Source organism: Ochotona princeps, chromosome 8, assembly GCF_030435755.1.
Source record: "Ochotona princeps isolate mOchPri1 chromosome 8, mOchPri1.hap1, whole genome shotgun sequence".
NCBI classification, from domain to species: domain Eukaryota; kingdom Metazoa; phylum Chordata; class Mammalia; order Lagomorpha; family Ochotonidae; genus Ochotona; species Ochotona princeps.
This window is the reverse complement of record NC_080839.1, coordinates 16,585,748-16,720,419: the sequence shown is the minus strand read 5'-3', so window position 1 is coordinate 16,720,419 and position 134,672 is coordinate 16,585,748. Positions and strand designations below refer to the sequence as shown.

At 50.3% G+C, this 134,672-nt stretch overlaps 9 protein-coding genes and 1 pseudogene across 14 annotated transcripts; 5 read left to right on the top strand and 5 right to left on the bottom strand.

Annotated features, from left to right (window-relative positions):
* The first annotated feature begins 13,943 nt into the window (after positions 1 to 13,943).
* MAT2A (methionine adenosyltransferase 2A) lies at positions 13,944 to 20,213 on the top strand. Of its 2 annotated transcripts, none has more exons than XM_004590721.3 (9): positions 13,944 to 14,117; positions 15,736 to 15,813; positions 15,897 to 16,019; positions 16,839 to 16,951; positions 17,033 to 17,176; positions 17,314 to 17,532; positions 17,701 to 17,883; positions 17,978 to 18,111; positions 18,618 to 20,213. In XM_004590721.3, the coding sequence occupies exons 1-9, from the start codon at positions 14,027 to 14,029 to the stop codon at positions 18,718 to 18,720; spliced, it is 1,188 nt and encodes a 395-aa protein (XP_004590778.1). In that variant the 5' UTR covers positions 13,944 to 14,026; the 3' UTR covers positions 18,721 to 20,213. The 2 variants fall into 2 exon arrangements, with proteins under 2 accessions (XP_004590778.1, XP_058523664.1); XM_058667681.1 differs by lacking the exon at positions 13,944 to 14,117 and adding an exon at positions 15,173 to 15,238.
* Positions 20,214 to 21,214: 1,001 nt separating this feature from the next.
* On the bottom strand, positions 21,215 to 38,427 carry GGCX (gamma-glutamyl carboxylase). Its single transcript, XM_004590722.4, has 15 exons — positions 38,281 to 38,427; positions 37,790 to 37,960; positions 36,244 to 36,402; positions 35,838 to 36,003; positions 32,253 to 32,331; positions 31,697 to 31,803; positions 28,875 to 29,038; positions 24,651 to 24,916; positions 24,355 to 24,486; positions 23,563 to 23,714; positions 22,973 to 23,142; positions 22,706 to 22,836; positions 22,037 to 22,184; positions 21,689 to 21,884; positions 21,215 to 21,437 (listed from the first exon to the last, which is right to left on the bottom strand). Exons 1-15 carry the CDS (start codon positions 38,321 to 38,323, stop codon positions 21,260 to 21,262), a joined length of 2,262 nt encoding a protein of 753 aa, XP_004590779.2. The 5' UTR covers positions 38,324 to 38,427; the 3' UTR covers positions 21,215 to 21,259.
* Positions 38,428 to 44,663: 6,236 nt separating this feature from the next.
* Positions 44,664 to 48,779, top strand: VAMP8 (vesicle associated membrane protein 8). The gene is made up of 3 exons (XM_012928591.2): positions 44,664 to 44,818; positions 46,176 to 46,334; positions 48,379 to 48,779. Exons 1-3 carry the CDS (start codon positions 44,816 to 44,818, stop codon positions 48,520 to 48,522), a joined length of 306 nt encoding a protein of 101 aa, XP_012784045.1. The 5' UTR covers positions 44,664 to 44,815; the 3' UTR covers positions 48,523 to 48,779.
* Positions 48,780 to 52,021: 3,242 nt separating this feature from the next.
* Positions 52,022 to 60,826, top strand: VAMP5 (vesicle associated membrane protein 5). The gene is made up of 3 exons (XM_012928592.2): positions 52,022 to 52,153; positions 59,822 to 59,959; positions 60,404 to 60,826. The coding sequence occupies exons 1-3, from the start codon at positions 52,151 to 52,153 to the stop codon at positions 60,602 to 60,604; spliced, it is 342 nt and encodes a 113-aa protein (XP_012784046.1). The 5' UTR covers positions 52,022 to 52,150; the 3' UTR covers positions 60,605 to 60,826.
* A 1,088-nt stretch (positions 60,827 to 61,914) lies between these two features.
* On the top strand, positions 61,915 to 64,121 carry RNF181 (ring finger protein 181). The gene is made up of 5 exons (XM_004590723.4): positions 61,915 to 62,630; positions 63,191 to 63,321; positions 63,476 to 63,585; positions 63,731 to 63,805; positions 63,974 to 64,121. Exons 1-5 carry the CDS (start codon positions 62,416 to 62,418, stop codon positions 64,031 to 64,033), a joined length of 591 nt encoding a protein of 196 aa, XP_004590780.2. The 5' UTR covers positions 61,915 to 62,415; the 3' UTR covers positions 64,034 to 64,121.
* A 630-nt stretch (positions 64,122 to 64,751) lies between these two features.
* TMEM150A (transmembrane protein 150A) lies at positions 64,752 to 69,249 on the bottom strand. Its single transcript, XM_004590724.2, has 8 exons — positions 68,730 to 69,249; positions 68,013 to 68,170; positions 67,594 to 67,641; positions 67,237 to 67,323; positions 66,680 to 66,747; positions 66,182 to 66,309; positions 65,803 to 65,980; positions 64,752 to 65,538 (listed from the first exon to the last, which is right to left on the bottom strand). Exons 2-8 carry the CDS (start codon positions 68,075 to 68,077, stop codon positions 65,297 to 65,299), a joined length of 816 nt encoding a protein of 271 aa, XP_004590781.1. The 5' UTR covers positions 68,078 to 68,170; positions 68,730 to 69,249; the 3' UTR covers positions 64,752 to 65,296.
* Positions 69,250 to 70,479: 1,230 nt separating this feature from the next.
* Positions 70,480 to 76,348, bottom strand: C8H2orf68 (chromosome 8 C2orf68 homolog). 4 transcript variants are annotated; one of them, XM_004590725.4, is made up of 4 exons: positions 76,100 to 76,348; positions 75,889 to 76,007; positions 74,387 to 74,538; positions 70,480 to 74,134 (listed from the first exon to the last, which is right to left on the bottom strand). In XM_004590725.4, exons 1-4 carry the CDS (start codon positions 76,204 to 76,206, stop codon positions 74,012 to 74,014), a joined length of 501 nt encoding a protein of 166 aa, XP_004590782.2. In that variant the 5' UTR covers positions 76,207 to 76,348; the 3' UTR covers positions 70,480 to 74,011. The 4 variants fall into 4 exon arrangements, with proteins under 4 accessions (XP_004590782.2, XP_058523661.1, XP_058523663.1 ...); XM_058667678.1 differs by having other exon boundaries at positions 70,480 to 72,241; XM_058667680.1 differs by having other exon boundaries at positions 70,480 to 72,224.
* On the top strand, positions 76,230 to 106,566 carry USP39 (ubiquitin specific peptidase 39). 2 transcript variants are annotated; one of them, XM_058667675.1, is made up of 13 exons: positions 76,230 to 76,906; positions 77,711 to 77,780; positions 79,290 to 79,384; positions 80,440 to 80,576; positions 83,105 to 83,257; positions 87,262 to 87,487; positions 90,142 to 90,219; positions 95,469 to 95,536; positions 96,383 to 96,571; positions 98,452 to 98,594; positions 103,672 to 103,807; positions 105,594 to 105,680; positions 106,410 to 106,566. In XM_058667675.1, exons 1-13 carry the CDS (start codon positions 76,642 to 76,644, stop codon positions 106,455 to 106,457), a joined length of 1,695 nt encoding a protein of 564 aa, XP_058523658.1. In that variant the 5' UTR covers positions 76,230 to 76,641; the 3' UTR covers positions 106,458 to 106,566. The 2 variants fall into 2 exon arrangements, with proteins under 2 accessions (XP_058523658.1, XP_058523659.1); XM_058667676.1 differs by lacking the exons at positions 105,594 to 105,680; positions 106,410 to 106,566 and adding an exon at positions 104,402 to 104,617.
* On the bottom strand, positions 82,264 to 82,895 carry LOC118760019 (60S ribosomal protein L7-like; annotated as a pseudogene).
* A 4,457-nt stretch (positions 106,567 to 111,023) lies between the features above and the next one.
* Positions 111,024 to 116,810, bottom strand: SFTPB (surfactant protein B). Its single transcript, XM_004590726.3, has 10 exons — positions 116,630 to 116,810; positions 116,174 to 116,301; positions 115,924 to 115,995; positions 115,579 to 115,704; positions 114,882 to 115,046; positions 114,582 to 114,671; positions 112,497 to 112,680; positions 112,193 to 112,353; positions 111,667 to 111,747; positions 111,024 to 111,407 (listed from the first exon to the last, which is right to left on the bottom strand). The coding sequence occupies exons 1-10, from the start codon at positions 116,697 to 116,699 to the stop codon at positions 111,345 to 111,347; spliced, it is 1,140 nt and encodes a 379-aa protein (XP_004590783.2). The 5' UTR covers positions 116,700 to 116,810; the 3' UTR covers positions 111,024 to 111,344.
* Positions 116,811 to 134,672: the final 17,862 nt, after the last annotated feature.

The window sequence follows — 134,672 nt, the reverse complement described above, 5'->3', positions numbered from 1 at the left end:
ACCCGGGGTTAGACAGGGAAGGTTGGAGATGCTGCTACAAAATCAATTGGTAATGTCACTGTGGGAGATGGAGCCAACAGAGACCTGCAGGAGGCCACTGGAGAGATTCCTGCCACTAGGACAGGAGCAGGCCTGGGAGGGCTTCTGTATCCAGGGACACAGTGATCACAGCCTCACCACAGAGCTCACGTTCAAGTCTCATCATTTGAAAATGTCATTCTTGGATTGAATTGATAGCTATGAGCCCTAAGCATATGCCAGGATCTGGTGTGTGGCAAACACTGTGTAAATAGCATCCAGTACCATTACTGAGCAGAGAGCTGCTTGCATGAAATTCTGAGCCATTGGCCAAGCTATCCACCAGAGCACCCTGGAGGGGCTGGCCTTATGGTGTTGTGGGTGAGGCTAGCACCTGCAATGCCAACATCTCATATGGGCACTGATGCGAGCCCTGGATGCTCCACTCCCAATCTAGCTGCCTGCTACGGCCTGGAAAAGGAGCAGAGGATGGCCCAAAGTCTTGGGACCTGCACTTACCTGGGAGACTTGAAAGAAGCTCCTGGATCCTGGCTTTGGATCAGCTCAGTTTCAGTTGTTGAAGCCATTTGGGGAGTTAACCAGTGGATGGAGGATCTTTCTCTCTTTTTCCTCTTTCTTAAACATTTTATTTTTTTTAAAGATTTATTCATTTTTTATTGCAAAGTCAGATATACAGAGAGGAGGAGAGACAGAGAGGAAGATCTTCCATCTGGTGATTCACTCCCCAAGTGACTGCAACGGCCAGAGTTGCACCAACCTGAAGTTAAGAGCCTGGAGCTTCTTCCAGGTCTCCCATTCAGGTACAGGATCCCAAGGCTTTGGGCCATCCTCGACTACTTTCCCAGGCCACAAGCAGGGAGCTGGATGGGAAGTGGAGCTGCCAGGATTAGAACAAGTGCCCATAGGGAATCCCAGTGCGTTCAAGGCAAGGACTTTGGCCGTTAGGCCACTGTGCCAGGTCCTAAACATTTTAAACATGGTATTCAGAAATGAATGCAATATTTTAGGTATTATATCACTGCTAAGGACACAATGGAAAAGAACCACTTAACCTCTCTCAGATTTTTTAAGATTTGTTTATTTATTAAAGATTTATTTATTTTATTGCAAAATCAGATATACAGAGAGGAAGAGAGACAGAGAGGAAGATCTTCCGTTCGATGGTTCACTCCCCAAGTGGCTGCAACAGCCAGAGCTGAGCTGATTCGAAGCCAGGAGCCAGGAGCTTCTTCCAGGTCTCCCACACAGGTGCAGTGTCCCAAGGCTTTGGGCCATCCTCGACTGCATTCCCAGGCCACAAGCAGGGAGCTTGATGGGAAGCACAGCCGCTGGGATTAGAACCAGTGTCCATATGGGATCCTGGTGCGTGCAAGGCTCAGACTTTAGTCATTAGGCTACCGAGCCAGGCCCCTCTCTCCAATTTGTATATAAAAACCCTTACACCAGACATGTGTCAAGCCTGGACAAGCCACAAAGATGAATGAAGCCTAAGGCCTTGAGGAGCAACCTGGCTTTTATCTGACCTTCTTTGTTCTGATCACCATGGTACCTTCCACTTTATCTGCACGTATGCATCACCTGCATACTGGAAACTCCCCATGTTGTCATGCCTGAATGGATATGTCAGTGACAGCCTTTTCACACAGTGGAATATTTGTGTGACAGTGCAAAGGACAGCATGCCACAATAGGGATGGAACAGGCAAACTTAATGATGATCAAAAAGCCAACTCCAAAAAAGGGTACACGCTGTTTTTGTTCTGTTTTTTAAATGTATCAAAGTAGCCGAAAGAAATCTCTGATGCTGAGGACCAGGTAGTGGTTGGCCTGTCGGGGGAGCTAGAGAATGTAGGAGAGGTGTGGGATGCTGCTGTGCTTGGCTTCTTCCTGTGGCCCTGGCTTATGGGGTATACTCCATTTGGGGCAATTCTGCTTTTTATATACTTTCACTATGTGCATTTTTCTGCATGCATGTCTCAGATATCAATAGGAAATTCAGTCTCGAGCTTCATGGTGAAGACAATTAGTTGAGTATGGTAAATACGATGATAAGGAGATGTGTCATAGTAGTATAGATAAAACAAAGAGTGAGTGTTCCAGGCTTGGTGACAGAGGGGGGTCAGGCAGGCCTCTTGGCAGGATGCCAGAGCTAACTGGAATTTATCCACACTGACAGGAGAGAGGGCTGAGCTGTTAAAGGCATTTACCCCTCAGGCCCGGCGCAATGGCCTAGAGACTAAGGTCCTCGCCTTGAACATGCCGGGATCCCGTATGGGTGCTGGTTCTAATCCCGGCAGCTCCACTTCCCATCCAGCTCCCTGCTTGTGGCCTGGGAAAGCAGACAAGGATCCTGCACCTGCGTGGGAAACCGGAAGAAGCTCCTGGCTCCTGGCTTCAAGTTGGTACAACTCTGGCCGTTGCAGTCATTTGGGGAGTTAATCATGAGACAGAGGGTCTTCCTCAATGTATATCTGACTTTCCAATAAAAATAAATAAACATTTTTTTAAAAAGGCCCTTAAGGGCCATCATGAGTCCCCAGAAAAGGAAAGGTGAGCTTGGCCACAAAGAGAAGTGAAACCAAGATGATCGTTTAACTAGGGAATAAGAACCAGAGATCATGAAGAAGTGGTAGTGTATCAGAAAAACTTGACAGTGCCGTAGAGGTATAAGCCATAAGTCGGAGTGGGGTCATGCTCACTGGCTGGGTGGCCTTTTAAGAAACATCAACAGAAAATCTAGAGTTGAGATTTGAGCACGTAGATGTGCGTAACACTGGCAGTGATGACGGAGTGCTAATTCAAAAGTCAGTCCTGGTGTCCAGCAGGTGTAGAGCAGTCCTGAGTCGCCCAGCTTGGATGGCTCCTTCTCAACCTCCCTCCCTCCAATGCCGAGGGTCTGTGAACCCTCAGAGAAAGGAGCCCTCCTCTGTCTCTGTCCTCATTATTTTTCCCCAAGTTTCTCTGATCTCTAACCCTCTCCCTCCTTCTGAATGTTTCCTTGGATGCTTGGATGCTTAGCTCAGCCTCTTTCTAATCTTCAACTGCTCAGGCCGTGTGCATAGCTCTCCTATTTGAAACCAGCTCTCTGCCTCACCATCACCTCCAACTCTGAGCCCTGCTCTGCTGCAGAAACTTTCCAAAGCCTCCCTGATTCTAGTCTCTCAACTCCCCTCCATCTCCAGGCTATTGGGGGTCTCCAGAAGACCCAAGTGACCTAATTCAATTGTTTTCCTTTTTTTTTTTTTTTTTTTTTTTTTTTTTAGATTTTGTTGCTGTTGTTGGACAGTCAGATATACAGAGAAGAGAAGAGACAGAGGAAGATCTTCTGTCCGATGATTCACTCCCCAAGAGGCCACAACGGTTGGAGCTGAGCCAATCTGAAACCAGGAGCCAGGAGCTTCTTCCAAGTCTCCCACACAGGTGCAGGGTCCCAAAGCTCTGGGCTGTCCTTGACTGCTTTCCCAGGCCACAAGCAGGGAGCTGAATGCGAAATGGGGTTGCTAGGATTAGAATCGGCACCCACATGGAATCCCAGTGTGTGCAAAGCTCAGACTTTAGCCACTAGGCTATTATACTGGGCCCCCAATTGCTTTCTTAAGTGCAGAGGACTACAGGTGGTCCCATCTAAGGGATCTTTTATCTTTATTGCCACACATCATTTGTTTATTTTCAGAATACATATTTATCTCTTTAAAACTGGTCTGACATTCTCCTGAGATAAGAATTCAAGTAGAAAATTCATTGTAGAAAAGCATCAGGGGCATGAATTAAGTCTCTGCCTGTGTCATCAGCATCCCATGTGGGTGCCGGCTCGAGTCCCAGCTGCTCCACTTCCTGTCCAGCAACAGTAGATGGTCCAAGTCCTTGGGCTTCCCTGCATTTGTGTGAAATAATTGGAAGAAGCCCTGGCTCCTGGATTTGGTCTGACCCAATCCCAGCCATTGAGGCCATTTGGGGAGTAGGAATCAATTAATGGAATATCATTCTGTTTCTCTCTGTGTGTGTTTATAACTCTGCATTTCAAATAAATATTAAGAAAAAATGCATCAAACAAAAGCAAAATTTATTTTCCTTCTGACCCCCAGTATCGCTCTACAAAAGTTATATTTGTTTTTCTTTCTGAAAACAGTCTATGTTTACCTGCATACCTATTTTGAAGTGTAACAAGTATAATCACATTGCAGTGTACATTGGGTTTTTTCCCAACATGATACACTTACAGTTCATTCCATAACTGCATAGAAGGCTCTACCTTGTGTTTTAGTGAGTGCATGCTTTTCCATGACATCAGTGTTTTTAATTGTTGATGGATGTCTAAGTGCTTTCCAGTGTTTTCTTTCTGTTATTAGAATGTTGCAGCGAACATCCCTGCACATGCTTTTGGCATAATCTTGTTAATATTTCCCTAGGGCAAATTCCTAGTGGCAGAATTGCTGAGTCAATGAGTTTTCCAATTGTTGACAGACATTGCTAAATTACCTTTCAGAAGAGCTCAATCTGTTTACACTCCCAGCAACCGTGTAGGAGAGTACCTATTTCTTCATAATCTTGTAAACACTAGGCATTACCAAACTTTTATTTGTTTTTCCAATCTGATAGATAAAAATAAAATGAATCTCATCTTACTTTGTGCTTCTTGGACTGTGAGTGAGGGTGAATATCTTTCCACATATTTATGAGCTGTTCTTATCTCCCCCAAATACCTCATATCCTCTGTGTGGTGGTGACTTGGTAAGTCTGACGGTTTGCATCTTCATTTTGTCTTTCAGGGAAGTTACCAGCGTGATAAAAATCCATGAGATACTCGTATGCCCAAGTAGGAGCCTAAGGGCAAGAACAGAGAACTTAAAGAGTCCCAGAAAGGTCAGAGAAGGGACCTCTCCCAGCAGCACTTTCTGCCCACTGGTACTCCACTGACCGGCTAGCTGACTGCTGCTCCCTGTTCCTGCTCCCTTCATGGTGAGGATTTCTCACCTCCTTCTGCCTTCTCATTTAACACTAAGAACAGGTGGTAAGAAAACTGGCCAAATCAAAGGTCATTAGACTTTGAGAAACACAGATCAATACACTTGTATCCTGTGCTTTTACTTTCTCCCGGTAGTTTACTTTGGAGATTCTCTCCCCAAGAATTTCAAGTGTTAAAAAAAAAAAAAAGACATATACACAGAAGTTCATTAACACTTAAATAATGGGGCCCAGCGGCATGGCCTAGTGGCTAAAGTCCTCACCTCGAACGCCCCGGGATCCCATATGGGCGCCGGTTCTAATCCCGGCTGCTCTACCTCCCATCCAGCTCCCTGCTTGTGGCCTGGGAAAGCAGTGGAGGATGGCCCAGTGCATTGGGACACTGCACCCGCGTGGGAGACCTGGAAGAGGTTCCTAGTTCCCAGCTTCGGATTGGCGCAGCACCAGCCGTTGCGGCTCACTTGGGGAGTGAATCATTGGACGGAAGTTCTTCCTCTCTGTCTCTCCTCCTCTCTGTATATCTGACTTTGTAATGAAATAAATAAATCTTTTTAAAAAAAATCTTAAAAAAAAATCTTAAAAAAAAACACTTAAATAATGAAAAACTGCGTTCTTTATGTCTAGCAAGTAAGAAATTAAGGCTGACGTGGTAATGTAGCAGGCTAATCCTTTGCCTACAGTGCTGGCATCCCATATGGGTGTTGATTGCTGTTCTGGCTGCTTTTTTTTTTTTAAAGATATTTACTAATTTTTATTGAAAAGGCAGATTTACAGAGAGAAGGACATATAGAAAGATCTTCCATTCTATGGTTCACTCCCCAAAAGGCCGCAATGGCCAAAGCTGAGCTAATCCAAAACCAGAAGCCAGGAATATCCTCTTAGTCTCCCATGTGGGTACAGAGTCCCAAGGTCTTGGGCCATCCTCTACTGCTTTCCCAGGCCACAGGCAGGGAGCTGGATGGGAAGTGGAGCAGCCAGGACATGAATCAGCGCCCACATGGGATCCCCGTGCTTGCAAGGTGAGGATTGAGCCATTGAGCATTGCACCAGGCCCTTGCCCATTTCTAAACAAATTTTTTTGTTTTTTATTAACTAATTTAGTTATTTTGTTATTGTTAAGTTTCTGAAGCTCTTTGGAGATCTTGGATAATACTTCTCTGTCTGTTGTGTAGTGTACAAAGATTCTTCTCCCATTAGTTGGTTGCCTCCTTGCTCTGCTGAAGAGAATAAAAACTGAAGCTGTACAGAAACTTCTTAGTTTGATGCAGTCCCATTGTTTGTTTTGGCTTTAACTGCCTGTGCTTTTAGCATCTTTCCTAAGAAGTCAGCTTTCTTTTTTTTTTTTTTTTTTTTAAGATTTATTTCTCAGGTCACTCCTCAAGTAGCCACAATGGCCAGAGCTCAACTGATCCAAAGCCAGGAGCCAGGAGTTTCTTCTGAGTCTCCCACATGGTTGCAGAGGTCCAAGCTTCTGGGTCATCCTCTGCTGCTTTCCCAGGCCTTAAGCATGGAGCAGGGAGCTCCAGGCCCAGTTGTTCCACTTGTGATCTAGCTCCTGGTTTATGACCTGCACTTCATATGGCTCAACTCCTTGGCCCATGCATGCATGTAGGAGACATAGTGCTATTCCTATGAAGTCTCTACTTAAGTTGTGCATAACTTGGAATCTTAGCTGCTATCATTCTTCAGGAACTCTAGAAAGATAATCAGCCCACTTTAATCTGTTGAAACCAAATCCCAGAGAATCAGGTTAAATCCAACCTGACGGGCAGCCTGGAAGGAGGGTGCCAACATCAGAGGCACGAGCCACACTGGGTGAATATTTTGTTGGTGCTACCTGCCTTGTGATGAGTGCCACAAGTCCCTCCAGGATTTCATACAAAGGGTAACATTACTCCAGGCTAAGTTTGGTGACAAAAACTACAATTCTGCTCCCCAGTGGTTGAGAAGATCCCAACCTCAGTGGATACTGACCGTGGGATAGTCTTCTTCACTCCCGTCCTCTGTCTGGCCTATAACAGCAAACACAGTTAAACCAAAGCTCTCTTTCTAAAAATATATTTTACAGGCCTGGCACAGTAGCCTAGTGGCTAAAGTCCTCGCCTTGTATGTGCCAGAATCCCATATGGCCGCTGGTTCATGTCCCAGTTGCTCCACTTCCCATCCAGCTCCCTGACTGTAGCCTGGAAAGCAATCAAGGATGGTCCAACAGGCCTTGGGAGCCCATATCATGTAGGAGACCTGAAGGAGGTTCCTGGCTTGTGGCTTTATATTAACTCAGCTTTGGCCATTGTAGCCATTTAGGGAGTTAACCAACAGATCCTTCTTACTCTCCTCTCTGTAAATCTGCCTTTCCAATGAAACTAAGCAAATCTTTTAAAAAATAACACATTTTTTAAGATTTATTGTGTTCATTTGAAAAATAATTACAGATGGGCCCAGCGCAGTGGCCTAGTGGCTAAATCTTCTCTTTGCACGCACCGGGATCCCACATGGGCACTGATTTGTGTCCCAGCTGCACCACTTCCCATTCAGCTTCCTGCTTGTGGCTTGGAAAAGTAGTAGAGGATGTCTCAAGGCCTTGGGACCCTGCACTCATGTGGGAGACCTAGAAGAAGCTCCTGACTCCTGGCTTTGGATCAGCTCAGCTCTGGCCATTGTGGTCACTCAAGGAATGAGTCAGTGGATGGAAGATATTTCTCTTTGTCTCTCCTTTTCTCTGTACATCTGTGTTCCAATAAAAAAAAAATCTTGTTTTTAGAAAGAGAAAAAATAGTTGCAGAACACATGAAAAACAGACAAAAAGGAGATCTTCCCTTTTTTGGCTCACTGCTCAAATGGCTACAATGATCAGGGCTGGAGTAAGTCAAAGTCAGGTGCCAGGAGCTTCATCCAGATCTCCCAAATGGATGGCAGAGGTCCAAACACTTGGTGCATTCTCCACTGCTTTTCCCAGACAATTAGCTGGGAATTGGATTGAAAATGAAGCAGTCAGAACTTGAACCAGGGTTTTTGTTGGTGGCTTAACCCATCATGCCACAACACTGGCATCCAGGTAAATAGGTTTAAAAGGATACAAATTATATTGAGGCTTCCTGGGGAATTGTGTAGCCTGAGAACTGAAAAGTTATCAAAGCCTAGCAAGGTTTCTCTTGAGTTGTGAGGGAAAGATTCTTGAGGGCTGGTCCACGAGCTCTCCACTGTTCCACCCCATAAATGAATAATCTCTCTCTGTGAGCATTTTTTTGTCCTGGGAACAGCTGAGATAGGCAAGACAGAAGATGCAGAATTCGTAACTGCTTCTCACCCTGACATCCTCACAGCTGCTCACGGCTGAAGTGGGATTGTCTTGGACGACTGTGAAGGTGGAAAGTGGAGGCATTTCACAATGTAAGGCTCCTGAGGCCAAATCAGATAATAGAAAGAGGTGGATCCAGATACACTAATCCAAGGTGAAGGAAAAAAGAGATGAAAAGATAGATTAAGGAAGCTTATTCCAGGTGTTCATGGTACCAACAAGCAAAGTTGAAGATGGAAATGAAAGCAAATACCTTAGTTACATTGGGAGGATAAAACTGACAGTCATCGAGGGCCATCCAAGTTTAGAGGAGGCAGAAACCAGCTCTAGGCCTGGGAGGCAGGTATGTGTTCTGGAAGTTTGCAGGAAAGTCTAAAGAAGTTGGTACCCAATGATTCCTAGACTGTTGGGAATGGCAGCCTTTAGATGAAAGCTTTGGAGGGCAGGTGGTAAGACAGCAAAAATGATCACTCTCTTTTCCAAACAATGGTACTGATGATTCAAATGGATTAGCCATGGTTCCAGATGATAGAAAAGTGGTGGGACTGGCACTATGCTGTTAACAGGTTAAGCCACTGCCTGCAATGCTGGCATCCCATACGGGAACCTATTCAGATTTTGACTGCTCCACTTGCAATCCAGCTCCCTGCTAACATGCCTGGGAAAGCAGCAATGGATAGCCACTGTACTCATGCTGAACGCCAGAAAAAGCTCCCGACTCCTGGTTTCTGCTTGGTCCAGCCTCAACCACTGTGGGGAGTGACAGATGGAAGATCTTTCTCTGTGTGTCCCTTCCTTTGTACCTCCCTGTCTATAACTCTTTCAAATAAATAAAATATGTATTAAAAAAATAGACAAGTGGCGAGAATAAACAGTAACAGAAACAGAGTAGATTATAAGAGGCATGGTTGGTGAGTTGTAGCCTTCAGTCACAGGCAGACTTTGCTGGATCCAGACAACTAGATCTATATTGGGTACCAGAGAAATGTGGTTAAAGTACACATATTTCTTTGAAAGGCAGAGTTACATAGAGAAAAGTTGAGAAAGAATCCTCTACCTACTGGCTTGCTTTTCAAATGGCCACAATGCCAGGGATATGCCAAACTAGGCCAGGCCAGGCTAAAGCCATGAGCCAGGAACTTCATCTGGGTCTCCCCCATGGGTGGAAGGGGCCCAACCACTTGAACCATCTTCTGCTGCTTTCCCAGGAGCACTGAATTGGAAACAGAGCAGTTGGGACATGAACCAGCATCCACATGGGATGCGGGGGTGACAGGAAGTGGCTTAACTCATAACACCAAACCTCCAGGAGGAAGGTTTGAATGTTACTACTTGAACCTTGTACACCCCCAAGAATGGCACCGTAAGAAACTTTACAGAGGGTCTGGCACTGTGGGTAAAGCTGCTGCCTGTGACTCTGGCATTCCACATAGGCTCCAGTTTCTATCCTGGCTGCCTCACTTCCAATCTTGCTAATTGACTCCCTGCTAAATCACCTGGGAGGGCAAGAGTAAACAGCCCAAGTGTGCCATTCACGTGGGAAAGCCAGAAGCAGCTCTTAGCTCCTGCTGCTGCCTGGGCCAATCCACCCTGCTTCTTGTGACCATTTGCAGAGTACGCCAGTGATGGAAAGAGCTCTGTCTCTCCTTCTCTCTCTCTGTAACTCTGCTTTTAAATAAATAACATCTTTTTTTAAAAAAAAAGAGCTAAGCATGTATTTATATGCACAAGCATGTGTATATGTGTTCATGTGTGTGTTCATCAAAAACAAGATGGAAAAGTTCAAATCAAAGTGTTGCTATTAATTTACCTCCAGGGGGTATGAATTATTTACCTATGAAAAAAGAAATGAAGTTACAGGGCAGACCCAGGCTCAGGTCCCAGTTCCACTACCGATTTGAGAAATGACATGCTAGTCTCTTTTTACCTATTAAGAAAGGAGGAAAACAGTGACTGCCTCACTGAGTTGTGAGGAGACCCATGACACTGCCTATCACCATGACAGCTAATGTTATATTAGTACCTTCTTCAGCGTCTTCTCCATCCTACCTGTGCATTCTTTCAGCCCTTACTTTTCTGCATTTTTAAAAAATATTTATTTATTTTTATTACAAAGTCAGATATACAGAGAGGAGGAGAGACAGAGAGGAAGGTCTTCCGTCTGATGCAAGTGAATGCAACGGCCAGTGCTATGCCGATCTGAAGCCGGGAACCAGGAACCTCTTCCAGGTCTCCCACATGGGTGCAGAGTCCCAATGCTCTGGGCCAACCTCTATTGCTTTCCCAGGCCACAAGCAGGGAGCTAGCTGGATGGGAAGTGGAGCTGCCGGGATTAGAACCGGTGCCCATATGGGATCCTGGGGCGTGCTCAAGGCGAGGACTTTAGCCACTAGGCCACGCCGCCAGGCCCAGCCGTTACTTTTTCATAAAGGCTATGACAAGATTTAAGTATCAAGAGGAAAAAACAGAAATCTAAGCAAAAGACAAAGTCTAAAAATGAGGACACTGGTGCAGGGCTTGTTTCAGAGTATTTACTGTCTAACACACGCTGGTTTATCGCGTCCCCATTTTGCCCCTTTCACAGGACTAACGTCAAATCAATGTTTCTTGGTTGAAAAGTCCGGAGCTTGTAAGCAGTGATTAGATATTTCCTATGTGCTTTATAGCCTTTCACATTCAATAAATGTCATTAATGCTCAATAGGAAATAAACTGAGAGCTTCTCCTGGCTTATTTTACCCTTAGGGTACCAGTCAATGAAATAAAAAAAATCTCATTCTTCTCAGAACAGGATGGCCATGTGTTTTCCTCTTTGTAGAAAGCTTTCAATGTTATTAGTTTCAGCGCTCACTCAAAGCAGGCCCTTCTCCTCCAATGTCACGTGCTCACCAGAGTCCCGTATCCCCCAGCTTTCCTCTGCTAGCCATGAGCTACATTCATCTTTCCTTTTGCTCTTCCCTTTCCTCTCGAACGCATACTCTTATGTGTGCCAGGCAGGCAGTCGGGAACAAAGCCAGAGGAAAACAGAGCACCTTCCCATCACAGAGTTTACAGTCCTAACTGAGTTGGAGACAATCACCAGGCAATCAGCAAGTCTGCCATTTCAGACTGTGCATGGCAACAGGAAGGTAAACAGAATGGTGTAAGAAACATGTGAGGGTGAAGGCTTTATCCAGGAAGTGGTAGTGGCACTGGGATGGGAAGCATTGAGAAATTTGTGCTAGTCTGTCTTCAATGTTTGCTACACTATGCTAGAAGTTACTTGCCCATTTAAAAAAAAAAAAAAAGATTTTTATTTGAAAAGCAGAGTTCCAGAGAAGAGACACAGAAAGATCCTCCAGCCGCTGGTTCACCCACTGCCACCACCAAATGGCTGCAACAGCTGAAGCTGAGCCAATCTGAAGTCAGGAGCCAGGAGCTTCTTTAGTGTCTCCCACACAGGTGCAGGGTCCCAAGGTTTTGCGCTTTCCCAGGCCACAAGCAGGGAGCTGGATGGGAAGTGGAGCAGTTGGGACTTGAATGGGTGCTCATGTGAGATACTGGCACTTGCAGGTAAAGAGGATCAGCCTGCTGAGGCACAGTGCTATCACCCCTTCCCATCTTTATCCCTTCATGCAGGTCTATGATGGTGCTCTTGCTATTCCAACATTACGTACTGAAGATACTTAGTTACACAGGTATAGTCTGCTCGGCATTGTAAATAAGCGGCAGAAGCATGACTCTCAGATCCTTGCTCAACCGCTTTATTGCCTGTGTGAAAACAAGAACAGTAGGCACGCAAGTATATACAGCTGATTCTAATCTCCCTGGCAGGAACCAGTTGGTAGCACAGGGGTATCAGGGTTTAATGAGCTAGTCATTCAGTTTTACTAATCCCCTTGTTCTCCCTATTAATAAAAACCTTTTTAATTATATTCTGGCTCCCCATATAGATTTTTCTGCTGGGAGATAATGCACTGACCAGCCTACACATGCATTTTGTTGCAACTGACAATTTTATTACATTGTCATTACGCATTGTGAGTTAATACATTGGCATCCTTTTTTAAAAAAAAAAAAAAAGATGAAATAACATTAAAACCCCAAATTATGAAGCTCTTAAACAGTCATTTCTCCACAATTAACTTGAAAAGTAAAAGCCAACAAATACAGCCAGGCATGCTTATTATTGTCTCTTCTGTAATTTAACCTTTTCTTGCCGTCTGCTGTGAGCGACCTGGAGGTAGTCTGGAAGTATGGGATGAGCCCTCTATCTCCTTTGTCTCAGCCCAAGAGCTTCCTTTGTTTCCCAGCGAGCTGATGGCAAATCCCACCTTTCCTCTTGCACACTCTGTCATTACGGAAAAGACGGAGCTGCAGTCACCCCTCCCTGGGCACCAGGCAGTTGTGCGCTGGCACAGCGCTATCCTACATCTGTGCTTGGAGAAGACCGTGCCCGGATGGCACACCCAGCCCGCCATGCTGGGCACGCGCAGCCCCTGGCCGGCCCTCACCCGGTCCCCAAGCCCCTAGGACACCGTCTCCGCTGAGATGACCACAGAACAGCTCCGACTCTGTAACTCCTTGTCAGCTTCAATTTTGTTCAGCTCTTTTTTTTTTTTTTTTTCCTTCTCTAGGATTCTTTTCATGGGCAAAACCAGGGCACCCGCAGGTGGCCATTTTAAAGTGAAAGCTTCGCGAAGCAGCCCTTGTAAAGGAGCTCTGCTGAAGCTCGGCTAAGACCCTGCCCCCACGAAAAATAAATATTCACTTAACACTCCTTCTCGACAGGAGTCCATCACGACGCTGCCAACAGCCGTTCTTTTTCTCTCAGACACCTGGGAAGCCAGTCGGGGCAAGGTTAGCCTCTCCGACGAGGAGGCCAGAACGTGGCCTCCGCCGTGGCGTTCAACTAAGGCCAAGGATGCCTCTTACAAACTTGAGCGGGGGGGTTGGGGTAGGACGGCAACTGTTTAAATCGGTAACGGCGCTGGTACTAATCAGCTTCCAGCCATTTTCGTTACCCCCATTAACCAAGACATTACTGACTGGGCCAGCGTCCTTCAGATTTCTAGTTGTCCGCAGCTGGCAGAGCGGGGTGGATAAGAAGTGTACGATAGCCAGTCAGAATGGCCACTTGCACAAGGCTGAGCGTCACGGGCTGTGGGGGTCACCGGGCACCGAAAAGCCGGCTGGCCAGGAGGACCCCCGGGGCCAGAGCGGGAGCACAAAACCTCGGCGATTGCCGCCGCCGCCGCCAGGCGGCGCGACCTCGCGGAGAAACGTAGCAGCCAACGGTCGGGTGGGCGGTGCCATTTCACAGCATAGGGGGAGGCATTCCGTAAAGCCCCGGTCGTTCTGTCGCCCACCACGATTCAGAAGGGTGTAACGACTCGAGCGACTCATGCTTCCACATGCTTTATGATCTAACCGCTTCCGGGGCTAGCTAGGCAGACGGGGGCGGCTTCCGTGGCCTGGTCTCCCCCCGTCTGGCGGAGTGGAGCAGCCCCGGCTCGGCCGGGCCCGCGCCGCCTTCCCCGCCCGACCTCCGCGCTGGGCGCTCATTGGCGCGCGGCGCCGGGGGGCGGGGCTCGAGGCGGGCGCGCGCGGGCGCCGCTCTATAAATACTGGGCCGCGCTGCCCGGCCTCTCGTTCGCTCCGCGCCGGCCGGCCGTCCTCCGTGGAACGCAGTCGCCGCTGCTCGCTCGCTGTCCTCGGCTTCCCCTCTGACCACTACCCGCGTCAACATGAACGGGCAGCTCAACGGCTTCCACGAGGCCTTCATCGAGGAGGGCACGTTCCTCTTCACCTCCGAGTCTGTCGGGGAAGGCCACCCAGGTGAAGGAGGACGGGGGCCCGCGGCGGGCGGAGGGACGCGATGAGGGGCGCGGCTGAGGCCGGCCGGCGCCGCGGGGCAGCGGGGTCAGCGCGCGCGTCGCCCCGGGTCGGCCGGGGAGGTGGACGGAGCGGCGCGGCCGTCCCCTTCTTCTCCCCTCGTGGCGCCGCCGGTGCCGAGCGCGTGGCCGCCCCTCCCCCGCCCATCCGGCACGCGGAAGATTCCAGAAGACGAGCGGGGCGGCGGGGGTTGAGGGGGAGGCCGGGGCTGCGGCCGCTCGTGCCTGCTCCCCACGCGCCGGGGTGCTCGCGAGTGGGCGAGCCGGCCTGCGCAGGACCGCGGCGGGAGCGCGCCCCGCATTGCAGCGGCCAGCACGTGTGGAGCGGCCCCGAGGACGCCGGCCGTGCCCTTCGGCGTCAAGGTGACAGCCTCCCGGCTAAATATAGCGCGCGGTGGAGGCGGCGGCCCTTATTTGGGCTCGGCGGAAAGGAAAAAAAAAATATAAGGCTGGGAAGCGTGGAGGAAGCGGGCGCGGCCGTGGCGTGGGCTTTCCTTTTAAAGGCGGCGGTGGCAGCCGCTAGGCGAGGTCCTGCCTCACGTGTCTGCCCGCTGGGCTTTGTCCACTGCGCCGCCGCCATGATGGGCCCGGCTCCACGTGAACGGGTGAAGGCGGTTTCCAGGAATTTCCGAGGGCAGCTCGGTCCCCGCGGCGAGCGTGCGGGCAGCCTGGGGCGGCAGTGGACGCCCGAGCGCTGCCCGCAGGTGCCCGAGGCCGGGGGGTCGGCTGCCTGGCCTGCTGCTTCGCCCTCCCTGACCCGGGTGTGGAACCCACGGCTTGTGACCCGGCGTCTACGTCACAGGCTTTTTCTTTCCTTTTTTTTCTAACACGGCTTGTACATTGTCTTGGTTTTGCTCGCCTTCCCACCAATCAAGACGAGGATTAAGCATATTTGGGCTTTTTCCAGGCTTGAGTTCTTGCCCTTGCACAACTGTAACAGCACCAAATAATTCCTTCCTGCTTAAATTAAGGAAGGTTGTGTTTCCTGTCAGTTGTTGAATTCTGTTGCCCAGGTTGTCTTTACGGAGCAGCTGTACAGGTGGTCGTAGTTGTCCCACACTCCAGGTGTGCTGGGGATTTTGATATTCCTGTGGTTCTCTAGTGTTCTTTAACAAATCAGATAATTCACTTAAGTGCTTGGTTGTATAATGCATAGATGTTAGAACTGTGAGCTTTGAGTACCCTAAGGGTTAATGTTCTCCTGGCTTCTGCATTTGGATTTAAAAGTGCCTTGAGTTTCTGCTGTAATCTGTTAACAGTCGCTCTGGTTAATGAGGAGAATTGTTTGGTGTATGAAATCAAGTACCTGAAGTTTTCAGATGGGACTGGAATGCTCGTTGAAAGTAAATCATAGTGAAGTAAGATATTAAGTAAGGAAAGTTTTGCTGGCTGGTATGAATTGGTGAACTTAGGCAACTATTAAGACCATGGTGTCAAGTTTTGAAATAACTTGTAGTTTACCTCAGGCAAGTGGATTGTGCTGAAACAGTGCTTATGTCTGTAGAAAAGAGGCATGACTTTCAAGAATACCTTAGAATGAGCCAGAAATTTCTTTTTTCCAGATAAAATTTGTGACCAGATCAGTGATGCTGTCCTTGATGCCCACCTTCAGCAAGACCCTGATGCCAAGGTGGCCTGCGGTAGGTGTGGATTGTGTGCTTGTGTGCGTGTCTGCTGAAGGACCTCAGGAAAAGAGGTTTGAGTATGAGCTTTTCTCTTCTAGAAACTGTTGCTAAAACTGGCATGATCCTTCTTGCTGGAGAGATTACATCCAGAGCTGCTGTTGACTACCAGAAAGTGGTTCGGGAAGCCATTAAACACATTGGCTATGATGATTCTTCCAAAGGTACATTAATGATTATTCTTGGGTGCTTCCCCTCACCCCATACTACATGGAGAAGTTGGAGCAACTGTGTAGTCGGAATTTTCCAGTAACACAAGTTTGATTCTTTAGTACCAACCCTATTCTGTTCTCCAAAGTATGGTGGTCTGCTTATACGCTGAGGGTCCCCTCTTCCCCTGAGTAGATAGATCCCAAGTGCCCACCTGCCACCCCATGGCTGCCTGACATCTCAGTATAGGGCTATATACAGTACTATGTGTTACTATGCATACGTATCTAATAGAACTTTTATGGTATGAGCATAGTGCCTCATGTTAATGTGGATTTTAGCTGCTGTGGGTGTCTTTTTGTTTTTTGTTTTTGTTTTTTTTAAGATTTATTTTTAATTGGAAAGTCAGATATACAGAGGGGAAGATCTTCCATCTGCTGGTTTACTCCCCAAGTAGCTGCAACAGCCAGAGCTGAACCTATCCGAAGCCAGGAGCCGAGATTAGAACCAGCACCCATATAGGATCCCCTTGCATACAAGGCAAGGACTTTAGCCACTAGGCTACCACCCAGGCCCACTGCTGCTGTTTTTTAAGAGTTTATTTGGAAGAGAAGGTAACAGAACAGTGTTTCACTTCCCAAATGGCCACAGTGGCCAGGGGAAGCCAGGGATTTTCATCCAGGGCTCCCACCTGGTTGGCAGAGAGAGGGGAGCTGTGTAGGTAGATAAGGAGCTCCTGCATCTGTGTGTGTTCATGTTTGTCAGTACTAAAAACTCCAAGCAATGCTCTGTGGTTCCCCCTCCCTGCTGAACAGTGTGTTCTTTGCTTATAGGATTTGACTATAAGACTTGTAATGTGCTGGTGGCGCTGGAACAACAGTCACCAGATATTGCTCAAGGTGTTCATCTTGACCGGAATGAGGAAGACATTGGTGCAGGAGATCAGGTACTTGGTACAGGCTCTTTGCATCTCTTCCGATGTTCAATTCCGAAGCTTTCATCACATTAGGGACTTTTTCTTTTTCAGGGTTTAATGTTTGGTTATGCCACTGATGAAACGGAGGAGTGTATGCCTTTAACAATTGTGTTAGCACATAAGCTCAATGCCAAACTGGCTGAACTCCGCCGCAATGGCACTTTGCCTTGGTTACGCCCAGATTCTAAGACTCAAGTAAGTGATAAAACTAAATTGTTTGACTACAGCAAGTTGGGAAACAGCATTTGTCTTGGTTCATTCTAACTTCACTAGAGAACCAAGAGCAAAGCCCTTAGTACACTGGAATTCTGATGACCTGTGTTGCCTTTAAGGTGACGGTGCAGTATATGCAGGACCGAGGTGCCGTGCTTCCCATCAGAGTCCACACAATTGTTATCTCTGTTCAGCATGATGAGGAAGTTTGTCTTGATGAGATGAGGGATGCCTTAAAGGAGAAGGTCATCAAAGCTGTTGTACCTGCAAAATACCTTGATGAGGATACAATCTACCACCTACAGCCAAGTGGCAGATTTGTTATTGGTGGGCCTCAGGTAATGCAATTTATTGTTTGGGATCTTGCGTTACTTAAAAAATTCTTGCCACTTTAACCTTCTTTCCAGGTTTTCTGAGGCCTGCCTGTGAACCTTCTGAGAATACTGACTGGATCTAGAACCACCTGCTGGGACAACATGAAAGTGACTTTAAATCCTGTATTTCAGGGTGATGCGGGATTGACTGGCCGAAAAATCATTGTGGACACTTATGGTGGTTGGGGAGCTCACGGAGGAGGTGCCTTTTCAGGAAAAGATTATACCAAGGTGGACCGCTCAGCTGCTTATGCTGCTCGTTGGGTGGCAAAGTCCCTTGTTAAAGGAGGTCTGTGCAGGAGGGTGCTTGTTCAGGTGTGTATCTTAATCACCCGTGAGAGGGGTGATTACATCAGTGTTATCAGATGCGGCTTTCAGTCACTGATTTATAAAATTTGAATTCTTTTAGGTCTCTTACGCTATTGGAGTATCTCATCCATTGTCTATCTCCATTTTCCATTATGGTACCTCTCAGAAGAGTGAGAGAGAGCTGTTAGAGATTGTGAAGAAGAATTTTGATCTGCGCCCTGGGGTCATTGTCAGGTAAAGATGGTAAAGCCTATTGCTAGTGAAACAGTAAGGGTGTGTGGCTGTGTGTGCACACACACATGTGCACGCTACGTAAATCTGAGGCTGTGAAAGAAGATTTCAAGTGGGGACGCATTCCTAGAACATGTTGATGCTTAGTAAGTTGTCTTCAGGAGATGGCTTAGTTACTTGAATCTAAAGTTGTACTTATCCTAAGGGTGTTACCGATTTCTTAAAAGTGGGATTTTAAGGCTTGGTAAGTATTTCGTGATCACAGATAAGCTTCTGAGTTTTCTGACAAAGCCAGGGGTGGAAAAACAAGCGCTATATTTACTAATAAGGACTATGCAAGGAGTTTGGACACCAGGGAAGTAACAAACACTTTTGCCATAAACTTTTTTCCTAGCATACCCCAGAGAACTGAACTCTATGCCAGAGCTCTTGAAAATGAGTCTTGCTGATTGTTTTTGCTTTATTTTAATTCAGTGATACATATTAAGTTATGGACTTGTATATTCCAGGGATCTGGATCTGAAGAAGCCAATTTATCAGAGGACTGCAGCCTATGGCCACTTTGGTAGGGACAGCTTCCCATGGGAAGTGCCCAAAAAGCTTAAATATTGAAAGTGTTAGCCTTTTTTCCCCAGACTTGTTGGCGTAGGCTACAGAGAAGCCTTCAAGCTCTGAGGGAAAGGGCCCTTCTGACTAAATTCTCCTGTCCTCTTCCAGCTCCTGCTAAGTTGCAGTCACTCTAGTCAATGACATGAATTTTAGCCTTTGTTGGGGGACTGTAAGTTGGGCTTGCTATTCTATCCCTAGGTGTTTTGTCCACCATTATAATGAATTTAGTGAGCATAGGTGATCCATGTAACTGCCTAGAAACAACACTGTAGTAATAATGCTTTGAAATTGAACCTGTGTGCCCTGTTGCCCAACCCTCCAAAGTCCTAATTGCCTTGAGTTACCCACCAGATGCTGAAAATGTCCTTGTAATGTGCACGTAAAGTATTTGTAGTCCACTATAGCTTCTGTCTGGCATTGCCACAACCCTGTCAGCATGAATTTGTAATGTCTTGAGCTCTATTATGAATGTGAAGCCCCTCTTTATCCTCCCTGTAACTCAGCCCATTTCTAATTATGTAGCTCTTTGTCAGGGAGTGTCCCTATCCAATCAGTCTTGCATGTAACGCAAGTTCCAGTTGGAGCTCTAGCCTGACATAAAAAGGCAGTTACTATTAAACCATCTCCCTGGTGCTTATGCTCTAATGGCCACCTCTAACAGCACCAAATTAAATCTCTCCACTTTCAGCTGTCTTTTGGAGGACGTACGTAATAAGGTTTTTACTTAGCAAACCAATCCTATGCATGGTTTCAGCACTAGCCAAACCTCACCAACTCCTAGCTCTAGAAAAACGGGCACTTGGCACCCTTGTGATGTCATACAGAGAAGTCACAGGGCAGTACCTGAGGGTCTGTAGGTTGCACACTTTGGTACCAGATAACTTTTTTTTTTTCTTTATAAGAAAGACTGAGTACTCCACACTGCACAATAACTCCTCCCAGGGTTTTAACTTTGTTTTATTTTCAAAACCAGGTCCAATGAGCTTTCTGAACGGCTGGTGTAGCTACAGAGAAACCAGCTTTCTTCAGAGAGCAGTGCTTTTGGCGGGGAGGAGGAAATCCCTTCATACTTGAACATTTTCTAATTGCTTATTTATTGTATTCTGGGGTATGGCGTAAGTACAGAGAAGCCATCACCTCAGATGGCAGCTTTTAAATTTTTTTTTTTCTCTCAACACCATGATTCCTTTAACATGTTTCCAGCATTCCCAGGTAGGCCAAGGTGTCCTACAGAAAAACCTTGGGTTGGACCTACAGGGGGTCTGGCTGGTGTCAACAGAAGGGAGGGCAGAGCTGGTGCAGCTGGCCATGGAGGAAGCGGACTTGGCTGGTGTGGTACAGAGAAGCCAGCTTGTTTACATGCTTATTCCATGACTGCTTGCCCTAAGCAGAAAGTGCCTTTCAGGATCTATTTTTGGAGGTTTATTACGTATGTCTGGTTCTCAATTCCAACAGTTTAATGAAGATCTAAATAAAATGCTAGGTTCTACCTTAAACTCTGTGTGCATTATTTCTTTAAAGGTATGGATGTGATCTAAGCATTGTATAAGCTGACCTCATTCCTCAGATCTGATTGTGCAGGCATTTACAGGTTTTATAGTGCCAGCCCTTTAGTCCCTTTTTATCTGTTTCACTGGGAAATTTTAATGCTTAGTCTTGGCAATTAAACCAACCCATTGTGACTTAAAAACACAAGGCAGTACAATTGCCTGGAATGGGTCTAGGGTAAAGTGGTATTGCAGTACATCAGTGTAGAGGTGTCTGAGCTCTCCAGGTCCAGGACACAGGGCATGGAGGAGAGCTGAGAAACGCAAGCCAGTTTTTGTCTCCCTTGCACATAGCACCTACTGAAAGTTCTTTCCAATTCCTTATTTAATCACCCGTTCACTAAAAGCTGATAACCAAATGGTAAGCTTGTTTTGGGGGGGGGAAATATAATGAACCACTGAAGTTATAAGTTAATGCTAATGAAGCTTACTGACATAACAAAGGGATCAGAACTGTAGTGAAGATTGTATTAAAGTTGAGTTTCCATGATCCTGAAAACATGGACTCTTTGGCAAGTTCAAAGCCATCTGTTATCTTTGAATAAAATTACATGGGGCTAGTTATTAATAGCTTGAAAGGTGATAGTGCCCAGCATGTAGCAAGACATTTGTAAAGTTGGCTATTTTCGTAAATGTCTTCAAAGAGCAAGTCATTTTAAACTTTGCCACTTTAAGTAGGGTGGGCTTAGTCCCTCCGTTTTTAATACCTGAAAAGCAGAGTGACGCATCTATCTGCTGCTTTGCTCCAGTTATAGCAAAAGCTGGGGCCTTAGGAACCTGTTTGGGCCATCTTCCTTTGCCTTCCCAGAGCTCCAAATCTTAGTGTGTTGCTGTTGCAAGCGGCAGTACCACCTTCTCCATTTTCACTGGGAAAATCCATTTATTTCCTTGGCTCCTGTAAGGCTCACTCAAAAGGAGCTTTGGACAAGGGCAAAAGATTGTAAGAAGTTTTCTGGACTGCACTGCATAGGTAATGGGCCCAGCACCTTGCTCCCCTAGAACTCTGAGTGCACAGGATCAGCAAGTGGCTCAGGCTGATGAGAATTTGAAGAGTCTCTGGTTGCAGCTGGCTCAAAGGGTCGCAGGTTTGCATAAGTCACCTCTTGGGCGAGTTGTTCCAGTGAAGGGCGACCCAAGGCCAGATTTCGAAGTGAAATACAAGTCATTAGGAAGCTGAAAAACAGGAAAAAGGTCATGTGGCTTACAGTTCAACAGGCACATAGGAACCCTCTGCCAAACAGCTGGAAAGGTACCCCTGACACGTTGGTTGAGATGCCATGGAAGGGATATCGGGGAGGTGAAAAATGGGCTGAGGCACATCCTTCTGCAAATGATTCATGGGAGAGTAGAGAATCTCCAGAGCCCCAGTGTTTGGGGAAACTTTCTACTGCCTACAGACTGGGACAAGTACTGAGCAGAAGTACCTGCGGCGAAAGATGTAGAGTTTGCGCAGCAAGAAGCGGAGCAGTCGCTCGTGGAAAGGGCTGTTGCGCCGGCGTTCAATCTCTTGAAGCCTTTGCTGGCGTCTAAGAAAGGTCTGAACCAGAGGCGTGGGCTCTGGGCCCCCTTTGACCTCCCCTTCCAACAGAGGCTGCAGCTCGGGAGGCAGAGGCCCTGTCTCTGTCCAGAAGATAGTGAAGAGAGCAATCACCAAGGCAGCTCTTTCTGTCCCTTGGACTCCCCTTCCGAGATGGCCTCGAGTTCAGTCTATCTAGATACTCACTCAACCCGTTTCTTGAAACCAAAGGCTGCTTTAACCCATTCACACTCACCAGTTCCATTCTCAACCTTTTCCTTTAATTCCTGCAGATGGGCCAGGTCTTGCTCCAGTGCGACCTCTGTGGTGTTGACATAGATGTACATGTAGCAGGAAGGACTAGATGACACCGTGTACACCTTATGGTACTCACCAGCAGGCAGCTGATCAAGCGGATTGGGGGAGAAAGAAGCATTTCACTCCAAGTCTCCTGCCAGCCTGTGAGCTCCCTATTTGGCTCTGCCTGGCATGTTTCACCTTCAGGATGCCGAATGAGGAGCAGGCATTTGGCAGGGGCCAAGACACCGTTTGCAACACCTACAATCTCATTGGAGTGCCTGGGTTTGAGTCCCAGCTTTGCTCCAGATTTCAGCTTCCTGCCAGTGCACATCCTGGGAGGCAACTGGGAATGGCTCAGGTAGCTGGGTCCCTGCCACCTGCGTGGGAGGCCCAGATCGAGACGGGCCAGTCCTCGCTGTTGTGGACATCTGGGGCACTAGATGGGAGTTCCCCGATTCTCTGCCTTGCAAACAAGTTGTGTAATGGATCCTGGTTGTCCTCACTGCTCCAGAGGCCCTTGAATTTTGCAGTCCCACTACATTACTGCTCTGGGGAAGCAGCTGCTCTTTGTCTAAACGACCGCTTTCATCTCAACTTTCTGCCCTTGCTATTCCCAAGCAAATACCTGCATTTTTTCTCCCTCCTGAAGAGTCTGATTCTTGTGCTCAGCCACCAGCTCCACAGTCACCTCCCCCTGCAGCAGCTGGATGCTCGTGTTGCCCAGGTCTTCACTCACAAAGTTCTCCAGGTGCAGTCCTGCCAGGGCAGCAGGGTTTACCAGGTCAGAACAGAGAGCTCGCCCCTTCACCATCCACGCCCCTCAGACTTCACAACCATTCTTCCCACCAGGAGTGCACTGCCTGTGGCCAAGGGAGCCCATTTTGCTGCATACCAGGGAAATCGGCGATGAAGACCACCTCGGTGTGGTTGTCCAGGCTGCTCCTGATTTCCTGTAACTTGGTCCTCCAGGGGGATAGGTCCATCAGGAGTGGCTGCAGCCATGGTGTGCGCTGGAAGGGGGACCAGACAGCCTGAACAATGTCCACACGAGGGTCAAACAGCCTTAGGAAAAAAAGCAAAGTTGTAAGGAGGCCACAGCTGCCCGTCCAGCAGAACTTCTGTGCCTTTTACCACTGCTCCCAGGGAGAGGAATAGAATTTCCAGATGCAAGAAGCAGCTTTATGTCAGCATGTCATGGCCAGTCCACGGCAGAGATGGGGAAGAGATGCTGGAGCACTGGGAAAAATCATGGTTAGTGACTTCTAGAGAAGGCCCTGTGTTAATGATGTCTGAAAGCTCTTTTTTCTCCTGGATGATGGTGCCCCCTGCTGGAAGCAACTAGCAATACCCACAACTAGATGAACCAGAACATGCACTAAAGAGACAACCATTTAAGCCAAACACACAGGCAGCACAAGGCTGTAGACCTTGGCAAGAGAGCAGCACTTCCTTGTTCTCCCACTCTCTGCTCCCATGGCCCACCTCTGCTGGAAGCGGTCATTGATGGAGACCCAAATATCAAAGTAGATCTGGGGCTCAGTGACATTGTACTTGGGAAGCAGGCGACTCAGGCAAGTGGCATACTGCTTCAGCATGTCGGCATGATCCTTCCATCGCCGGCTCTGTGTGAACACCTGCCCCAAACCCCCATGTTAGTCTCACCTCATTGTTTCCAATCTCTCACACAGGTCACAGGCTGCCAACAGGACAGAATAGCCTAATGCAAAAACAAACGCTCGACTTCGGGGGTGAATTTTCCATTGCTGAAATGGTGGGACTTGTATTTCTTTAATCTCAATTCAAGCAAGTGAAAATCACTACCCTACAAGATCAGGGGGCAGTACTATGGCGTAGTGGGTTAAGTCACCACCTGTGATGTTGGCACCCCATATGTGTGCCTGTTCAAGTCCCAGCTGCTCCACGTCTAATCCAGCTCCCTGCTAATGTGTCTGGCAACATAGCAGAGGATGGCCCAAGTATATGGGCTCCTGTACCAAATGGAAGGCCTGGAAGGAACTCCTGGCTTCAGCCCAGCCCAGCCCTGGCTGTTGCGCTCATTTGGGAAATGAACCGACACAGGAGATTTCTCTCTCTCTCTCTAGCTCTTCAAGTAAATAAATCTTAAAGGCAAAAACAGCAGCTAATCTAGCGCTTGAGAAAAGGGCCGAGCAGGCTCAAATTTGTTTCACTTCCTGATGTGTGTGTAGGATCAAACCAGGTCCCAAAGTTGAAGGGGTCTTTCACACAATCAACTGTCGGCAACAGATGCCTCACCCCGGGGTTCAGGTAGCCCAGCTCGCCCGTGCGGCCATCACGGTAGGTGATCTTCACGTGTTGGTGGGAGCGGGAGTGCACCATCATGTCCCAGGAGTAGCCGTACAGCCCATTCGTCCAGTTGTTGTAGCCCTAGAAAGTGGGGCCGAGGGGAAGAGGGAGGGGTTCAATGCTTCTCGCACTGGTCCCGTCCCCCCTGACGACAGGGTGTGAAACTGGCCCAGCGCTTTCCCTACTGTTGGCTGCCCTGCAGCTTTCCAAGCCCAGGCTCTGCTGCCCTCCCTGCCCTCACAAACCTGGGTGAGGAAGTGGGAGTAAGGCAGGAAGAGCTGTTCCAGGAGGTAGAGCAGGGTGAAGAGTGTCCCCAGCTGATGGCGTAGTCCCGGCTTCTGGCCTCCTTTGGCCCGACTCCTTTTATACACACAAGAAGTGCTGGGCTGCGGGGCGGTCTTGAGGGGCAAAAAATCTTGCAGCCTTTTGGGGCAGTGAGAAACCAGCCTCCTAGGCCACTCAGGGGAGCAAAAGAGAGGACTGCTGGCCAGCATGACATAGGGAAACATACCTAGGAAAGTAAGGAAAAACAAACACCTCGGCATTAGGAAGATTTACACCGAGGAGATACAGAAAAAAAAAAAAAAAGATCTTCCATCTACTGGTTCACTCCCCGAGTGGCTGCAATGGCTGCAGCTGAACTGATAGGAAGCCAGGAGCTTCCGGGTCTCCCACACGGATGCAGGGCCCCAAGGCTTTGGGCTGTCCTTGACTGCTCTCCGAGGCCACAAGCAGGGAGCTGGATGGGAAGTGGGGCTGCCAGGATACAAACTGGTGCCCATATGGGATCCTGGCACACTGCAAGGTGAGGACTTCAGCCACTAGGCTATCACGCCAGGCCCTCGTATGCTCTACTTAAAATGAAGTATGTTCTGAACCTCAGGATACAGAGTATTCCTCACCTAAAATTCCTGGAAGCACAAGTGGTTCAGATTGTGGAGATTTCCAGGTTGTAGAATACTTGCATGGAAGCACTGGTATTGTGGTGTTGTGGGTTAAGCCTCTGCCTAAGGCACCAGCATCCAAATCAGGTGCCAGTTCAAGTCCCAGCTGTTCTACCTCCCATCCAGCTGCCTGCTGGCAGCCTGGGAGAACAGTGGAGGATGGCTTGGGGCCTTGGGCTCCTACTCCCATATAGGAGATTTAGAGGACCCCACCCTGGCCTTTCTGGCCATCTGAGTAGTAAAAAAAAAAAAAAAAAACAGTTGTAAGATCTGTCTCTCCCTCTTGTCTCTCTCTGAAACTCTAGCTTTCAAATAAATGAATAAATATGGGAGAAAAAAAAGAGAAGAAAAACAAATTTATAGATTTCATTGGTTAGGATCCTTAACTCGAAAAATCCAAAATCTAGGGCCAGTGGTATGGCTGTGGCACAGCAAGTTAAACTGTTCCTTGCAATGCCAGCATTCCACATTACAGAGTGCCAGTCCATATCCCCACTGCTTTTTTTTTTTAAGACTTATTTTATTTTTATTGCAAAGTCAGATATACAAAGAGAGACAGAGAGGAAGTTCTTCCGTCTGATGATTCACTCCCCAAGTGACCACAACAGCTGCTGCTGTGCCAATCCAAAGCCAGGAGCCAAGAGCTCTTCTGGGTCTCCCATGCAGGTGCAGGGTCCAAAGGCTTTGGGCATCCTCGACTGCTTTCCCAGGCCACAAGCAGGGAGTTGGATGGGAAGTGGAACTGCTGGGATTAGAACAAGTGCCCATATAGGATCCTGGCATGCTCAAGGCGAGGACTTTAGCAGCTAGGCCACCGTGCCAGGCCTGAAGTGTTTTATTTTTATTTGAAAACCAGGACTGGAACAGGGGTGGCTAGACAGAATGGCACCAACCAGCATGTGTGTGGGCTGGATAGTGGAGCTGGTTGGGTTGAACTACGCTTCAATGCCCATTGCCATGTATGAGAGCTGAACGGGATGTGGGACAGACTGGACTAGTCTGCTACACGTACTGGCAAACCAGGGTAGGGGGTGGGCCTGGTGGGGGTTAATGTGGGTCACTCCGACTAGGCTGCAGCTCCCACTGGTTTATCTGAGGGCCAAGTGTGTGCTGGGCAGAATCAAGATGGACTGCAACACCCACTGGTTCCAGTGGAAGACAGGGCTGGAGACAAAACCAACCCAGCAATTGCAACCACAAGCTGATTGGGGCGATGGACTGTGCCAGGCTCTGTACTTGCAAGTACACACAAGAATCTGGGCCCGGCGGCGTGGCCTAGGGGCTAAAGTCCTCGCCTTGAACGCCCCGGGATCCCATATGAGCGCCGGTTCTAATCCCGGCAGCTCCACTTCCCATCCAGCTCCCTGCTTGTGGCCTGGGAAAGCAGTCGAGGATGGCCCAATGCTTTGGGACCCTGCACCTGTGTGGGAGACCCAGAAGAGGTTCCTGGTTCCTGGCTTTGGATCGGCACAGCACTGGCATCTGCGCTCACTTGAGGAGGGAATCAGCAGATGGAGGATCTTCCTCTCTGTCTCTCCTCCTCTCTGTGTATCTGACTTTCCAATAAAAATAAATAAATCTTAAAAAAAAAAAAAAAAGAATCTGGTCTGGGATCACCTCAGACTAAGTTTCTTTGGGAATGTCCCCAATCGAACTGCCAGACTCAGAACCCCAACCATGAAGAGAAGTGCAGGTTCCATGGTCTGCCATGGAGTACAAGGGTCAGAACTGAGCCTCCTCAGGGGCTCAGACGGAGCAGTGGAGAGCATAACCAGCTGCACATGGAGGATATGGCAGTCTATTGGAACCTGCAGAGGACACTTGGCACCACAACAGAGGACAGAACAAACCAATCAACTACCTCAGCTAGATGTTGGCAGTGAAAAACTGGGCAAACAGAAACTCTAAGATGGACTATGTCAATCAGTGGATTCTGCAGCGACTTCACCGTGCTGGGAATAGTCAGCGTGGCAGCAATTCATAACTGTTGAACTATCAAAACCACTTGAGCAAGCCCCTTGGAGCATGCCCCACACTGCGGACCTGGGATGGGTGGGAGGCTGGGAGGGGCTTCTCCCTTTATCTCCCCATTTACCCCAGATACAGAAAAAAAAAAGAGAGAGAGAATGTGGAAATAATAGTCTTAAACAAAAAAGAAAAGCAGAGTTAGAGAAGAAGAGACAGACATCTTCCACCTGCAGGTTCACTCCCCAAATGGCTACAATGGCCAGAGCTAAGCCGATCCTGAGCTGGGAGCTAGGAGCTTTTTTCAGGTCTCCCATGTGGGTGAAGGGTGACAAAGACTTGGGTCATCTTCTGCTTTCCCAGACCATAGCAGAAAGCTGGATTAGAAGTGGAACAGGCCCTGGCACGTTAGCTCAACTGGCTAATTCTCCACCTCCAAGTGTGATCATGTCATACGTGCACCAGTTTGTGTCCTGGCAGCCCCACTTCCCATCCAGCTCCCTGCTTATGGCCTGGGAAGGCAGTCAAGGACATCCCAAAGCCTTAGGACCCTGTACCTGCATGGAAGACCTGGAACAAGTTCCTAGCTACTGACTTCAGATCAGCTCAGCTCTGTCCTTTGTGGCCATTTGGGGAGTGAATCAATGGATGGAAGATCTTTCCCTTTGTGTCTCCTCTGTATAAATTTGCCTTTCCAATGAAAATTAAATCCAAAGAAAAAAAAAGTAGTAGTAGAGTAGCCAGGATATGACCAAGCACCCAGATGGGATGCTGGCATCACAGGGCAGAGGATTAGTATGCTGTACCACCACACTGGCCCACCCCTTCCCCCAGCTCCCTTTAATGCACCGAAGAAAGTAGAGGAGGATGGCCCAGGTACTTGGGTCCTTGCAACCCATGTGGGATACCCAGATGGAATTTCAGGCTCCTGGCTTCTGGCTGGATCAGCCCCAACTATGGTGACCATTTGGGAAGTCAACCAGTGGACAGAAGATCTTTTTCTCTTTCAAATAAATAAGAGTATAGTAGATTAAGCTGCCACCTGAAGGGCATCCAATATAGACACCAGTTTGAGTCCCAGCTGATCCGTTTGGGATCCAGCTCCCTGCTAATGCACCTGGGAAAGTAGTGGAAGATGGCCTGAGTGCTGAAGCCCCTGCCACCCATGTGAGAGACCTGGAAGGAGTTACATGATCCTAACTTTGCCTGACCCAATCTGGACTATGTGGTCATTTGGGGAATGAACCTACGCACGAAGATCTCTCTGTTCTTCTAAATCTGCCTTTCCAAAAAGGCACTTAACAATTCTTGTAACTCAATCTTCGAAAAATTCAAAATTTGAAATGTTCAACATTTCAGAAAGATTCAGATTTTCATTTTAGGGTTACTCAACCTGTACTTGCTTCTCTTGGAGACCCCTTACTATACAATACACTGAGCCCATCCGCACCTCCAGGTATTCCTGCCTCGGGGACTGCACTGGGCTCAGCCTAGCTCCCACTCCCAACACCACCTCCCCGCTCTCACACACACACTCTGGCTAGTCCCACAGACACTGACCAATGCTGAAAAGCTGGGAATTCATGCAATGGAAGTAGGACACAAAGACGAGGCCAGTGGATCGTGAGGCATCGAAGAACAGCAGGAAGCCAGCCAGGAGGTCAAGTAGCAGTCCACCCCAGTGCACCACGAGCAGGCTGGTCAGCTCCTCAGACAGCACCAATCTGCAGACACGAGGACTAGGGTCAAGTGCAGGCCACTGGGGAATGCAGCAATCACAGCACATGGGTGGCACAATGTGCCTGCTACCCCTCCAGTAGGGAACTGAACTGAGTTGCCTAAACCACCCACAAAGGCAGACCACAGTAGCTTTCCACCCCGTTTACACCTTCACACTTCAGGCATCCAGTTTCCAATATACCCTATGGACTGAGCAAGGTTAGATCTCCCAGAACAAAATTTGAGAAGGGGTAGGGTGGGGACAGACCCCTCATAGAAGTCTGTAGGAGGAAGAAACGTTCAGGATGGAAGGTTGGAGCAGGTGTTTGGCATAGCAGCTAAGGTGCCACTTGGGACACCTATGGCCCAGGTCAGAATGCCTGGGGTCAAATCCCAGCTCTGCCCTCAGTTGCAGGCTCCTGTTGATGCGCACCAGGGAAGGCAGCAGATGATGACGGCTTCATTAGTCGGTTCCTTTCTACCCACATGAAAGACCAGGATTTCAGTTCCTAACCCCTGACTCAGGGTTGGCTCAGCCCTGGCTGTTACAGATCTGGGGGGTGATCCATAGGATGGACCCTCTCATTTTGTCTCTGCTTTTTGAATTAAAACTAATAATAATACATTTGTTTTAAAAGTGAATTTTTTAAAATTTTATTTATTTTTATTACAAAGTCAGATATACAGAGAGGAGGAGAGACAGAGAAGAAAATCTTCCATCCGATGATTCACTCCCCAAGTGAATGCAACGGCCGGTGCTGTGCCAATCCGAAGCCAGGAGCCAGAAGCTTCCTCCAAGTCTCCCACACGGGTGCAGGGTCCCAAGGCTTTGGGCCATCCTCAATTGCTTTCCCAGGCCATAAGCAGGGAGCTGGATGGGAAGTGGAACTGCCAGGATTAGAACCGGTGCCCATCTGGGATCCCGGCGCGTTCAAGGCAAGGACTTTAGCCGCTAGGCCACGCCGCCGGGCCAAAAAAAAGTGAATTCTTGGAGCCAGCGTTGTGGTATATAACAGATTAAGTTATTGCGTGTGGGACCAGAGTCGTAGCCTAGCGGTTAAAGTCCTCACCTTGCACACACCAGGATCCCCTGTGGGTGCTGGTTCTAATCCCAGTGGCTTCACTTCCCATCCAGCCTCCTGCTTGTGGCCTGGGAAGGCAGTCAAGGATGGCCCAAAGCCTCAGGACTCTGCACCTGTGTGGCAGATCTGAAAGCGGCTCTGGGCTCCTGGCTTCAGACCAACTTAGCTCAGCTCTGGCCGTTGTGGTCACTTGAGAAGTGAATCAACATACAGAAGATCTTCTCTCTATCTCTCCTCTTCTCTGTATATCTGACTTTCCAACTAAAACAATTTTAAAAATTAAAAAAAAATCACTGCATGCAATGTCAACACTTCATATGGGTGCCAGTTCAAGTTCAGCTGCTTCACTTCCGATCCAGCTCCCTGCCAATGTGCCTTGGAAAGTAGCAGAGGATGGCCCAAGTCCTTGGGCCCCTATTCCTACACAGTATATATGCAAGAAACTCTGGGTTCCTGGCTTCACCCCAGCCCAGCCCCCATGCCAGCTGTTGGGAGGGAACCAGAGGATGAAAGATCTCTTTCAGCCTCTCTTTCTTGACTCCTTCAAATAAGTAAATGTTAAATAATAGTAATAATAATAATAATTGAAGGTGATGTTTTGTCTAGTACAATATGTCAAACTTGGGCAAGTGGGAAATAACAGGGAAGAAGAAAGAAAACAAAGTAAAAGAGGAGCTGGGAGGAGGCATGCAGAGAGGCAAGGCTCCAGTGTGCAGGCGGTAACGGTTTTGTCAGAGCAGAAACAGTGGCTGCCCAGCTCCGTGCCTTGGCTGAGCAGCCCTGACCAGAGGCCAGGATGGCAGGACGGAGACCCAGACATCAGCCAGGGCAACTGCCAGCGGTGCTGCCTGTTCCCCAGGCCACGTAGCTCTGCTCTTCCCCTTCCCACAGAATTTTTCCTCCCTCTTGTCCACCTGACCTGACCAGCAAGCTCTCGGGAGCAGGTAAGCCTCAGTTCTCTGATGTTCTGCCTCTGCTGAAAAGGCAGATTGGTGAACAGAGCACTGCAGGTGGCACATGTGGACAAAGCAGAAAGCAGGCATCACTGCAGATGTAAGGGTTAACTGTAAAGGTGACTGTATTCCTAGAAGTCTGGAATCTCCAAAGAGACACCTCCATCCTGTTACGAGCAAAGCTCCTGTTTCCTGAAAGACCAGGAGGCAGGCAGGAGATAGGGATAATCTTGGAGTTTTGGATTTGCAGGAAAGACAGCTACCTTCAAGGCACGCTATGTTATTACTGTCTGCGTTGAAATTATATGATTAGGACCCCCAAGCCTATACGTTGTAAATTCCTATCGCATACTTTCTGTTTTGTGTCACTGTTAGCCTCTAATCATGTACTTGTTTACCGTCACATAGCTTTTGATTCTTTTACTATAAAAACCCCATGATTATTTCATTCAGGGCACTTCTTGCTTATGGCAAGAGGTTGCCCCTTGGACTAGACAATAAAATTATCTCACTCGCCTTGGAGTCTCGCTCAGATTCAATGAACCCCAACAGCAGATCCCAGGGAGACGGGTCACCTGCTCCGGACCCAGGCCTCAAAGCCAAGGCCCTGGTCCTGACTGCCACTCACTTAAAGGGACTGAACAGCCAGTGCCGGGACAGGTGTTCCATGGAATAGCCTTCGACCCAGTCTGCATCCAACTTCTTCACACCCGCAATGAAGTACACAATGAAGATCTGAGAACACAACACACAACAGCCAAGTTCAGACAAACAGCACCTTGTTATCCACAAAGATTAAGTAAATTCTCATCTCAGTCCAGTGCTCGAGAAAGAATAGATCCATTCATCTCAAAGAGCTACTTCTCCAACACGCATCCCCAATGCTCTGGACAGCAGACCCAGGACAAGGCCCCCTGGAAGGAAGCAGGAAACCTAGAGGCACTCCCTTCCCTTGCGAGGATTCTCTTCTAGCAAGCAGCAAGCTCTGACTCTTTCTATGGCAAGGTGACAGAACTCAGAGATTAGGGTGATTGGAAAAAAATGAAAAAGCCAGGCGAGTTTTATAGCAAAGCAGTGGGGTAAGGAGAAGCTGCAGAGAGGCAGAAGGAAAATGCAGGCAGGAGATGACCACACTGACCACAGGCTGCTCCAGTGCCTCCTCCCTCTGCCCTCGCTGCCCTTACCTGGCCTCGCAGCATGGCATAGTTCCAGAGGGGCACATGGGCATTCCTCTTACGGGCATTCAGCAGGCCATCCACAGACCTATATATACCAAGGAAGACAAGTGTGCAGGACGCTTTTTTTTTTTTTTTAAGATTTATTTTATTTTTATTACAAAGTCAGATATACTGAGAGGAGGAGAGACAGAGAGGAAGTGGAGCTGCCGGGATTAGAACCAGCGGTCATATGGGATCAAGGCGAGGACCTTAGCCACTAGGCCACGCTGCCAAGCCCGTGCAGGACGCTTTTTTAGTCCACTTTACTCTTAACAGTGAGAATCCCTCTATCCTAGGAACATCTCCTATGGCCTCCCCTATTCTATGGGTGCTGGGAGGCACTTAGAATTAACATGAGCAAATATAACTATCATGAAATCATACAAGAAGTATTATTTTAGATGCTTGACTTCCAAGGAAGTTATGCCCTGACAGCCCACTACAAGTCCAAAATATCAGTTAAAAATGCACTCCATGCACCTGGGAAGGTAGGTTAGTGAGATGCCTGGAGCAGCACACCCATAGGGGAGGCCCAGAAGTAGCTCCTGGCTCCTAAATTGGGCCCAGCTGGGGCCAGCCTTTGCGGTCATTTGGGGAATGAACCAGCGGATGGAAGATCTGTCTCTCCTTCTCCCTCTTTTAAATAAATTTTTAAAAAAAGAATTTAATACGTTTAATACATACAAACACAGCAAGTGTTTGGCACAGTGGTCAAGAACTCACTTGGGATAAATGTCCACAACCTATGTTAGAGTCACTGCATTTAAAGATTTATTTTTTGGGCCCGGCGGTGTGGCCTAGCGGCTAAAGTCCTCGCCTTGAACGCGCCGGGATCCCATATGGGCGCTGGTTCTAATCCCGACAGCTCCACTTCCCATCCAGCTCCCTGCTTATGGCCTGGGAAAACAGTTAAGGACGGCCCAAAGCTTTGGGACCCTGCACCCGTGTGGGAGGCCTGGAAGAGGTTCCTGGTTCCCAGCTTCAGATCAGCGCAGCACCGGCCGTTGCGGTCGCTTGGGGAGTGAATCATCAGATGGAAGGTCTTCCTCTCTGTCTCCTCCTCTCTGTATATCTGACTTTGTAATAAAAAATAAAATAAATCTTTAAAAAAAAAAGGAAGAGAGGCAGAGGGAAAGATCTTCTGTATGCTGATTCACTCTCCAAATGGCCACAACAGCCAGAGCTGAGCTGATCCGAAGCCAGGAGCTTCTTCTGGGTCTCCCACATGGGTGCAGGGTGCCAAGGCTTTGGACACTAATCAGCGTCTACATGGGATGCTGATGCTTTCAAGGTGAGGACTTAGCCATTGAGCCGTCACACAGGTCCAACACAGGGTTTTGAATAGGAAAATATTATTCATGTTTAACATAGAGGAAATCCCTCATTAAATAGTCTTTTCTTTTTCTTTTAAGATTTTTTTTTAAATTCGAAAGTCAGCTATACGGAGAGGAGGAGAGACAGAGAGGAAGATCCTCCATCTGCTGATTCACTCCCCAAGTGGCTGCAATAGCTGGAGCTGCGCTAATCTGAAGCCAGGAGCATGGAGTCTCTTCCAGGTCTCCTACGCGGGTGCAGAGTCCCAAGGCTTTGGGCTGTCCTTGACTGCTTTCCCAGGCCACAAGCAGGGAGCTAGATGGGAAGTGGGGCTGCCAAGATCAGAACTGGTGTCCATATGGGATCCTGGTGCATGCAAGGTAAGGACTTTAGCCACTAGGCTACCACACTGGGCCCCTTTTCTTTCTTTTTCTCTTTCTTTGTCTCTTTCTTAGATATAAAAGGCAGAGTGACAGAGTGATCTTCTATCCCTGATTCACTCCCCAAATGGCTGCAACAGCCAGGGCTGGGACAGACAATAGCCCGGAACTCCATTCCATTTTCCCACATGAGTGACAGGGGTCCAAGTGCTGGGTTAGCATCTGCTGCCTGCTCAGGTGCAATTAGCAGTAAGCTGAATTAGAAGCAGAAAAGCTGAAACATAAACCTGCACTCCAACAGGGAATGCTTAGTATTACCAGTGGAGGCTTAACCTGCGGTACCACAACACCAGCCCTTTTCTCTCTCTTTCTCTAAGATGTATTTATTTGAAAGGCAGAGTTACAGAGAGAAGGAGAGGCTGAAAGAGATCTTCCACACACTGGTTCATGCCTCAAAGGCCACAATGGCTGGGGATAGGCCACCAAAGTCAAGAGCTTCTTCCAGGTCTCCCATGTAGGTGCAGCGGCCCAAGCACGTAGGCCATTCTCTATACCTTCCCCAGGTGCATTTAGCAAGAAGCTAGATCAGAAGTGGAGCAGGCCAGGTCTTGAACTGGCACCCATGAGTGGTTCAATCCACTACAATACAGTGCCAGCCCCAATACCAGTCTCTTAATGACAAGTAATTAAGTGGGGAAAAGTTCACAAAAAGCTGCCGGCCTGTGGCATAGCAAGTAAAGCCACCATCTACAGCACAGCATTCCTGAGTCCTGGCTGCTGCACTTCCAACCAGCTCCATGCCAATACATCTGGGAAGCAGCGGAGGATGGTCCAAGTTCTTAGGCTGCTGCACCTGCCTGAGAGACCTGAAAGAAGCTCCTGGTTTTGGCCTGGCCCAGCCCTGGCCACTGTAGCCATTTGAGGAATTAATCAGTGGATGAAAGATGAACCTCTCTCTGTGTGCTTCTTCCTCTCTGTAACTCTCTCAAATAAACAAACCTTAAAAAAATAAAAAATGCACAGGGCCTGGCGCGGTAACCTAGCAGCTAAAGTTCTCACCTTGAATGCGCCAGGATTCCATATTTGTACCAGTTCTAATCCTAGCAGCCCCGCTTCCCATCCAGCTCCCTGCTTGTGGCCTGGGAAAGCAGTAGAGGACGGTCCAAAGCCTTGGGACCCTGCACCTGCGTGGGAGGCCTGGAAGAGGCTCCTATCTCCTGGCTTCAGATTGGCTCAGCTCCAGCCACTGTGGCCATGTGGGGAGCAAACCAGAAGACGGGTGATCTATGTCTTTGGCTCTGCCTTTCAAATGAATATTTTTAAAAACAGTGGTGGGGAAGGGAATCTAACACAAAGAGTGAGACATTGCGTTCCACTTAACAATAGAATGCCTGCCACCTTGTCTCCAATCCCTCCTCCACGTCCCTGCAGAGGGCCACCTAAGCCACACTGGAGACAGGGTCACCTCCTCCCAGGACAGCCCAGATGGGTCCTGTGCCTCGTAGTGTTACTGCTGGCTCTAACTCTGGGCTCACACACAGTCTGCTCCCGTCACCACGTGACTACCCTTGACAATGTGAAATCAGCTTTGTCTAGCTGTGTGCTTCTCTAAGAAGCTCAGAGGACGTGGATGGGCCCTGGCAGGACGGGATGGAGCCATTTTGCTTTTCATCATTGCAAGGAGCAGGCCTCTCCTCCTCCCAGCTCCATCCAAACCATAGGTTCACCATATAACTCAGCAAAGCATGGGGTGAAAGTACACTTCCTGGGGCAATTTCCAGGACTTCACCATCTCCCACCATGTCTGGGAAGCACCCTGCCCGGCCAGCCCCTTCCCTATGTCCCTGTAGCTTCGTACCAGTAGTGGTTCGCATCCATGAATGTCAGCTGGAAGGCCAACAAGCCATACAGATAGGAATGGTTGTTCCATGACGTCTTGTCCAGGAGGAACACGTACCAGTATGGCAGCAGGAACAACACACAGCTCAGCCGGTAACACAGGCCCAGCATCATGCCCAGTGCCCCTGGGATTTGGATGATCAACAGGTCAATGGGGTGCCCACAGGCCCAACTTCCCTGGCCTGGGCTGTGGCTGGGATTAAGGCATTTTATCACATTATGAGTAACAACTAAAGGTTATTTTAAAACGTTGCAAACATGAAAGTCAAAGCACCATAGACCTTGGTCATTCAGCAGCATACTGCTGATGTCCATGTTTGGACCAGGCCAGCCAATACTCCCATCGTTTCTACAGTTCCCCTCACCCAGAAACATGACGGTATAGACCAGATACATCCAGTCCAATGGCAGTGGGCGCAGGGCATCCAGCAAGGGAAAGCGGCACACGTCCAGCCCGTCCAGATAGCGTCGGTCCAGGGAACTGAGGCCCCGCTCCTGGGGAATGTCCAGCACCATCAGGAGCCCTGAGCAGGCAAGAGGAGAGGGGCCCCGTGTACCTCAGGGAAGGCACACACTACCATGTACTACATGTACTCCATGCTACACACACTACCCTGTCTGGCTCCAGGCTCACACTGTATTCCTGATCCTGGCCCTGCTGTCGATTCAACAGTGACTGAAGCAGAGGAAGTACAAAACAAATTGGACAACCACTCCACACAGCCAAACAATGACAGCAAAAACCTGGGCAAATCGAGACTCTAAGGTTGACTATGTCAGCCAATGGACATTGGCAGGATTTCCTCATCCTTGGATCAGCAAGATTGACAGTATATCAGAATCGTTGAAACCAGGTGGACAGAATGCTCAGAGCATACACCACATCAGGGACTCTGGGCTGATATTGAGTGGTCATTCCCCATCCCTGGGTACTGGGACAGTTGGGAGGCTGGGTACAGCTTCTCTCTTTATCTCCCCTTTTCCCCCAAAAGAGGAAGAAACAGAAAATTTGGAAACAATAATCACACTCACTTTTCCCTAACCCTAGATCCTTTCTACCCTGATCAACTATGTAAACATCATCTAAACTTTAAAAATTTACAAAAGTGACCGAGTGCCTACTGGAGGCTTCGCACTGACAGCTGTGTGATCTAATGGTCCCTGGACCTCATGGAGCCAACTCCCTGTTTGGGAACAGGAAGGTCAGTAAACTTAGCAAGGCGGCAGGAAGGAGTCGGTGGGGAAAGCATGCATTTTGTGTCATATTTTGTAGAGATGCACCCTTACTCCGCAAAGGTACTCTGGGAGTGCTTCAAAACCATGACACATGGGGGCTACACTTCAAGGGCTGCACACACAGGCAGCCAGCTCTGGATAAGGCAGGGTATCTCAAACTCACCGGTTAGTCACTTTGGGGACTAGTTAATTATTTGCCAGGAGGCCTATCTACTGCATAACAGGACTTCTAGAGGCAGTCCCAGGATTCCACAGATGACAGCAAGCAGCTGCTCCTCCTCCCTCCACCAGAGGGAGGACTGCCCGCAGCTGAGGACCATGTTTGGGCCAAGCGACTATCTCAGTACACCTGTAACCCATCCCATCGATGGGTGTGGTCTAGCCCACAAGTTAGGAAGCTCCAGACCACGAGGTCCCCATGAAATTGACCCATTACCCTTGCTCCATTTTTTTTCTGAAGCCTTGGCCCAAGTTCCTAGGCGATTTCAGACCAGCGGCAAACAGGTCCCTGTTCCTCCACAACTGTGTCTGATAAAGGCATCAGATCAAAGCATTTCTGGCTTGATGCTAAACTTGATCATGCCCCCTTCCACTAAGCAACCACGCAGTGGACAGCCCACATCTTCCCACCCTCAACTACCTAAATAGCCTCTACCACCCAGAAAATAGACTCACCAAAGAGAAAACGAAAAACGGCCAGGCTGGCGGGGTCTGTAGGTCGGTTTAGCAGGGTAACCAGCTTCTGCCAGCTAGATACATCTGCCCCCTCAAAACCCAAGAGTTTCTTCATTCGGCTCTCCTGCCTGGACCGCGGGCTCTCCTCAGCTTTGTCTTTCTGTACTTTATCTGCAACAAGTGGAGATAATGTGGGGGTGGAGGCGGTCTCCTTTCCAATCACAGACATCACAGCCTCAAACACAGCCCACCTGGGTTGTTCTCCCCAGTGATCTCCGCAAAGCCTAAGTGCAGAGCACCCCTTCAGACCACTCCACGTCCCAGGCCCCCCGACAGGACAGACTTCCCAGGGCAACGCCCCCCAGCCCCTACCCCGCCAAGTCGACAACCTCCTGAAGCTGCACCTTGCTGTCTCCCTCAACACGCCCCTTCCCCCCGCGAAAGCCCCTCGTCACCAGGTCCCACCAGACGTCCTCCCGACCCTGGCCGACCTGAGCCCGGCGGGGGCTGCGCAAACCGGGCACGCAGGGCCATGGCTGCACCCAGGCAGGACCACGGCAGCCGGCCGCGAGCAGGAGGTGCCGCGGACGCGCGCTCTCATAGGCTCTACCTCCCCGACACGTCTACACCCGCGTGGCCGGCCGGAAAGCGCCGTCACTGTCGCGAAAGGCCCTGAGCGGGGCGTCAGGAGGCGGAGTAAGGAGCCCTGGGGCGGGGCCTGAGATGGTGCAGACTGCGCGTTCTGGGGTCCACTCACAGCCCAGGTCACTGTCTTAACGCCTGCCGAGCCCTTGCTGGTCTTTCAACGCTAAGGGCTTGCTGGTTTTTCAATGCTAAGATTTTGGGCCCAGTAGCTCGGGTTCTTGCCTGACCCATTTAGGCCTCGCAGTGCTCTCCGGTCAGGTGAGCAGACAGATCAGGTATAGACAGTTCAGGGCTCAGGAGGAAGGACTGTCCCTGCTCAGGATGAATGCTTAGTGTGAGTCCTTAGTTCGATGGCATAGTAGGTCAAGCCTCCACCTATGGTGCCGCTGGTTTGTGCCCTGGCTGCTCACCGTTATCCAGCTTCCTGCTAATGTGCTTGGGAAAGCAGAGGAGGATGGCACAGGTCCTTGGGTTCCTGTACTCATGTGGGAGGTCCATAGGAAACTCCTCATTCCTGGCTTGGGACCAGCCCAGCTGCAGCCATCTCAGCTATTTGGGTCTCCTCTCTGTAAAATCTGACTTTCCAATCATAAATAAATAAATATTAAAAAAAAAAAAAAGATTTCCAGCTTTTAAAAAAAAAAAACAAAAAACCTGGAAGGGAAGTAGAGCAGCCGGGATTAGAACCGGCATCCATATGGGATCCCGACACGTGCAAGGTGAGAACTTTAGTCGCTAGGCTACCTACCATACTGGGCCGCCGAATGGGTTGTAACTTTTTTTTTTTTAAGATTTATGTTTATGTTTATTGGAAAGTTGGATTTACAGAGAGGAGATAACAGACAGAAAGATTTTCTGTCTGCTGGTTCACTCCCCAAGTGGCCACAATGACCAGAGTTTCCCTTCCAGCTCCCTGCTGGCAAGGAGTCGGTGGGCCAGTATTTCCCGTCACCTGCCTGGAAAAGCAGGACGGCCCAAAGCCTTGGGACCCTGCACCCACGTGGGAGACCCAGAAGAGGCTCTGGGCTCCTGACTTTGAATTGGCTCAGCACCAGACTGTTGGGGCCACTTGGGAAGTGAATCAGCAAATGGAAGAGCTTCCTCTTTCTCTGTATATCTGATTTTCCAATAAAAATAAATAAATCATTAAAGAAAAAAAGAATTCATTTAATGTATAGTAAATCTGTTACTTGTTTAGATAATAGCATTTTATGAGGTATATTTTTCACACACAAAAAGACTTGCTTTTACACGCACCTGGGTCCTCATGTCTGCTTCAAGCAGTCCTTCTCCACAGAGAAAAGGGGAGACAGAAAGATCCTTCATCTACTGGTTCATTCCCCAAATAGCCACAAAAGTCGAAGTTGAGCAGATACAAAGCCAGGAGCCAGGAGTTTCTTCTGGGTATCCCATGTGATGTAGGGACCCAAGCACTTTATTCATTTTTCAGGCCATTAGCAGGGAGCTGGATGGGAAGCAGAGGAGCTAGGTATTCTTATGGGATGCTGGCACTTCTATATGAAGGCTAACTTGCTATGCCACAGCACTGATCCCTAACTGCTAAAAAATCTGTGATTTTGAATAATCATATGGTACTTCTCAAATGAACTGTCAGGTAAAATTATGTTTATTTATTTTTTTTTAAGATTTATTCATTTTATTACAGCCAGATATACACAGAGGAGGAGAGACAGAAAGGAAGATCTTCCGGCCGATGATTCACTCCCCAAGTGAGCCGCAACGGGCCGATGCGCGCCGATCCGATGCCGGGAACCTGGAACCTCTTCCAGGTCTCCCACGCAGGTGCAGTGTCCCAATGCATTGGACCGTCCTCAACTGCTTTCCCAGGCCACAAGCAGGGAGCTGGATGGGAAGTGGAGCTGCTGGGATTAGAACCGGCGCCCATATGGGATCCCAGGGTTTTCAAGGCGAGGACTTTAGCCGCTAGGCCACGCCGCCAGGCCCAATGATGTTTATTAAAACAGAGAAAGAGAGAAGAGATAAGAAGAAAGATTCTTGGGCCCGGCAGAACATGCCAGGATCCCATATGGGTGCCGGTTCTAATCCTGGCAGCCCCACTTCCCATCCAGCTCCCTGCCTGTAGTCTGAGAAAGCAGTAGAGGCTCAGCTTCAGCTGTTGCGGTCACTTGGGGAGTAAATCATTGGACTGAAAATCTTCCCCTCCGTCTCTCCTCCTCTCTGTGCATCTGACTTTGCAAAAAAATGAATAAATCTTTAAAAAAGAAGAAGAAGGATGCTCACCATGTTCGATCGTTAAGGAATTGCAAATTAGAGCAGCTACAATGAGAGATTACCACATTCCTATCTGAGTGACTAAAACACAAAGCATTGACAACATGCACTGTTGGTGAGGGTGTGGAACAACCTCCTTCACAACCAATGGGATTGCAAAATGGCATAACCACTTTGGAAGACGGTTTGGTAATTTTTAAAATTTTTAAAAAGATTTGTTAGATCTTTTTTATTTGTTAAATCTACTTTAATAAATTAAATGAAATCTTTCAAATTTAATATATTAAATTAAAGTCCTTACCTTGCATATGCCCGCATCCCATATGGACGCCGGTTCTGATCCCAGCGGCTCCACTTCCCATCCAGCCCCCTGCCTGTGGCCTGGGAAAGCAGTGGAGGACGGCCCAAAGCCTTGGAACTCTGCACCTGCGTGGGAGACCCAGAAGAAGCTCCTGGCTTCGGATTGACTCAGCTCTGGCTGTTGAGGCCACTTGGGGAATGAACCAGTGGAAAGAAGATCTTACTCTTTATCTCCCCCGTTCTCTGTAGATCTGACTTTCCAATAGAAATAAATAAATCTTAAAGAAAGAAAGAAAGAAAGAAAGAAAGAAAGAAAGAAAGAGAAAGAAAAGGAAGAATTAGTTGCCCACACTCCTTCAGAATGCCTTGGTTCAATCCCTGGCTCTGTTTCTGATCCAACTTCCTGCTATTGCACCTCCTGGGTACCTGCGTGAACTCAATTGAGTTCCAGGCTCCCAACTTTGGCCTGGCCCTGGGATATTTGAGCATTTGCGCAGTGAATCAGCAGATTCATATTCTCTCTCTCTCTCTCTCTCTCTCACCCTTTCAAAGAAAAAAAAAATACTAAATCCTGACTCTACACAGTGTTTATGTTATCTATAACCCCATGTGAGGTCATAACCTTTACCTGCTATGAAAGAAAACAGCTGAAGGCTAAGAGTTTCTCAAGTGGACCCTGGAGACTCTGAGATGCTAAAGGTCAAGCCAAAGAATGTCCCAACAGATTTAGGAAAACAACTGCAGTGAGTCTTCATTGTTCTCGAACCTCTTTCAATCCGGAGTATCCTAATTAACGAGCTGGTCAGTATGCATTTGCAATTTAGAATTTCTGCCCAGTCACTGTGTGGAAATCCCCGATGGAAACTTCTGCATTTGTTTTTCAAGACACTTTTCAGGAATTCCCTGATGCCTTATAGCCAGATGGTAATTATGTGCTTCGTTTGGGAACTCTATAGCCTGTATTTAAAAAAAAAATAATAATATGTGTTTTTATTTGCAAGGCAGAGTTATATACAGAGAAGGAGAGACAGAGACAGAAATCTTCCATACACTTCCGTCTTCACTGCCCAAATGGCCACAATGCTCAAAATCAGGTCTCCCACGTGGGTGGCAGGGACACAAACACTTGTGCCATCTGCCCTGCCTTCCTAGGTGCATCAGCAAGGTACTGGATGAGGAGCAGGGCAGCTACTACCTAAACTGGTGTTTGATAAGGAATGCCAGTGTCACAAATGGCAGCTTATTTTGGTGTGCCACAATGCCAACCCAACCAGGAGAATCTTTGAGCCAAGAAAAAGGAAAGGAAGGCGTGGCACAATGGCTCAATTGACTAAATCCTTACCTTACAGCATCCCACATGGGCCCCGGTTGGTGTCCCAGCTGCTTCACTTCCCTTCCAGCTGCCTGCTTAATCCTCCTGCAGTGGAGGATGGCCCACAGCCTTGGGACCCTGCACCCACGTGAGAGACTCAGAAGAAGCTCCTGGCTGCTGGCTTTGGATCGGCTCAGCTCCCAAAGTTGCAGCCACTTGGGGATATTTCTCTCTGTCTCTCCTCCCTAGAAATCTGCCTTTAGGTAAAAATAAGTAAATATTTTTAAAAGAAAGGAAAAGGAAAGGGGCAGAGAAAGGTGTTTAGGGGAAGAGCGCAGCATTTAGCGTGACTGAGGGGTTGACTGGGAGGTGAGTCTCATGACACATAAGCTTAGAAAAGCAGGTTGAGTATACTCTTGGAATGCCACGCAGAGAAGTATGGGTTTTAAGCCAGAGGCTGGGTGGGACCTAGTCAAATATGTATTTTTGGAGGATAGCAGATAGTGAAGAAACAGACAAGCACAAGAACAGTCAATTTGGGTCCCAGCACGGTAGCCAAGCAGCTGAAGTCCTCACCTTGAAAATGCTGGGATCCCATATGCGCGCCGGTTCTAATCCTGGCGGCCCTGCTTCCCGTTCAGCTCCCTGTTTATGGCCTGGGAAAGCAGTTAAGAATGGCCCAAAGTCTTGGGACCCTGCACCCACGTGGAAGAACCAGAGGAGTCTCCTAGCTACTGGCTCCTGGCTCCTGGCTTCAGATTGGCACAGTTCTGGCCATGTGGCTACTTGGGGAAGTAAATCATCAGACAGAAGATCTTCCTCTCTGTCTCTCCTCTTCTCTGTATATCTGACTTCCAATAATAATAATAATAATAACGGTGAATTTGGAGGAGGTTGGAGTTGTCCTGTCCAGACAGGATCACTGGCCTTGACAAGCAAGCAGGAGTTGCTGTGGATAGGAGACAGGGAACCTGGGCTACATGACCAAGGATGAGTCAGGACTCACTGATGGGGATGGAATTATGGCATAGCGGATAAAGTCACCACCTGAAATGCTGGTCCCAACTGTGTCACTTCCCATCCAGCTCCCTGCTTATGACCTGGGAAGGATGGCTCAATTCCCAGGGGCCCTGGCACTCATGTGAGAGACCTGCCAGAGGTTGCTGGCTTCACATCAGCTCAGCTCTGGTCATTGTGGCCATATGGGGAGTGAACCAGTGGAAGGAAGATTTCTCTCTCTGTCTCTCTCCTCTCTGTAACTCTTCGAAGTGAAATAAACAAATCTAAAGAAAAAAAGGAGGGAGAGATTTGTTTGAATGGCAGAACAACAGGGAGCCTGAGTCTCCCATATGGGCACAGGGGCCCAAACACTTGGGTCACCCTCTGCTACCCACCTGCCCCTCCTCCAGCCACTAGTAGGGAGTTGGTTTGGAAGTGGAGCAGCCAGGACCTGAACTGGAGCCCATGTGGGTTGCTGGTGCCACAGGCAGTAGATTAGTCTGCTAAGCTCCACACATTTTTTTTTTTTAAAGTATGTGTTGGTGAAGGTGACATTTCCTCTTTGGAACTGTCATTTCTTCTGGGATGAGACAGGAATGTTTGTTTCCTTCTGCATGTCCCTGTTATTGTTCTTGTGTCTTGATAAATCCCATCCGGGAAGAGCAAATTTTCTCTGGCTTTTCTTTGGCCTAGGGCCAGATGGGTGGAAAAATTCTTTGTGCCTGGGTCCCTGTCTGGTTCATTGGGTCGTCCTCTGGCCACTTACTTGGGTCACCAACCCCTTTCCCTCCCCTCCTCCTCTGGCCAACACACTGTCCCCTGAAGGGAAATGCAGCATAGTTGAACTCTAGAAGGGAAGGAGTCCAGTCGATAGGCCAATATTTCCCGACAACCTAGCTGATAGGAGATACCACGCTGTTACTGCTTAGCACCTGCAAAACCTAAAGAGGTGAGAAAGTTCTGTCAACTTCATGTAATCTGTAACCCAGAGCCTTCTGTCATTGAAGCTCAAGGTGACAGCATTCCAAACTTTCAGCCCTGCTTGCCCACCCACAGTCCTAAGGTCTTGCCACCTCTGCATCTGTTTTCCTGTGATCTCAACAGTCATCCTCCTACTCTCTCTCAAATTGCTTCAGATTGATTCCCGGAGTTAGACATAACCTAGACTTAAAAACTTGTCAGTCCAGCCTCAGGAAGCCCAGGCAGGCTGCTTGATCTTTGCTTTGTAGTTCCTGAGGAGCGGTGAGAATTTCGGTGTCCCTCGTCTAACCCTCTTCCCCGCCCTGGGGAGCCCTGTGGCTTTAAGTTGAAGCCCTGGCTGGGTGGAGACTTGGGAGGGGAGGGACTGGAGTCCGCCTACCTGGGGAAACCTGCGTTAGGTGTGGCCGGAGCGCAGGGATGCGAGGTGGGCAGGGGCGGGCTGAAAGTTGGAGAAAGCAGGAAGTGGAGCGAGGGCTGCCTGGGAGGAAGCAGCCAGGGTGAGCTGTGCTGCTGACGGGCCCCAGCGACTGGCAGACATGGTGAGCGATCCCGGCGCCAGACGCCGCCAGACCGGGAGGGGGGCTGCTTTGCAAATGGGGACTGGGGACTGGGTCTTGGCCGGGGCCGGAAGGGAGGCGGGGAGGGTGGTGGCAAAGTCAGAGGGCCGGGCCACTGCCTGTGGCCTCTCTGACAAAGTTGGCCACAAATAGTGCTGAGCCGCCTGGGCGGTGTTCCTGTCCCTTCCTACCATCTCCCTCCCCTGAACTCCTCCCCACCTCTTGCCCCCACCACACACCTCTCTCCTGACCCTGAACTGGGCTGCGGTGGGGGTGGGGGTGGGGGAGTCCGAGTTGCCAGCGGAGAGTTGCTGTCACTTTCCACCTCCTCCCCCCTCCACCCAGAGCCAAATTGGCTGTTGTGACACCCGCCACTGGGGCAGCGAGTGGCTCTGCCGTTCCTGGCTCAAGTTCCAGGCCAACAGTGCCAACTCTGGCATCGGGGGCGGGGGGGCTTCCACTTTACCCCTGTACAAAACCCCAAAAGATCTGCCCCAATACCGAGTCGAAGGAAGCAACCAGGGGACCAGAAATTGGTTTTCTGGGCTAAATCAAGCTTCCTCCAACACCCTTGGCTGTGTCCCTGGGTGCCCAGAGGGTCAGGAGGGGAGGAGCTATGTGCTGTTTTCCCTCCCTGTTCAAAAACCTTATCAAGAAGCCCGCGGCAGGAGGCACAAGACTGGGAGGCTTGTCCTCCACTTGCCCCACCACTTAGGTGGCTGTTTTCATTGAGTATCTGCACAGAGCAGGCGGCGCCAGGGGCCCTGTGCCTGGGCAGGGTGCCGGCCACGCCAAGAGGGAAGCAGAAGTGTGTGTTCAGCGGTTCAGGTCGCCTTGTGGGGGACTTGTTTGCTCCCTGCTCTGGATCCCAGCCGCAGAGCTAGGACTTGGCTGTCCTGGAAGCCCAGGGACTAGAACAGTCCCCCAGCTGTCTGGGAGCCCAAGGAACCTAGGGCCAGATGCTGTGTCCTGCTGACTGGCTCTGACAGGTGTCCTGAACTCAGTCGGGCAGGGCTCCAGGACTTGGGTCTGCCCAGAAGGAGGACACTATGAGATGCCAGCTCTGCAGCACCCACCACCCTCTGTGAGCAGGCCCTGAGAACCCAAACGAGCAGCGTGATCCACTGTGGCCAGCATCAGCTCTCACCTTCCAGGAGTTGACACATGCGCTGTTTATGGCACGAGTCAGACAGAAGAAGATGGCTTGTAAACAATTCAAGCACTAAATACACACTGAAGCATACCTCAGCATACCCTGCCCTGCCCTGCCCACTGAGCCCTGGGTCTCATACCCCTCCTCCACCGCTTTGCCTTAATTAACCCCTGTCCTGTGTCCCAGGAGGAGGCCAGTGGAGGTCGAGGAGATGACCGCGTGCGGAACCTGCAGAGTGAGGTGGAGGGAGTCAAGCATATCATGACCCAGAATGTGGAGCGAATCCTGGCACGAGGGGAGAATCTGGACCAGCTGCGTAATAAGACAGAGGACCTGGAAGCCACTGTGAGCTGTGGAGCTCTGTGGGCTGGGAGGGGGGAGGCTGGGAGGAAGGATTGCTGGCTGGCTGGGTCTGTCACATCTACTACCTTTTCGTCTATTCTGGGTATTGACCTGAATTGGATCCCCATTTCCTATTCTGCTTAGTTGCATCCATTGGTAATAGGGTCGGGGAATGAGTCCTGTGACTGGGTAGAAGGTAGGAGACTGACCAGCGGACACATTTTCTGAGCCAAATGGCTCCATCAGCCCATTCATTATTTAAAAAAATATATATTGATGAGGCCAGCACCATGCCATAGCAAGTTAAGCCTCCATCTACAGCAATAATGTCCTGTATTGGCACTAGTTCAAGTCCCGGTAGCTCCACTTTCAATCCAATTCTCTTCTTATGACCTGGGAAAGCAGCAGAGGATGGCTCAAGACCTTGGTCCTGGTTCCTAGCTTCAGACCAGCCCAGCTCTAGCTGTTGCAGCCATCTGGGGAGTGAACCAGAAGAGGGAAAATCTCTCGATCTCTCCTCTCTCTGTAACTATACCTTTCAAATACACATAAATAAATCTTTAAAAAAGCAGCATTACACAGAGAAACAAAGAGATCTTCTATCTACTGGTTTGCTTTCTTATGGCTGAGCCAGACCAAAGCTCCACAAGCCTGGAGCTCTATCTGGGTCTCCCATAGGAGTTTAGGAAATCAAAAACCGGGGCTATTCTCTGCTTCTTTTCCAGGTGCATGAACAGGGAGCTGGATTGGAAGCAGAGCATATGAGATGTCAGGGTCGCAGGCAGTGATTTAACCCACTGTGCCATAGTGCTGGCCCTAACCTCTGCATTCTTAGGCTTCTCTGCTTCGAAGCAGATTTTCCCTATAAAGGTTGCCTGTGACAATTATCTAGAGCCAAACTCCCCCTCCCCAGAGCAGAAACAGCCCTTCTGTGAGAAGCTTCCTGGGCTGCTGAGCTCCTCCAGGAGTTAGGAAACAGGTGGTGGGAAATTGCAAGAGTCTTGCTGAGTCAGCTTGAGAAAGATGCTGGGAAGAGTAATGAACTTCTGCTATGCTGAGGTCCTCTGCCAGCTGGGGCTAGAATAATATCTCCCACACATCTTGCTGGGCCTCATTCCTCCCTCTCCCTAGCCAAGGAGTGAGACCAGCTGCTCAAGAAGGCAATAACTCCAAAGGTCGGCCCAGCCTGGGGGCCTTGGCTTTCCTGTCCAGCCCTAGAGAGACTGGCTCTCACTTTTCTTTCTTTATTTCTTTCTCTCTCTCTCTCTCTTTTTTTTTTTTTTAATTGGAAAGACAGATTTACATAGAGAAGGAGAGACAGAGAGAAAGATCTTCAATCCACTAATTCATTCCCCAAGTGGCCACAACAGTCAGAGCTGAAGCCAGGAACTTCTTCCAGGTCTCCTACATGGGTACAGGGTCCCAAGGCTTTGGGCCATTCTTTATTGCTTTCCCAGGCCGCAAGCAGGGAGCTGGATGGGAAGAGTAGCCAGAACACAAACCAGTACCTATATGGGATGCTGGTGCTTGCATGGCAAGGATTTAGCCGCTAGGTCACTGTGCTGGGTCCTCCCAATTCCATCTTGCTGCTGATGCAGACAGCAGGTCACTGCCATCTTTGTGGGAGATCTGAACTGAGGTACCGGATTCTACTTCATGGCTGGCTCAGACCACTGCAGACATTTAAGGAACAAATAAGCAGATGGGAGCTCTATCTGTCTCTCTGCTTCTCAGACCATAAACATAAATACACAGGATTGCTTTTTTAAAAGATCTCGCATTGTGCTTGACAGTACAAGGAGAATAACAAAAAGGGACTCCTGGCCTGTATCCAGGTGGAGAACTCCCAGGAGCTTAGGAATTCTAAACCTGAACCTGTTCGGCCAGACTAAAGATATAGGTGTGTGGGGGATGGGGAGCAGGGGTAGATTATCTCTGTATTTAACAGTTTGTTAGCATATAGATATTTTTGCTGTGTAGCAGGTGGGCCTTCTTCTGTACTCCCCTTATCTCACTCACTCCGTCTTTTCTCACCCATCCCCAACAGTCAGAACATTTCAAGACGACATCACAGAAGGTGGCGCGCAAGTTCTGGTGGAAGAACATGAAGATGATCATTATCATCTGCGTGATTGTCTTCATCCTGGTCCTCATCATTGTGCTCCTAGCCACCGGCGTCATCCCCACTTAGGGAGCCCCTCCTCCACCATGGGTGCCAAGAGGGACCCTTGCTCCTGCTCTCCTCCATGGGAATGCTGCTTGGGTCCCCTCAGGGCCCCTCCGCCGCAGTATGACACCCTTCCCGCCCAGAGTACCTCGGTCCCCCAGAAGGAGATACCTAGACTGTGGCTGTATTCCATTGATCCGGAGAGCAAGTTGGAGAGACCTAGAGGGCTCAGCTGGGAAGCTGCTGGTGGCTGGGAGTGGGGGCAATAAAGACCTTCCCATGTCCGTGTGTGTGTATGGTGGGGTCCCTTTAACCCAATCTAGGGACCCCTCTGGCTAAGCTTGTCCCATGCTGGCCTCACATAGACAGACAGATACTCTTTATTCTTCCCTATTCCATTCATTGTCAGAGGTCTGAAGAAGAAGCATTTCCTATGGCTGGCGCAGTGGCTCAATTGGCTGATTCTCTACCTGTAAGTACTGGTATCCCGTACTGGTTCGTGTCCCAGCTCCTCCACTTGCCATCAAGCTCTTGCCTATGGCCTGGGAAAGCAGCAGAGAATGACCCAAAGCCTTGTGACCCTGTACCCGCATTGGAGACCCAGAAGAAATTCCTGGCCCCTAGCTTTGAATTGACTTAGCTCCAGTTAGTATCAGTTTGAGGAGTGAACCAGCAGATGAAAGATCTTTCTCTCTATCTTCCCTTCTTTCTGTAAAATCTATCTTTCCAATAAAAACAAATAAATCTAAAAAAAAAAAAAAAAACATTTTCTGGGGCTAGTGGAGAGTTTTTTGCATAGAGAACATTCAAAACCTGCACAGCACTGGAGGGCAGTGTGCAAGATTCTTAATTATCCCCCATGGGTAGTGCCACTTTCTTTTTTAAGGATTTTTTTTTTAAAGATTAATTTTCATTAGAATGGTAGATTTTACAGAAAGGAGAGGAAAAATCTTCCATCTGCTGGTTCACTCCCCAAATGGCTACAATGCTTGGTGCTGAGCCATTCCGAAGCCAGGAGCTTCTTTTGATTCTTCCACATGGATGCAGGGTCCCAAGGCTTTAAACCATGCTCTACTGTTTTCCTAGGCCACAGCAGGGAGTTGGATGGAAAGTGGAGCAGCCAGGACACAAACCTGCACCCATATGCAATCCTGGTGCATGCAAGGCAAGGATTTAGCCATTCAGTCATGATACTGGGTTCTCTTTTTCTTTGAAAAGCAGAGTTAAAGAAGACAGAGAATGATCTTCCATCTGCCAGTTCATTCCCTAAATAACTGTAACAGCCAGAACTGAGCCAATCCGAAGCCACAAATAGGGAGTTGGATGGGTAGTAGAGGAGCTGGGACATGAGCCAGTACCCATATGGGAATATGCCAGCATTATAGCTAAGGATTAGCGTACTATGCCCCTGCCACATCCTTTTTTAATTTCTCTTCTGGAAGTGTTTGCTGAGGCCTGCAGCTTTCCTGGAATGAGTGCTTAGAATGTGGTGTGGAGCTTCCTGCCTCTGCTAGCACAGCCATCTCTTCTCCGTAGCCCTGCTGGTATCTAAATGCAAAGGCGATGACTTCTCCATTTCTGATGCTTCTGAGTGTCCCATTTGCCTTTGGCCTGCTCCTGCCCTTCTGGGTCTCTGCTGTCCTGAGGGGGCGAGCATCTCTTCCCCGGCACACCCTGGCTGGGTATGGTCATTGTCACGGGACAGGGCCCCAGGGCCCTCCTTCCTGTCCACACACAATGAGCCTCTCTGTGTTGGAGCCCGCCTCCTCCCCACCAGGTCCCACGGTCATCACGGTCATTGCTGTTCTTCCCAGCGCCCAGTCTGCCTGTCTAGCCACTTCCGTGCCTCTTGCCTCTGTAGGCTTTCCAGAAATGCAAACACCCTGATGTTGGAAGTCAATGTAGGTAGGGCAGGTTTAGCAGACGGGACTAGAGACTACACAAAGCAGTCTAGGCCTGCAGTTTTGCTCCTAATCTGAGCAAGAGCAGGGGTGCAAGTGGGGTGGGTTTGGCCAGTCTATTTCTCCCTCTCTCTCTCCTGCTCCCTCCAAGCCCTAGATCCGAAGAACTGAGGGAAAGATTGAAGAGGCCTGGGCTGTCCAGGGTAGGAGTGGGCTCTGTGCTCAGCCAGGTGGGCTGTTGTTAAGATGCTGGTGGGGGAGCAGGGACGCACCAGGGATGCACTTGCTGTGGGTGTGAGGACAGGAACACAAAGTCAAAACCTTCCCAGGAGGGTCTCCTTTCTAAGTTGATGTGAAATTCACAGGACTTGGGGTCACCATTTCTTCTTCCTCTTTTTTTTTTTTTCTTTAAGATGTTGAAGGGAGTTACAGAGAGGAGAGAAAGAGATTCCCATTTGAAGTTTATTCCTCCAAATGGCTGCAACAGCTGGAGCTGGGCTGAGCCAAAGCCAGGAGCTTCTTCCCAGTCTCCCACATGAGTGCAGAGTCCCAAGGATTTGATCCTCCTCCTCTGCCTTCCCAGGATATAAGCAGGGAGCTGGATGAGAAGTGGAACAACAGGGACTTAAATTCCCTCTCGTATAGAATGCACATACTTTAGGCATGAACAGGGTTGCCTGGGTTTAGGTTCTGACTCTGCTTCCCATTCTAACTTCCTGTTAATGCAGACCCTGGGCAAGGGGGTGGGGGGTTTGGAGAGGGTGGTAAAGGCTGAAGTAGTTGGATCCTGGCCCTTCACATGGGAGACCCAGAATGAGCTCCTGGTTCTTGACTTCACTGTGGCTGTTTGGGGGTCGGGTGAGTGAAATAGCTGATGAGCGTTTCTTTCTGATGCTCTGCCTTTCAAACAAATCGTCAATAACAATCGAAAAGGCGCCTGATGCAGTGACTGAATGGGCTAATCCTCACCTTGCATGCACTGGGATCCCGTATGGGTGCTGGTTCCTGTCCCAGCTGCTCCACTTCCCATTTAACTCCCTGCTTGTGGCCTGGGAAAGCAGCGGAGGATGGGCCAAAGCATTGGGACCCTGCACCCATGTGAGAGACCTGGAAGAAGCTCACCGTCGGTCATTGCGGCCACTGCCTTTGTCTTTCCTTCTCTCTGTAAGTCTACCTTTCCAAGAAAAATAAAGAAATCTTAAAATAAATTTTTGAAAAGGAATAATATGGTGCAAGCATCACCTTTATTTATTTAATTTCAAAACCTTGTGAGGGAGGGTTGCTTGGGCTAGGAGTGAGACGTGACCACTCGGGGCACCCTCAGCAAACCAGCAGGGTCTGAGAAGACCACCCTACAGATGCTTGTTGAAAAAAATGGATGACCCCTCCCCAGCTCATCTGCTGTAGAATGCTGACCCCTGAAATGGGCCGATTCCACACGCCCAGCTCACCCGCTGGGCTAGGAGGCATGTTCAACCTCTCACCGGGCAGCTCAGTATCCCCTTAACCAGCCAGGCTGAGGTGTGCCTCGAAATCGGGCGCCGGCGGCCCGGCAGGAGGCGCCCCACGGACCCGGGTCGTTGTCGTGGGCCGCTTTCGGTTTGCCTGGGTCTCGGTCGCAGCTCGCGGAAGGCGCGCCCCCCGCCCTCGGCGGCCCCGCCCCGCCCCTCCGCTTCCTCCTGGGCTGCTGGCACCGGCGCCGCTCGGCGGCCAGAGAGCCGGGCGCGGGCAAGGCGGCGGCAGCGGCGGCGATGGTGAGCACCCGGCTGCACGGGCGGGCGAGGAGCCCGGGGGCAGTGATGGCGTGAGGGTGGGGTGCCGGGCGACCTGGGTCTAAAGCCTGAGAACGGCGGGGGAATGGCCGGGAGCGTCTTCCTGGGCGCACGGGCTCGGACCCGATGGGGTGACTGGTGGCCCCCAGCGGGACCGGAGCCACAGGTTCCCACGGCTCGCGTGCATCCTGGGAAGGAGAAATGGGGCGTGCACCCCATCGGGTGCCCCACTCCGCGCGATGTGAGCAAGGTTCGCGCTTGCCTTCGCCCTAGAGCCGAGTGGCCGAGCACCGGCTTTGGAGTTAGACCTGGGATCCTGACTCGGTGACCTCTGGGCAAGTCACTTGACCTCCCTCCGAACGTCTTTTTCCGCGTTTGGAAAGTGGGGTCAGCAATCACTGCCTTGTTGGGAGCTCTGGCCGAGATCTGGCTGGCACCCAATCCACTGCTAAGGAGTGGGTAGGTAATGCCATGACCTCTTGGCCATTCTCTTAGCCGGGAGGAGCCAAGCCTGGCCCGGGAGCTGGAAATCTGAGCAGACTGACACAGAGATGGAGGCTGTTACAGACCCTGGGCAGGTTGGTGCAGGACAGAGTCCCTCCTCCCCACCCCTCAGGGCAAGAAAGAAGTTTATGTAAAGTTCCACTGAAGCTATCAAGCCTGTCTCAGCCCAGACCCCCTCCTAACCTCTACTTAGTGACACATTCCCGAGTTGAGTCACCCCCCAATTCGGTACTGTCCAATCTTGCCAAGGCTTGAGGTCTCAGGGACAGCTGGTGCCACTCCCCCCACTGCCCCTCACCACTCATTCCAGCCCTGGTTTCTGGGAAGGTGGACCAGGCAGGAAGCAGGCTTGGTGCTTAAAGTTTCTGCTGTTTTAGAAGTTGGCACACTTTGTGATGGATATGGTCTGCCTAGGGGTCCTGATGCCTCCATGGCCTGGTCTCCAGGGGACCCAAGGCAGGAAGAGGAAGTGAGGCAGGAAGGTAGCACTGAGCTCAGAGGCCAAGCCAGGAAACTGAGGGAGGCTCTGAGAACAGAGCCCAGAGCCCACTCCTGAGTGTGTTGGAGGAGGGTTGGGCAGAGCTGGGGTTAGTTTTTTAAGTGACCCTTAGCTCCCAGGTTGAAGAGAAAACTCCAGACATAAAGGATGAAGTGGAGACAATTTGCTAGGGGAGGCTAAAAAGTTTTTTAAAGGATGCTAGCAGATCGTGGATTAGAGTCTGGGGAAGATACAGTGTTTCAGGATGCGTGGGGATTGCTTCCAGGGCACCCGTGGAAGCCAGACTTATAGGTGCTCATGTACTTTCTGGGAAACAGCATGGTATTTGTATATAACTCACACAGTCAGTCCTCTGCAGGCTTCCATTGTCTGTAGATATCCGAATCACTTCTCAGTCTTTTGGTTAATATCAAATGTAGACGCTTGAGAAAACCTAATCCAATGCATATACTGTATAGCTTAGGGATTAAAATGACAAGTCCGCCCCCCCCCCCCCCCACGTGGTGGCCTAGTGGTTAAGGTCCTCGCCTTGAATATGCTGGGGTCCCATATGGGCACGGGTTCTAGTCCCGGCAGCCCGGCTTCCCATCCAGCTCCTTGCTTGTGGCCTGGGAAAGCGGTTAAGGATGGCCCAGGGCTTTGGGACCCTGCACCCACGTGGGAGACCCGGAGGAGGGTCCTGGCTCCTGGCTTTGGATTGGCACAGCACCGGCTGTTGTGGCCGCTTGGGGAGTGGACAATCGGATGGAAGATCTTCCTTTCTGTCTCTTCTCCTCTCTGTATGTCCGCCTTTCCAATAAAAATAAATAAAAATCTAAAAAAAAAAAAAAAGAAAAGAAAAGATGACAAGGGGAAAATCTACGTGTTTGAGAGATGCCATTCCCCCCCAAATATTCTCCACCTGCACTAGTTGAGCCCACAGATGCTGGAGTACAGAGTATCAACCATTTTTTCTGTCCCACTCTCCTGCCTCCCAGCCCCACCCCGTCCTTCTACTCCAGTCACTTTATTTTCTTTCAAAGACTTATTTATTTTTATTTGAAAGGCAAATTTACAGTAAGAAGGAGAGACAGACATCTTTCAGTCTTTGATTCACTTCCCAAATGGCTGCAACAGCCAGAGCTAAGCTAATCCAAAGCCAAGAGCCTCCACTGGGTCTCCCATGGGGTGCAGGGTGCCAAGGCTTTGGGCCGTTCTCTACTGCTTTTGCAGGCTGCAGACAGAGAGCTGGATGGGAAGTGGAGCAGTTGGGACAGGAACCAGTGCCCATAGGGGATGCTGGTGCTGCAGGAAGAGGATTAGCCTGTTATACCACCGCGTAGAACCCACTTCTGTCCCTTTCCTGCCCGAAGCTTTTTTCTTTCTTTTCCCCTCCCTGGTCCTTCTTCCTTTCCTGCTTTTCTCTCCTGTGACTCATTCGTGCAGCAATGATTTCATGGGCATTTCCTTGTGCCGCACGTGAGGACAGCCCTAAGGGATCAGTAGGGCCAAAGCAGTGCAGGAAAGGCAGAGGGCAAAGAGGAATTACTTGCATTCATTCATCTTATACATGGGCCTCACTTTGAAGCATTTGTGTCTGGAGCCACAGGCTTCCCTCATGAGCATCAGATGATGTGGTCGTCTTCAGCCGGCCAGCAGCACCCATGATCCTCCCATTATCTGCACCTAATTTAGCAAGTAGCTAAGATGCTGAACCCAGGAATCTATGCGGGTTACACTCCCAGGACTTGTACTGGCTGTGACGGTGGACAGGTGATTTAATATCTCTGCCCCCAACGTTTCTTGTAGAGGTGGGACAGTGATCATTGTGAGGAATACACGAGATGGGGCACATGAACAGCCAACAGTACAGTGCCTCGCCAGGGAACCTGCTGATGGAACTGTGGCTGTTAGGACAGAAGATGTCAAACGTTGCCAACAGCCTGTAGTACCTGATGTAAAGAAACTAGATGCTGCTCCTCAGAGGCCATGGAGGGTTCTGGATTTAAGATTTAAGAGGTTTTGCTGAGCACAAAGATTGACAGGGGAAGAAGTTAGGGACATGGACTACACTGATATGAATGGCTATTACTTATTAAGCATGTAGTATATAGCAACCATTGTGCTAAGCATTTTGTTCACAATCTGTCACACAATTCTTGGCTAATATTAAGAGGCAGGTGTTGCTAGTAGCACCCCTTTACAGATGAGGGAAGTAGAGTGCTAGGAAGGTCATGCCCTCAGTGTCTGCTATGGTGCTGGTGAATGGCAGGGGCAGGATCTCAACACACAGAAGGATGTATTGCAGGGCCTCAGCTGAATGACCACCCAGGAAGGTGAAGATAGCCTGGCACCTGCCTTGTGCCATCTGACGACACTGGAACAGGAGAGAGGGAATGGCAGGGGGAGTTTGGAGAGTTGTGTTTTCAGAGACGGAACCAAGAGTGTGGAGCCTAGAGAAGCCTGCCTGGAGACATGTACATCGTGGGAGGCTGCCCTGTGCAGAGGGCAAAAGTCTGTCAGTAACATTTCCTGTGCAGCTATTACCCTGTATGTAACAACAAGGACTCCCATTACCCATGGCTCCAAACCGCAAGCCCGAAGCAAGTGTTGTAGCATAGCAAGTTATAGGATACCCGCATCCCATATAGAAAGTGTTGCTGCGAGTCCAGGCTGCTCCACTTCCAGCTCAGCTTGGATGGAGTTCCAGGCAGCTTCCTATATCAACCCTGGTACTGATAGCATTTGGGAAATGAACCAGCAGGTGAAGATCTCTCTTTCTGTTTGTTTCTTCCTTCCTTAAAACATTTATTTATTTGAAAGAGTTACAGATAGGGGCAGTGGCTAAAGTTCTCACCTTGCATGTACCAGGATCCCATATGAGCACAGTTTTGTGTCCCAGCTGCTCCACTTCCCTTCTAGTTCCCTGCCTGTGGCCTGGGAAAGCAGTCAAGGATGGCTCAAAGCCTTGGGACCCTGCAGCCATACAGGAGACCTGGAGGAGGTTCCTGGGTCCTGGGTCCTGGGTCCGTCCTGGCTTCAGATCAGCTCAGCTCCGGCTATTGCAGTCACTTGGGGAGTGAACCAGCAGATAGAAGATCTTTCTCTCTGTAGCTCCTTCTGTCTGTAAATCTGACTTTCCAATAAAATAAAAAAAAATCTGACTTTCCTATAAGATAAAAAAAAAAAAAAAAGAGTTACAGGGAGGTTGGGGTGGGGGAAAGACAAAATCAAAGAGAGATCTTCCATTTACTGGTTCACTCCTCAAAAGGCTGAGATGGTCAGGGCTGGGCCAAAGCCAAAACCAGGAAAAGGAAATCCATCCAAGTCATTTGCCATGTGAGTTTCAGGGACCCAAGTTTTTGGATCATCTTTCCTTGCTCACCTAGGTACATTAGGAGAGAGGTGGATCAGAAGCCCTGGAGGAGCCAGGACTTGCACCATAGCTCCTATGGGATGCTGGTGTCACAGGTGGTAGCTTAATTTGCTGCATTATACTGCCAGCCTCTGCTCTGCCTTTCAAGTAGATGAAAATTAATAAAACAAATCAACAGAACCCCTCAAGCTTTGTGGGTTCCTGATAGTGGCTAGAAGTGCTTCTCTCTTAACCCATCTTTCTCTCTCTGCTTGCCCCAGGTGCCTGGTAGGCATCTGCTCACACTCTGGCTCCTGGCACTGCTCCCTAGCTTCTCAGTTGGCTTCTCTGCTCCGACTTTTCTCGCTTCCTTCTGTGTCTGCCCAGCACGAATGGGGAAATCTTCCCAAAGTGCTTTTCCAGTGCTGCCCTTGGCTCCAAACCCTGCACAGCGCCCGGGTTATCACTCGCTCCAAGCCAGCCTGCTCTGCTGGGCTTTTACTGTTTTCTCCAGCCTCACCCTGCCCTGTCACCTTACCCTGTGCCCAGTTCATCCCTGTCGGGGGCATGCCCCAGCTCCATCCCATCCTTCGAGGGGTCCCCAATGGCCTTTCTACCTGTACCCTTTGTGGGTTGCCACAACACTTCCTGCTGGTAAATCACAGGGTTAACTGTTTACTCTTGTGTGGTTGGATCATATGTGTCTCTTCCCCAGTCAGAGAGAAAGGAAGACAGATCTCCTTTAAAACACACACATAATTTGTTCAGAACCCCCATCAGACTGAGTTGCACTGCGGCAGACGGCAGCATGGCCCAAGCCTTCTACCTTGTCTAGTGCCAGCAGACACCTGTGCTGAATGGGCCCAGGAGGGGCAGCCTAAGAACTTGAAGGGTTTCCTGGAGCAAATGTGTTCTTTGAGGCCTGGGCCCCCCTTGGCTGTGGCCAGGCCTGGCTTGGCAGTGGCCAGCCTGCTCCAGATGACAGTCGGAGACCCACAGCCAGCTTTCTCACAGGAGGAGAATGTGACCCCACAGGACTCCTTGCTGGAGAACAAGAGCAACAGCTGTCACATGCAGGGTAGAAAAAAAAATGCTGCCCCCAGCCCACCATTTTCCAGCAAAGATTCATTGCTGGTTCCCCAGTGTTTGCCTTGGACTGTTGGAATGTGGGGGAGTTCAAAGGGCCAGATGATGGAACCTTAGGGAGTAATATAGCAGTCAGAGCAGAGAGGGTGGCTGGCTCTGGGCCAGGGAGAGCGAGGGCAGTTTCCTTGCCCCGTTCATCCTTCCTCTGCACCCTCCAGTGATGGCTTCCCCCCAGTCCCTGAGCACCCCCTCCCCCACCAGGGCTTTGCCTGACCCCACTTGAAGCAGGCTGTTTTTCTGGCTCATGAGTAAATATTGACCTATCTGGGTTTCAGATGCCCGCCCCTCAAAATTCCTGCTGTGCTCGATAAACACACTGGGAGAACATCTCTTGGCCATGAGAGTTGCTCTTGGCCGTGACGCAGGTGACCCACTGACTGAGTCCTTGTGATAGTCAGCATTCTGCTGGTCCATCTCCCCAGCCTCCCCACATCCTTTCTGTATAGGATGGTGGTCGATGAAGGTAGGGCCCTGATCCCCACCCTCTCCCCTAGCAGCCTGGGATCCATTTGGAGATAGGACTCATCTCCTGGGAATGCTCTGGAGGCTGCATGCAAGGCAGCTGCCTGGACTCCGGAAGAGATTCTTGCCCAAGTGGGAGGGGTCCTCTGTGACCACACCAGATCCTTTCCAGCACTGAAGTTCTCTGCTTTTGAGCAGGAATTTGGTTGAGTGCCGAAATGTGTGCTGCAGACAATGGCTTTGTGGGCTGGCAGGAAAGGGAGCTTAACCGATACTCTGCTGGGAGGAGGTGACCACAGGGATGGGTAGTTGCGGCTGAGGGCAGGAACTGCTGCGCTGATCTGCTCATATTCATCTTGCTGACACGTGCCTGCACTTGCCTCTTGTCTTGGGTCTCTGAGCACAGGCCGATCCCAGTGCCTATCTCACTCGCTACCCAGACTTCCTCTTTCCCCTAAACCCTTAACTGCTCCAATAACTTGGAGCAGCCTTCCCTCCCCAGTCCTTTGAAAGCAACTGGATTTCTGCTAGGTGAGGCTACTGACTGCACTGCTAAAATCAAGGATTGGTCTCAGCATGGTGAGTTGGACCTTACTGAAGACTGGCTGGCTGGAAGGCTGGAGGCCAGAGATCAGGAAGGCTGAGGCTCCTGGGCAGACAGGAAGTGACTGAGGCCAACTGATGTGGGCAGTGGGCTCCTGACCAAGAGGCAGAACTGGCTAGACCAAAGACCCTCAGGAAGATCTGAGCTACACAGTTTGGAAGCAGCCGAGGGTTAGGTGGGGCTAACTCTTGCTGGTCCCATATCACTTTGGGGGCCCAAGGGGTGGGTTTTCTCTCTCTGGCTTTCAGCTAAGTGCTTGGTTCCAAGTTCTTTGCCACCTCTTGCGGTCAGCTGGAAGCCATGGGGCAGGTACTTTGTGGGAAGGTGGAGTCTTGGGAAGCTGAGAATCCCAGTCTGACTTCTGTCCTGCCTAATCGTCAGGGGGAGGAGCCTGTCAGACCAAAGGTGAGCTGCAGGGTCAGGTGCAGCACGTGAAGCTGCTGCTTGGGATTTCTGTGTCCCATGTGGGAGCGCCATTTGATGTCCTGGTGATTTCGCTTCTCATCTAGCTCCCTGCTAATGCACATGGGAGGCAAGGGCTGGTGGCTTAAGTACTCAGGCTCCTGCTACCCACTTGGGAGACTCCTGGATGGAGTTCCTGGTTTCTGGCTTCAGCCCTGGCCCATCCCTGATTATTGCTTCTCCATCTGCTGGTTCACTCCCCAAATCTGAAGCCAAATGAGGAGCCGCCTCCTCATCCATGTGGGTACAGGGGCCCAAGGACTTCAGCCATTCTTCACTGCTTTCCCTGGCCATAATCAGGGAGCTGGATTGGAAGTAGAACAGCTGGGATGGAGTATAGCTGGTGGCCATATGGTATGCTGCCACTGCAAGGTGGAGGACCAGCCTGTTGAGTCACTGCACCAGTCCCTTGAAATGTTATTAAATAACAATAATAAAAAAAGAGGGAAAATAAATTGTAGAAAAGCTGAGTTGTGTCTACCCAGGCAAGCCTCCATGTGTGCTCCACACACACTATGCCATTATTCAAATGGCACCACTGCTCATATGCTGTACCAACACACAGTTGGGCAAAGGACTGTAGGTTTCAGGGCCCGGTGAGGGGCCTCCTGCAGCCCTGACCTGGGGCTTGGTGCCCAGGCAGGGAAAGAGTTGGAGCGATGCCAGCGGCAGGCTGAAGAGGTGACAGAAATCATGCTCAACAACTTCGACAAGGTCCTGGAGCGTGACGGGAAGCTGGCGGAGCTGGAGCAGCGGTCGGACCAACTGCTGGACATGGTGTGAAGCCCGTGGAGCAGGGGATGGAGGGAGGGGAGGGAATGCTCAGGTCCTCACTGGGATATCTGGACCCTTGGTGGTGGGGGAGCTGAGGCTGATTAGGGGCCAGTGTGAGGCTTTGGGGTTCCCTGAGGCACTCCTAGTGAGTGTGAAATGCAGAAGGTTCAGAAAGAAAGGCATTCTGGATTTGAAGCTGTGGTTCTTCTTAAGGGTGGAAGAACCATGTTGTTTCCTGGAGGGGGATAAGCCGGTAAGGCAGAGGGTCAAGGAAGGATTAGTTACAGCAGTGCCTGAGACCAGGAGTCAGGTCCTGGAGGTTCTGGGTGGATTGTGGAAGAGGGGAGCAGAAAGGATGGGGAATCCTGGGGAAGAGCCTGGGAGGAGCTAGCTCAGAAGCCACCCGACCAATGCTAACTCCCACCCCGTGGCTGGGTGTGTCCACAGAGCTCTGCCTTCAGCAAGACAACCAAGACCTTGGCCCAGAAGAAGCGCTGGGAGAATGCCCGATGCCGGATCTACCTGGGGCTGGCCGTGGCCCTCAGCCTGCTCGTCATCCTCATTGTATTGCTGGCTGTCTTTCTCCCACAGAGCAGTAGTGCCCCACAAGCCCAGGAAGAAGACCGAGTCTCAGGATCTGGGGAATGACCTAGCTGGGCCTGCGAGAGAGGCCGAAACAGCCGCACATGCTGGCTCTGGTCTCCAGAGAACCTGGGTGTTTTCACTCCTGTCTGAGCCACTTCCATGAGTGCCAAAGGATGTGCATTTTTGCATCTCCCACCAAGCCACAGACTGGTCCTCAAGGGCAGCCTTCTGCACTGGCTGTGCCATGCCAGCCCCACCTGGAGCTTAGTAAAAGCTGCTGTTTGATTCAAAGAAGTGATGGTGTGTGTGTCTCAAGCTCCCCAGGTCTGCAAATCCTACTTTGTTTCTACCCTTGGGGCTGCTTAGAAAGCCTCTCTGCCAAAAGACTCCCCCCACTTCCTGCTGCTTTATTTGATTCAACCCTACACAGACAGATGGGCATGGGTGTGAAGACACAGCAGCCCCCAAAACCCGACCCTTGAACCAGTCCTTCCCTTTGGAGCCTGCTTCCCCCGAGAATGGAATTTTTTGGTGTTTTTTGACATCTGCAGTGGGGGAGAGGGGACTGCTTAGTGGGTCTCAGTAGGATTCTAGAAGGGATGCCAAAGAGGAAAGGGCTTGTTTTGGCTGAAGCTCTCACCCTCAGCTAGACGGACTTTTGCCCGTTTCTCCAGTTTCCCTCCCCTCCAGATTGCAGATGCTCAGGGCTCCTGGGGTGCTGATAATGCAGGGTCAAAGTATGGCCATCAGAGATGGCCCAAACAAGAAACAAGCAGGGCAAGCGCTGTCTGGGCTACTTGTCTATGGTTCTAACTCAGAAGTGTCAGAGGCAAAGGGAATTCAGAGTCAGGTGTGTGAAATAAACATGTTCCTTCCCCAGGAGGATGAGGGTTACCAACAGGCACCAGAACCAGCCCTGGCAGTGGGGTGGTGCTTTATCCAGGGCAGAGGTCACTGCTTTCGCCGTCCTGCGAGGCCACGCCCTTGGCCTTGCTATGGGTCAGGACGTGTGATGTTGAAGTCACAGCTGTGACTCAGTTTTTATAGACATGAAAAGGACACAAGGGTGTGTAGCTCCTAGGACTATTGGGAAAAGTCTCTGATGGTGCTGTGGAAAAGAAGCTATCAATCCTGATGTGTCCTGAAGCTAACCAGTCCCTGAGTGTAGTGGTCCTCCATCAGACCACCTTGCTCATACTGCAGATCCTGGAAATCAGCATCTCCAAGGGCACCAAGTCCCGGACTTACTTTCTAAAGCCCCACCTCTCCTTCCTCTGGGGGCAGAGGGCTTTTGTTCCAGTCACCAATTACACTGATGGCGGGGATCCGGAGAGGAGGTTGAGCGATGGGGTGAAGGTCACACAGGAGGCAGGCAGAATCCACGAACAGGTGAAGCGGCAGGGCAAGGACCTAGCGGCTCTCGGCGTGGTGGTCTGCCCCACCCTGTATTATCAGACCTAACACACAAGAGGGGCGCCGGCCTTGGCCGGCCCTGGAGCGGGCTGCTGGAGGCATCACCCGAGCGCAGCCGGCACAGGGGCCCGCAAGAGGCATGGGTAGAGCGGCGGCCAGAGCCCCGACACCAGCCAGGCTCGTGGAATTCTAGGCTGGCTGCCGACGCCCCGGTTCCCCGCTTTGCCCGAGTGTTCGCAGCTTCAGGGCCGACTGAGGATCCTCACGCTCAGACGCTCGGTCTTCCAGGGCACCACGGCCGCGACCACGCCAGAAATTCCCGGGAATTTTCTCTGGTTTCGAATTCCAAAACACTGGCGAAGCACCCCCGCTTTCTGCCATTGGCTTTAGTGTTTGGTCATCTGATTGATGCGTTCCAATGAAAGGCAGCCAAATTACGACTTCCGGTTCCTGGTCATTCAATGAATCGCTATGCCCACCCCTTACATACTCTCATTGGCCAGCCTTTCCCAATTTGCCAGCCTATTGGCCAGCACGGTGAGGTCGCCATCGAGCGGGGGCCGAACGCTGTGTCAGACAGAGAAACAGCCATGGCGTCCTATTTCGACGAGCACAACTGCGAGCCGTTGGACCCGGAACGGGAGACCCGAACCAACATGTTGTTGGAGCTCGCCAGGTGGGTGCGCAGTGCTCGGGGGAGGGATGAGTCCAGGCAGTAGGTTTCTGGGCGGGAGCTTTCTAGAGAAGGAGGACTATTTGGGGGTAGAACAGAGGAATAATCTGGATAATTAATTGGGCGATGAGACTGGGGAGTGGCAGGGGAGGCCGGGGGTGGTTTTTTCTGTGCGGCCCCGGGACCAGGAGGCCAAGGGAAGACGAGCTGGAGAGTGGTGGGAAGGCAGCCAGCGGTGGGAGACGGAGGTGAGCCGTGGTTGTAGCGCGCCCTTCCAGTTTGCAATCTGGCCCCGCCAGTTAGTTCCTGCGTGGCCCGACATTTGTCTGTTACCTGAGTGCAAAAGGGGAATGAATGGTGTGTGTACTGGGTTTGTACTGGGAATGAATGGTATGTGTACTGGGTTTGCCTTCGTGCTTTGTAGCTAGTTAGCACCTCCTAAGGGTAGTTGGTTGGTATTACTGCTGGCTGGGGAGGGCTTCTATCTGTTCGTGCCCTACTGGGGATGGGGCAAAGAGGAGCTCTGGTTTTCCTCCGCGCTGACCTCGCACCCTCCTCCCTAGGTCACTTTTCAATCGGATGGACTTTGAAGACTTGGGGTTGATAGTGGATTGGGATCACCACCTGCCCCCGCCAGCCGCCAAGGCTGTCGTGGAAAACCTCCCCCGGACAGTCATCAGGGGCTCTCAGGCGGGTGAGGCCACTCGTTCCTTTTGTTGTTTGGGGCAAGCCTGCTCCGCCTCCCTTTCTGGAGCCAGGGCAGGCCTGGGCCATGACTATCCCTCCAGGAGTGGGAGCTGGGAGGTTGGGCCCTTGGCAGCTCTTCTGACCCACACTCCCTCCTAAAGAGCTCAAGTGCCCCGTGTGTCTTTTGGAATTTGAGGAGGAGGAGACTGCCATTGAGATGCCTTGTCACCACCTCTTCCATGCCAACTGCATCCTGCCCTGGCTAAGCAAGGTACTGGTTTCTTTTCTTCCAGCCCTCACCTTACTCCTGGGCCCAGTTCTCAAACTCTGCCCTTCCAGATGGCTGAGAGATCAAAGAAGGGTGGGAGGTGGAGTTGATGTGCCCCCTGGAACAAACACCACCTTGTCTTTCCCAGACAAACTCTTGCCCCCTGTGCCGACATGAGCTGCCCACTGATGACGATGCTTATGAGGAGCACAGAAGAGATAAGGTAAGGGTGGGAATGGGACTCTGTTGGGTCCCTGCCCTCACAGCTCCCACCTGGGCAGGCTCTGGCACTGCCTGCCTTCCCCTGGAACTTTGCCAACCTCCTGCCCCGCCCCTGCCCTGTGGGCCTTCAAGTTGGGGGCCTGCAGAGTGTGCCCTCTCTCTCTTGCAGGCTCGAAAGCAGCAGCAGCAGCACCGCCTGGAGTACCTCCACGGAGCCATGTACACGTGAGGTGGCTGGGATTACACGCTGGCTGGCAGGCCACCACAGCTGCCTCTTGCACCTTGAGTCCTCATTAAAGGTTTCTTTATGCACCCTGCCACTGCATTGCTCACAAGCTGCGGGCAGGGGCTTTGCATCCTCTGCCAGGCTCCTGGTGCTATTGGTAAAGGTTGGTCCTGAACCTCTGAAGGCACCTGCCTGCACTGAGGGCAAGTGGAGCCCAAGTCCAACACCTTGGCCACCTGACCAGCCAGGACTGGAACATAAGCGTTCATGGTTCAAAGGCAAGGACATGCAGGATTTGGCACCCAGTGGCTACCCACAACTGATAAACCAGCCTCCATGCCCCTTCCACGGAACCTTGGAACTTTCAGTTAATATTGGAATCCTACAGGTTATTCTGAGCTAGATTGAGAAAATTGCTTTTAACATTTAAAAGTTGGACTGCCCTCCCCTGCCCCCGCCTTCCCCATTCCCCCTTTACCAAAGACTCAAAGTTCAAACTAGATTCTTAGTAGGGGGAAGGAAGTGTGTGATGGTCAGACCAGGTCAGAAAGCATCCAGTTCCTTCTAGGCTACTGGCTTGTTCTTGGCAGTCCCGCTGTTAAAGAGGAGCGGGCTGAACTCAGGACACTCTGGGGCAGGAGTTTCCTCCCATCCTTTGCTTAGGGAAAGCCATTCTGGATCTAGGCCTTCCCTGGGTTCTCCAGAACAGACTACAAAGATGCAAATTAGAGTTCTTTTTAATAGGTATAAAAAAAAAGTACTAAAATACCCACGTGGTTCTGCTGTGTTATTTGCCTTAAAGGAAGTGAGAGGCAGAGTGAAGAATCCCAGTGCAGCTCAGTAGGCCCAGAGTGGGCTTTCCCATCCAACTAAGGTGTGCCCCAACCCCCAGCAGACCTTACTCCCCTCCTCCCATCCTGTTGGTCCCAGCCCCTCCCCGATTCCTGCAGCAGGAACCCCCAGTGATCTGGCTCAGGCACTGGGGGTAGAAGGCACCTGAAGGGCTGGCAGGGCGAGTGAGGACAGGTGATCTTTCAACACAGAACAATGTCTTCTCGGTGTGGGGGAGCAGGTCCTGCAGCTGAGGCAGCCAGCAGGGCCTGGTCCTCTATGGCACAGGTAAATGCGGGCTGCCCACTTCTCTGCAAGTGAGGAAGCCCAGATCCTGACAGAATACTTTCCCCCCCAAAAAAGGGTACAAAATAAATGCAGGGAACGGGGCAGGGGGCTTGCTGCGGAGGCCAGGCCAGCCACCCTCCTCAGGCTTCAGATCATGGCAATGCTCTCGGGGGCGCAGTTGAGGTGGGTGGAGGTGCTGCTGCTCCCGGAGGACTTGCAGGCCCGGCCAGGGGCAGGCTGCAGTGCAGCCACCAGTGTGTCTGAGGAGATGGCCCCAAACTCATAACTGAAGGTGCCATAGAAAATGAGGATATCGATGACGAACACCCACTCACACAGGGCCGCCCCGTGCTGCAGCTGCGAGCTTTCGTGGACAAAGAAGACACCACCTGGAACGAGGCTAAGGAAGCATTCAGGAGTATGTGCGGGTGGCTGGCCACGCCCCCAGTCCAGGCCCATCACAGGTAACTAGGCTGAGGCAAGGAAGGGCCAGCTCAGGTAGCACCTTTTCCTGGAGGGCGGGGCAGAAACAAGAGCAAGTGGGAGCTGGCACCCACCCCCCTCCCCCCTCTCAACTCCACACTCCTGTCTGGGATGGGAGAACGGCTGAGCTAGAGGAGAAGGTTCCTGGGTGCCCAGTCCTGGAAGGATACTGAGGACCAGGGTGATGAAGGCGATGACAGCCAGCACGCTTCGCAGGTGGGCCACAGCCAGGTCCAGGGGCGTGGCAGCCCCGTGGTAGGAGAGGGCACAGTGCAGGCACACAAACAGCAACCCCGCGGGGAAGGCCACGCCAGCGCCAACGTAGTGCAGAGACTTGGCATGATCCACCTGCTCCCAGACACAGGGACTAGTCTGTGAGGTGGCCCCACCACTCCGCCTTCACTTCCTCCTCTCTTCTCTCCCTCCCAGTCTTGCTTTCCTGAGCCCCCAGCCTTTAGGTGCTGTGGCTGCCACCACTCCTGCAGGCAGCCAGGCCCTATGGGAAGGATGCGGGGATTCAAGATTCAGGTGGGGTGGACAAGGGGGCACCTGAAAGTTGCCGACCACCACGAGGCCCGCGGCGTTGGTGCAGCCTGTGATGAGTGCAGTGGTGTTAACCCAGGAGTGCCGGTTCTGTTCTAGGAGCTGCCCGTAGCGCAAAAGGCAGATGAGGGCCACTGCAGGAGGAGAACAAGGCTGGGGCTGGCTCTGAATCCTCCCGGGGCCACCCCCAGCCTGCCAGCTGCCCCCACCACACCTCCCCAAGTTCTGGAACTTTTTTTTTTTGCCCTGGAGGCTAGAAGGCAGTGGAGAGGCATGTGGTGAACTGAATTTGCTCCGGGCCCTGGGGCCTGCAGAGGGTGCAAGATGTGGGCTGTGTGGTGTGGGCTGTGTGGGAGTTGGCCTTTGGCCTTCAAGGAATGGGCGGGAGAGAGATAGAGAGAAGTTGCCCCTATTGCCTTAGCTCTTGGTGGGGAGGGGTGAGCTGGAGGAGGGCTTCCTGGGGGAGGGAGGCATGTGCAAGATGGGACTGCGGGGCCAACTCACCCATGAAAGCACCCATGTTGCCAATGAGGCTGAAGAGGCAGCTCTCTGGGGGATATGTGCCGCACTTGCTGAGGGAGGGGCAAGGGCAGAGTGAGAGGGGTTGTCCCAGAGGAGCCCCACTTGGGCCCAGCAGGGCTCCCCTTGCCTTCTGGGCACCTGTTCATTTGCAGGCAAGGCACTGCTTTAGGAACAAGGCCTGTGTTCCTGATGTATGACTGGCCTCCCAGCAGAGCTTGCATGTGGGAGAGCTACGGGAGTGCCCAGGAGTGGTCAGTTCAAGAGACTCCCAGCTGAGGCTTGTGGCTGGTCAGCCTTTCCTTAACCATGCCTCGGCAGATGAACTGTGGTGGCCTGGACAAGTGACAACTCTTGAGCCTTGATTTCCGAAACGATAAAAAATGCTAGAAGACAACAGCTGCCTCGCTGGTGGGAGGAGGAAGTTCAACTGCCAAGTGCTACTGCCACTGCCCTTAGTATAAGGATTATTGCTGATCCCGAGGGCAGTCAGTGCTGAGGGTCTCCCTGACCCGCCCCACTTCCCCACTTCTGCGGCTTACCTGATGAGGGGGACATCATCCAGGGTGCAGCAGGTCTTGGGGCCCCCTTGTTCAGCAGGGTCAGGAGAACAGGAATCGTTGTAGGACCTGGTGGGCAGGACAGGGAGTGGACTGGGAGGAAGGGGTGCCCTGGCCCTTGGGCAGCAGAGCTGCACCCCAGGGTCTGCCTGAAACAAGCCAAAGGGATGCAGGGGAGTGGAGAGAAATGGGTAGGCGGGCAGGAAGCCATGCCTAGGGACCAATGTCAGAACTGCAGGGAGGCCTAGGGTCTCTCTTGGGCTCCTGGCAGCCACTGGCATGAGAGGGGACAGAGCAGGAGGGAGCTTTAAGTAAGGCTTTCTGCAAAGTGCTCCATACCAGTTCTCCACAGGGCACACGTGGCGGTTCATCACGGCCATGGCATACCTGCGGGAGCAGAACTGTCACTCTTCCCCCCAGCCCAGCCGCCCCTCTCCCCCACTGGCTCTGCTCTTCCACTGGGATTTCTGGCCCCATTCAGCCCCATCTTTATCGCAGAGAATTCAAGAGTGCCCTGAGGCTTGATACCACACCCCAGCAGCAGCCCGGCCCTCAGGAAGCTGTTCCTCCTCCTCCCACCCCCCTCACCAGCTACAGGCTGGAAGTCAGTCTGTCAGGAATCCATTGCTGAACAGCAGTGGTGCCAGCTTGTCCCAAGGGGCTGTGTGCCCAGGCACCAGGCCAGGCTTTGGAGGCAGCCAGGGCGACCCTGGGTCCTGTTGTGGGACAAGGGACTTTGTGTGGCCCCCAGTACTCACACAGTCCATATGCCGGTGATGGAGAAGGCAGACAGGCTGACAGGGAGGAGGATCCAGGCTGTCATGAGGGAGGGGAGCCAGGGTGGTGGTGGTATGGGGGGGAGGACAAGAGGTAGGCAGGGAGGAGGGGTCGGGCCACAACCATCAGCTGCCCTGGCCTGGTGGGGAGAAAGATCAAAGTCCAGGGTCTGGTGAGTGGCCAGGAGAAGGGGGGAGGGGAGAGGGCAGGTGGTCAACACTTCATCTGGAGCTGCCTTGGGGCTTGTCACTAACTTTGGGCTGAACCTTGGCATTCACGGGGAGGGGGGAGAGCCCTCCACGGACCACCCACACGCCAGTGGCGTGCTGAGAGGATCAGGCTGGGCTGCAACATCTGGAAAGAGTCCACCTCCCTCGCCTGAGGGACCCGGGCTGGGAGAAGGCTGGAGCTAGGACAATCAAGGGGTCCACGCCAAAGAAAAGCAGGGGCAATGTTTGGGGCCCGGTGGTGGGCGGTGAGGCGGCGGCGCGCAGGCAACCACCTGATCACTGCGCCCTGGCGAAGGGGCGGGTTCACGCGGGAAGTCCGGTCCGGCCCCCTGCTCGCGTGGGCGCGGGGACCCCAGCGTGGGCAGCAGTCCGCGGTCGACAACCCTCCTGCCTCGGGGGAACCTGCGGACAGGGGTCTCCCCTAGGGATCCCTCGAACACCCAGGAAAGGAAGGAGCCCAGTTCGTACCTCCGCTTAGCGTCCAGACGCCGCTCCGCACTCAGCCCCCTCGTGGTGCTGTCTCCGGCTGCGGCCCTCGGAGCAGCCCTGAAAGGTTTAAAGGGCCGACGGCCCCGCCCCTGGCGGCCCCAGGCCGCGCCGCCCGCCGGGACGTGGAGTCCGCGCAGCCCCGGCCCCGGCGCTCACGCTCCCTGACGGAGACTACAACTCCCGAGCCCCCTCGCCCGCGTCACGGGGGAGACGTGGGCGGCGCCCAGGTTCGGGGGACCGGAGCGCCGAGGGCTGTGGCCCGGGGAACCCCACTGGCCCCGATTCCTACCACACCGTTCGTTCACCCCGTTACTGCGGTGGAAGTGCCGGGAGGCCGAGATAATCAGCCGTTAGCTCCACCTGTGATTGTCATCGCGCGCGCGGCTCGGGAGAGCCTCCTTCTGCCGCCCTGCACTGTTTGCAATCTGGACCCCGGGGCGGTGAGACTTTTTGGGGAGAACCTCCCCGATCGTGGCGCGCCCCCTGGCCTCCTCGGTCCAAGGACTGAGGCAGGCGCCAGAAAAGGGAAGCACAAAGCCTTGGGTGTTCTTAGGAAAAGCAAAGGCCGGGCTCTGGTTTATGCTTCCCGCAGCTTCGCAAATTCGGGAGGAGGGCGGCTGTCAACAGATACGCTTTCCCCCCACCCCCGGGCGTGGGAGTACAGTGGACAGAAGTCATTGTCCAGGACACGTTTCCCGACCGATTGGCATTTGACCAAAGGCTAGCCAGTAGAGACCAAAGGTTTGCCATTGCAAACACACTCGTGTAGGCGTTAGTATAAGGTGGGTTAAGAGTTAACCTGGCAATGAAGAGGGCTGAGAGAGAGAGAAATAAAAAGAGAGACTGAAGGAATTTAAGAAAAGGAAACAGGCAGTGTGGGGGATGATCTACTTGTTTCACCAAAATTTAAGGTCAGTATGCACTTCAGAACATTCCTGTCATGACTGAGGAAGGTGTTGCCCTGCAGCCCCAGCACGTGTTGGAGCTCTTGGTGGGATGACCCTAGGGTAAATCAGAATGAGGGGGAAGGGACACTGCAGAGGTGGATAAGGGCGAGCTGATGTGCAGAAACAGGCCCCTGTACTATAAAGAGGGCAGGGCTAAGAAGGATGGCCGTGCTGAGTCAACAGTGCAAGAACACCTGCTGGGTGTGCAGTCCGGAGAAGAAACTCCAGCCCCCCCTACTAGCCAGGCTCTGTTGCTAAGGTTGCTAAGGACAGAGGGGTGCCTGTAATCCAGAGGACCCGTATTCTTGCCCTGCATCAGGCACCTTCTTCTCATGTGCCCATTAGAGCTGTGAATCCTCACTGGGAGTTTCTACACTGAGGTGGGTTTGGGTCCCTATCCAGTCATGACAGTACTAAGGTTCCAAGGTCATTGTTCTAACGTGATGGGCAAGGCATCAGCGCCCCAGAGCTGGCGTTGGCTTACTCTGACGATCTGATCCCTTAAATAGAACCAAGACAGAGCTCCCTAGAACAGAAGGGCTCCTCATGGGTCCCCAGTAGGGAAGAGTCCTGCACCGCTTAAGCAGAACCAAATGTTAAAAGCCCTTCACAACTTGAATACTTCCCGAGTTCAGCCAGTACATTCCAAACAGGACCGTTCTTGAATGCAAGGGGAGATGAGATTTTCAGTGCTGATGCTGTGGTGTGTTGACTTTAGGGCAGGTATTTTATCTCCAATCCCCCATGTACTTAAGTGATTTCACAACTCTTGGCAAAAACAGTGCTGTAAAAATAGCACATTTATTGGTTAAAAAAATACTGTACTTGAAAAGAACCTTTACTTCTTGGCCTAGTCACATAATCTGCACATTTAGTTTTATTAATCCACGCAACAGAAACATTGAAAAATGAAGAAACAAGAGATGTGGCTTTGCATACATTTAACACAGGCACAGTGGTCTTCCTCCACTGCTTCTGAGAGAAGGCAGCAGAGTGGTCACTCGGCATTCACTCCAACTCCTGGGGAAATCTGGGGTGGGTGCCTATGGCTCCTCAGCAGCTCACTGGTTGAGGACAGGGCAGGAACTCCATCAGAGGATTTAAGATGTTTTAATTAACTGCCAACATTCCATGGTTCTACAAAAAGGCAGCTTGCTCAGAGGTAGGGAAATAATCTGTCCTATTGCTCTTGCTGCATATAAAGGTTCCACTTGAATTTGTGAGCTAGCTGGGGGTCTATTCACTTGTCATGACTGGATCCTGCCGAACGCATGGAGGTTGGATGCCTACTCCAAGTGCTTTCACCTGGGCTAATTTCCAGTCGGTAATGCCCCTCCATGGAGTGGCCCATAGAGATGAGCATCCTTTCCACAGAAAATGTACCTGTAATTGCCCACGCACACAGGCCTACTGGCTAGCAGGTCTACAGAGGTGCCAACTCTCAATGGGTACAAAAAGCTTTCTAGAGAAAGGTGATTGGCCCAGTGGCTGGGATGCCTACGTCCCATCATTAACATGTGGTCTCAACTTTCAACCCCTAGCTCCAGTTCCATAATACAATTTTGGGAAAAAAAAAACAAACAAACAAACAAACAAAAAACACAACTGCATAATTCCTTTCCCTGCTTGTGTTACATTCTTCAAAGACTTCTATGTTTGCCAACTGGCTGCAACTCAAGTTTTAATGTTTACTCTTGCACAGCCCAAAGCCCCTGCAAGCCCAGGTTCCTTGCACCCATGACATGACCTGCTGGCCCAGGAAACACAAAGCCTTAAATCCAGGCTTACCTTCAGTTAAGAATTAACACTGCATACTAAATGGCAAGAAACATGCCTATGAGAACATTTTTTTAAAGACAGCCAAGAACCTATCTAATCAAAAGAGCACTGCTTCTGAAACAGTCTGGCATAACAGTGGCATCCATAAGTGATGCCCCACTCAACACAGGTCAGTCCTGAGACACACTCCTGGCTGGCAAATCACCGATTTTTAACATGTGGAGGACTTTCAGAGGCAGATCTGGTGATTAGATGAGATAGTACCATTTTGGACTCCCAGTGGGGGGAAGGGGAGTTGACAATACACAATAGGTTAACAGTCCAGTCCTGGCTGTTAGTGCTTTAGAGTCATGCTACACAGATTAGAATACTTGCATGGTGGAAAATGTGTCACATACACTTGGTAAACCAAGAGTTTCAGCAAAACCAAGTCGTGAGGCAAGGAGTTTGTATGCCTGCACCTGGAAGGGTCTCTGAGGATCCCTTCACAAACAAATGGAAGGATGCACTGTGCAAACACCACAAATGTCCCTGCACACAAAACAGGAAAAGAAGTTTAGAAATCTCAGGTACCATGTCCCCCAAACACCTGGGTTATACAAAAACTGTGTAACATGCAATCCAGTTGTGAGATGCACACAGAAAGAATCTCCAGACTGAGCAGTCACAGGATTCCAGTGAAATCCCATGTGCCAAGCCACAGGATCTATTGAAGAACCGGCGGACTTGAAGTGACTGGTCCTGTAACCTGTGGGGAGAATAGCCCTGACCCAGGAGGGCAGTTAACATAAGGCACTTGTAGCCAGTTGCATAAGTAGAGGGAAGGGACTTTCTCCTGTGAAAGCAGACCTGAGCCCAGGACTGGCAGTTTAAGGCACTTAACCTTGGGCAGCTCCCAGCAAAACCTTGGGTCGGGAGTACTCTGGTCCCTGGCTGCTTTCACAGCCAGGCCCTTCTAAGCAATCCGCCTCTTGTACTGTCGCAGTGTTCCTGGGTACCGCAAGGTACAGCTCAGTGTTTTGTTACTGTCATGGTGTGGTGGAGGTAGCTACCTTGCCCTGTTCTGAGATGATCTGTGGGGGTTTGGATTACAAACCCACAGTTCCCTCAGGTGTCCTTCGAGCAAAAAGCTGTTGCCATGGGACAGACGAACTGATGTGCAGAATCTTGACATGGGGGCAGAAACGCCTTTGGCTTCAGGAAGTTCTGGGGCTCAGAGGTCCATTTCAAGCTGCTGAGGTCAGGCTGATTTGCTGGCAAACTCAAGTTGCCTTGGAACTTTGGTGTACTCGGCATCTTGTGGACTTCAGACCTTAATCTAACCCTGCGGTAGAAGAGATGTTCCCTAGGTAACGGCAGTGCTGTCCTGGGGCTCTTGAAGGATCTGTTACATATACACCAGGGGCTTCAAGAAGTTCAGACCATCCACACTACCTTTCAGTTCCATTTCCCATGAACTTTTGGAAGCCACCTTGGGTGTATCCTTGAGAGGTAGTGTGGGAGAAAGAGGGCGGCAGATGGGCATGGGACAGGGAGAAGAGGCAGAGCAGAGCTTGTTTAGCAACCCTCCCTGTAACTCTGGCCCCAAACAGGCAATTATTGCTGATGTTGGGTTTCCCTTGGTACTTAGGGGCCAGACTTTTAAGTCACACTTGCAGAGTTAGCTTCAAGCAAGCTTGCTTTGCTAATTCTCTGTTAGTGGTCAATCTATTCACAGCAGGAATCCTGCAGCCTCAGATTGGTTCTGCTGCAAGAAATCCTTGTGGGTTAGCACCAGGATCTTTCTAGGTCTCCTATCTGACAGTACAAAGCAGTGGAGCATGCAAGCTGTTTCAGAAAGCCATGGGATACAGAGGGAAGTGGTGGTGGTGGGAGCCGGGAAGGGAGGCATGCTTGGGAGCAGCTTTCAAGAATGAAGGTCTTCCACTTTATCCTAGTGTCAGAATTACTTAGAGAACTTGTGAGAAAGGCAGATCACCATCAACTCCCCCACCTCCAAAGTCTGGAGCAGCTGGAGGTGCTCAGTCCCTTTGAAGGGGTGGGGAGAGATTTGGCCTAAGGCAAAGCGGTGAAGGAAAGGAAGAACAAAGGAATAAAGCTTAAAAAAAAAAAAAGCCTGAGGACACGTGGGTGGAAGTGAGCACCAACAAAGAAAAACAATCAAAAAATAACAAACAAGGCTCAGGGTGCTGGGTGGAACACAGAGCAGCCAGGCATGTGGGCCCAGTGACAAAGCAGCAGGACAGCTTAGGTCTTCCTAAACCCTGCTTCTCAAGTCTGTGCTTCCAGAACAGCAAGAGAGCCATGTTCAACACTCCCCCTTCCAAGAAAATAAAATAAAATAAATAAATTCCAGATCACAAGGCCGGCACAGAGGCCAGCACAGGAAATGGCTGTGGGGGAGCAGGCCTCCATGGATGCAGCAGCAAGCAGCAGCTCCGGCAGTGTCAAGATCAAGCAGCCTGGCGCTGAACTCCTGGGGCAGAATTCTTTCAAGGCTGGGAATCCCGCCTGCAAAGAATGCTTTCAAGCTGGTCAGTGGCGGTTCTGGCGTTTGGAGATCTCCTCTTGGACCCTCAACTTGAGGGCTTCTCGCATGGGCGGATCCAGAGGCGTGTGGGCGGACACCTCCTCGCTCACCCTTCCCGGGTCATCATCCTAGGTGGAGGAAGTCAGCAAGCTCAGGGCCTGTGCACTTTTGAGAAAGACGACCTGCCCTGTTCCCTGGACAATACTTTTCTGTACAGAACTCTGCTTGGCTCAAGGCTTTGTGCCAGTTTCTGTCCTTTCTCAGATGTTCCCTGTTACTAACAGGGACTCTCATCTGGGGCCCATAGGCCCCCCTGTCCTGGCCCCTCTGAGAACTGCTGTGCCATGGGCCCTGGCTGCAGCTCTTTGCACAGTGCATACCTGATACACAATCACTGACGTGACCTCGCCACTGTCTGCCTCGTACTCCAGGCAGAAGAGCTGGTGGCCAGCAGGCTCCGGTTCAGAACCACCACTGCTGCTACTGTCACTGGACTCCTCAGGGTCTGGTTTGCCTGGGCGGGTAGAGCCATCTGGAAGGATGAACCAGAAGGAGAGAAGGGGATGCTGCTGAAGCCCTTGCCCACAGAGAAGATGCTGGAAAAGTGCACCCAGAAAGGAAGCACCCAACCTTCTTTGGAACATTGTGTGTGTGTTTTCACGCACACATGCTACCTGTCATTTTTATTGATTTTGGAGTCCCTGCCTGGAGCCAGCACAGTCCTGTCACTGGGTAGGTACACAAGGCTCATGTGTTGGGCAAACAGGGACTGGAAGGTTCCAGAAGGGGAGCAGAGCTCTGCCATCGACTGACAGAGCTCTTGGCCACATCATTTACCCACTGCTTGACACTGACACAGAAATAATTCTCAGCATGGTACAATGGCTCCATTAGCTAATCCTCTGCACCAGCATCCCATATGGGTGCCGCCTCAAGTCTCAGCTGCTCCACTTCCAATTCAGCTTCCTGCATATGGCCTGGGAAAGGAGTGGAAGATGGTCCAAGCCCTTGGGCCCCTGCTCCCATGTGGGTGACCTGGGAGAAGCTCGGGATTCATGGCTTCAGATGAGCCCAGCTACAGCCACTGTGGCCATCTGGATGGGAAGATCTGTCTGTCTCTCTGCAAATTTGGTTTTCAAATAAAAATAAATTTATACATTTTTTTTTTGTATTTGACCAATGCTGGTTTATTAACTGTATCAAATGTATACATATATGTTTTTAAGATTCATCCATTTTAATTGGAAAGGCAGAGAAGGAGAAAAGGCAAAACAGAGAGAAATATCCTCCATCTGCTGGTTGCAACTGCTGGACCTGATCTGATCTGTAGCCAGGAGCTTCCATTGGGTCTCTTACATGGGTGCAGGGTCCCAAGGCTTTGGGTCATCCTCCATTGCTTTCCTAGGCCACAAGCAGGGAACTGGATGGGAAACAGGACAGCTGGGACACAAATTGACACCCATGCAGGTGCTTGCAAGGTGAGGATTTAGCCATTGAGCCCGAGTCCAATCTTCTTTTTTTAATTTAACTCTCATGGTGAAGTATAGGGAAGAACTGAGAGCACTTTAATGCTGGGCAGTGTCAGCGTCCTATGCGGTCTGAGTGGCAGGGAAGCTGGGGGAAAAGATCAGTTGCTGGGTTAATGCTCCACGTGGGTGCTGGTCGCTCACAGTGGGGCCAGGTTTTAACCCCACTACTAGGTGGGGCAGTCCAGCATGGCAGACAACTCCTTGGGCACCCAGGTACCAAGCGATGCTTAGCTGCGGGGCCTGGAGCCCTTCCCAGTCCCCGGGGAGAATGAGCGATGAAGGAGGTGGGTGAGCTGAGCTGAGCCCCTGCTGCATCGGGGGAGGAGCCACGTGGGTGGGGCTGGTGGCCTCACCTCGGTGTCGCGGCAGGTACACCTGCAGGTCGGGCTTGCGGGGCCGCGTCGGCGCGGGCGTGTGCCGCCTCCTCACCTTCTCCTTGGCCGCCTGCTTCACCTTCTTGTCGTAGTCGTCCCTGCGGGGAGCCAGGCGGGAGTCAGGGACCGCCGGCCGGCCGTGCCCGGCCCAGGCCACGGGCAGCGGCGGCGGCGAGGGGCGGGGAGGTACCGGGCGATCTGGTTCCGTCGGATGTGGTGCACGAAGCCGTGGCTCATGTCCAGCCGCCCACCGGGCTTGCAGCACAGCCTGGGCCCGGGACCCCGGGCTGCCTCCATCCGGAACCCTGGGTTCGCCGCCACCTCAACGGGCCCAACGGCAGCCCACCGGCCGGGGGACACCCTTCGCTCAGCTTCCGTCCGTGACGCCTGACTTCCGGCTCGCGGGCGGGCTGGCGGGACGCGCCCGGTTCGCCGCGCAGACCGGGTGAGGGCGGGGCTTTTTCTATTATTACTGGAAGGAAACGAGAGCTTCTGCGGACAGTTGGCACATAAAACTCATCTGCGAACTCTCACTAACGGCACTGTTTCTGCTGAGCAGCCGCGTGCCCCGAGCTGGACGGCGGCGGCCCCGCCCACCGTCACCGTTGGTTCCGTTTGTCCCTGCCGGCGACTCGTAGCGCGCTCCGCCAGCTCGGCTCCTGATTGGCTGCGCGCCGCGCACTGCGAGCGTGCCTGTGCGCCTGCGCTGTGGCGCCGCGGCCGGCAGTGGCCATGTCCTCCCGGGCCAAGCGGGAGTCTCGCGGTTCCACCCGCGGGAAGCGCGAGTCCGAGTCCCGGAGCAGCTCGAGTCGCGTCAAGCGAGAGCGGGATCGGGAACGGGAGCCCGAGGCGGCCAGTGCCCGGGGCAGCCCGGGGCGTGTGAAGCGCGAGGTCGAGGCGGCGAGCGCGCGCGAGGCCCCGGCCGCCGTCCCCGCCGTGCGCGTCAAGAGGGAGCGCGAGGCCGACGACGACTCGGAGCCCGAGCGGGAGGTGCGAGGTGCGCGAGGCCCGGCCGGGGCGCCGCCTTCCTTCTGGTTCTTCGGGACCCTGGGCTGACGTGCCCACCTGGGTGCGGGGAGGACGGAGGACGCCGAGCGTGCGGCGGGCCCGAGGGTTTAACGTTTTCACGTGAGGCAGTGTTCACGTCAGCCCTGACAGTGCTCTGCGCGACCCCAGGCTGGGCTGGCACGGGTGATGCTCTTAGGGTGCGGTCAGGGAACCCCGAGCTGGAGTTTCCCTATAGAGCACAGATTGGGGGCCCACACACAGTCCCTCGTAAAGGACTTGGCATCTCCTGACTCCGAATTCCGCTCTTTGTGAGAGCTTATGTCTCAGCCACTGCTGTTACTGCGAGACTGTGCGTTGTTTCAGTCCCAGGAGTTGGGTGTCCTCCATCAAGCGAGCTACTTGTTCAGCTTGCAGAGAGGTTAAAGCCAGAGGACCCTCAGGGTTCCTGCTGAGTGTCAGATTCAAGGGCGTTAACGTATAGGATACTCTTCTTGAAATTGTTCTTACCCGTTGTATTTATTCGTCATTTCATGATTCTGTTACCCTGTGAAATTTCTTTATGTAATAGATGAAAGAGTCCTTTGTTTATATGTCACCTGTGTATTTTCTCTTGGTTTGTGGCTTGTCCCCCCAGTAGACATTATGATTATTATCGGCTGTGTTGTTGCTCTCTCAGAGGAGTGTGTCCTAACTGGGAACTCCTCTAGACTGGTTGTTCACCGTTCTCTGGGTCCTCAGCTGTGTCTTGGGCCTGCTTGCTCGTTCTCAGAGCTTCTGGTGATTTTCCTTTCAGCGAAGAATGGCCGCGTGGATTCCGAGGACCGGAGGAGCCGCCACTGCCCTTACCTGGACACCATTAACAGGTCAGTGAGCGAGAGATGCCAGAAGGACCGCAAAGCAGGGGAGGAGTCAGGCTGGGTTCATGCCAGTGTAGGCCCCAGGAGGCAGCAGTGATGGCTCAGGCGGCTGGACCCTGGCGCCCGTGTGGAGGAACCAGATTGAGTTTCCAGCTCCCAACTTTGGCTGGCCCAGGGGTGACTGCTGTGAACGCATGGGAAATGAGCCGGTGGAGGGATCTTTGTCTCTCTGCCTCTCAGATAAATAGGGATTAAGAAATGGTTAAAATGGGGCCCGGCGGCGTGGCCTAACGGCTAAAGTCCTCGCCTTGAACGCACCGGGATCCCATATGGGCGCCAGTTCTAATCCCGGCAGCTCCACTTCCCATCCAGCTCCCTGTTTGTGGCCTGGGAAAGCAGTCGAGGACGGCCCAATGCATTGGGACACTGCACCCGCGTGGGAGACCAGGGAGAGGTTCCAGGTTCCTGGCTTCGGATCGGCGCAGCACCGGCTGTTGCGACTCACTTGGGGAGTGAATCATCGGACGGAAGATCTTCCTCTCTGTCTCTCCTCCTCTCTGTATATCTGACTTTGTAATAAAAATAAATAAATCTTTAAAAAAAAAAGAGATGGTTAAAATGGCAAGTTTCGACTTATTTATAAAACAATGGAATTTGTATAGAAATTCCCTGTGGGGCCAGCATAGTAGTATAACTGGTTAAGCCATAACCTGTATTGCTGGTATCCTATTATGGATGCTAGTTGGACACTTGGTTGCTCCAGTTCTGATCCAGCTCCCTGTGAATGTACCTGGGAAAGCAGCAGAGATGGGTGGACCAACTTCTTGGGTCTCTGCACTCATGTGGGTGGCCTGGGAGAAATTCCAGGCTCCTGGCTTCAGCCTGGCACAGCTTCAGTGAGTAAAGCAGCAGATGAAATGCTTTTCTCTCTGTCTTTTGCTCTGTTTGTTTAGCATTGCCTTTTTTATCAGAAAGGCAGATTTACAGAGAGGAGAGACAGAGAGAATGATCTTATTGGTTCACTCCTGGAATGGCCACAATGGCTGAAACTGAGCCAATCTAAATCCGGAGCCAGGAGCTTCTTCTGGTTCTGCCCTGCGGGTTCAGGGTCCCAAGGCTTTGCGCTGTCCTCGACTGCTTTCCCAGGCCACAAGCAGGAAGCTGGATGGGAAGTGGGCCATCCTGTATACAAATCGGCCCCCATTTGGGATTCCAGCGCATGAAAGGCGAGGATTTAGCCACTAGACTATTGTGCCAGGCCCAGAACATAAATAAATTAAGAAAAATTAGTGATGAGAGAGGATTGTGGGCCTGTGTGTTTGGTAGAAACCCCTTGACACTGTAGTGGGAAGTAGGGGATGGTTAGCGTTCCCCACTGTTTAGTCACAGCTGTTAAGGCATTCTCTGAATGATGATGTGTGACACTGTGGAACATGGAGCTAACACTGGGTCACTTGGGCACCTTTCCAGACATCCAGCTCTAATTTTTGTTGTTGTTCTCCTTGGTTTTTATAGGAGTGTGCTAGACTTTGACTTCGAGAAACTGTGCTCCATTTCCCTGTCACATATCAATGCATATGCCTGTCTGGTGTGTGGCAAGTACTTTCAGGGTAAATAAATGTTATCAATTCTAAAATGAAGTGTTCAGAGCTTGTTGCAGTTCTGCTAAAGTGCGGTTTGTGTGTGTGCTGTGAGTGTATTTTGAAATAATATCAGTTGTTCTCAGGAGTCCTGTGTAGTAATTCCTGTCTTTGTTTTCCGAAAATTGGCATACTCTTAGAATAGTAACAGGTGGTTCTCCGGTCAGAATCTGAAAGGGAGAAAGAATGAGTTGTGTGAAAGATTGTGCTTTCAAAAGTTCTGGCTTTCTGAGTATCTGCTGTTGCTATACTCAACTCCATTTGCTCTAAGGACTTTTTAGTGGCTTTTTTGATTTATTCAGCTCATTCTGACCAATGCTGTATACATGGTGTTGTGAAGGATTTGAAAGAGATGCAAACTACATTCCCCCCTGTTATAAGGAGTCAGGGTTGACTCATATAACAGTCATTGCATGCTGCACAACCACAAAGGTTTCTGCTAGATTGTGTCACAATGAGTAAAAATAAGGACAGTGGAAAGTATGCAAAGATCACTGTTAGTTTACAGAGGAAGTAAGGTGGAGCTTGAACTGGACTTGGAGAATGTGAATGGGTGAAGTGGGGAGGGTCTCGGAGTTCCATTGTGAGTGAGGGTAGTCCACAGGTGCAGATTGGCTAATGTGGACAGTTGGGGACCCAGGACTAAGGGATAATGGAGTCTCCCAGGATATGTATGCGTGCTTGTGTGTTTGCGTGCATATTTTATATCACACACATTACCTAATTTCTGGCATATATGAAATTAACTTGTATGTATGTGAACTCATATGTGCATTTTCCATTTTGAAGTTAGTTTCTAATAAACTACTGTCCTGTGCTGTGTAGGGATAAAGTAAATACTGTACTAATCTTTCTTGCTAATTTTTGTGATGTGAGAAGTTTGGGAGTTATATTATGAATTGCAGAATGCTTTGTTTTTGCCAAACTTAGCATGTTGTAGTACAGGGTGATGAAAGAGGAAACAAACCTGCTTCATGCCCCTTTAGGATCTGCCCTTATCTCACAGCCTTTTCCCTTCCACACAGGCCGGGGTTTAAAGTCTCACGCTTACATTCATAGCGTCCAGTTCAGCCACCATGTCTTCCTTAACCTCCATACACTCAAGTTTTACTGCCTGCCAGATAACTATGAGATCATCGATTCCTCGCTGGAGGATATTACGGTACGTCCGGGGTCGGGGGGCTGGTTGGGTCCAGTTGATGTGGGAGCTGTCACCTGAGACCAGGGGAGAACACGCAGGCCCTGTGCACCTGAGAGGCTACTTCCTGGGAAGAGCCAACAAAAGTGAATAGAGTCAGAGTTCGTAACTGTAGTTTGTGATGTGCATCGTTGAGGGCTAGGACTGAAGAACTGTGGCTCCTTTTAATAGGTGCTACTGCTGTTGTTGTTTTGAGGATTTTAAAAATCTTGTTTTTTGTTTGTTTAAGATTATTTTTATTGGAAAGCGAGATTTACAGAGAGAAGAGACAGAAAGATCTGTGTGCAGTACACTCCCCGAGTTACTTTACTCCCCAAGTGGCCCCAACAGCTGGTGCTGAGCTGATCTGAAGCCAGAAGCTTCTTCTGGGTCTCCCACATGGGTGCAGGGTGCCAAGTCTTTTGGCCATCCTCTGCTATTTTCCCAGGCCACAAGCAGGGAGCTGGATGGGAAGTGGAGCAGCTGGGATATGAACCAGCACCCATATGGGATCCCAGTGGATGTAAGGTGAGGATTTAGCCACTGAGCTATCATGCTGGGCCCAAGATTTAAAAAATTTTATCATTGTTATTTTATTTGAAAGGCAGAGAGAGATCTTCCATCCACTGGCTCATTCTCCAGATGCCCAAAGCAGCCAGAGGTGGGCAAGGCCATCATCTGCTGTCTTCCAAGATATAATTAACAGGAAGCTGATTTTCAGTGGCACTCCCTTATGGATGTAGGTGCACCAAGTTTCCCCAGTGACAGGAAAGTGGTGCATATTGATGATGCTGAGCGTCCTGCTTATTGTTAAGGAAAACTTAGTGTTCTGAGACTTTGAGCTTTCGTGTGTACTATTTTTAGAGTTTTATAGGCCTGGTAGTTAGAGACAGTACTTGCAGAGGGAGAAATGAATAAGTAAATGCAGATATTCATAGTTCATCATGGCCTTTGTATAGTCTGGCTCGATGGCTCTGGTCACATGGGGACTGGGAGGATTGTGATCTTGCTCCTCTAGCCCCAGGGAGTCCTGGAGACCATAGTGCTGGGGAGGAGGTTTGCCTGCTGTGAGCCAGGTACATGTGTTGCTCTGGGTGGGGTTTGCCTGAAACATGCAGTTTGTGGAAACTTGAGCATCCTGCAGTTTCTAGCAGTCTCCTTTCATAAGTAGACCACATGTGAGGTCTGAAGAAAGACTAAGTAATTTGGAGTTAAACCTAGAGATCCTGGGGCTGACTTTGTGATACAGCATGTTAAGGTACCACCTGCACTTCTGGCATCCCGTATGGGCACCAGTTCAAGTCCTACCTGCTTCAAGTCTGATTCAACTTCCTGCTACTGGGATCCTTCCCCATGGTGTTCATGTAGGAGACCCAGATGGAGTTCTAGACTTCTAGCTTTGGCCTGGCTCATCTCTGGAATTGTGGGGAATGAGCCAAAGGATGAAAGATGTATCTAGTTATCTTTCTCAAACTCTGCCTTTCAGATAAATAAATGACTCTTTAAAAGCAACGAAGAGATCCCCTTGTAGCTCAATAATGAGGGGAGGATGTACTCCATGGTCCTTTCTTTCTTAGGGACCTATTTAGCCATGAGGTGAGACTTTTTCCCAATCTCAGTGAAGTTGCTATTTAATATCTGAGCAGATTATAAAGATATCAGAACAAGCACCTCAGTTCATCCTTCTAATAAGCCTGTTGATCTGGTCTTCCCTGTTGCCAGTCTCCACCCTCTACACAATGGGTGGTCTTTTTCTTCATCCCACCTCAGGGAGAAGACAACTTGAAGGGCAACAGGAAGTTATTTGCTTCTTTGAAGTGTTTTCCTGCGGTGTAGATCTCATGAATCAGATCCTCCAAGCATGTATATACCAAGAGAACGGGCGATCAGGGTGTTATCCGTCAGGTCAATTCACTTCTTATTGAATTCGCCATAGCCATGCTTGTAGATTAGCTCATTCACTGACTTTAGATTCGGGTAGCCCCATACAATATAGAGTTCCACAATCCTCAGCATGTTAATGGAAGCCTTGTTGAGCTTCACAAAGGTGCCATTGAAAATGTGGCAAATGCAAAGAAACTGCAGCACCTTGTGGACTTTGGGTCCCGCACCACTGATACCTCTGATGCTGGTGACAAATGCCAATTTGGGTTCTGCAGGGACGTAGACGTTGCCAGCTTTTCTTGCCATCCTCGCCATCCGAATTTCATTTCTGTACATCTGCCTGTAGTCTTTGTGATGGTGCCTGGCCTTCTTATAGATCAGCTTCCTTCTTGCCTTTCGGAGCATCTTCTGGGCAAACTTCTTTCGCAGGCTCTGCAAAATTGCTCCGCTTTTTCTTCAGTTTCTGGCACAGCAGGGACCTTTTCTGCACCCTCCCTGGTTCCAGCCAGAAAAGAGGAGAGATATTTGTAACTAACATGTTTTTACTTGTGGTAGAGGTTGCTATTCCAATTACATTTTGTGAGTTCTGTTTATAATGCCAAACAACAGAATTTTCTTTTGTTTTGCAGTATGTTTTGAAGCCCACATTCACAAAGCAGCAAATTGCAAACTTGGACAAGCAAGCCAAGTTGTCGCGGGCCTATGATGGCACCACTTACCTGCCTGGGATCGTGGGGCTGAATAATATAAAGGCCAACGATTATGCCAACGCTGTCCTGCAGGTAGGATGAAGACACCATGAACCCTGGGGAGGAGAGGGCAGCAACCTGGAAACTGCCTGAGTGTTAGGAAATTCCTCCCTCGCTGTGGGGTGGTCAGTGGTCCCAGACACGAAGTTCTGCTGAGGACACCACTGAGTTTTGTGTAGCGAGTGGAACATTCTCTGCCTGCTCAGGGCACTACTGTAAGTGGTGAGGCTTTTTCTGGGGGGATCTTAGTCTCTGGAGCTTCCAGGGAAAGAATAGATGCATCATCAAACAAATGAAAAACATACTAAATACTGCCTCTCCTCCCCCAGTGATGCAGATGTTGGTTGTGTTGGCTCTTGGGTTTCTTATTTTCCCCATGTTTATGCACCAAAAGTGAAAAGCCGAATGCCACAGTTGTCCTTTTTCCTAAATGTTTTTATTATTATTATTATATTATTATTATGTACACACTGTAGAAAAAATAGGAAGTATTGATAAAAAAAATTCTCATTCTTTCATTTTACCATGAAAAAAATCCATTTAAAAAATTTGCCCCGGCATGGTAGCTTAGAGGCTAAAGTCCTCGCTTTGCACGTGCCAGGATCCTATATGGACACCAGTTTGTGTCCCAGCAACTCCACTTCCCATCCAGCTCCCTGCTTGTGGCCTGGGAAAGCAGTAGAGAATGGCCCAAAGCCTTGGGACCCTGCACCCATGTGGGAGATCTGGAAGAGCTCCTGGCTCCTGACTTCTGACTCCTGACTCCTGGCTTCAGATCGGCACAGTTCTGGCCATTGCGGCTGCTTGGAGAGTGAATCAGTGGATGAAAGATCTTGCTCTCTATCTCTGCTCCTCTGTGTATGTCTGACTTTACAATAAAAATAAATAAATCTTAATAAATAAATAAATAGGGCCCGGCGGCGTGGCCTAGCGGCTAAAGTCCTCGCCTTGAACGCCCTGGGATCCCATATGGGTGCCGGTTCTAATCCCGGCAGCTCCACTTCTCATCCAGCTCCCTGCTTGTGGCCTGGGAAAGCAGTCGAGGACGGCCCAAAGCTTTGGGACTTTGCACCCACGTGGGAGACCTGGAAGAGGTTCCTGGTTTCTGGCTTCAGATTGGCACAGCACCGGCCGTTGTGGCTCACTTGGGGAGTGAATCATCAGACGGAAGATCTTCTCTGTCTCTCCTCCTCTCTCTGTATATCTGACTTTGTAATAAAAACAAATAAATGTTTAAAATAAATAAGTAAATAAAAATTTGTAAGGAAAGTCACAGGCTTATTGGCTAAAAATGTATAAATTATGAAGTAAAAGCTATATTCTTGTCCTTAATACTTTGTCCTGGAGTAGTGAACAGCGCTTAGACTTATAGAACTTTTTTTTTTAAGATTTATTTATTTTTTAAATTTTTTAAAAAGATTTATTCTTTGGAATGTCAGATTTACAAAGTGAAGGAGAGCCAGAGAAGAACATCTGCTGATTCACTTCCCAAGTGGCTACAGCAGGCATAGCTGAGCTGATCTGAAGCCAGGAGCCAGGAGCTTATGTCTGTACTAGATAAGGGTAGGGAGGAGCAGATCACCCTCGGAGGCTAAGGCTAGTTCAATCCTCTCTCAGGATCCCTCCTGTTGTCTGTGTTGATGAAGTCAGAGAGCAGCCTTTCTCCATACAGTGGAGGATGAAGAATCATTTGTACTCCCCTCTTTGTGAGAGTAGCTTTCTTGTAATTCTTCCCTGATTCATTAGCTGCGGTCAGTCGGGGGCGGCTTCTCAGTCCCTGCTGGTTGTGATGTTGTGTCCTGAGCTGCCTTCTCAGACATGCCTGGGCTGCCTGTGTCCAGTGGAGCACACTGTCCTCTGTTCTTAGTGAGTTACCTCGCCCCAGGAACATGCTCACAGTAGTGACAGTGCTGGTGAGGACTCAACGATCTTGTCAGGGAGGACCTTGGGGTGTGTTGCATTTTCATTTAGGGTCTGTTCCGTGGTCTCCATTTGGTTTTAGGGCTCAGACTACCAAGTGTGTGTTTTCTGTTAGGACTTGTCTTCTTTTTGAGTAGTGAAGCCAAATTTGTTTTTGGCTTTGTAAGACTTTGGGCTGTTCTCCCTTATAAGAGTACACTCTGTTTTTTACTTCTGAGAGACAGCTTCCAGCTATTGGTGCATTCCGAAATGCATGCACACAATCAGGCCTTGGCCAGGGCAGGAACCAGGAACTTAGTCTGAGTCTCCCATGCTGGTGGTAGCGACCTGACTGTTTGAGCCATCACCTCTGCCTTCCGGGTCTATGCAAGAAGCTGGAGTCAGGAACTGGACATTAGGAGTGGTTTTTTTTTTTTTTTCCTTACAGATTTATTTATTTGAAAGGGAGAGGTACAGAGAGAGGGAGAGTAGAGACAAAGACATTTTCCAACCAGTCATATCACTCCACAAATGGCCACAAATGGCCACAAATGGCCAGGGCTAGGCCATGCCAAAGCCAGGAGTTAGGAGCTTCGTCCAGATCTGCTGTGTGGATTCAGAGGCCCAAGGCCATCCTCCACTGCTGTCCCAGGCACATTAGCAGGGAGCTGTGTTGGAAGTGGAGCAGCCAGGATTTCAACCAGTCCCCATATGGGATGCCAGCATTATAGCCAGCAGCTTAACCAGTTACTCTACAACATTGGCCCCTGCAGCTGGAAATCTAACCCAGACACTGATACAGGACGTAAGTATCTTAACCGTTAGACTGTATTCTCACTCCTGCCTTCACTTCTCTTTATAATTAGGTGGTTTTATTACAAGAAATTAAGCATTATTTTTGTGTGGAATTAAAATGGATGATATAGTGATTTGAATACCTGATTGAGTCTTACAGTGTAGTGTTGCAATGGAGTGCCTGAATTGAGTTCTGGCCCCCCCCCCCCCCCCCCCCCCGTTTTCTGTCTACCTTCCTGCTAATATGCCTGGGGGCAGTATTTGATGGCAAAGCACTTGATTTCTTCTTTTTTTTTTTTTCTTCTTTTTTAAAAGATTTATTTTATTTTTATTTGAAAGCCAGATACAGAGAAAGGAGAGACAGGACTATCCTCTATCCGTTGATTCACTCCCCAAGCAGCTACAACAGTGGAGCTGAGCCAATCCAAACCTAGGAGCCAGGAGCCTCTTCTGGGTCTCCCATGCAGGTGCTGGGTCCCAAGGCTTTGGGCCATCCTTCACTGCTATCTCAGGCTACAAGCAGAGAGCTGGGTGGAGGTGGAGCTGCCAGGACACAAACTGGCACTCATATGGGATCCCGGCAGATGCATAGTGAGGGTTTAATAATTAGGTTATCACGCTAGGCCCAAAGTACTTAATTTCTTGCCATCCATGCAGGAGACCAAGTGGAATTCCTGGTTTTAGCCTGGTCTAACCCTAACTGCTAAAAGCACTGTGGTTCACATGGGCTTGCATCCATCTCAACTATGTAAACACAAATAAAATTAATTTGTTTTAAAAAAAAAGTACTTGGGGAGTGAACCAGTGGGTGGAAGATCTCTTTTTTCTCTTTGTTTTTTTTTTTTTTTCTCTTTTTTAATTTTTTTTAGTGGACCTCGGAGTTAGAGGGTTTAATCAAAATCCTTGATCAAACACCCCAGGGTACTCTTTTTTCTCTTTGTGCCTCCCTTTCTCTGTCTCTCACTTTGCTTTTAAGAAAAAAAAAAAGTGGTGAAGGACTATGTGGATTTTCAGCCTTTGGCACCTTGTGAATGTAAATGTTGTCCAAGATATAAATAAAAAACAAGAGGTGTTGTTGAGTGCTTGAGGATTTGAGTAACTTTTACAGATTCCTTTGTTTTACCTATAGTATCAAAGTTTTCATAGACTTATGCTTCCTCTAAGACTCAGTATGAGGAATATTGTGTAACGTGAGTCCTGGATGGGGATTTGCCACGGTCCATTGTCCCTGACTCTTTAAGGCAAAAGCCAAGACAGGTTTCATTAGAACCTTAGCTGGAAGAGCTTGACTCCAGGAGGTTCTGCAGAAGGACTTGGGAGTAATTGGAGTGCTTGATTTCCAGGCTCTATCTAATGTTCCCCCTCTCCGGAACTACTTTCTGGAAGAAGACAATTATAAGAACATCAAGCGACCTCCAGGAGACATCATGTTCTTGTTGGTCCAGCGTTTTGGAGAGCTGATGAGAAAGCTCTGGAACCCTCGAAATTTCAAGGCACATGTCTCTCCCCATGAGATGCTTCAGGCTGTTGTCCTTTGCAGCAAGAAGACTTTTCAGATCACCAAACAAGGTAAGAAACAGGTCGCTCCTGTTGCTTTGACAGCAGAACTAGTTTGATGAATAAATTTATTTTTGCTGATTTTTTTCATGAGTTTTGCTGATTGTTTGAAAGAGTTAGAGAAAGGAGACACACAACAGAGAGATCTGCTAGGAAAACTTCTTCTTGGTCTCCCACTTGGGTAGCAGGGGGCCCTGACATTTGGACTGTGCTCTGCGGCTTTCCCTTGGCCATTAGCAGGGAGCTGAGTCTATAGTGGAGCATCTGTGGCTTGAGCTGGCACCCATATGGGATACTAGCATTGCAGGCTGCAGGTTTGCTTGATATGCCACAATGCTGGTGCACTAGGAGAATCTTTATGAATTACTAAGATTGTCATCTCTCCAAGCCCAGTGTTACAACCACATGGTTAAAATGGCCACTGTAACCGTTTGTGTTTGTCGCTGGATCTCCTCTGGTGTGCTCCAGCACCAGTTCCTTCAACATTTATTCATGGTGCTACATTTCAGAGCTCAGGGATGAGAGACGTTTTTTCTCCCTGGAGCTCTCAGTTGAGGGAAAGTAGCTTTCAAGAAAAGTGACCTCACAGGGCTGGTGCTGTGGTTCAGCAATCTGCTGCCTTGCCACATGGTCATCACATGTCAGAGAGCTAGTTTGAGTCTCATTTGCTCTGGTTCTGATGTACCTTCCTGCTGACATTTCTGGGAAAGCAGCAGAAGACAGCCTAAGTAGTTGGGGCCCCCGTCACCCGTTTGGGAGACCCAGATGGAGTTCTTGGCTTCTAGCTTTGACCTGGCCCAGACCTGGCTTTTGCAACCATTCTAGTGAATGGAAGATCTCATTCTGTCTCATTCTGCCTTTCAAATAAATGAATATTGAAATAACAAATAAATGAATATTGAAATAACCAAGGTAATCCCACGGTGTTAGGGGGAAGCAGAATATACTGTGCAAGGGAGCACAGGGCAAGGACCCAGTTGAACATTTGGGTGACAGGTCAGAGAGGGGAAACAGAGCCCTTAGTTTTAGGCAGAGGAGGTAGGTTGACGATGGGCAGTTCAGGAAAGAGAATGCTGTGGGCAGAGATGGGTACTGGATGCAGACGGAGGCTACCGATAGCTGGACCCTGGGATTCTGGGGGTTAATGGAGTCCTGGAGGCGGGGACCAGCTTGCCTGGTTAGTAGGAGTGCTTGGATGACAGGGGGCATCTGTGAAAGCTTTTAAACAAATGTGACATTCGATTTGTTTTAAAAAAAACATTGTGGGAAGAGTAACTTAAAGGAGAAGTTCGGTAGTAGCTTTGAAGGGTACTTAAGGGAAGGAGTAGGACCCAGGGGCTGGCTTTGATATTGTAGGGTAGGAAATACCACTCTGAGATGGATAGTTTATGGTGATCGAGCTGCAGGATTTATTCCTAGGTGAATGGATGTTATTTAGCTATGAGGGAGCTTCAAAAAGTTTATGAAAAGTGGAACTAAGAGGTAAGTTTATTTTAATACAAAAATACTTGAAATCTGTGTATTGTGTTTTCATAATATGTATCATCCATGAACTTTTGGAAGACCCCTCCTGTTATAGCATGATTACTGATGGTGTTCAGGAGTTTATAATATGGAAGTAAAATGTTCATCCAGTGTATACCCATGCTATGACCAGGTGACTGCCAGGCTGTGTAGGACCAGCAGATTGCATGCCTGCCTAGCCTGGCTAGGGTGTCATATCTTCAGAGGGGCATTGTTTCTGAACCAGCTCTGTATGTCATCTCAGCTTTTGATATAATTCCTGGCCTAAGTACGGGTGCTGGGGCCACTCAGCTTTTGACAACACTGGAAAATTGAAGCATGATTGTTGAAAAAATCAGAATGTACAAAGATAAACTTACCCAGTTTTTCCTGTCACAGCATTGGGTATGACAATTATTTTGTCATACAAATGTGGCATCCTCAGCTCTGGGATCTGCAGGTCATCAGTTGCCTGGTGTTTAGATTGGTAAAGGCATCCTAGTTCTGATAGTTGGTTTTCATGTACAAGCATTGTATGTGAGGTGAATGACAAGAAAGCCATTCTGTGGTATCAGAGGCCTTGGGATCAGAAAAGGAAGTTAAGAACACATTTTATAGTTTTTGAGACTTAAGAAAGCAAAGAGGGAATAAAAGCAAAATTGACTTTTTGGGTAAGAAGCCACTATTCTAGAAGTAGCTCATATAAGCTCCGTAGACACATTCTTGAGGGTGAGGGGTAGTGTTCATATGCTGGTTCCCGGAACCACTTGCTTGAGATGATTCTAAATGCCATTTCGGTCTTCCTGCTAGAATTCACCTTCCTGCAAGATAGGAATCTTTGTTAGCTAGAAAAAGGAAGAAGGAAGCCTGGTTTTACTCTGGAGAAGTTGTTAGCTATTTGTTTTGATCATCCCTGGACAAAGAGATGCAAATTTGGAGAGGAGATGAAAATTGAACATCCTAGTGTGGGTTAGAGAGCCTAGTGAGAGAGGAAAGATTGGGAGAGTAAGAGCTTGACCTTGAAGAGTGCCAGTGTTCCATGGTCAGACAGGAGGATAAACAGGGTCAGGATGGTGTGGCCTGAAAGCAAGGAGGGAAACCAGGAATTTGGTTTCCTTGAGTGACTCCTAGCCTCAATGTATTCCACCTTTCCTTTTTCCCAGGGGATGGAGTCGACTTCCTGTCTTGGTTTCTGAATGCTCTGCACTCAGCTCTTGGGGGCACAAAGAAGAAAAAAAAGAGTAAGTCATACTGCATGTACAAAGACGCTCTTTCTTGTTCTCTTAAAAAAAAAACCAACTTTGTAACTTTCCATTCTTTTGTTGTTAACTGCTTATCATGTGGGAGCAGGGGGAAGGTATCTGTTTTACACGCAGACCCTGTTGTCAGTCTGTTTTTCATGTGTAATAAAATTCTTTTTTTTTTTAAAGATTTATTTTTATTGGAACATAAGATTTACAGAGAGAAGGAGAGACAGAAAGAAAGATCTTCTGTCTGTTGGTTCACTCCCCAAGCGGCTGCAATGGCTGGAGCTGTGCCAGTCTGAAGTCATGAGCCAGGAGCTTCTTCCAGGTCTCCCTTGCAGGTACAGGGTCCCCAACTGCTTTTCCAGGTCACAAGCAGGGAGCTAGATGGGAAGTGGAGCAGCCAGGGTACAAACTAGTGCCCATATGGGATTCTGCTGCATGCAAGGTGAGGACATTAGTCACCAGGCTACTGCGGTGGGTCCATAATGAAATTCTTGGGGCAGACCCATGTTGTAAGGAGAAGAACTGTATTCAACCCAATTTTTGATTGTGGCATGGGCTTTGGTGCAGGCCCCATGAGGACAGGAGTACGTATGTGGATAATGACTCACACTTTGAAATAGGATGCTGCAGCGAGACTTCAGGGTCAGGCTCACTTTTATAACAGCTCACTGTGCCTGGACACTTACCACCAGGCCCTGCCTCTTGAAAGTACTACGACCCTAGGGACTAAGCTGCAACAAAGGAACTATAGCACCCTTCTCCATGTTTTGGTTAGAATAGTTATATTTTTAATATATATGTGTGTGTGTCTGTGTTTGTGTGTGTTTAACTTGAGAGGAGTGAATTAGACGGTGTCCATCCGTTGATTCGCTCCTCAGATGCCTACAGCAGCCAATTGGCTGGAGCCAGGAGCCAGGAACTCAATCCAAGCCTCTTATACGGGTGGCAGGAACCCAGCTAGTTGCATAGTTGTTGTCTCCCAGAGTACATTAGTGGGAAGCTGGAGTCACAGACTGAAGCTAGGGATCAAATCCAGGTTTATTTAGGGTTGGACGCAGGTGTCTTTAATGGTAAATTGATTGCTAGGACCAAATGCCCACCCTCTGTAATGATATTTTAAATGAGCAGGGATACCTAGAGAACATTAATTTAAGTGAAATATGTCAAATATAGGAAGACAAATACTCTCTAATTATGTGGAAGCTAAAAAAACTGATTTCAAAGCAGAGGTGAATCTTTGCTGCATCAGTTAAGACATTGCTTGGGGAGCCCAGCGGCGTGGCCTAGCAGCTAAAGTCCTCACCTTGAACGTGCCGGGATCCCATGTGGGCGCCGGTTCTAATCCCAGCAGCTCCACTTCCCAACCAGCTCCCTGCTTGTGGCCTGGGAAAGCAGGCTTTGGGACCCTGCACCCGTGTGGGAGACCCGGAGGAGGTTCCAGGTTCCCAGCTTCGAATCGGCGCAGCACTAGCCATTGTGCTCACTTGGGGAGTGAATCATCGGACAGAAGATCTTCCTCTCTGTCTCCTCCTCTCTGTATATCTGACTTTGCAATAAAAATAAATGAATCTTAAAAAAAAAAAAAGACATTGCTTGGGATACTGTTGTTTGTTGGAGTTTCTGCGTTTGAGTCCTTGCTCTGGTTTTTTTTTTTAATAAGATTTATTTAGTTTTATTTGAAAGACATATTTTACAGAGAGAGAAAGAGAGAGAGAAAGAGAGCTCTTCCATCTGCTAATTTACTCCCCAAATGACTGCAGTTGGAACTGAGCTGATCCAAAGCTAGGAGCCAGGAACCTCTTCCAAGTCTCCCCACGTAAGTGTGGGGTCCCAAAGACTTGGGCTATCCTCCACTACTTTCCTAGGCCATAAGCAGGTTCCTGGATCAGAAGTGGAGTAGCCAGGACTTGAACTGCCACCCATACAGCATGCTGGCACTACAGGCAGAGGATCAGCCATCCGTTTTGCCTGTGGTTCTATTTCTGATTCCAGGCAGCAGGTGCTAACTCAGATCAGGTGCTTTGATCCCTGCTACCCACCGAGAGAATTTGAATTTTGGGCTCCTGGCTTCTGTCCAGCCCAGCTGTGACTGTTGGAGGCATTTGGGGAAGTGAACTGAAAAATTATTGACTTGTTTGTCTGTACTTTTTAACTAAAAATTAAAAAGCTCTCCTCAGAAAAAGTGTGCAGAATGTATTTTTTGGCTCTTGGGACACTGACCATGTGTTCCAGAGTGCCTGGCTTGAGCCCTGACCAGTCCACTAGGAGTTGTGTCTGGGAGGCAGCACATGATGACTTCAGTGCTCGAGTCCCTGTGCTTCTTATCCAGCTTTCTGCTAATGTGCACTCCGGGAGATAGCGAGTGACGGCCCAGGCACTTGGGTCCCTGCCACCCCTGTGAGAGAACCTAACTGAGGTCTGGACTGCTGTGGTCATCAGGGAGATGGGAGATTTCTCCATGTTTTGGTCTGTCTGTCATTCTGTTTTTGTTTTTTAAGCTTTATTTTATTATTATTACTTTTTTATTGGAAAGGCAAATATACAGAGAGGAGATAGAGAAAGATCTTCCACCTGCTGATTTGCTCCCCAAGTCACCACAGTGGCTGGAGCCAGTACAATCTGAAGCCAGGAGCTTCTTCTGGGTGTCCCATATGGGTACAGGGTCCCAAGGCTTTGGACTGTGCTCTGCTGCTTCCCCAGGCCACAAGCAGGGAACTGGACGGGAAATGGAACAGCCAGGATATGAACCAGTGCCCATATGCAGATGCAAGGCAAGGCTTTAGCCACTAGGCTATTGCACTGGTCCCTGTCATTCTGTTTTTAGGATTAAAATAAAACAGAAAATAGAATGGCAGTTACTAGAGGCTGAAAAGGGAACGGGGAGAGAGAGAGGATGGTTAATACGCCTAGGGATAAAGCTGGATATGGATAGTAACTTTCAATGTTCTTTAGTATGGTAGAGTATCTGGTTAAGAGCAATGAGTTGTGTATCACACAGTAATGAGCAGAGGACTTAGAATGTTCGAAAGCAAAGAAATGCTGAGTGTTTGGGGCTGGCATCTGGCGTAGTGGATAAAGTCACAACCTGCAGTACAGACATCCCATGTAGGTACCAGTTCCACACCTGGCTGTCCCACTTCCAATCTGGCTCGCTACTGTGTACCTGGGAAAGCAGTAAGATGGCCCAGGCGCTTGGGTCTCTGCACCCATGTTGGGGACCCAGAAGAAGCTCCTGGCTTTGGCCCAACCCCAGCCATTTTGGCTATTTTGGAAGGGAGCCCAGTGGATAGAAGATCTCTCTCTCTCTCTCTGTAACTCTTTCAGCTAAATAAATACATCGTTCAAAAAGAAAAAGGAGTTCTCAGTCTGTTGGTAAGTTCTTTTTCTAAAAAAAGAAGAGAAAATGCTAAATGTTTGCAGTGACGGATATGCTAGTCACTCAGATCTAATCACACATGCGTGTGTTGAGATCACACTGTACCAAATGACTGTGTATAATTAAGTGTCCATTAAAAATAGGAAAAAAGTGAGATTGTGCCTTGGAAATCCTGACCCATTTTCAGATTATGGCACTGGGCAATGAGTTGTGAGCTCCCAGTCTCCTGCCGTGCAAGAGTTAACCTGAGAACTCTATGGTTGGTTGGCTGTAAGCTGAAGGCTGAAGCAAACTCACAGCTGATTCCTCAGCCTGAGAATATGCTTAGAGGAGTAAAGCAGCCTCCTACAGGGTCTCAGCATATGTTGCCTTAGCAGCAGCAGAACATTTTCCTGAATTCCAATTAAGACTGAGCTGAGCCCAGCGTTAATAGCCCAATAGCTAAATCCTTGCCTCATATGGAATCCCATATGAGCACCAGTTTGTGTCCCTGCTGTTCTACTTCTTGCCTCCTGCTTGTGGCCTGCTAAAGCCCAAAACATTGGGACCCTGCACCCATGTGGGAGACCTGGAAGAAGCTCCTGGCTCCTGGCTTTGGATCAGCTCTGCTGTGGCCGTTGCAGCCACTTGGGAACTAGTGGATAAAAGTTCTTTCTGTAAATCTGCCTTTCCAAAATAAATAAATAAATAAATAAACAAATAAATAAATAAATAAATAAATAAATAAATAAATAAATCTTTAAAAAAAAAGAACACTCTGAGATGATATAGCCTGCAGTGCTGGGCAGATCATTTGAGAGACCAGATGAAGGACAGAGTTACAGAGAAAGAGGAAAAGACGTTTTGCATCCACTGGTTCCCTCCCCAAATGGCTGAAATGGCCGAGGCTAGGCCAGACTGAAGCCAGGAGCTTCACCCATGCTTCCCATGTAGGAGTGGCAGGGTCCCAAGTATGTGAGACTCTGCTGTTTTCTCAGGTACATTAACAGGGAGCTAGGTCAAAAGCGGAGCAGCTGGGAATGCAACTGACACCCATATGGGAACTGCCGCTATTTCAGGCAGCAGCTTAATCAACTTTGCCTCCACACTGGCCCCTCTTATCTTCTATGTACCGTTGGTCTAGCTGGTATCTTGATGTGGGACTGTGGCCTGGTGCCTTCTCATTAAATGACTGCCACCTTTAGCAGATGTCTTCACCCTGTGATCACCTGTGAGTTCTCTAAACTTGGGTCTTGGTGACATTCTAGAACATGGTTGTGCTTTCTGTCTCAGTGCTTCACCTCTCTTTTTGGTCCATCTCTTAGTCTGTTGTTTTCCTTTATATCTAATACAACCTGGCTCCTTTTGTAGGCAGTGTGTGGTTAGGGAGAAGTTCCTTGACTGCGAATTTTGTATTAACCACGTATGTCCAGGCTGTCTAAATCTTTCACTCTAAACATGCTTTTTTTTTTTTTTTTTTTTTTAAAGATTTATTTTATTTTTATTACAAAGTCAGATACACTGAGAGGAGGAGAGACAGAGAGGAAGTGGAGCTGCCGGGATTAGAACCAGCGGCCATATGGGATCAAGGCAAGGACCTTAGCCACTAGGCTACACCGCCAAGCCCTCTAAACATGCTTAATTTCTTGTTGGCCAGACCCTCTGTTGTTTAGGAGGCATATGATAAAGATATCTATGATGGTATGTGTTACAAAGGGAAACCTATATTGAGTGAGAGTTTTAAATCTTATACTAGAAGTTATTGGCTAAAAACAAACAGCAAAAAAAAAAGTTGTTGGCTTATTTCAGGTATTTAGGTGTTGAAAAAATATGTGATTTGCTTTGCAATTTCATAGACCTTACATTCTGCTTTCTGTTTGTGCAGCGATTGTAACTGATGTTTTCCAAGGGTCCATGCGGATCTTCACCAAAAAGCTACCTCATCCTGATCTGGTGAGTGGATTGGGCAGGATTTGGGTTGGTCTGTGGTGCCCAAGAGGGCTTGGGGGGAGCCTGATTGACGTTTCGAGAGCCTCTAAGCAGGTTCTGCAGAGCCCTGCAGTTTCCAGTGTGCTGCAGGCCCAACATTAAGGAGGCAGTGTTGGACGTGGGCTGCTTTGGTTCCGGCCCTCAAGTGGTGCTGGTTTATATTTTCAGGAGCTACATTTTCTGGATGCTCTGAGAGATTACTTCCTTTTTTTTTTTTTTTTACATTTTATTTATATATTTTTATAAATTTTATTTTTTGTAATGATTACATGGTGGATCAGGGTGGGAATGTTTGAGGTTTAGGGAAAATTGGGTATATTCATTGCTTCCAAATTTGTTATTTCTTCTTGTTGTTTCTGGGGGAAGGGGAGAGGCAAAGAGATAAACCACTCATGACTTTGCACGCGTCCTAGTACCCAGGGATGAGAAACTACCACCTCATATCAACCCAGAGTCTCAATGTGTACATATTGCAAAGGTTCTGTCCAGGTGGTTTGGATAGTTCTGAAACGCTGCCAGATCTCGGTGAATGGAGCCAATGGACATTGGGAGAGTGACTTATCTTTGGATTGGTGAAATTGACAGCATTTCAGAGGTTACTTTCATAGTTGATATGTGAGCAGTGAATCTCCTAGAAGGAAACTCACTGGTTCCTGAGTTGGTCTCCAGGTGGCGCTGCAGTGTGCAGAACTACCCAGTCCCTGGGGTCCCTTCTTCAACCCCCTTGGATGAGGGAGGGAAATATCAGGGCCCCTTGTGAGCTCCAAGCTGCTCACAGTCTTTCTTTCTTTCCTCTCACCCTGCTTCTAGCCAGCTGAAGAGAAAGAGCAGCTGCTGCACAACGATGAGTACCAGGAGACAATGGTGGAGTCCACCTTTATGTACCTGACACTGGATCTTCCTACCGCCCCACTCTACAAGGATGAAAAGGAGCAGCTCATCATTCCCCAGGTGCCCCTCTTCAACATCCTGGCCAAGTTCAACGGCATCACTGAGAAGGTAGCCCATTGGCACCTGCCCTTCATCTTTCTTGACTTTGACATTGTTGTTTTGACCTTGGGAATTGCTCTGTGTGTGTGTGTGTGTGTGTGTATCTGCTATAAAGTATATTGTCTTTATTGACTCTCCTTGCCCCCTTGGTGTTCTCAGCTGGTTAAGCCCAACTCTTACATTACAGTTCCTCCTCTTATGCTTCTCTTAAAGGGGGAGTCTTCAGAGTATGAGCAAACTATACCCGGGTTTCAAAGTTCGATTCAAATTTTTGTTAACTTTTTGAAGCACCTGCATACATCCCTTTAAGCTTTCTGCTTACCACTGGGTAGTATAGAGAAAGGGAGGATATTTAAGACAGTAGAAACTCAGAAAAGTAGGAAAATATTTCTGTCTCCCAAAAAATCTTGTTACAGTGACATTAAAGTGAAAAAAAAATTAAAATATAAAAAATAATTCATTCTTACTGTAATATTACACATTATCAAGAATTTATTTTAATCTCCTTAGATAGTTTCTTGATTTCTTTTTTTTTTTAAGATTTATTTATTTTATTACAAAGTCAGATATACACAGAGGAGGAGAGACAGAGAGGAAGATCTTCCGGCCGATGATTCACTACCCTAGTGAGCCACAACAGCCGATGCGCGCCGATCCGAAGCCGGGAACCTGGAACCTCTTCCGGGTCTCCCACGTGGGTGCAGGGTCCCAAAGCTTTGGGCCGTCCTCGACTGCTTTCCCAGGCCACAAGCAGGGAGCTGGATGGGAAGTGGAGCTGCCGGGATTAGAACCGGCGCCCATATGGGATCCCGGGGCTTTCAAGGCGAGGACTTTAGCCGCTAGGCCACGCCACCGGGCCCAGTTTCTTGATTTCTAACTTTAATTCCATCTGTCTTTTTTTATCTTAAAAGGGAAAATAACTTTGATTTTGGAGAGTGGGTGGGCCTCCAGTCTCAGAATTTCTGGAACTGTATTGGAACTGTGTTGTGGTGCCAGCAGCCTTGGGGACATTGAACACGTCTGGCTCAGGGACTGGCAGGTGCCCAGGGTGATGATGTCACTGGTCTGGATGTCCCAGCAGCAGAGGGACAGGTGCACTGACACATGGTGCTTCTCAGAGTACTTGTACTTACGGATGTAGTGGAAATAGTCCCTCTCAGTGACAGTGGTTCTCTACATCTTCACCTTGGTCACCATGCCAGGCAGGATCCTCTCAGATGAAGATGTTTCCAGTGAGAGGGGCATTTCTTGTCAGTGTGGGCGCCCTCAGCAGCCTCCCTGGATATCTTGAAGCCCAGACCAGTGTTCTTGTAGGGGCGTGGGAGTGTCTGTTGGGGAGTTTCTCCCGGCAGGAGCCTTTTCCTGAAAGGTGATTGGCTCTTCTGGTAGGAACTTGCAGCCTGAATGTTTGCCATCTTCCCAGTGGCCTGATAAAAGTAGTGCTGGTGGCCCAGCACAGTATCCTAGTGGTTAAAGTCCTCACCTTAAATGCACTGGGATCCCATATGGGCACCAGCTCTAATCCAGGCAGCCCTGCTTCCCATCCAGCTCCCTGCTTGTGGCCTGGGAAAGCAGTCGAGAATGGCCCAAAGCCTTGGGACCCTGCACCTGTGTGGGAGACCCAGAAATACTGGTGCACTCTCCACCTGAAGCTGGAACCTGTATGGCTTGCTGTGATCGCAGGCAAAGGCTTTACCCTCTATGCCACAATGTCAGCTCCAGTTAAAATATTTTAATCAGCATTAGCCAGAGTATGGATTGCAAACCTCATGTGTGGTTTCTGGGACCAGGTAGCTTCTAGATTCCAAGTATAGGCCTGAATGTATTAAATGGAACAGCTCATTCTCTTCTTTCGGTATCTAGTTTAAAAATACTTCTTCTCTTTCTAGGAATATAAGACTTACAAAGAGAATTTTCTGAAGCGCTTCCAGCTCACCAAGCTGCCTCCATATCTCATCTTTTGTATCAAGAGATTCACTAAGAACAACTTCTTTGTGGAGAAGAATCCCACGATTGTCAACTTCCCTATTACGTGAGTTGCAGCTTGCTTCCCTCTCCACGGAGAGAGCCTGGTCTTAGAGGAAGGCAGGAATTCCACCCCTCCACCCACTCTCATCAGCACTTCTCCCCTACATCAAGCACTTTTCCCTTACACATTCCCAGAGTGCACAGGGGAGAGGATCAAAGTGGGGCTGCCTGCAGGTGTTCCTGAGGTATGTGTGTCCTTCCAGAACACCTTCATTCATGGAGTGAATGAGGAGGACTCTGTTCCTTGTAAGTCCCAACTACAACAGTTTTCTGTTAATGCACGCTGTGGGAGACAGCAGGTGATGGCTCATGAATGGGGGTCCTGCCACCTATTGTAGGGAGACCAAGGTTGAGTTTGGGTGCCTGCCTGGCTTTAGCTTGGGCTTGGGTCTAGCCCTAGCTGATAGAAACGTTTGAAGATCAAACCAATGGCTAGAAAGTCTCTTCCTCTTCTTTCTCTCTCTGTGCCTCTCTCTTCTCTCTGCCTCTCCCTTCTCCAGTCCCTATTTATTTATTTATTTTATTGGAAAGGCAGATATATAGAGAGAAGGAGACACAGATAAAGATCTTACATCTGCTGGTTCACTCCCCAAGTGGCCACAACAACCAGAACCAAGCTGATCCAAAGCCAGGAGCCAGGAACCTCTCTGGGTCTCCCACGTGGGTGCAGGGTCCCTAGGCTTTGGACCGTCCTTGACTGCTTTCATAGGCCACAAGCAGGGAGCTAGAAGGGAAGTAGAGCACACATGGGATCCCCGCACATGTAAGGAAAGGATTTAGCCGCTAGGTTAACCACTCCAGGGTCCTGAAATTTCAAATAAGCCACAAAAGCCCTAAACTTTTCAGTTGGTACATTCACATAGTCTAAACTGGAAAGGAATGCGTAAGTGGAAAGAATCACTGTTAGTGATTTCTTTTGATTCCTTCCAAAGATAGCATTTTGTGTTTCATGATATGGGTGGTAGCACATCACAATTTTATGGAGATTAGGAATGTATTATGTACTTTTTGCTGCTTTGTATTTAAAATGCTGTGAGTATTTTAGGCTGCAAAGTTATGCATTTTTCCTAATATGCAATTAACACATTCTCATGTTTATTTTTGATTAATTTCCCTGTAAGTATTTGTAATTATAATTTACAGTTTTTTTAAAGATTTATTTTTATTGGAAAGTCAGATATACAGAGAGAAGGAGAGACAGAGAGGAAGATCTTGCATCCGATGATTCACTCCCCAAGTGACTGCAACGGCCGGTGCTGTGCCGATCCGAAGCCAGGAGCCAGGAACTTCCTCTAGGTCTCCCACTCAGGTGCAGGATCCCAAGGCTTTGGGCCATCCTCGGTTGCTTTCCCAGGCCACAAGCAAGGAGCTGGATGGGAAGCAGGGCTGTCCGGATTAGAACCAGTGTCCATCTGGGATCCCAGCACACTCAAGGCGAGGACTTTAACTGATAGGCAACAGTGCCGAGCCTATAATTTATAGTTTTTACAGGAAATATTTGTTGTAATACTTTACCTTGCAGAACCTGTTATACATTTATACAACTGACTGATAGAATTAAACAAATCTAATGTTTCTTAGTCTGAGTTGAGGGACCTTTGTCAGTAGTTGGCTCTAACAGTCAATTCTGAGAAATTCGGAAGCTGTGGGGCCCATGAGAGGAGGGAGCCAGGTTGTAGAGGGGAGTACAGCTGATGTCAGAGGAGGCAGAGGACAGGGAGCTGCCTTGGATCCCGTTTCCTCTGTAGATGGGGTCCAGATGTGTTTCCTACTGCGAAAACCGTGATTACATTCCCTTCTGTGCTGAAGCTTCCTTGGAGGAGTTTATGTTGCTCATGAATGTTACTGCTATCTTGACTAAAGGAAAAAGAAGCCAGGCCTGAAAATGCAAAAAAGTAAATCTGTGTGGGTGCCTAGTTTGTCATACTGAGTTATAATGGTGACCTGTGGTAGGAGTCCTCTGAGTGTTGAAGCCTGCAAGAACCAGGCCGAGACCAGGTACTGACTGAATACTGCAGCTACAGCTGAATTCGCAAGTAGAACTGTGGGCGAGACTGTTTCCCCTATATGCCTCACGTCTCAATAGACACAGTGACTGTTGGTTCTTTTACCAGAGACAGACTTGGATTTAATGCTTATACTCAACTTGGAAGTAGAGCCAGGCTCCAGTTCAAGTCACCACTAGTTCAGGGCCTGCACTTTGCCCGCTAGGCCTCCTCCCTCTGTGTATGTCTTTCTGAAGCTAAGTGACAAAGCAGAGCAGGAGGGACAGAGAGCTCCCACGTGCTGATTTTTTGCCTACACAGTCTGTAATGGCTGGTGCTGGGGCAGGCCAAAACCAGGAATTCAGCCTGTGTCTTCCACATAGAGAGCAGGAATCCAGTTATGTGAGCTGTCACTATTGCCTGCCAGAGTCTGCGTTAGCAGAAAACTGGAGTTAGCAAGCCAGAGCTGGGTATCAAGCCAGCACTTCATATTGGGACATGAATGTCTTTTTTCTTTTTTTTTTTTTAAGATTTATTTATTTTTGGATATATTCCTAGGAGTGCTATTGCTGGATCATACGGTATGTTGAATTTGAGTTGTTTGAATATTCTCCATACTGATTTCCATAGAGGCTGTACCAGCCTGCAGCCCCACCAGCAGTGGAGTAGGGTTCCCTTTTCCCCGCAACCTCGCCAACAAGTGTCGTTGGTGCTTTTATTCATGTGGGCCAGTCTTACTGGCCTAGGAATATATCCAGAACACTTGTTCTATGAGAAACCAACATGTACTCCTATGTTCATAGCAGCACAATCAGTAATTGCAAAAACATGGAAACAACCAAAATGCCCATCAAAAGAGGATTGGATAAGAAAGCTATGGTTCATCTACTCCATGGAATACTACTCAGCTATTAAAAAAAACAAAATGCAGTTCTTTGTGGCCAAATGGGCCAAACTGGAAACCATAATGCTAAGGGAAATGAGCCAATCCCAAAAGGTTAAATACCACATGTTTGCCTTAATTTAAGATGATATGATGTTATGTATAACATGTTATGTTTTGAATGTTATATGTTGTGTATAAACTAAAATTGAAGTATAGGTGAGGTGGTCACAGAAGGTGGCTGGGAACCCGCATTTACTTTTAACATATTGGTTACTCATTACTATGTCAATTAATTCCATAATGATGTAAATTTTTGCTGATGGTATGTTGGAGCTTTCAATTGACTGGGATGATACTCTGCTGGCTCTGTCATCAGACCAGAGAGGGTATACCTAAGAAGCCGTTGAACTTGACGGGACAATAAGATGCTGGACTCTATGTTTGGTATACGCTTGCAATGGGGAAATCTCAACTGAACTTGAACTGTGGTTATGCAATAAGGTGGAGGAATCCACCATGGTGGGAGGGTTTGGGGAGGGGTGGGGAGAACCCAAGTATCTATGTAACTGTGTCACATAATACAATGTAATTACTGAAGTTAAATAATAAATAATTAAAAAAAAAAAAAGATTTATTTATTTTTTATTACAAAGTCAGGTATACAGAGAGGAGGAGAGACAGAGAGGAAGATCTTCCGTCCGATGACTCACTCCCCAAGTGAGCACGACGGCCAGTGCTGTGCCAATCTGAAGCCAGGAGTCAGGAGCCAGGAACTTCCTCCAGGTCTCCCACGCGGGTGCAGGGTCCCAATGCATTGGGCCATCCTCGACTGCTTTCCCAGGCCACAAGCAGGGAGCTGGATGGGAAGTGGAGCTGCCGGGATTAGAACTGGCGCCCATATGGGATCCCGGGGCGTTCAAGGTGAGGACTTTAGCCACTAGGCCACGCCGCCGGGCCCTCAAATATACATAATATATATTTTAAAAGCATGCCTAAGGGAGGGTATTTAGCCTAGTAGTACAAACACTGGTTAAGACATTCATGTCCTGGGCCTGACGGCATGGCCTAGTAGCTAAAGTCCTCGCCTTGAAAGCCCCGGGATCCCATATGGGCACCGGTTCTAATCCCGATGGCTCCACTTCCCATCCAGCTCCCTGCTTGTGGCCTGGGAAAGCAGTCCAGGCCAGCCCAATGCTTTGGGACCCTCCACCCACGTGGGAGACCCGGAAGAGGTTCCAGGTTCCTGGCTTCTGATCAGCGCAGCACCGGCCATTGCGGCTCACTTGGGGAGTGAATCATCAGACGGAAGATCTTCCTCTCTCTCTCCTCCTCTCTGTATATCTGACTTTGTAATAAAATAAATAAATCTTAAAAAAAAAATATATATATATAAGATACATTTGAAAGGCACAGTGACAAAGATCTGTCTGCTGATTTCACTCCTTCATGGGCTGCATAGATTAGGGCTGGGCTAGCCTGAAGCCAGGAGCCAGGAACCAGGAACTCCATCCTGGTTTCCCATGTAGGTGACAGTGACCTCAGGTACTTAAGCCACTGTCTGCTGTTTCCTAAGGTAGGAGCCGAGTAGCCACAGGGTCTCCCAAGCAGCAGCTTAAACTGCTGCATCATGATGTGCTTGCTTTTTTTTTAGATGTATTTATTTATAAAAATTTATTTTTCTTAGGAAGGCAAATTTTTTTTTAAAAAAAGATTATTTTGTTGCAAAGGTCAGATATACAGAGAGAGGGAGAGACAGAGAGGAAGATCCCCTATCCACTGATTCACTCCACAAAGGCTGCAACAGCTGAAGCTAAGCCGATGTGAAGCCAAGAGTCTCTTCCAGGTCTCCCATGCAGGTGCAGGGTCCCAAGGCTTTGGGCTGTCCTCGACTGCTTTCCCAGGCCACAAGCAGGGAGCTGGATGGGAAGTGGAGCTGCCAGGGTTAGAACTGGTGCCCATATGAGATCCTGGCACATTCAAGGCGAGGACCTTAACCACTACACTGTCATGCTGGGTCCTAGACATGCTTTTAAAAGGTGTTTTCTCCATGGAGCCTGTCATTGTTTTTTGGCAGCTTTTGTGAATTCCAGTAAACCTAGACTTTTTGACTTGGCTAACCATGAGAGATAGGGTCCTAATATAGGGCTTTGTGATTGTGTAGGCATTTTTTTCTATGTCTCATATCCTGGCTTCATTTTCATCATCACCAGAAACGTGGACCTGAGAGAATACCTGTCTGAAGAAGTCCAGGCAGTCCACAAGAACACCACCTATGACCTCATTGCTAACATCGTGCATGACGGCAAGCCCTCGGAGGGCTCCTACCGCATCCATGTGCTGCATCATGTGAGTGCAAGGGCGCATGGCTGGGACAGGTGGGTGGCCAGAGTGCCTGTGGCAACCCAGAAGCCTTTTTCCCCCTTGTTCATGGAAACATGAAGAAAGGTGGATTTTGCCCTATTTACAGCTCTGTTTTCATAGGCCAAAGGCCATAGGCTTACATGGTGGGCAGTGCTTTCTGGGGACACTTTCTTGACTACCTGTTGCTGCTGGAGTCTGAGGTGAGGCTGTGGAAGGCGGGAGCCCATGCCCCTAGCCTCTCTTGGCGCTTGTCACTGCACATCTCCTTACTGAGTGTTAGAGGGTGTTTCCTCCTCTTCAGGATCACCACAATGTTTTTCCTAAAATTAAAAAAAAAAAGTTACTTGAAAGGGAAAACAGTAGAAACAGAGAGCTTTTTTTTTTTTTTAAAAAAAAAAAAAGATGCATTTATTTGAAGTGTGTGAGAGAAAGAGAACTTCCATCCACTATTTCACTACCTGCATGATCTCAACAGCTAGGGCTGGTGCAAACTGACACCGGGAGCCAAGAACTCTGTGTGGGTTCCGCATGTGGGTAGCAGGTGCTCAGGCACTTGGGCCTTTTTTGCTGCCTTCCCAGGTACATTAACAGGAAGGCAGATTGGAAGCAGAGCAGCAGGGACTCAGACCTGCACTCCCATATGGGATACTGGCATTGTGAGCATCTGCTTCAGTCTCTGCACCATAGTGCATCATTTTCTGCCTTGTAGGATACATGAACAGGAAACTGGATTGGAAATGGAGTAGCTAGGACTTGAAATGCTGAGCATCCCAAGGGTGACATAACCTGCATCACAGTGCCCGCTCCTGGGTACATTTTTTTAAGATTTATTTATTTATTTATTTATTTATTTATTTATTTGAAAACAAGGTTCAGAGAGAGAAAGAGATCTTGTATTCTCTTGTTCACTCCCCAGATGACTGCAACTGCCAGGGTTGGGCCAGGCTTGAGCTACAAACCAGGCTTTTTCCATGTTTCCACATGGGTAACAGAGGCTCAGGTACTTTCACTGATTTCCCAGGTCATTAACAGGGAGCTGGATCAGAAATGGAGCAGCCAGGACACAAATCTATGCCTGTACGGAATGCCAGGGCTATAGGCAGTGTCTTTGTCCGTTGTGCCACAATGCCGACTGTGTTGCCCTGGCCCTCTCCTCAGGGATTTTTTTTTTTTTTTTTTTTAAAGATTTACTTATTTTTACCGAAAGGCAGATTTACAGAGAGAAGAAGAGATAGAAAGATCTTCCATCTGCTGGTTCATTTCCTAAGTCACCTCAGTGGCCAACACTGTACCAATCCAAAGCCAGGAGCCAGGAGCTTCCTCCAGGTCTCCCACATGGATGCAGGGTCCCAAGACTTTGGGCCATCCTCGACTGCTTTCCCAGGCCACAAGCAAGGAGCTGGATGGGAAGTGGAGCAGCTGTTACATGAACCAGTGCCCATATGGGATCCTGACGCATGCAAGTCAAGGACTTAAGCCACTAGGCCATTGTGCTGGGCCCCTCCTCAGTACTTCTTAAAAGCATACAGAAATGGTTGAGACTCCATTGCACTTCTTGAAATCCTTGACTAGAATTGAGTTCTCATTTGACACTACCAACACTCTTGTTAATCCTGTCAGGCCCACATGCGACCATGTGTTGCCTTTGTGATTCCTGCCAGGTGCTATCCAGCAGCTGTCCTGGGTTTTCTAACTCTGAGCTGACATCCCTCCCTTCTACACCATCTGGCTTTAGGGAGCAGACTAACCCAGCTCTTCATGTGCTCTGCAGGGCACGGGCAAGTGGTATGAGTTACAGGACCTGCAGGTGACTGACATCCTGCCACAGATGATCACACTCTCCGAGGCCTACATTCAGGTGGGTGTGCACCGAAGCCCATGGTGGGATTGAGCTAGAATCCAGTTGGCAGTCCTGGAGCTTGTTGGATGTGCTGAGGGAGATGAGGCCACGTGCGGTGGCTCTGAAAGTCAAGCCGAGATGGTCAGAAACTGAGCAGGGCAGGGAAGCAGGGATGGATCATGAGTGAGCCCAGAAGGCGATGTTCATGAGCAGCTGAGCTTTGCAGATGCCCAGGCTGCTGTCGTGGGGAGGGGCCTGCACTCATCCAGGAGGCCAGCTGGGAGTCACTCCTGTAGCTTGGCCTGCGGCCACAGGTGGCACTACTGCCTTCTCTGCAAGGCCACAGCCTTCTCCATTCTTTCAGATGGAGTGCTGGCCATGTTGGGTTACTATTTTATGTTCAGTGAGTTGAGAGTTCTGTTTTTGTGACAGCCTTAGGAGCTGGCCACAGAGGGAAGGTTGACACTAAGGCATAGCTTTGTAAAAGAGAGAAAGCTCTTGTGTTTCTGAGGCCTCACCTAAGGCTATAGATGGGCCTTGTGTCCTTTCTCAGAAAGGATAGGTAGGAAAATGCAAGGGGAGTGAAAGGAAATATTCTGGAAGGCTGTGGGGGATTTTCAGGGCTGCCGCTACACAAGTCGGGGGATGAGTTATCTCTTGCCTGGCTGGCACAGGGTAGGTTTTGAGAAAATATCTGCTAGCTGAATATCTCCTAAACCAGCTCGTTACTGTTTTCATTTCTTGCAGATATGGAAGAGACGAGATAATGATGAAACCAACCAACAGGGGGCTTGAGGGAATCAAGGGGGGCTTTGGCTGAAGTTGAGGGGACGAGAGCCCTGCAGCTGTGGTTGAGCTCAGGCGACGTGGCAGCTTTCCTAGGAGTCTGGTGTCCGGGCTGTGGATGTGCAGAGTACCAGAGACACCTGCCCGCCTGGGGTGGCGCTGCGCTGTCACCAGCTGGCTTTGATCAGCTTGGGTACGTTGACACGCCTTTCTGCTTCCTGTCTAGCTCCCTTTCAGCTTCAGCAGACAGAAGTCTCCCAGCTGTGTGTAATTTATTACTGAGGAACTGGGATAATCTGAAGGACAGGTAATTCCTTCCACACGTCCAGCCTCGTGACCTTGGAGTAAGCATAATGCCAGTGACAGCCTTCTCCCTTGTGGATGCTTTTCTTGTGACCCTTTTCATTTCTGACATTTTTTTTTTTTGAAATGAAATAAATAGTTTCCTGTTTTTAAATCAACCTTTGTTTTATATCCTCTAGGGCAGGATTAATTATAATACTTTTTCATCTGCACACCCATGTGCCTGCAGTCAGTCCCCAGTGGGACCTCATGCCAGTTCTGTGCATGTGCTGTGAGATGAGTATGGTTCGGAGTGGCAATGGTCTCTAACAGGTAAATCGCTGTGCTGGCCAGCGGGTGGTGGGGAGGGGTGGGGCCAATGTGCGGAACAAGGAGGGAAACATAGGCAGCTTCTCACTACACTTCACATCCTGAGACAGTCTTACTAGGCCAAAGTCCTCACCTTGTATGCGCCAGGATCCCATATGGATGCCAGTTCTAATCCCAGCAGCCCCACTTCCCATCCAGCTCCCTGCTTGTGGCCTGGGAAAGCAGTCGAGGACAGTACAAAGCCTTGGGACCCTGCACCCATGTCAGAGACCCAGAAGAGGCTTCAGGCTTCTGGCTCCGGATCAGCTCAGTTCTAGCCATTGCAGCCACTTGGAGGGTGAATCAATGGATGGAAGTTCTTTCTCTCTGCTCCTCTCTGTACATCTCACCTTCCAATAAAAAAAAAAAAAAAAAAGCAAAAACAAGAACTCTAAAGAATGTAAGAATGACAGGACAGCCCCACCTCTAGGGCTGACGTGGACTGTCCAAGGCTGAGATCCAGACTTGCTGCAAGCCTATCCTCTTCTAGAACTTGTTAGAAATCATCTGCTTTGTAGTGTGCTGGGGAGAGTGGATGTGGCAGGTGTTTGTGTGGGAGAGGGTGCCAGGTGCTCTGAGCGACTGTGTGCTGCAGGGGCCCTGCTGGAGGGAGGCTCCTGTTGGGCATGCTGCTTTCCTGTGAGGCTCCTGGAATTCTGGAGAAGAGCCCATTGCTCCTGCAGTGTCCTGCAGCGGCCTCCTCCGGCAATCCCTCAGTGCCGGCTGCCGAGGGAGTCTCGAGGGCCTGGGCCTGCTTTCACAGAGCAGCAGGGAGGCAGCGGATTGGCAACTGGTAGACTCAGTTCCACATGCTCTCCTTTTCATGCAGCAGAACTCAGCTGCAATAGCAGTGAAGAGAACATTATGTGTGCGCCTAACAAAACATAACTGCCCCTTTTGCAAGTGAGTGAGCTCTCAGCCTCTCCCTAAATAAGATGCGGTCCTGAGGGAGGCATGTTACTGCTGTGCTGATTAACTTCTCCAGCCCAGTTGCTGCTCTTAGTGAATATAATGTCACCCAAAGACTAAGTAGCAAAGTTAACCCCCAGCAACTTGGATAGAAAACACAAATACCTCTATGGATGCAGGAGAAAAGCATTTTCCCCACCTAGGCTTCTGTGCTTGACCCTCCCCACCCTAATAGAGGTCCACATGGATGTATATCCCTGTCAAATATGTAAACAAAATTAAGAAATTTTGGGCCCAGCGTGGTGGCCTAGTGGCTAAAGTCTTCGCCTTGAATGCGCCAGAATCCCATATGGGTGCCGGTTATAATCCCAGCAGCCCCTCTTCCCATCCGGCTGCCTGCTTGTGGCCCAAAGTTTTGGGACCCTGCACCCGCGCGGGTGACCCGGAAGAGCTCCTGGCTCCTGGCTTTGGATTGGTTTAGCTACAGCCGTTGCGGCCACTTGGGGAGTGAACCATCAGAAGGAAGATCTTCTTCTCTGTCTCTCCTTCTCTCTGTATATCCACCTTTCCAATGAAAAAATAAAATAAAAATCTTAAAAAAAATTTTAAAAATGCAAAGAAGAGAGCAGGTGAATAACACACAAGTCAATGTTTATATGAAAGCTACCATAACCTTTTGTTTTAGGATATTGCAAGGCAGAATGGCATATCTTCATACACTGGTTTACTCCCCAGATGGCTGAAGCTGGACCAGAGCAAAACCAGGAGCCAGAAACTCCCGTCAGGGTCTCCCATGAGAGTGACTGTGGCCCAAATGCTTGAATCATGCTGGCTACCATGGTGCATTAGCAAGAAGTTGGATTGGAAGTGGAGGAACCCAAACTTGGGATGTGGGCATCCTTTTTTGTTCTTTTGGAGGCTAGGAGGATGGTGTTTACATAGTTGAGAAGGATGCATGCCTGTGTGGACCACGGATTAGGGTGGGAAGGGGTCAAGGATTAGGAGAAAGTAGATGAGACCATTGTTTCCAATTTTCTTTTTCTTGTATCTAGGGGAAGGGGAGAAGCCGCACCCAGTATCCTAACTGTCAGTACCCAGGGGATAGGAAATAGCCACCTGATGTCATCTCAGGGTCCCCCATGTGCAGCATGCTCCAAGAGTTGCGCTCAAGTAGTTCTGAAATGCTGTTGATTTCATGGTTGAGAAAATCCTTCCAACGTTCAGTGGCTGACATAGTTCACCTTAGAGTCTCCATTCACCCAGATGCTTGCTGTCAACTCTTGGCTGGGAGAGTTGTCCAAATTGTTCTGCCCTGTGTCCTCTACAGGCCCAATGGACTGCCTTATCCTCTATGTGCATTTGGGCTTGCCATCTACTGCACAGGCTTCTGCAAACAAGGAGGCCCAGTTTTGACTCATGCACTCCACGATCAGATCACAGATCGTGCAATTCTCCCCATGGTTGGAATTCTGTGTCCAGCTGGTCAATTGGGGCTGTCTCCAAAGAAATCTCGTCTCAGGTGACCCCAGATCTGACTCCTGTGTGTGCTTGCCAGTATGGGGTCTGGCTCAGTTCATCACCCACATCAGCCTACACACAAACTGGTAGTTGGAATTGCTGGGTCTGTTCTGTCTCCAGCAGTTGTGTCTCTTATATAAACCAGTGGATGCTGTGGCTCAGCCCAACCCAGCCCACAACACACTTGGCCCTCATGTCCACCAGTGAGAACTGCAACCCAATTGGAGCAACTCCCAATTCCCCCACCAGGCCTGCCACCAGCCCTGGTTCCTGCACAGACTGGTATGTGCAGCACAGTTGTCCGGTCTGTCTTGCATCCCGTTTGGCTTTTGCACATACCAATGGGTGCTACAGCCTAGTTCAGCCCAACTGACCCCCATATACAGCCCACACTTAGGCTGGCGGGTGCTACTGCCTATCTAGCCAAGTCCATCCCCAGCCCTTGTTCTCATGCTCCCCAGTAGGAGCTGTAACTCATCAGAGGGGTACCTCTAGTCCCAGCATTTGCCAGCTGATGCTGCGGAAAAACCCAAGTACCCTTCACTTACTCTGGCTCATGTATGTATCAGTGTATGTAGTTGCTTTGCACAGCAACTAACCCAGTTCACAAGCAAGCCAACAAATGCTGTAGCCTTGCCTAGCCTGGTCTGACCCTGGTACCAGTTCTCGTGCTTACCAGCTGGAGCGGTGACACAGCCGGAGAGTCCTTGCTGCCCTCCTACCAGGCTCATCCCCCATCCTGGGGCTTAATGGGTGCTGCAGCCCAGTCTGGCATGGCCCGCCCCACTTCGTTATTGCTGGTGGGTGCTGTAACCTGGCCCGGCCCAGGCCAGCCTGCTCCCAGTTCTGACTCATGCTTTTCACCAGCATTTTTTTAATATATATATAAAGATTTATTTATTTGAAAGGCAGAGTTGCTGAGAGAGGGAGAGACAGATATTAAATTCACTGATTCCCCAAATTGCTGCAATGGCTGGAGCTGGGCTGATCTAAAGCCAGGAGCTGCATCTGGGTCTCCCACATGGCTACAGGGGCCCAAGCACTTGAGCTATATTCTGCTTTCCCAAGTGCCTCAGCTGGGAGCTGGATTGGAAGTGGAGTGGCCAGGACTCAAACTGGCCACCCTATGGAGGTGTTGGCACTGCTGGCCGCAGCCTAACCCACTGGATCACAATGCCAACCCCTCTTCTGGATTTTCAACTCTGTGGAAGTGTTAGTAACTAACGATAAAGCCAATCTCGGGAACCTTTGTTGAGGGGAAGAGGGAGGGCAGTTTTCTGTCAGCCCCACTCTCTGGAAGGCTGTGGTTCTGGTGGAATGAGGCTGCAGATGCAGTCTGTGAGCCTGCGACAGAGGACTGCCCTTGGTGCTTGTTGGAGGGGACAGGAGTGGTGCTGAGAGGGACAGACGAAGTGGAGGCAAGGTCGCAGTCACATGCTGGGGTCTGGTGTCCACCAGTGCAAGGTCCTTTTGAAAGACGGAGGTGAGGAGGGTGGTTGTGGGCAGCTGGCAAGGACCAGAGTTCAGCCTAGCTCCTGCTTTGCAGCTCAGCACCAGGAGGACCAGGGAGGTGGGACCAGAGCCTGGATTCCCCTTGTCAGCCCACTGCCCTTCCTGTTTCAGCAGGGACAGCTGGGAGCTCTGGGGCCTGGGCAAAGGAGACTGGCCCTGTCCTGAGGGGTTAAATGTGAGTTTTCCTAATGGTGCCACCAGAGGCCCTCAGCGAGAGGAGGAGGTGAAGGGAGGGATGAAGCCGCCTGCCTGTCCCAGCCCAGACCCTCCTGATACCCTGGACTCACCTGCACAGCTGAAGCCTCATCAGAAGTTGGGACTATGGATGCACTGGAGAGGGCTGAGCATGGTCACACACACCCCCAGGGCCTGCCACAGGGGCAGCATTAGGGCCCATCCGGGCACCCTCTGCTGCCTACTCCCCATTGTAGGAAGACACAGTAACCTTTCTCCCCACCCCAGCCCGGGGAAGGCACAGTTCTCCAGACAGTGACCTGCTGCCTCGGGGGATGCTCTTGGGGTGTCCTGGACCCCTCAGGTCACAGGCTGAGCCATGGTTGGGGTACTTGACTCAGAAGACCCTCTTGTGCCCCTGCCCTTGGGGCTGCCTAGGGAGATGCAGGTGTACCTGGCAGGTGGTGCGGGCATCCCAGTCGCTGGAAAGCATGCTCAGCAGCTGGGGTGTGTGCTGCTCCACAAACTGCTCACACTGCAGGAAGGCACAGACACACTAGGCACAAGGCAGGGCCAGGCCCTGCACTTGCCTCTCCTGCCTGTCCCGGTTCACGGCACTGCTCCCTGTTCACTATGGGTGTAAGCTAAGGGGTGCTGGTGCAGCCTCAGGTTACCATACCATTACTGCCCCTGAGCGTCAGCAGGGTCCCTGGGCCTCTCTGCAGGTGCACTGTCCTGAGTCAGGTATGCTGCCCGTAACGGGGGCAGGGGGTGCACAAGAGCTTGGGGAGAAGGCCAGGTCTTTTTTTGGATACAGCTGGCCCTGGTATTATGCATCTGAAATTCACAAGACCCCTGTGGATGCCTCCCACCCCAAGGACACCACGTGGCACCTCTGGATGACAGCCACGGGCAGGCAGCACACCCCAGGACTGGAGTGGAGACTAGGTCCCTTGATCTCCAGTGTACCTGCTCCTCACCTTTTTTCTGTCAAACTTGGAGCTGAGGCAGGCCTGGCGCATCGCCTGTGGCATGGCCTGCTCGCTGCTGTTCCTGGCCTGGCTCATTACTGACATACAGAGATGGCATTCGGAATCTTGCGACAGCCACTCCCCTGGCAGGGTCTCAGGAGCAGGCAGGACTGGAGAGAAACCAGTGAAGGCGATCTTGGTGGGGTGTGGTGGTTTCATCCTCTCCGGGTGGCAGGGGTACTGGAGGAGCACAGAGTAGTGCAGGAGGGAGGAGCATGCAGAATGGGCCAAGTGTGACGGGCAGCAGGCTTACCTTGGTCACCGCTGTCCTCGCTGGAGCATCGGAGGACAAGGCCACAGACCAGCTGGGGCAGGACACGGCCCAGCAGTGCATCCAGCAGGATGACAGTGTAACGTTCAGCCAAGCACTGGCAGATGCCACCCGCCACCAGGGGTACCACGTGGCACACCTGGGCCACAGCCAAGGCCAGCACACCCTGAGGTGGGGGCAGAGAGAGGGCAGGATGGGACCTTCCCTGGCCAGGCTTGGGGGCTGGGTGTTGGGCTCCAAGGCTCCTGTTGCTTTCCAGGAGGGACAGTGGGTGCCATAGGACGCTGAGGACTGAGCGGTGCTGGTAGAGTCAGAACGCACCTGCAGTTACAGTGAGGGCAGGAGGCAGCAGGGAAACTGAGTCTGACTCCAACAGCCCTAGACTTGCTACGAGAGCATGGCTGGCCCAGAGGAGATGGGGTGGGGGCATCACCAGGACCACCAACAGCCTAGGCCAGAGCTGGAACGGGAAACTGCATCTTCCCGCTCCGGGCCCAGTACCCTCTTCCTCGTATGGGTGCGTTTGCTGCTCTCTGGCTCAGAGCCAACAGGTGCATGGTTTAAAGGAGCCCCTGCCCTCCCAATTGCAAAGACGGCTTCCAAGCTGAAGACAAGGGGCACATGGCAAGCCTGTGGCTCTGCTGCTTTACTCATCTACATGTCATGGTTGGCTTTGACCCTGCTCCTCTTGCAGCTCCTGCTGCACCCTAGGTGCCAGTGCTGAAGTGGAAACAGAGCTCAGGGACATGCACTTTTCTGGATGTGGTACCCTCTGGATGGGCACAGGCAGTGGCAGGAACTCCCTGTGAACCTCCTCTCCTGTGTGCAAGACCAGCTTGGGTTGCGCCCCTTTCTCAACATGCAAAGCTCCCAGGACACGTGTCATGGTTCCCCACCTTGGGGGCTGTCTCTCCTCAGGCACCTCTGCTGCCTGTGCCACCTGCCCACAGGCCTGTCCCTTGCTGGCCTCACCCCTCCCCTTGGGTCCCCGTCTGGCCCACAGCCAGCAACACACAGAGTCCCCAAGGCTTAGAGGTCAGACTCCTGGTGTCACACAGGCTTCTCCAGCTGAACATGGCCAGGAGGGACACTCTCTTGGTCTGCTCTAGCCTGTCCCTGAGGTCACCCATCTCAGCTGGGACCAAAACCCACAGGTGTCACTGGGATTCCTTTGTTGTTCTTGCTGCTGGAGCCCGTCCATTCCCAGGTCTGCCGGGCCCACCTGCCTGGGTTGTCTCTGGTCCACCTCTCCATGATGTCTGCTGTGATTTTCTAAGCAACTTCCTCCTTCCTTCTCACCTTCCCCTGCCCATCAGCTCTCCACACCAACCCCTGCCCATTGGCTCTCCATACCACCGGGAAGCAGCAGAAACCCTTTAGAAGCTAGCAGCAGCAGTCAGAAGAGAACCTCTCCATGGTCTGGCCAGCTTGGCCTAATCTGCACTCCCTCTGGTCTGCTCTCCCTGTCCTTTGCACTGGCCAGAAATTGTCCTTGACTAAGGTCTTGGTCCAGTGGGAGTTTCAGCTCAGCCATCCCTTGCTCAGAGCCTCTCCCTGACCTCCCACCCCCAGCCCCATCCCCCATGGCCATTCACTGCCTTATTTCATGTGAGTCCTTTGTTCTGCACTCAGTGCTGTCCCACCCCTGGAGAACCTCAGTGGCGGGTGGCCTGTGGGATCCCGTAGGGGAGAAGCTGCTGCACTGGATTTTCCCCCTGAGGACCCAGAGCTGATGCGGCTCGTGGGCATGACCACCCCAGGGCTGGAAAACTCCAAGTTGGACCTAGCAGGGCAACCACCACCACTGAGCAAACCCCAGCTTTGGAAGAATTAGGACAGCTTGTCTGAGGAGACTCCAGTCTGTCTCATTCGTTCTCATCCTTCAGTGTCTGCTATTGAGCCTGGCATATAGCAGGTGCTTCATGACTGTCGTAAGGATTCTAGGCTGGCACCTGCAGGCCCAAGCCTGGCCTCTCAGGTTTCCTGGAGTGCAGGCCACATACAGGCGACTCTGCCTTTCCGGCTTGCTCTTGGCAGGGTTGGGAGCTGGAGTCAGGGATGCCTTACCTTGGGAATCACAGCCTGGACCCGCTTGAGAAGGGTCCTGCAGAGCCAGCAGAAGGGTAGAGGGATGGGGAACTGCTGCTGGGAGAGATCCTTGGGGAGAGGAAACAGTGGTGCACATGGGGTTGGGGCTCCTCCAGGTTCTGTCTCCCTACTTCCTTCCCACCCCCTTCTCTCCTTTGTGCCTCAGCCCAACCTGGAGCATCTAACCTGTCTCCAGGCTTTGCTCTCTAGAATTCAAGGGCCCCTGGGCCTTCGCTCCTGGCTCCCTACCTCACACCTGGTGAAGAGGTGCTTCCTCACCTGAGTGTGAGACCCAGGCTTCGCTGGGAGGGCCCCCAGAAACTTGGGGAGAACCAGCTTGTCAGGCAAAGGATCTTGGGAAGGAGCTGCCATTCTGGGCTTCTGCTCCAGCTCTGGTGACCCGGGTGGGCACAGTCCTACGTGCTGGCAGATGGCTTTTGGGCTCTAGGGCACAGGGCAGGTAAGGAGTGGTTAGGGTAGGTAGGGAACCCCTGTCCTGCTCCCGCTGGCCCAAGGTTCAGAGGTGAAGGGCACCAACATGGGGCTTTGAGCAGTCTGGGACTGGCTGGGTGGGGTGTTGTAGATTAGAACTGGTGGGGGTTAAGCAAAAGGCAGAGATGGGCAGGTCCCGTGGGAGCTTGGGGCAGGAGCCTGGGAGTGTGTTATTGAATTGAACATACTTAAGTGAGAATGGGCAAGAGTGTGAGCATGTGTGTCAGTGATCATGGCAGTAGGCCTCCGTATATAGCCAAGAAGATCATAGCAAGCTGGGTGCCTAACTGAAGGGCACTTGGTTTCCTGGGTTTGTTGTAGGCAGTGTGTGTGTGTGTGTTGTGCTGGGGCACTGTGTATGTGCTGGGTGCTGTATGTGTGCTGTGTACTATGTGTGTGTGCAAGCATTGTGTTGGGGTATCTGGCATGGTGGGCATGGGGCTGCATGGGGAGGCAGGTGGGCAGCAGGTCCGCAGGCCCTCACAATCTGGCTCTGGAAGTAGGCGATGGCCAGGGGGAAGTAGACGTCGAGCACGTGGTGACACTGGGGCACCAGCAGCTTCAAGGGGAGGCCATCGCACTCGTGTTCCATGAACTTCCGCACCGTTTCCTGGGAGGACAGAGAGGGGCTGGTCAGCCTGGCCAGTCTGAGACCTGCCCCCACTGGAGCTCCTGGACCCAGCCTGGCCCCTGCCCCGGGGAAAGACCATCTCTGGCTGCGCAACTGAGCACAGGCCCAGCCTCACCCTCTACCTGGCCTCTTCTCTGGCCCATCCTTCATCTCCCAAACCCCAAGCTTCATTCCGGGTCTCTCCCTGGGTCTCATCACCTGGAAAATGGCCTCCTTGGTCATCTTGATGAGAATGTTAACGATATCTTCACACTCTTGGCACAGGTCATCCTGGGAAGGGAGCATGGTCTGGGCAGGGAACAGGTGAGGCTCTCCCAGGGCACAGCCAGCAGCCCACCACCCCATAGCATCCCATCCCAACCCACTGATCCTGTGCCACTCCCTGTGAGCCCACCCCAGTGCCCTCTGTCGGAGACCCCAATCGCCACACATCCTTGGTAGTACTCACGGCTCCCACATGTCCCCAGACTTCCTGAAGACAGTGCCCCAGGGCTTTGCACTGCACTGCTTGCTCCAAGCTTTGGCACCAAAAGGCAGGGCCCTGAGCACAGGCCAAGGGTGAAACGGCCCACACAGCTGCACAGAGGTTGCAAGAGAAACACAGAAGCCTTAGTTGGAGTAAGGCTGCACCTGGCTCCCTAACCTCCCCCAGCCTCCAGTGCCAGCTAGGCTGGAAGCAAACAGCCACTAAACACGCTGGAGTCAGACAGCTCTGGGCTCCTCCTGCTCTGGCACCTGCCAGCAGTGTGACCTTAGCCTCCAAGTCTCAGCTGCCTCGTCTTTAGAGCAAGGAGGCTGCTCATATCTAGGATAACCCTTGGCAGGGGCCGGTGCTCAGGGAGGAATGGGGTCCCTCTGCACTTGCCCCAGAGGGGCTTGGGAAGAGGGGACTGGGGAAACTCACCAGCACCTGTACCACAGAGGGCAGGCAGCAGCAGTGGCAGCAGCCACAGCGGTAGGTGTGACTTGCCCATGACCCCTCCAAAGCCGGAGTGCCCTGCTTGGTGCAGGTGCCCTAATAGCTGGGGGCGGGAGCCGTGGGGGTGGCTGTGACCTCTGTTTTTCTTCACCCTGGAGAGCCCTCCAGGTGTTCCAACCGGGCCACTTCCCAGCAGGGACATTCCTGCCCACCATCTCCCCCTGTCCTGGCTCCTAGCTCCTCCCCACCCTCTTTGCCCCTGCCCTGACTCCCCTGGGCTTGATTTGGGGCTCCCTCTCACCAAGTGGCTTTTGAGTTCCACCTCTCCTGGCTGTGGGGCCTGGGGAGCCAAGGGCTGGGTGGAGCAGCTAAAGTGGTCTCTCCACCTCCCTCTCCTCCCAAGTCCTCAGCTCTTGTGCAATGGTTCTAAGAGCTTCCTGTCTGGCTCTTGACCCAGGGCAAGCACCAGAAGGTCCAACCCAGAACACCCCCCAAGCCCAATTCTTTCTTTTTTTTCTAGAAAAATTTTTGGGTTCTACAGATTAGACAGAAGGGTTTCCCATGAGAAAAAGCATACCAAGAGATGAGGATGTGGGACTGGGTCATCTGTAGTCCCTCATGTCCCTTGGAACCCCTCTAGGGACAGAGGCATGGCTGACGGCGCAGGAGGAGCCGTCCATGGTGGCTGTAGAGGTTCTCAGGCCAGGGCCTCACTGCCTGGGACTCCCTTGGGAAGAAACTCCCAGCAAGCACTGGGCTGACCCTCCTGCAAGTGCAGGAGAGTGTGAGCTCACTGACACCTCTCTGGGCAGGATCACAGTCAACTCCCTCCTGTACGAACCTCCTTCTTGGTGCATGCCCCTAGGCATCCCTCTCACAGAAGGCACTTCAGGGGCCAACATGGTGTGCAGGACTGGAAGGAATGCCATGATACCTGGAAGCAACTGTGCCCAGGATGACTGAGTGACACACTCAAAGTCCTGCAAGGAGTTGCAGTTTCTGTTGGCCTCAGGCCCTTGTCAGGTTGACAAACAGTTGCCCTCAGGGGAGCTGACCAAGAGTGTGTGAAAACGTGTGACTGATATGGGCTAGTACTGTGGCATGGGTGAGGATGTCTGACTCACAGTTCCCTGTAACAGGTGGTCTCCTGGCTGCCCATGCTCAGCGGGCCCCCTCACAACATCCTCTGATTGAAAGGGGGTATCCAGGGGTCAGGGACTTGCCTGTGCACATGGCTGTCCTCCTGGGCCAATTACTCACTGGAAATGAGTAAAGAAACTGTCTGAAGAGAAAGAGCATTCTGAGAGCTACTCTGTGGCCTGAGAGCAGGATAAGCTTCTGATGTGTGGACAATCTGACGGATCCTAACGGCCAAATTACAGAATGCAGGCTTCCCTGCTGCCTGTAGGCTGCCACAGCTTCCTGGCAAGGGATACGGCCTGGACCACCTGACGCCATCACCTGGCCAGAATAAATTGGACCAAGCAGGGATAGACACACCAGACTCACAGAGAATCTGTCCATTGACTTGGATGGGCCAATTGGATCTTTTAAACTGAGAGTTGAGAATCCTATCAGCTGGCTGTGGGGTTGAAGTTCAAGGTTGTAGGATGGGGGTTCAGCTTAGTATTGAGGGTGCCTGCATCCCATGTTGGAGTTCTTACATGGCATACCTAGCTCCAACGCCAGCTTCCTGCTAATACACACCTTGGGAGGCAGCAGATGAAGCTTCAAGTACTTGGCTCCTTCAGCCCTGGCGTTTGTGAATATGACTTTATTTGGAAATAGTCTTTGCAGATAGAATGAAGCTAAGATGTGATCATTATGGTGGACCCTGATGGATGTCTTGTAAGAAAGGGAAGTTTGGGGTCAGATGTGATAACCTAGTGGCTAAATCCTCACCTTGCATGTGCTGGGATCCCATATGGGCACTGGTTTGTGTCCTGGTTGTTCCACTTCCCATCCAGCTCCCTGCTTGTGGCCTGGGAAAGCAGTCAAGGACGGCCCAAAGCCTTGGGACCTGCACCCACGTGGAAGACCCAGAAGAGGCTCCTGGTTTTGAATCGGCTCAGCTCTTACCGTTGAGGCCACTTGGGGAATGAATCAGCAGGCGGATTTTTCTCTTTGTATCTCCTTCTCTCTGTATATCTGCCTTTCCAATAAAACTAGACAAATCTTTTTAAAATTTTAAAAAAGGGACTTTGGAGAGAGAGATGAGAATGGAGGCAGAGTGGAGTGACGCAGTCGCATGTCAGGGAGCACTGGGGACAGCAATGGGCCTAGAAAGCAGAAAGTGGTGAGCAAGCCGCCTTTTCTGGAGGCTTCGGCAGGGAGCGGGTGCCTGGCCCTGCCCACACCTCCATTTCAGATTTCTGCGCTCCAGAGCCAAGGGAGTATTTCTAATCTCTTGGGATATTTCCAGAGCCAGCCGAGCCCGGGGGAAACTCACACAGCTGTCTGCCACCTTGCCAACCTTTTCCGCACGCCAGGACATGAACCTATATTTTCCAAATCTAAATTGGACATTCTACGTGGCAAGCACAGCTCTGGTCACACTTTCTGTGAGTGTGTCCACAGTGGGGGGCCTGGGGAAGAAGGGGATGTCACATCTGGTCTCAGTGAAGACTGCACCCTGACAAGGTGGCCCAAGTGGGTGGGATTTGGCGTCAGCATTGGGGATCCCGGTGTCTCCTCAGTCGCCCAACCAGAGCACCTCTGCTCCTGCTCCCCGGAGGGGAGGGCTTAGCCTGTGTCTTAGCCTGGACACGGCCTCCAGGAAGGGATGCGCCCTCCTGCTCACCCTCAGGACCCAGCCTGCGGCCACAGTGGCTACCTGCTGACTCAATTTCACTTGCTGATGGAATCCTGGTTTTGCTCAGTTCTCAGGTATCCAGAGAGCTGGTTCTGTGCCTCAGCCGTGGGGCCGCAGCATGATGGGTATATGTTCAGCTTCTGGTGGTGGGAGGCTGCTGGGGGCGGCAGGGTGGAAATACTCTGGGGGCAAGTTTTCATCCCAATCAAAACAAATGTGGGAAGACATGTTTCCTCCTGTCGGACATTCCCAAGCAAAGATGTGATGTCGGAGCAATGGCAACCATAATGTCCCAAGAGGTAGGATATCAAAGGAGCAGCTGGGAGACCTGATGTGACTCGCAGTTGTGGCTTAGATTAAGCTTGAACTCTTCTTGCTCTGGTTATGCATTTTCTGGTCAGATACTCTGCTATGTATAACTCAGATTATCTTAGTATATGTGCTGCTGAAGCAAGTACAGTTCATATTATCTTAACCAAAAGTGGAAGGAAAGAAGGCAGTAGGTTGAGCATTATTTACATGCAGATTAAATTATTTTTTAATTTATTTTTATTACAAGGTCAGATATACAGAGAGGAGGAGAGACAGAGAGGAAGATCCTCCATCCGTTGTTTCACTCCCCAAGTGAGCCGCAACGGCCGGTGCTGCGCTGATCCGAAGCCGGGAACCAGGAACCTCCCCCAGGTCTCCCACATGGGTGCAGGGTCCCAAGGCTTGGGCCATCCTCGACTGCTTTCCCAGGCCACAAGCAGGGAGCTGGACGGGAAGTGGAGCTGCTGGGATTAGAACTGGCGCCCATAGGGAATCCCAGCGCGTTCAAGGCGAGGACTTTAGCTGCTAGGCCACGCTGCTGGGCCCAGATTAAATTATTTTAAAGGGATTTTATTTATTTGAGAGAAATACAGAGAGTAAGGGAGAGAGAGAGTTATCTTCCATCTGTTAGTTTACTCCCGACCTTCTTCCGGGTCTTCCATGTGGGTACAGGGGCTCAAGCACTTATACCATCTTCCACTGCTTTCCCAGGCACATTAGCAGGGAGCTGCATCAGAAGTGGAGCAGCCGGGATTTGAACTGGTGCCCATATGGAGTGCTGGTGCCAAAGGTGGAGGCTTAACTCACTATGCCACAGTGTCAGCCCCATGCAGTCTTTATGTGTAACAGGAGAAAATTCGACTTTGGGAAACTTTTAAATTCTATTTTTTAAGATTTGTTTATTTGAAAGACTGAGTGACACAGAGAAATTATCTATCTACCCACTGGTTCATCCCCCAAATGGTTGCGATCGCCAGGAGCCTGGGACTCATCCAGGTCTCCCACATGGGTGACAGGGGCCATGCACTTGGGCCATCTTCTGCTGCCTTCGCAGGAACATTAACAAGGAGCTGCATTTGAAATAGAGCAGCTGGGACTTAAACTTGTGCTCATATGGGATGCCAGCATGGCAGGTGGTGGCTTAACGCATTGCACAACGCTGGGACATAGACTTTTTTTTTTTTTTTAGATGATGTTTACATAGTTGTTCAGGGTGGAAAGGATCTAGGATTAGGGAGAAGTGAGTGTGATCATTGTTTCCAAGCTTTCTGTATCTTCTTCCTATTTCTGGGGGGAGGGAAGAGATAAGGGGATAGGCCATACCCAACCTCCCAGTACCTGAGAATGGGTAAGGCCATCCTATATCAACCCAGGGTCACAGTGGCACATGTTCCAAAGGTGGGTGCCCAGGTGGATGCGATAATTTTGAAATGTTGTCGATCTTGCTGATCTGTGGATGAGGAATCCCTTCCAATGCCCATTGGCTGACACCATTGATCTTATACTCTCCAGTCGCCCAGATATTTGCTGTCATCACTGGCTGGGGTAGTTGTCCATGTGTTCTGTTCTCCATTCTCTGCTATGATAGGCCCTCTGTAGGCCGCAATGGGTTACCATGTCCCCCAAGTGCACCCTGGTCTGCCGTCCAGCACTGCACCCTCTACACTGAGTAAGACCAATTCTCCGAGGTGGGCTCATGGACCTGAGCTAGGCGATCTGGGCCATGCCAGATCCCCCAGTGCTCACAGATCCAGCAACCACCTCGCAGGCGGTCCCATGGTCCCAGGCCTTGTGACCCGGGATTTGTCATACTCCCCATCCCTGGGTCTCATAGGCAGGCTCAGCAACCTGAACTAGGAGACCCAGCCCACCCTGGGGCTCACGGACCCAGCACCCACCACACAGACAGGCCCAAGAACCTGAGCCCACAGACCCAGCCCCCGCTGGACCACCCCCGACCCATACACACGCTGGACACCCACCACATAGGTGGGCCCTAGGACCTGGGCCAGGAGGCCCAGGGCCCATTTCGATCCCCCCACCCATGAGGCTCATGGGTCCAGCACTCACCACACAGGCGGGCACAAGGACCTCGATGGACCACCCGGCTCCCGGGCTCACGAACTCAACACCTATTACATAGGTGGTCACTAGGAACTGGGCCTGAAAACCCAGGGCCCGGCCAGACACTCCCCTGATCCCCAGGGCTCGTGGACCCAGTCTCCACCACGCAGGCGGGCTCAGTGTGGGTCCACAAACTTTTACATTTGTGTATTCAGTTCTGATCACAAAAATGCTTACATCAGTTTTTTTATGTGTGTTTTTGTAGTAACAAGTTGACACTGGAGAAAGGGAATTTGAGGTTCATGTAACTGAAAAGTCTAGAAATATTTGTAGATGAAGCTCAATCCATGGGCTCAAACCATATCACCAAGATCTGGCTTTCTCTGTGCCTGGCCTCTGCTTTCTGCGGCTGTGGTGTCTGGGGCTGTGGTGGGGGAACAGGTGTGGTGTGTGGAAGGGAAAGGCAGGGGCATGAAGAAGGAGAAGAGGTTGAGGTTAGAGAGGGGATTAGGGAGGACTTACTGGCTGGGATGGGGAGGATGGGGTTTCCATGAAGGAAGAGATGTTCCTTCCACCTGGAAGGGCTCCAGGTACCGTTCCTGCAAGGGCAAGATGCCTCTGGGGGATGGGGCAAGTCACTAAGTCTGGGGGTGGTGGTGCAGTGGGCCCGTCCATTCCCTCAGCCCCGCCCCAGCTGGCCAAATGCCTCCGAAAACACAACAGCTGCCTGCCTTAGGTGGCACAGAGGGAATCCTGGTTACTAAACCCTGCAGAGGGGTGACTGAGGCCCACAGAGCTTCATCCCAGGCCCCAGTTCCTGCTTGTGGGGGCAGCCAGGGGCCGAACTGCTTAGGTCCAATCCCTGCTGTTCTATTCCTGATGTCTCTGGTGTAAATTGCTTTAGGATGAAATTCAAGCAAATGCAGGCTCCTTCACAGGGGATTGCATCGAACAAGGATAGTCTGAGATATGTTCTGGTTGACAAGAGCTCTTCAGGGCTGTCTGCTTCCCAGCGTTGCCCTAGGAAACTAGCCAGTCTCCAATACATCCTGGATCTCCCAGGAACCTACTGATTTTCTCGCAAATATTCCGCTGCAACCGGAACCCCTCTACACTCTGCTGCAGATGAAGTCAGCTCACCCTGGAGGGGTGGACAGTTCTCTGTTTATTGGCTGGCAAGCACTCTGGGCTAAGGTTCTGGCTCTGGCAGAAGGGACAATGGCATGCTTCTCTGAGTTGGTACCTGCACTCCCAGAGATGGTTGCCCCGTGCAAGGGGACAGCAGCCCCCGTTTCCTCCTTCAGGTGCGGATGCCTCAGCCCCTGAGCTGGAACAAGGCGGCTAATCCTGGCTCCTGTATCTCCCAGGGGGAGAGCTTTAGTCCCACCAACACAGCTGGAGAAAAGGGGAAGTCCTTACTCCAGGGCTGAGCTGCCAGCAGCAAACAGGTGGTTGGGGGCGAGATGGGGGAAGCTCTTCTTGCTGGGGAGATGGCTGACTGGCCAGAAGCTGGTGTTCTTGCAGTGGTTCTGATCCAGCTGTCTATCTCCTCCAGCCTGGGGTGAAAGGGGCCTGACCCTACCGTCAGTTGAGTAACCACTTGGAATGCCACCCCTCCTTTGCCAGTTTGAAACAGGTGACTTCACTTTGCCAGGAGAGCTCAGCAGTTGACCATGTTCCCATCAGAACATGCCTGCAAGCTGTTGGCCAGGACTGGCAATTCCATAAGCTGCTTTTATCTTGGGCTGAAAATCTTAAGAGGTTTGGGACTGGCATGGTGGCATATCAGACTAATCTTCCACCTGCTAGTATCAGCATCCCATATGAGTGGTGATTTGTGTCCCGGCTACTCCACTTCCCATCCACATCTGTGGAAAGCAGTGGAGGATGCCCCAAGTGGGAGAGCTGGAAGAAACTCCTGACTTCCTGTCTTTGGATTGGGTCAGCTTCGGCTGCTGTGGCCATTTGGAGAGTGAACAAGCAGAGAGATCTTTCTCTCCTGTCTGTAAATCTGTCTCTCCACTTAAGAGGCTCATTCACCAGGGCGGGGTGTGTGTATCGTAGCTGGTGTTTGGCCCCATGTTGGACTTGGGGCGGAGGGGAAGGGTAGAGTTCTTTCTTCCTCAGCTAAACTGATCTCTCAGTCAGGTTCACTGACAGCAACTAACAGAAGGGGACCCAAGCTACGTTAAGAGAGGAGATGGGGCCCGGTGTGGTAGCCTAGTGACTGAAGTCCTTACCTTGCATGCACCGGCTTCCCGTGTGGGTGCCAGTTTGTGTCCCAGCTGTTCCATTTCCATCCAGCTCCCTGCTTGTGGCCTGGGAAAGCAGTTGAGGACGGCCCAAAGCCTTGTGATCCTGCACCTGTGTGGGAAGCCCGCAGGAGGCTCCTGGCTCCTGACTTCAGATTGGCTCAGCTTTGGCCATTGCAGCTGTTTGGGGAGTGAATTAGCAGATGAAGGACTGCTCTCTGTATATCTAACTTTCCAATAAAAATAAACAAATCTTAAAAATAAATAAGTAAATACATAAACAGATCTTAAAAAAAGAGAGAGGAGTGGAGAGGGAGGCCCAGGACTGAGCTGGACCTGGAGCCAGGCAGCCGGAGGGCTTCGCAACAGTGCCATTCCTCTGTCCCTGTGTTGCTTGCTCCAAAGCCCCATCTCTATGCCCGCCTTTGGTTGGTACAAGACCTTGAGCAGGAGGTCAGGCACCTGGGGAGTTGGAAGGTCCTACAGGCTTAGGAACGTGAGGATGGAGCGCGGCTTCACCCACAGAAGGTGTCAGAGTTCCCCAAAGGAAAGGAGGGTGGCAGTGCGAAAGAAAAATAGATGTTGTGTGGTTAGACCCTGCCCTGCAGTTCCAAGGAGGAAGATGCTTCTCCAATAAGAGCCTGGAGAACTGAGGGGGTATGCAGGAAAGTGGGGGCGCAGGGGCGCTGTGCTTCCTGCCCAAGCAGACCGACAACCTCCAGAATGCCTCCTGGGAGCCAGCTCTCCTACTGTCGCCTGCTTCTCATGGGAGCAGGAATGGGGACAGTGGACAATGCTCTTAATGTGCCGAGTCAGCAAGTCTTACTGCGTGGTGGGAAGGCCTCATATTCCTCCCGAGGGCCATCCTCCTGCACCTGTTTTAGTGGGTCTCTGTCTCTTCCCTCAGGCTGAGAGTTTGCTCGGTGGAGGAGGAGGTGGTCATAACTGGGGACGGTCTGAGCGGAGTTGCTTGAATTCCCGACAGGAGTGTCTCTTTCACAGCTGTGCTTAGACATGGGGCATAATTGCCTTTTGTTCAAGTTGTTTGTTTTTGACCACCTTTCTTAGGGTGTGTTTCACTGTTGCTTTCATTCCGCTACATGCTTGGATCATTTCCTGCTGTGCTTACTTTACTAGGAAGACTCAAGTATCAGGCTTAAAGGCAATGGTGCCCATGCTGCCACCTACTGGTGAAAACGTTTTATCACAACCATAGGAAAACAAGCTGTGACGGTTCCACGCATCTTCTAATATCATGGATCAAATTTGCACTAAACAATCATGCTCCAGTATCAGATTTTGCTTTATTTTAAAATTTTATCTAGGCTTTTTATGTGCTAAACTGTTTATCCTCTTTCATCTGCACAGCAATCCTGGGAGCTAAACGTTGTTGACCATGCTTTATAGAGGGGGAAGATAATTCGGGAAGACTAAATAACTTCCTACTTGCAGAGTGAGCCCACTTAGCCTTAGTCCATCTTACCTCATCTTTCACTTTAACTGAAATTATGCAAATCTGAAAAAAGTCATAAAAAATCCTAGAACCATGTCTAGGTGTATTCCAGGTGTATTCCATGCATCAGCAAATAAGTGAATCTGTGTTGTGCAGTGAGAACCGGATTTTTCACTGTAAAAAAAGGTGTAGCAGAATGAGGGTACTGGGCCCGGGGTGATGGCTCAGTGGCTAAATCCTCGCCTTGTACATGCCAGGATCCCATATGGGCGCCTATTCATGTCCCAGCTGCTCCACTTCCCATAGAGCTCCCTACTGGTGGAAAACCAGTGGAAGACGGCCCAAAGCCTTGGGACCCTGAACTCATGTGGGAGACTTGGAGGAGGCTCCTGGCTTTGAGTCAGCTCAGCTCTGGCTGTTGTGATCACTTGGGGACTGAACCAGTGGATGGAAGATCTTTTTCTTTGTATCTTCTTCTCTCTGTAAATCTGATCTGCCTTTCCAATAAAACTAAATAAATCTTAAAAATCCCCAATATGGGAATACTTCAAAAGATTAACCAGAAATGGAATTCAAACATAGGCTTATTTTGGTGCACATGTGGAAATCTATGCCCAGTTTTTTCATAATATGTGATATTAATTTTCATCGATTTTTTTCAAGACCTCCCCCCTCAAACAGAAACCAGAAGGCTAGAAGTCATCCAGTGAGAATGGCTGGAAGTCAGAGGAATTCAGAATAACTAATTGTGTTATACACACACACGCACACACATATACGTATATGTACATATATATGTAGCTTGAGACAGAAATAGAGAAACGTATATACACTTATAGTTAGAATGACATGTTAGGAGCTGATGTTGTGGTATAGCTCGTTAAGCTGCAGCCTGCAAGCCCAGCATCCTACATGGGCACTGGCTTGAGTCCCAGCTCCTCTACATTCAATCCAGCTCTCTGCTAATGGCCTGGGAAAATAGCAGCACATGGTTGGACTTTCAAATAAGCAAATACATCATGAAAAAGACGAATGACAACTTAGTACCTCTGAGCACGTTTAGCTCCAGGTTTGGTTGCTAACTACCGATCTCTAGGGAAAGGGGTTGGCGTTCCTTGCAAAGCAGCTGACTTTTAGGGATGGGCAGAGAAAGTACAAACGAGGGTGAATGAGTTTTTTGTTCTAGAAAAATTATTCCAAAATGATGAAACCATTATGAAAGGACATGGGAGTCACAAGGAAGGGACCCCCAGGGGTCAAGTCAGAGACAATATGAGTCACACAACAAATAATATATAATATGATATAAACATAGATTAAAGCATTTATCTTGCTGTTTCCGTGTTGATACACATAAATAAATAAGAAAGAAAAGGAAAGCTCTTCTTTGCAGTCCAATTATTTTCTTAATAGATTTAAATATATATATATATATATTTATTTTTACTTGAAAGATCAGTTTACAGAAAGAAGGAGAGGCAGAGAAAGAAGGTCTTGCGTCTGCTGGTTCACTCCCCAAATGACAATGGCCTGAGCTGATCCGAAGCCAGGAGCTAGGAGCTTCTTCTGGGTCTCCCATGCCAGTCAGGGTCCCAAAGCTTGGGCCGTCCTCTACTGCTTTCCCAGGCCACAAGCAGGGAGCTGGAAGGGAAGTGGAGCAGCTGGGACACGAACCAGTGTCCAAATGGGATGCTGACACCACAGAATAAAGGATTAGCCTGTCCAGTTGTAATTAATAAATGTTGACAGGAGGATGGAGATAGAAAGTCACCATATGTCTGACATCACGTGGTGACCCTTGCAGCTAAGAACAAGCAGAGCTGGAGGGCTAGACGTGTGTTGCAGAGGGAGGCAGTCCCATAGACTGAGCGTATCCTCTTGAGGTACATGCCGATTCCCAAGGGGGAAAGCCGTGGAGCTGCCTGGCAGGCGCCAGCTTGTCCCAGTGAGCAGCTGAATTGTCCTCACCATGTGCCTCCTGCCAGGAAGGACAAATTGTCCCTTCGGTGCTGTCTTACCCAAAATGCATGGCCATGGTCACCAGAAAATCCAGACACACCCGAAGCGAGGAGCCATCTGCAAGATAGTTGGCTGTGAAAGAGAACAAGGGAGTGAATGGCCCAAATGGAGGGGGTGAATTGGAGCAGAGCAAATATCCACGACAACCCAGTGCAATGTGTATCCTGCAAGAGCAATGAATCACAGTGGAATGACAGGATGAATTTGGTGTTGTATCTGCATTCGCATCCCGGTCTTGATAGCTATGCAGTGGCTCTGCAAGATGTTACCACTTGAGAAAGTTGGGTGAAGGAAATATAAGAATCATGTTTGTTTTTTGAGATGTATTTATTTGTTTGAAAATCAGTGTTGCAGAGAAAGAAGAGACAAAAAGAAAAGGGTCTTCCATTTGTTGGTTCACTCTCCAGATGGCCACAATGGCCAGGGCTGTGCTGGACTGAAGCCGGGAGCTTCCTCCAGGTCTCCCGTTGTGAGTAGCAGGCCTCAGGCACATGCACCATCCTCTACTGCTTTTCCTAGGCACAGAAGCAGGGAGCTGGACTTGAACCACTGCGTGTATGTGACGCTGGCATTGCAGGGTGGCTATACTTCCTGCACCACCGTACTGGCCTGTGGCATTCTCTGCACTACTTTTGCAATGCTCTTTTTTATTTTTAAAAAAGAGTTATGTATTAATATATACAGGCATGGTTGTACATATTTGGAAACAGAGTTATGGAGAAAGGATGAGGTAGAGAGATAGAGAAGTCTTCCAACTACTGGTTCACTTCCTACACGGCCACAACAGCCAGGGCTGGGCCAAGCCAAGTCAGGAGCTTTACCTGGGTCTCTTACAGAAGTTCAAGGGCCCAAGGATCTGGGCCATCTTCTACCGATTTTCTCAGGCCATTAGGAGGGATCTGGATTGGAAGGAAAGCAACTGAAATTTGGAACAGTGCTCATATGGGATGCAGGTGGAGTTGTAGGTGGCTTAATCCTCTGGGCTCCAGTGTTGGCCCCTGCAATGCTCTTGAAGTTTAAAATTATTTAAAAGTGAAAAATAAAAAGCAAATTTATAATAAAATACATGTTAAGCAAACACAAAAGTTTAAAAAAGGCATTGTAAATGGTATTAGATTTTTCACTGCCAGAGTTTAGAACCCCCTGAGTCAGAATACAGATTCTCTGGCCTTTAAAATCTCTCTTTCTGATGGATTAGAAAGTGTGTCTAACTCCCACCTTTCTCATGACAACGAAGGAAGGGCAGCATTTGGGCAAACATTGGGCAACACACACAGAAAATGTTCATTTGCTGTTTGAGCCGAATTGCACAACACACACACACAACTGGCCAAGCCCTCTGGAATGCTCTGATTGCAGCTCCTGACTTCCGCCCCTTCCTTTCACAGACATTCCCCAAGCTGCACCCAGCGTGGCCCCAAGGATCACAGAACTCACTGGTTCCAGTTTTCACAATGTTGGCCCTGGAGGGGTGCACTTGACTTTAGATGAAGCTGATCATATCTGCCCCAGGGCTTGACATCATGTTGATGATAGTGACAATTAAACTGTCAGAGGTAGGCTGTGTTCCAACTGTCTGAGGCATCAACCAGCCCTGGGAGGCAGGGTTGTTGCTGCCTCCCACAGCCAGGCAGAGTGGGGAAATTGCCTGGAGTCTCTCTGTCGCTCTGCTAGTGAAGCAGCGGATCCAGGCGTGGATGGACCCCACCCAGCTGCCCCTGGAGCCCAGGCTTGAGTAAATGTCAGTGTGCAGGGGTCCTGAATGCAAGCAACACTGGAGGTTCCCGACCTTCTGCACTGGATACTAACCCTTCCCACGGGGCCTGGATGCAGAGCGGTGATGGTGCCTGGAAGCCCAGGCTCTGCTTGCAGGGCTGCAGGTGTCCCTGGAGAGGGCTGCTCGGGGCTGCCCCTTGTAGCAACTGTTTTTGTATTGCCTTCTCCTCTAAGGGTTATGAGCAATGCAAACAGAGATTCTTTTTTTTTTTTTTTTGAAAGTAATTTATTTTTATTAAAAAGGCAGATCAGATTTATGAAGAGGAAAGACAAGAAGATCTTCCATCCATCGGTTCACTCCCCAAGTGGCCACAGTGGCCAGAGCTGAGCCAATCCAAAGCCAGGAGCTTCTTCCAGGTCTCCCATGTGTGGCAGGGTCCCAAGGCCTTGGGCTACCCTTTGCTGCTTTCTCAGACCACAAACAGGGAGCTGGATGGGAAGTGGGAACAGCTGGGATTTGAACCAACACCCCATATGGGATACTGGCGCTTGCAAGGTGGTGATTTAGCCATGGAGCGATCGTGCTGAGCCCTAAATGCACAGATTATGATCCACAAAGCTTCCTGCTATTCTTCCATCTAGGTAAACTCAACCCTGATTCCTAGGGTGCAGGGTCCTCCAAGTCCCTCCTGTGTGCTGCGCCCCTGAGGTGGGCTGGAGTGAGTCCTACTGTGATGGAGGGGTGGGGGCTGATCACCTCTAGCAGAGACTGCTTGCAGCCCCTTCATCTTGAGGCACCAAGAGCCGGTGACAAAGGCAGGAGGAGGCAGGCCCATTCCGGTGGACCTGCCAGCCGGGGCGGAAGAGGCTGGCTGTGGCCTTAGGGAGGGACTGTCTGCTGTTCAGTGCAGATACAATTGGGGCTGAGTCAGAATCCAACTGGCCATGTGTTAAAATAGGAGCTGGCTTTTCTGAGAAGGGAAGTCCCAGAGGTGGCCAGGCCGGGGATTAGTGCTTGATAAGGGGTTCGGCATTGTTCTACCTCTCCCCTGAGGCTCCAACCACATCCTCCAAGTGAAGCCAGCTCCCTGTGCCCTAACAGGGCTGGGACAGTGCAGGGAGGTGGGCTGAGCTGGGAGAGCCACCCAGGGATGCCATCTGGGCTGGGGCCAGGAGGAGGCTGGGTGCCGCTGCTGTGGCTAAGGGGTGCGGCTTGGAGGAGCTCCTGTCACTTCCAGGGCCAGTGTGGTGTGGAGAGTGAACCACACTGAAAGCCTATCAAGCAACCTGAGATGGCTTGTTCAAGCCCAGCAATCCTGGCCTGGCCATTCCCTCCCCTTCCCCGAAGGTCAAGGCTACAGCCAAGGTGGGTGGGGGAGGTCATGAGGAGCTCTTCAGTGGAGACACTTAAGACTTGAGAACAAAGGCCAATGCGAGGAAACCACTGTTTACCCAGTTCTCCAAAGTGCCCCACTTCAGGGCTTCCTAAAGTGCTTCTTAGGCGTGGGGCCGAAGGGTGCAGCACCATGGGAACTGGAGGCGGGCTCTTTGGAGAGGAAGTCCAGGTTAGGGAAGAGTCCCTCACCCCCTCCAACTTCCATGGGGCAATGAGGATCCACTCTTGTGCAGCCTTGGAGAGCCAGAAAAGGCAGGCAGGAGCTGGGGTTGGGGAGGAGCAGGAAAGGGCTGAAAAGAGTTTTGTGGGCATGGCCAGGTGGGAGGCTGCACTAGACCGGGCACAGGTCCTGAACCTCAGAGGGGTAGACCACAGAGATGAGGGAGTAATGGCAGGCTGGCAGCCGGGAGAGCTGGAGGGGGCAGGGGAACCTGGTTTGGGATAAAACATGGATCCACGCCATACGGTGGACTATTTGTTCACAAATCAGAAGAAGTGGATTGGATTCTTCTAAATGTAAATTTTCACAGGAAGAGAATCTGTGGTTGGATTGTTAGTGCCATAGTAAAAAGTCTGACTTCTCAGGGTGGGCATTTGGTGTAGTGGTTAAGACGTCGCTTGAGACCCCTGTGTCCCATCTCAGAGCACATGGGTTCGAGTCGCATCTCCACTTCTGAGTCCAGGTTCCTGTGCACCCTGGGGAAGCTACAGAGGATGGCTCAGTGTTAGGTGCCCGTTACCCCTGTTGGAAACCCACATTGGGTCCCTGTCTCCTGGCTTCAGCCTGACCCAACCCTAACTATTGTGGGTATCTGGAGAATGAATCAGAGAAGCCAAAATCTCTCCCTTCCTCCTCCCTCTCCAGGCTTTCTGAGTTACAAGTATTGAAACTAACATCTTTTAAGATTTATTTATTTTTAAAACAAAGTCAGATACACAGAGAGGAGGAGAGACAGAGAGGAAGATCTTCTGTCCGATGACTCACTCCCCAAGTGAATGCAATGGCCGGTGTTGTGCCAATCTGGAGCCAGGAGCCAGGAACTTCCTCCTCCGGGTCTCCCACGTGGGTGCAGAGTCCCAAGGCTTTGGGCCATCCCCGACCGCCCCCCCAGGCCACAAGCAGGGAGCTGGACGGGAAGCAGAGCTGCCGGGATTAGAACCGGCGCCCACATGGGATCCAGGCGCACTCAAGGCGAGGACTTCAATCGCTAGGCCATTGTGCTGGGCCCTGAAACTAACATTTTAACTACTAAAGCCAATGCCTGCATCCTGCTCTTATTCCAGCTCCACTTGATGTTTGGGCAGTAAAGATGTGCAGAAACCCACAGCTGTCCTAATTTTCCAGAACTTTCCAGGACTCTCCAGAATATTCCAGAACTTTTCCAGCACTGGTCATAGTGTTGAATGTCTTGCATCCCAGGAAACACGCTGGTCCTGAGTAAACTGAGGTTCTGTCAACCTTGTACAGCAGCGTACTGAGGTGGTGACCTGGGGGAGAGGCCCAATGTCTGGGATCAGGCACGCAGCTGGCAGCCCACCCCCACAGCTGCCTGGGGCATCTCTTGCTAGGGTGTCCCAGCTTCGCCTGGTTCCCAGCCCTGGACTCTGCCCCATCCTGGAGTATGTTGACTTTTCTCACACCCACACATGCACATGTGCAAGCTAAAAACTATGCAGGCATTGTTCACACTCAGGGCAGGTTATATTCTAGGAAAAGGTGGTGTAAGCAAAAAAAAAAAAAAAAAAAAAAAAAGATAAAAAAGGGATTAATTTTCCCACAGAAACAATACCACGGTGAGAAACCCTGAGCAAGGGAAAAGAGTTCTGCTATAAAGTTGTACCCCAGCCATGAACATTTTCCCAAGCTTCTCCAGCTACCTCTCTTAGGTCGTACTGTGCAAAATGACCTGCTGGAGACAGCAAACCCAAGGGCAACGACTGAAAATGAAATGCAGGCATCCCTTGACATCCGCGGGGTACTTGTCCAAGGAGACCAAACGCCACATGTGCTGGCGCGCCTTACAAGGATAGGATTGCATACACTCATACGCCGCACCCCCCTTTTAAAATCCACTTTTGAGTACAATACCCAACACAGTGTGAATCCTACGTAAACAGGTGTTATACTGTGTCATGTAAGGAATGATGCCATGGAAGCAAAGTGGGCGCATGCTCATACACAGTCCTCCTCCTGCCTCCCGTGAATAGTTTGTCTGTGGTTGGTTGAAGCCAGGGACGTGGAACTTATGGTGACTGAGGCATTTCTGTCCAGCTTCTCCCTCTCACAGTGCCCACATGACCAGTCGGTCACTGGATACAAGCCAAGCTCTCTCTCTCTTTTTTTAACATTTATTTATTTTTATTGGAAAGATAGATTTACTGAGAGAAGGAGAGATCGAGACAAAGGTCTCTTGTCAGTTAGTTCACGCCCCAAGCATCTGCAAAGGCTGTAGCTCAGCTAATCTAAAGCCCGGAGCCAAGAGCTTCTTCTGGGTCTCCCATGCAGGCGTAGGGTCCCAAGACTTTGGGCTGTCCTCAACTGATTTTCTAGGCCACAAAGAGAGAGCTGGATGGGAAGTAGAGCAGCTGGGATATGAACTGGCGCCCATATGGGATCTTGGCATTTGAGGGGGGAGGATTAGCCAATCGAGCCACCGTGCTGGGCCTGCCAGGTTCTTCTATTTGTTGAACACTTTCCCCTGACTGCAGGGTGGACAGGTTAGAGCTCTGTTTCTCCCCCAGCCTGTACAGTACTGTCACTTGGGGGAGTATCGTGGTGTCTACGGATGCCTGAATCCCGCCTCGTTGCTGAACTGGAGCGTGTCTTGAGTGTCCAAAGGCGGTCCACTGTGTGGCCAGGACATAGACCTGGTCGGGGCTGGTGGTGGAGGAGGAAGGGCCTTAGGCTTGGAAACAACACCTGGAGGTGCTGAGGGTGGAGTGTTGGGCTGGGCTCAGGAGGAGCTGTCTGGGGTTTGGGGCCAGAGCCTAGAGACCTGAGTGTGGGAGTGCTGAGACATGCATGAACTGAAGCCAAACATCAGGGGTGCTGAAAGTCAAGCCTTTAACTTCCCAGATGTCTTCGGGATGAAGACAGGTGTCCAAGTACTCCATGCTTACCAAGAAAGTTAAAGACAAGTATCTTAGGGTGGGATTTACGCCAGTGGTCAAGTTGCTGCTTGTGGTGGCGGGGACTCAACTGCAGCCCATAACACAAAAGTTATGTTCTAGTTCCAATTCCGCTTTCGATCCCAGCTTCCTGCTGATGTCCACCCTGGCAGGCAGCAGGGATAGCTCAGGAACTTGGGTCCCTGCCACTCATGTGGGAGACCCACATGGAGTTCAGGGCCAGGGGCCAGCCTTGGCTGTAGTGCGCACTGGAGGAATGAACCTGCAGATGGGCCACCTCTGCCTGTCTTTTCCATCTCTTTGCCTTTCAAATAAAGACTGTTTTTTTTCCAAAGTGAAAATTAAGCACAGATGTTGTGTCCTGTTCTTTTTGCCACATTTTAGTGGCTGCCGACTCCGCCCACACACTCTTGGGTGCGTCTCTCTTAGAAAGCGCAAAGGAGACAAGCCCTGGGCCCTGGCAGCCAAGGTGCCGCATCTGGTATTGGAGTGCCTGGGTCGTGATGCTGGTCCCTGCTAATACCCACCCTGGGCAGCAACGGCGAATGGCACAGGTAATTGGGAGCCCTGAATTGAGTTTCTGGTTCTCAGCTCCAGGCACCCCTGGCTTTTTTTTTTTTAAAGATTTATTCATTTTTATTGGAAAGGCAGATTTACAGAGAGAAGGAGAGATACAGAGAGAGATCTTCCGTCCACTGGTTCACTCCCCAAGTGGCAGCAACGGCTGGAGCTGAGCTGATCTGAAGCCAGAAGCCAGGAGCTTGTTCAGGTTTCCAATGTGAGTACAGGCTCCCAAGACTTTGGGCCATCCTCTACTGCTTTCTCAGGCCACAAGCAGGGATCTGGGTGGGAAGTGGAGCAGCCAGGACATGAAG

Coding starts and splice junctions, on each gene's coding strand:
- MAT2A (XM_004590721.3), top strand. CDS start 14,027: ATGAACGGGCAGCTCAACGGCTTCCACGAGGCCTTCATCGAGGAGGGC. Junction 16,952..17,032: donor ACATTGGTGCAGGAGATCAG/GTACTTGGTACA, acceptor TTTCTTTTTCAG/GGTTTAATGTTTGGTTATGC. Junction 17,177..17,313: donor GCCCAGATTCTAAGACTCAA/GTAAGTGATAAA, acceptor GTTGCCTTTAAG/GTGACGGTGCAGTATATGCA.
- GGCX (XM_004590722.4), bottom strand. CDS start 38,323: ATGGCCCTGCGTGCCCGGTTTGCGCAGCCCCCGCCGGGCTCAG. Junction 31,804..32,252: donor ATGCCATGCTGCGAGGCCAG/GTAAGGGCAGCG, acceptor TTGTGTTCTCAG/ATCTTCATTGTGTACTTCAT. Junction 23,143..23,562: donor AATGACCGCTTCCAGCAGAG/GTGGGCCATGGG, acceptor TTTTTTCCTAAG/GCTGTTTGACCCTCGTGTGG.
- VAMP8 (XM_012928591.2), top strand. Junction 46,335..48,378: donor CAGAGGACCTGGAAGCCACT/GTGAGCTGTGGA, acceptor CATCCCCAACAG/TCAGAACATTTCAAGACGAC.
- VAMP5 (XM_012928592.2), top strand. Junction 59,960..60,403: donor CGGACCAACTGCTGGACATG/GTGTGAAGCCCG, acceptor GTGTGTCCACAG/AGCTCTGCCTTCAGCAAGAC.
- RNF181 (XM_004590723.4), top strand. CDS start 62,416: ATGAATCGCTATGCCCACCCCTTACATACTCTCATTGGCCAGCCTTTC. Junction 62,631..63,190: donor ATGTTGTTGGAGCTCGCCAG/GTGGGTGCGCAG, acceptor CCTCCTCCCTAG/GTCACTTTTCAATCGGATGG. Junction 63,586..63,730: donor TCCTGCCCTGGCTAAGCAAG/GTACTGGTTTCT, acceptor TGTCTTTCCCAG/ACAAACTCTTGCCCCCTGTG.
- TMEM150A (XM_004590724.2), bottom strand. CDS start 68,077: ATGACAGCCTGGATCCTCCTCCCTGTCAGCCTGTCTGCCTTCTCCATC. Junction 67,642..68,012: donor ATCACCGGCATATGGACTGT/GTGAGTACTGGG, acceptor CTGCTCCCGCAG/GTATGCCATGGCCGTGATGA. Junction 65,981..66,181: donor TGGTGGTCGGCAACTTTCAG/GTGCCCCCTTGT, acceptor GTCTGGGAGCAG/GTGGATCATGCCAAGTCTCT.
- C8H2orf68 (XM_058667678.1), bottom strand. CDS start 76,206: ATGGAGGCAGCCCGGGGTCCCGGGCCCAGGCTGTGCTGCAAGCCCGGT. Junction 76,008..76,099: donor CGACGGAACCAGATCGCCCG/GTACCTCCCCGC, acceptor GGCTCCCCGCAG/GGACGACTACGACAAGAAGG. Junction 74,539..75,888: donor GTACCTGCCGCGACACCGAG/GTGAGGCCACCA, acceptor TCATCCTTCCAG/ATGGCTCTACCCGCCCAGGC.
- USP39 (XM_058667675.1), top strand. CDS start 76,642: ATGTCCTCCCGGGCCAAGCGGGAGTCTCGCGGTTCCACCCGCGGGAAG. Junction 77,781..79,289: donor TACCTGGACACCATTAACAG/GTCAGTGAGCGA, acceptor TGGTTTTTATAG/GAGTGTGCTAGACTTTGACT. Junction 90,220..95,468: donor CACAAAGAAGAAAAAAAAGA/GTAAGTCATACT, acceptor CTGTTTGTGCAG/CGATTGTAACTGATGTTTTC.
- SFTPB (XM_004590726.3), bottom strand. CDS start 116,699: ATGGGCAAGTCACACCTACCGCTGTGGCTGCTGCCACTGCTGCTGCCT. Junction 116,302..116,629: donor CCTCTGTGGTACAGGTGCTG/GTGAGTTTCCCC, acceptor ACCTCTGTGCAG/CTGTGTGGGCCGTTTCACCC. Junction 115,705..115,923: donor CCAAGGAGGCCATTTTCCAG/GTGATGAGACCC, acceptor CTGTCCTCCCAG/GAAACGGTGCGGAAGTTCAT.